The sequence below is a fragment of the Pan paniscus genome, chromosome 6, assembly GCF_029289425.2.
Source record: "Pan paniscus chromosome 6, NHGRI_mPanPan1-v2.0_pri, whole genome shotgun sequence".
NCBI classification, from domain to species: domain Eukaryota; kingdom Metazoa; phylum Chordata; class Mammalia; order Primates; family Hominidae; genus Pan; species Pan paniscus.
The window spans coordinates 30,981,831-31,110,137 of record NC_073255.2 but is presented as its reverse complement, the minus strand read 5'-3'; the positions used below and the strand labels follow the sequence as shown (position 1 = coordinate 31,110,137).

General features: G+C 43.1%; 3 protein-coding genes and 1 pseudogene across 25 annotated transcripts; 1 reads left to right on the top strand and 3 right to left on the bottom strand.

Moving 5' to 3' along the window:
• Window positions 1-3,791: 3,791 nt before the first annotated feature.
• Window positions 3,792-7,525, bottom strand: LOC129398407 (large ribosomal subunit protein uL14-like; annotated as a pseudogene).
• A 59,413-nt stretch (window positions 7,526-66,938) lies between these two features.
• Window positions 66,939-78,822, bottom strand: CBX3 (chromobox 3). Of its 6 annotated transcripts, none has more exons than XM_003807919.4 (6): window positions 78,684-78,820; window positions 77,224-77,275; window positions 73,743-73,885; window positions 71,702-71,864; window positions 68,518-68,612; window positions 66,939-68,192 (listed from the first exon to the last, which is right to left on the bottom strand). In XM_003807919.4, exons 2-6 carry the CDS (start codon window positions 77,245-77,247, stop codon window positions 68,066-68,068), a joined length of 552 nt encoding a protein of 183 aa, XP_003807967.1. In that variant the 5' UTR covers window positions 77,248-77,275; window positions 78,684-78,820; the 3' UTR covers window positions 66,939-68,065. The 6 variants fall into 6 exon arrangements, with proteins under 6 accessions (XP_003807967.1, XP_003807966.1, XP_054971775.1 ...); XM_003807918.6 differs by lacking the exon at window positions 78,684-78,820 and adding an exon at window positions 78,421-78,567; XM_055115800.2 differs by lacking the exon at window positions 78,684-78,820 and adding an exon at window positions 77,639-78,533.
• Window positions 78,823-79,210: 388 nt separating this feature from the next.
• Window positions 79,211-90,188, top strand: HNRNPA2B1 (heterogeneous nuclear ribonucleoprotein A2/B1). 17 transcript variants are annotated; one of them, XR_010112575.1, is made up of 14 exons: window positions 79,211-79,668; window positions 82,376-82,411; window positions 82,510-82,620; window positions 82,781-82,927; window positions 83,225-83,435; window positions 83,580-83,681; window positions 83,757-83,837; window positions 84,328-84,390; window positions 86,425-86,544; window positions 86,741-86,863; window positions 87,537-87,619; window positions 88,464-88,692; window positions 88,986-89,056; window positions 89,655-90,188. XR_010112575.1 is itself a non-coding variant. In XM_034963829.2 (12 exons), exons 1-11 carry the CDS (start codon window positions 79,663-79,665, stop codon window positions 87,596-87,598), a joined length of 1,062 nt encoding a protein of 353 aa, XP_034819720.1. In that variant the 5' UTR covers window positions 79,211-79,662; the 3' UTR covers window positions 87,599-87,619; window positions 89,655-90,188. The 17 variants fall into 17 exon arrangements, 5 of the variants coding, with proteins under 5 accessions (XP_034819720.1, XP_003807965.1, XP_054971774.1 ...); XR_004672384.2 differs by having other exon boundaries at window positions 88,986-89,119; XR_008626169.1 differs by lacking the exon at window positions 82,376-82,411.
• A 2,813-nt stretch (window positions 90,189-93,001) lies between these two features.
• Window positions 93,002-128,028, bottom strand: NFE2L3 (NFE2 like bZIP transcription factor 3). Of its 2 annotated transcripts, XM_034963828.3 has the most exons (4): window positions 127,140-128,027; window positions 102,011-102,190; window positions 96,379-96,462; window positions 93,002-95,628 (listed from the first exon to the last, which is right to left on the bottom strand). In XM_034963828.3, the coding sequence occupies exons 1-4, from the start codon at window positions 127,707-127,709 to the stop codon at window positions 94,378-94,380; spliced, it is 2,085 nt and encodes a 694-aa protein (XP_034819719.1). In that variant the 5' UTR covers window positions 127,710-128,027; the 3' UTR covers window positions 93,002-94,377. The 2 variants fall into 2 exon arrangements, with proteins under 2 accessions (XP_034819719.1, XP_008958279.2); XM_008960031.4 differs by lacking the exon at window positions 96,379-96,462 and having other exon boundaries at window positions 127,140-128,028.
• Between the last annotated feature and the right edge of the window lie 279 nt (window positions 128,029-128,307).

The window sequence follows — 128,307 nt, the reverse complement described above, 5'->3', positions numbered from 1 at the left end:
TAATTTTTGTATTTTTAGTAGAGATGGGGTTTCACCATGTTGGCCAGGCTGGTCTTGAACTCCTGACCTCAGGTGATCGTCCCGCCTTGGCCTCCCAAAGTGCTGGGATTGAAGGCGTGTGCCATCATGCCCAGCCTTTTTTTTTTTTTTTTTTTTTGTAGAGATCGTGTCTTGCCACGTTGCCCAGGCTGGTCTTGAACTCCTGAGTTCAAATGATCCTCCAACCTCGGCCTCCCAAAGTGCTTGGATTTGCATGAGCCACCACGCCCAGCCAGGGGTGTCATATTCTTAACCCATTCAATATAAACAGACAGCTCACAAAAGAGGAAGTACCAATAACTAATAAACATAAAAGGAGAATCCATTTCCCAACAGTTTAGTAAAAAAAAAATTTGAGACAGGGTCTCACTCTGTCTCTGTTGCCCAGGCTGTAGTGCAGTGGTGTGATGATGGCTCACTGCAACCTCAACCTCCCAGGTTCAGGTGACTCTCCCATGTGTCTCCTGGGTAGCTGGAACTACAGGTGCACACCACTACACTTGGCTATTTTTTGGATTTTTCATAGAGATGGGGTTTTACCATGTTGCACAGGCTGATCTCAAACTCCTGGGCTCAAGCAATCTACTCACTTCAGCCTTCCAAAATGCCAATATTACAGTGTGAGCCACTGACTCCAGCCCAAAAAATTTTTTTAATTTTTATTTTTTATTTTTTTATAGAGACAGGGTCTCACTATATTGCCCAGGCTGGTCTCGAACCCCTGGCTTCAAGCAATCCTCCCACTTCAGCCTCCCAAAGCACTGGCATTACAGGCATGAGCCACCACAACCAGCCAAGTCAAAAAATTTTTGCATTGAGAATATCATATATTGACAACAGATAGTTTCATGCTTTGCTCGTGAGAGTATAAATTGGAAAAGCAATTTTTAAAATTTATTTATTATTATTTTATTTTTGAGACAAAGTCTCGCTCTGCACCCAGGCTGGAGTGCAGTGGCGCGATCTCGGCTCACTGCAACCTCCACCTTCCAGGTTCAAGCGATTCTCCTGCCTCAGCCACCCAAGTAGCTGGGATTACAGGCATGGGCCACCATGCCCAGCTAATTTTTGAATTTTTAGTAAAGACAGGGATTTGCCATGTAGGCCAGGCTGGTCTTGAACACCTGACCTCAGGTGATCTGCCTGCCTCAGCCTCCCAAAGTGCTGGGATTTCAGATGTGAGCCACTGCGCCCAGCCTGGAAAAGCAATTCTAGAGAGCAATTTAGCAATGTCCTATTGAAAGGACAGGCAAGCTCCAAAATTGCAGCTTAGCCTGGGAGGGTTCTTGGCTTCACCCAGGAAAAATTCAAGGGTGAGCTGGTAGTGTTAAACAGCAACTTTTATTGAAGCAGCAGTGTACAACCGCAACTGTGGAGCAGGGCTACCCCATAGGCAGTGTGTACAGAATAGCAGCTCAGAGGTAGTTCAGCAGGCATAGTTATACCCACTTTTAATTACATGCAAATTAAGGGGGAGTTGATGCAGAAATTTCTAGGAAAAGCATGGTAACTTCCAGGTCATCGAGTCATTGCTATGGAAAGGGAAGGTAACTTCTGAGTGTTGCCATAGCAATGGTAAACTGCAATGGCACACCGGTGGGTATGTCTTATGGAAAGCTGCTTCCACCCTGGCCCTGTTTAAGCTAGTCCTCAATTTGGTCTGGTGTCCAAGCCCTTCCTCCAGAGTTGAGTCCCACCTCCTACCTCACTATCAAAACTAAACTCATATGTGCCTTATGGCCCGGCAATACTACCTCTCAGTATCTCTCCTACAGAAGCCCTCACGCATGTGCCTGAGAAGATATGTACAAGAGTGGACACTGCAGCATGGTTGGTAACAGCAAAAAACTGGAAGCAAGTTAAATGTTCACCAATACAGAAATGTTTAAATAATCCATAGTATATTCATAGTGTGGAATATTATACATCAGATTTTAAAATTAGCAAGGGCTAGCTGCTCAACACACATAGAAGCCGATATGGCGTTGACTTTTGAGAAAAGAAAAGCTTCATTGCAACTTGACTGGCAAGGAGACAGGAGGCACTTCTCAAATCTGTCTCTCAAGCAGGGGTCTGGGGCAGGTTTTATGGGCAAAGGGGAACAATGGAGGATATAGGAAGATGAGATAAAGGTGTGACCTGATTAGGTTCATGCAAAGAAGCAGTGATCTGATGAGATCATGCAATGGGGTCATGTTGGGTCCTCGACTTTTAGAAAAGTCCATACTCCAACAAAACAGGGCAACCCTTGCTTTTTAATGTGGTATCTGTTGCTTGGTCCAAAGCACTTAGATTCTGCCTGTGGTTGGTTTTTTCATTCCAGCTGGCTCTGAGGTCAGGACCTGGGCCTGCTTGATTCTTCTGGCCATACTCAGGTTAGGTGACTTGCAACCTGGGTGTCCTTAGGAGCTGAGAAACAACTCATCATTTTGTTACATTTTGTTGCTGACAAAGTTGAACCAGATTGGTCTAGTTCCAGGGTTACATATGGTTACATTGAAAGATCTTTAAGGCATACTGAGAAAGGCAAGATAGAAAATATAGTGCGCTACTTGTTAAAGGTGCAGGGTCTTGACTGCAAATTGTCAGATTCTTGGCGTTTTGAACAGAGAATTAGACAAAATGCACAGCAAAGCAAGGAAAGAATTAAGCAAGGAAAGCAGAGATTTATTGGAAATGAAAGTACACTCCACAGGGTAGGAGTACCTGGAGCAGTGACTCAAGGGCCCTGATTGCAGGATCTTCTGGGGTCCAAATATCCTCTAGAGGTTTTCCATTGGCCATTTGGTGGATACATCATGCAAATAAAGTAGTGGCCCACGATCAGTCTGATTGGTTGCAGAAAGCAACCAATCAGAGGCTAAAGTGAAATTACAAAGTTACACTCCTATGCAAACATCAGATTGGTTGCTCAAAGCAACCAATCAGAGGTACTTTCAGTTTTCCATCTGCCAAGCAGAAAGTCGGGGACAGGGGTGGTTTGCAAAGGGAGTAGCGTTTGGTCATTTTGATACTTAGGTGTTGAAAGTTGGGGTTTTCCTTTTGATTTAGTTCTAGGAAGTCAGTATGAATCGGCCTTAGGTTCCCTGCCTCCAGACCCTATTCTGCCTCACTACTGTTTATATTTTAAAAGTTTTTTTCAGTTATTTATTTACTTATTGTTTTTTGTTTTTAATTTTTTTTTTTTTTTTTTTGGTAGAGACGGTGGCATCTCACTACATCGCCCTGGCTGGTCTCGACCTCCTGGCCTCGTGATCTTCCTGCCAAAGCCTCTCAAAAAGTTTTAAAATAATAAAACTTCTATTTTTCTATGTACATATATTTATGTATGTGAATATATGGTCTAGAAGGACAAATTCAAACTTTTATAAGAGATTACCTCTGGGGAGAGAAATGATCCAACATAGCAGCTAGCCTATATAATACCTTTGTGAGAATTTTTTAAATGTTACCTTTCTTCCAGACAATTTACTGCCATCTGCTGGAAAATTATCATTTAAAAATGTCAAATATACTACCCTGTGAATAGTGACCCCTAGGGTTGCTCATGGAACAACTTGCACATAGTCTGTGGCCTTAGAGGACATTCCTTGAGACTGAGATCAAGTTTTATTCTGAGGTCTATACAAAATAAGTCAATTTGACCACATGGATAAACACTAGCTTTCAATGTGTTAAAATTTATTTTGTAACGTTTCCATGTACAAAAGCACCTAAGTTTTGGAGAGGTGAGGTTTGTGGGTTAAATTGTGGGTTATGTCACTGACAAAATCAGAGACTCACTGCTTCCAAGTTCAGGGAGGATTTGAGCAGCAGCAACTGGGTACTAAACAAGAAGAGTTACCTCTCAGGTCCTTCCTTTCGAATAGCAGGAATGCAGTATATTCTTGCATAATAAAGTATTTCTCAGTACCAGGTGTCCATTTTCTTCCCTTCCTGTTTCAAATCATGTTTTGGAGGCAGGAAGAATTCGTAAAGTAGTTGCAGCAATTGCTTCTGGCAGTTTACAGTATTTTTGCAATATTAAGCAATTCAAATTACCATTAAATTTCTATGTGTGTGAGTTTAGACATAACACCAGTGAAATGTAATACTGATTTTTATATTGTTTTGTTTTTGTTTTTGTTTTTGAGACGGAGTCTCGCTCTTTCACCCAGTCCGGACTGCAGTGGAGCGATCTCGGCTCACTGCAAGCTCTGCCTCCCGGGTTCGCGCCATTCTCCTGCCTCAGCGCCACCCCACCCCCGCCCCGCCTCCCCCGAGTAGCTGGGACTACAGGCACCCGCCACCGCGCCCGGCTAATTTTTTGTATTTTTTAGTAGAAATGGGGTTTCACCGTGTTAGCCAGGATGGTCTCGATCTCCCGACCTCGTGATCCGCCCGTCTCGGCCTCCCAAAGTGCTGGGATTACAGGCGAGCCACCGCGCCTGGCCTGATTTCTATATTGTTAAAGCAAACTAAACATGGCCTGAGGACTCTGTACTTCTTTTTTTTTTTTCGAGACACAAAAAAATTTTTTGAGACAGGGTAGGAGTAGCTGGAGCAGTGACTCAAGAGTTTTGCCCTTCTCACCCAGGCTGGAGTGCAGTGGTGCGATCCCAGCACACTGCAACCTCCACCTCCCAGGTTCAAGCAATTGTACAGAAACAGCTGAATTGGCCGGGCGTGGTGGCTCACGCCTGTAATCCCAGCACTTTGGGAGGCCAAGGCGGGCAGATCACGAGGTCAGGAGATCGAGACCATCCTGGCTAAGACGGTGAAACCCCGTCTCCACTAAACATACAAAAAAAAATTAGCTGGGCGTGGTGGCGGGCGCCTGTAGTTCCAGCGGCTCGGGAGGCTGAGGCAGGAGAATGGCGTGAACCTGGGAGGCGGAGCTTGCAATGAGCCGAGATTGCGCCACTGCACTCCAGCCTGGGGGACAGAGTGAGACCCTGCCTCAAAAAAAAAGAAAAAGAAACAGCTGAATTGGTTACAGCTTGGCGTTTGCCTTATGTGAACACAGTTTGAACACACAACAGTGTATGAGTAGTTAAAGGCGTGAGCCACTGTGCCCGGCCCTAAATAATTTATTTTCAATATTTCATGTTTAGGCTGGGCTCGGTGGCTCTTGCCTGTAATCCTAGCACTTTGGGAGGCCGAGGTGGGCAGATCACCTGAAGTCAGTAGTTTGAGACTGGCCTGGCCAACATGATAAAACCCCATCTCTACTAAAAATACAAAAAAATTAGCCGGGTTGGTGGTGTGCGCCTGTAGTTCCAGCTACTCGGGAGGCTGAGACAGGAGAATCGCTTGAACCTGGGAGGCGGAGGTTGCAAGAGCCGGGATCTGCACTCCAGCCTGGGCTGCAAGAGCAAAACTTAGTCTCAAAAAAAAAAAAAGAAAAGAAAAGAAAAAAGAAATCTGGCTGGGCGTGGTGGGTCACTCCTGTAATCCCAGCACTTTGGGAGGCTGAGGCTGGTGGATCACCTGAGGTATGGAGTTCAAGACCAGCCTGGCCAACATGATGAAACCCCGTCTCTACAAAAATTAGCCAGGCATGATGGCGGGTGCCTCTAATCCCAGCTACTCTGGAGGCTGAGGCAGGAGAATCGCTTGAATCCAGGAGGCAGATGTTGCAGTGAGCCGAGATCACACCACTGCACTCCAGCCGAGGCAACAGAGCAAGACTCCGTCTCACAAATAAAAAAAAAAAAAAAGAAAGAAAGAAAGAAAAAAAGTCTATTAAATAAGATTTATTTTTGCTTTTTAATTTTTTGTCAAGAAACACACCTCTGCTTAATGTTTTAATTAAATTTATTTATTTATTTATTTATTTTTGAGGGGGCAGAGGACAAATACTTTTTAACGGGTTTTACGATTTTTTTTTACAAATATACCAGACAATCATGCAATGCTGCCAGTATTGAACGCAATCCGGGGCCACAAGTCTGCACACTCCTTTGCTACTGGTCCTGTAATGGCAGAACCTTTCATCTCGTCTTTGTTTTTTATTATGACCCCTGCATTACCTTCAAAATAAAGAAACACACCGTCTTTTCTCCATATGACTTTTGTTGTCAAGTGACCACTGCTGGATGTACCTTTTTTCTGAGCTCTGGTTTGTCTTTCTTGACTGTGGCCATCCCCATGTCACCCACACTGGCAGGGAAGTCTGTTCAGCCGTCCCTGATCCTCTTCACGGAGATGATATACAGATTTTTGGCTCCTGTATTGTCAGCATTGTTGATCAGGGATCCTACCAGAAGACCCAAGGAAATCCAGAATTTTGCACCAGAGGACTCACCACATCCTTGCTTCGACATCTTGAACGCCAGAAAGAAGGAAAAAAGCAATTGACTTCTTTTTTTTAGAAACAGGGTCTTGCTTTGTCGCCCAGGCTGGAGTGCAGTAGCTAGAACACAGTTCACTGCAGCCTTCACCTCCTGGGCTCAAGCAATCCTTCCACCTCAGCCTCTTGAGTAGCTGGGACCACAGATATGCACCACCACACCAGACTAATTTAAATTTTTTTTTTTTTTTTTTTTTTTTTGTAGAGATGAAGGTATCACCATGTTGCCAGGCTGGTCTCAAACTCCTGGGCTCATGCAATCATCCCACTTCGACCTCCCGAAGCACTGGGATTACAGGTGTGAGACTCCGTGCTCAACCTAGTTTTTAAATTTTGATAGGTGATATGGAATGTGTTAGAAGATGAATAACTTGGATAACACATATGGAACTTTCGATTAAAATATATTCAAATTTTGTTCATTTGACTATAGCTTCATCTTATTTTTCTTTAGATACTGTTGATAGAAGACAAATTATGTCAAAATCTTGATGATAACAAAATTAATGATTTAGATAAAATAAAATTAAGAAAAATAACTTTATGGAATAAATATATAATAATTTTGAATTTACCACTCATGTGAAAACACCAGTCCATCAACAGAACACCCAGACATGCCCAATAATAAAGAAATTCTGTAATCTTTGATATTTTTCCAAATGTCAATCACAGAAAAACATGACTATGAATGTATTTTTCAATTTTGACATTGTGAAGGTAGATCTGTCAAAGTAGGGGAATGGAATATATTTCACTTCACAGTTTGTCAGTTTGATTTATATCTTGTAAATATTTAGTCATTTGAAATACAACTCTCATGCCAGGTGTAGTGGCTCATGCCTATAACCCCAGCACTTGGGGAGGCCGAGGTAGGTGGGTCACTTGAGGCCAGGAGTTCGAGATTAGCCTCACCAACATAGCAAAACCTTGTCTCTATGAAAAATCAAAAAATTAGCCCAGTGTGGTGGCATGTGACTGTAGGCCCAGCTACTCAGGAGACTGAGGCAGGAGAATTGCTTGAACCCGGGAGGTGGAGGTTGCAGCAAGCCAAGATGGTGCCACTGCACTCCAGCCTGGGTGACAGATTGAGACTCCATCTCAAAAAAAAAAAAAGAAAAGAAAAAGAAATGCATCTCTCCATTTTACATTTGGCCCAGGACCTATAAATGTTAGGGACACATTTATGAATATATACATATGTATTTTTTAATATCACATGATAAATATCATTTCAATATACATCATAGATCTAAATATGAAAGGTAAAACTTTTAGTTGAGAAATTAGAATGCTGTTTGCTGAATATAGGCAAAAAGTTCTTAAAACTGCATACAAAGCATTAAACATCAGGAAAATTTGATAAATTGGACTACATTAAAAGTAAGTAGTTCTGTTCATCAGGACACAATAAGAGAGTGAAAAAATTAAGAGTAGGAGAAATATTTTCAATATATACATCTGACAAACTACCTGTATCTAGAACATATAAACAACTCCTTAAAATCAATTTTTTTAAAAAGCCAGAAAACTCAATAGAAAAATGGGCCAAGTCTTGAATTTCCCGTAAGATATCCAAATGAACAAGAAATATATAAACATATAAAACAATGTTCAATCTTGTTAGTTATCAGTGAAATATACATTAAAACCACTAACACAGCCGGGTACTGTGGCTCAAACCTATAATCTCAGCACTTTGGGAGGCTGAAGCGAGATTACTTAAGCCCAGGATTTTGAGACCAGCCTGGCCAAGATGAAGAGACCCCCTCTCTACAAAAAAGTTAAAAAATTAGCTGGGCATGGTGGTGCACACCTATGATCCCAGCTACTCAAGAAGCTGACGTGGGAGGATTGGTTGAGCCCAGGGGGCCAAGGCAGCAGTGAGCTGTATTCGCACCACTGCACTCCAGCCATGGTGACAAAGAAACTGTCTCAAGAAACAAAAAACAAACAAACAAAAAACACTGACCAAAATAAGACTAATAATACTAAATTTTGCTGAGGATGTGGAGCAACTAGAACTGTCATAATTCACTTTTGGGTTTTTTGTTTGTTTATTTATTTGTTTTGTTTTGTTTTGTTTTTGAGACAGAATTTCACTCTTTCTGCCCAGGCTGGAGTGCAGTGGCGTGATCTCGGCTCACTGCAACCTCCACCTCCCAGATTCAAGCAATTCTCCTGTCTCAGCCTCCTGAGTAGCTGGGATTACAGCTGCCCGCCACCACGCCTGGCTAATTTTTTGTATTTTTAGTAGAAATGGGGTTTCATTATGTTGGCTAGGCTAGTCTTGAACTCCTGACCTCAGGTGATCCACCTGCCTCGGCCTCCCAAAGTGTTGGGATTACAGGCATGAGCCACCGTGCCCGGCCTCATAATTCACTTTGGAAAATCATTTGGTATTATTTACTACAGTTGAACATACACATCCCCTATGGGCCAGTGAATGCACTTCTGGATGTATAACCAGGAGAAATGCACCTGCACTCATATATTTCTAAATAACATATATAAGAATGTTCCTAGCAAAAATATGCATAATATCCCCAAAATATCAATGATGCAAATGACCATCAACATCAGGAGAGATAAGTAAACTGTGGAATATTCACACAACACTAGGAGTGAACTTATACCAACTGCTGTACACAACAATATGGATGACTCATAAGCATGATGTTTAGTGAAAGAAGCCAAACACCAAAGAGTATATAAAATACAAAACAGGCAGAACGCCCTAGAATCACCACTGAGGTTCAGTCTGTGGTTCTGCTGGACCTGACGATGGTCTTGGCCTCCCCGTGTGAGATTACGTTTTCATTGCTTCACTTTTTGGCAAATTTCTTTTCACTGCCTCTCAAGTATCACTGGAAAATACACATGGAGCTTCAAGGATTTCCCTGCTCAACATTTACATCAGCATGAACTACAGCAAAAATTTGAGCAATATGACTTCCATGAGGATCTTCATTCACCGCAGGTGGACTTTTCCCTGGGCCAGAATGAACTGACTTTACAGCCCTGTAAAGCATGCTTGAGCCAACAATACATGATTTTATTTGACTGACTCCGTCAAAGTGGAACAAATGGCCTTCATGAGCAAATTTTCTGCCATCCCAACTAGATGCGACTGTTACATTAATTACTGCGCAGTGCATTTTTCTCATTGAACACCATCTCGTATGCAGTTTCTTCAGCTGCTGCCAAGCCACCCTGGCCTCTGATCCAGAGATACAATTGACGATATACCCTACTGTGGGTTATGGAGTCATCATCATTATTATTCATTTATTATTACTAGGGGCAGCAGTGGGAGCACCTTTTTGAAACTGGTCAAAAGGAAAATAACGTAGAATGGAACAAGACTTGGGAATTGGGTGGGATATAGTGAGAATGTCTTTTGTGTATATGACTCAGTCCTTTTTAAAAAAAGGAAATTCAAATGTAATCGTTTGATATTTTGTCTGTATAAAAATATGTCACGTTGAAACCTCAATATCAGCTGCAACTAGCTGGGATCAAAAAAATTGTCATCTTTGGGTCACATACTGTAGTAACAGGTCACGTATAGTCTTTTTTTCATGTTTGGCTGCTGATAGCTTTTAAGTCTCACACCTTCCTCTTCCCCTCTGTCTCACCCCTGGGCAAGCTGATAAAAGCTAGTTATCCACCCTTTGGCACCATCAGGAAGTCCAAACACACATGGAACCCTCACCTGGCCCTACCTCCAAATATCCTGATACTCCCAGGCCAGTCTCTTTTTGCTCCTCTCTCAAGCTATTTTTGGACCTGCTTGGGAGCCACCCTACTCTCCACAGAAAGTCTCATTATATAAATAATAAACCTTTTCATGCCCTTGTAGGGTGTGTGTGGCATTTTCAGTCTCAACATCCCACTCATGTTTTTTTTTTTTTTTGGAAACAGAGTCTCACTCTCTTGCCTAGGCTGGAGTGCAGTGGCGGGATCTTGGCTCACTGCAACCTCCACTTCCTGGGTTCAAGCAATTCTCCTGCCTCAGCCTCCCAAGTAGCTGGGATTACAAGTGCCTGCCACCACGTCCAGCTAATTTTTGTATTCTTTTTTTTTTTTTTTGAGACAGAGTCTCGCTCTGTCGCCCAGGCTGGAGTGCAGTGGCTCGGTCTCCGCTCACTGCAAGCTCTGCCTCCCAGGTTCAGGCCATTCTCCTGCCTCAGCCTCCCGAGTAGCTGGGACTACAGGTGCCCGCCACCTCCCCCAGCTAATTTTTTGTGTTTTTAGTAGAGACAAGGTTTCATCATGTTAGCCAGGATGGTCTCGATTTCCTGAGCTCGTGATCCGCCCGCCTCGGCCTCCCAAAGTGCTGGGATTACAGGCATGAGCCACCGCGCCCGGCCTATCATTAGTTCTTATAGGTTTTGGGATAGGCGGTGGAGTTAGGAGCAATATTTTGCAGGCAGGGGGTGGATCTCACAAAGTACATTCTCAAGGGTGGGGAGAATTACAAAGAACCTTCTTAAGGGTGGGGGAGATTACAAAGTACATTGATCAGTTAGGGTGGGGCAGAAACAAATTACAATGGTGGAATGTCATCAGTTAAGGCTACTTTCACTTCTTTTGTGGATCTTCAGTTGCTTCCGGTGATCTGGATGTATATTTGCAGGTCACAGGGGATATGATGGCTTAGCTTGGGCTCAGAGGCCTGACACGAGCTGTACAAGGAGATTAATGTCTTATGTTTATGAACCCAACATCCATTCTGCAGCCCATGGATCAACGAGTCATTCTGAATTTCAAGTCTTATTATTTAAGAAATACTGGCCGGGCATGGTGGCTCACGCCTGTAATTCCAGCACTTTAGGAGGCCGAGGAGGGTAGATTACCTGAGGTCAGGAGATCGAGACCAGCCTGGCCAACATGGTGAAACCCTGTCTCTACTAAAAATACAAAAATTAGCCGGGCATGGTGGTGGGCGCTTCTAATACCAGCTACTCAGAAGGCTGAGGCAGGAGAATCGCTTGAACCCAGGAGGTGGAGGTTGCAGTGAGCCAAGATTGCACCATTGCACCCCAGCCTGGGTGACAAGAGTGAAACTGTCTCAAAAAAAAGAAAAAGAAAAAGAAATACTGGCCAGGCACAGTATTTCTGTGGCTCACACCTGTAATCCTAGCACTTTGGGAGGCCGAGGAGGGCAGATCACCTGAGGTCAGGAGCTTGAAACCAGCCTGGCCAACAAGGTGCAACCCCATCTCTACTAGAAATACAAAAAAAAAAAATTAGCCTGGCATGGTGGTGCACACCCATAATCCCAGCTACTTGGGAGGCTGAGGCAAGAGAATTGCTTGAACCTGGGAGGCGGAGGTTGCAGTTAGCCTAGGTCGTGCCACTGCACTCTGGCCTGGGCAACAGAGCAACACTCTCTCTCAAAAAAAAGAAAAGAAAGAGAAATACACTTTGTAAAGCTGTAGCTGCTGTAGATGGTTCCTCTGATGGATCTGGGCAAAATACATTGAAAACCTTCTGGAAAGGATTCACCATTCTGGATGCCATTAAGAACATTTGTGGGAGGAAGTAAAAATGACAACATTCACAGGAGTTTGGAATAAGTTGATTCCAATGCTCATGGATGACTTGGAAGGGCTCAAGACCAGTGAGGAAGTCACTGCAGATGTGGTGGAAATAGCAAGAGAACTAGAATTAGAAATGGAGCCTGGAGAAGTGATTGAATTGCTGCAATCTCATGATCAAACTTGAATGGATGTGCAGTTCCTTCTTATGGATGAGCAAAGAAAGTGGTGTTTTGAGAAACCAGGAATGTACTCCTGGTGAAGGTGCTGTGAATATTGCTGAAATGACAACAAAGGATTTAGAATATTCCATCAACGTGATAAAGCAGTAGCAAGGTTTGAAAGAATTGACTCCTATTAAAAAAAAAATTCTTCCTTCTTGAGGATTTCTAACTGGTATGAAAAAAAATTAAAAGAAAAATATGAACAAAAAGTTATTAAAATATAGTAAAAAGGAAAAAATTCTATTGTGGTAATATGCTAACACATAGCATTGCATGCTACAGATAAATCTTTCATAAAAGAGTCAATGTGGTGAACTTCACTGTTGTCTTATTTTAAGAAATTTCCACAGCCACCCCAGCCTTTAGCAACCATCACCCTGATCAGTCAGCAGCCTTCAACATCAAGGCAAGACCCTCCACTAGCAATAAGATTAAGACTCACTGAAGTCTCAGGTGATCATTATTAGCATTTTAGGCCATAAAGCATTTTATGTATATATTTACTTATTTATTTATTTATTTATTTGAGATGGAGTCTTGCTCTGTCGCCCAGGCTGGAGTGCCGTGGTGTGATCTCAGCTCACTGCAACCTCTGCCTCCCGGGTTCAAGCAATTTTCTCGCCTCAGCCTCCAAAGTAGCTAGGACTACAGGTGCATGCCACCACGCCTGGCTAATTTTTATTATCTATTTATTTATTTATTTATTTTTGAGATGGAGTCTTGCTCTGTTGCCCAGGCTGGAGTACAGTGGCATGATCGTGGCTCACTGCAACCTCTGCCTCCTGGGTTCAAGCGATTCTCCTGCCTCAGCCTCCCAAGTAGCTGGGACTACAGGCACGTGCCACCACGCCCAGCTAATTTTTTGTATTTTTAGTAGAGATGGGATTTCACCATGTTGGCCAGGCTGGTCTTGAACTCCTGACCTCAAGTGATCTGCCTGCCTCAGCCTCCCAAAGTGCTGAGATTACAGGCATGAGCCACCATGCCCAGCCAATAAAGCATTTTAAAATTAAGGTATACGCATTGTTTTCTTAGACATAATGCCATTTGCACACTTAATAGACTGCAGTATTATATAAACATAACTTCTATCTGTACTGGGAAACCAAAAAAATTGTGTGACTCACTTATTGTGATATTAGCTTTATTGCAGTGGTCTAAAACCAAACCTCCAATATCTCCAATGTATGCCTGTATAAAAATGGCCAATAAACGTATGAAAAGATATGCAAAAGTAGTTATTAGGGAAATGCAAAAAGCCACAAAGAGCCACTTCACACCCAATAGCGTGGCTAAAATTAAAATGACACATAATAACAAATATTGGTTAGGTGAAGAAACTGGAAGTTTCCTACACTGCTGGCGGGAATGTAAAATGGCGTAGTCTGGCAGTTCCTCAAAAGGGTAAACTTACAGTTACCATATGACCCCTTGGGTATACACCAAAGAGAAATAAAAACATATGTCTACATAAAAACTTGTTCACAGCAGTATTATTTGTAACAGCCAAAAAGTAAAAACAACCCAAATGTCCATCAGCTGATGAACGAATAAACAATATGTGGTATATCTATACAATCGAATATTATTCAACAATACAGGAGACTTAAGTACTAAATGTGTTAAAACATGAACAAACCTTTAAAACATTATGCTAAATGAAAGAAGTCAGTCACAAAGACCACATATTATATGATTCCATCTATATAAAATGTCTAGAAAAGGCAAATGCATAGAGATATTATCAGGTGCAAAGCTTTTCTTCCCATGTTTTTCACAATGACATTAGTTGAATTTGTGTAGCATGTATATTCAAAGGATAAAAACCAGAAATCTGCCAGCATGGGCACCATAGTGAGACTCTGTCCCTACAAAATATTTTTAAAATTAGCCAAGTGTGGTGTTGCGTGCCTGTAGTCCCAGCTACTCAGGAGGTTGAGACAGAAGGATCGTTTGAGCCCAGGAGTTTGAGGCTGAAGTAAGCTCTGATGGCCACTGCACTCCAGCCTGGGGACAGAGCCAGACCCAGTCTCTACAAACAAACAGAAAAACAAATGAACCCAGAAATCTGGTAAAGCAGGAACCATAAAAATCTGAAAACTGGGAGCAACAAGTTCCTCTCAAAGGATTCCATTTATTTATTTAATTATTTAGAGACAGGGTCTCGCTTTTTTGCCCAGGTTGGAGGGCAGTGGTACAATCATAGCTCACGGCAGCCTCAAATTCCTGGGCTCAAGCAATCCTCCTACCTCAGCCTCCCAAGTAGCTGGGACCACAGGTGTGTGCCCCTACGCCCAGCTAAATTTGTATCTTTTTTTTTTTTGGTAGAGACGGGGTCTCACTATGTTGCCCAAACTGACCTCAAAAACCTGGGCTCAAGCAATCCTCCCACCTCAGCCTCCCAGAGTGTTGGGATTACAGGCATGAGCCACCGCACCCAGCCTCAGAGGATTCTTCAGGTAGCCACTGGTCTGGCCCACAGTGAGAGCAGGTGTTGCTGAGAAAATGCATCAGTTCTAATAATAGCTGCCATAAATCGGTGCCCCATGTCCCAGGCATTCTTGTTATCATCTTACTTAATCCTTCAATACCCCTGCCATGCAAGTGGCCAAAGTACAAAATATTTAATAGAGGAAAATATAGGCATTCCTTGTTATATGTTACTTTACCCCTGCAATAACCCATTTGTTTGACATCACTGGAGAATAAAATGTTACACATTTTTAGATAAGATTAAAAAAAAAAAAGAATTACGCTCCTGCTCACCTAGAGGATTCTGGCCAGTATGACTGTCTGTGACAAAGTTCATAGTCATGATTATTATAAGACCCCACACTAAAACCCATTACTAAAACCCAACACTTCACATGTAGGAAAACCCTTAAAACTCATAGTTAGACCTCTTTTCCTCTTATTTACTGCAATTCTGGACTCTCTGATAGCCCATAAAACAGAAGAGGACAAGAAATGTTCAGGGTAGGCATCATGATATCAGAAAGGAAAGAGAAAAACTTTTTGAAAAGTAAGTCTGAAAAGATCCCCTAAATCCCAACACCACTGCAAAGCTGATATCCATCTTCCTCATCAGACTATGGGCTTCCTGAAGGCAGGAACTGTGCTGCCTGTAGACTCCAGAAGTTCCAGATATGGACCCGAACACAGGCTCTAGGTCCTCAATAAAGTAATAAGGATGAGAGGGGAAGGAAAGCGAGCAGAAAGCAAACTGAAAAGAACATTCTTGAAAAAAACTGGGCCAGTGCGGTGGCTCACACCTGTAATCCCAGCACTTTGGGAGGCCAAGGCGGGCAGATCACGAGGTCAGGAGATCGAGACCATCCTGGCTAACACAGTGAAACTCTGTCTCTACTAAAAATACAAAAACTTAGCGGGTGTGGTGGTGGGCGCCTGCAGTCCCAGCTACTCGGGAGGCTGAGGCAGGAGAATGGCCTGAACCGGGGAGGCGGAGCTTGCAGTGAGCCGACTGCACACCAGCCTGGGCAACAGAGTGAGACTCCATCTCAAAAAAAAAAAAAAAACCTTGCTAAAAATGCCCCTATTGGCTAATCCTAAGGGCAACTTTTTTTCTTGTTCTTTCTTTTTTTTTAAGACAGGGTCTTGCCCTGTTGCCCAGGCTGGAGTGCAGTGGCCCAATCACAGCTCACTGAAGCCTTGACCTCCTGGGCTCAAGCAATTCTCCCACCTCAGCCTCACTAGTAGCTGGGACTACAGGTACATGCCACCACATCCAGCTAATTTTCATATTTTTTGTAGAGACAGAGTTTCACCATGTTGCCCAGGCTGATTTCCAACTCCTGGGCTCAAGTGATCTGCCTGCCTCAGCCTCCCAAAGTGCTGGGATTACAAGTGTGAGCCACCACACCTGGCTCCAACTTTTTTTCTGTAGAAATAAATCCCTAACAAAATAACAAAATTGTGTGGAGAAGAGAAAGAGGATATGTAGATCTCCCCTGTAATATCTATTTCATAAAGCAAAAGGAAACTTGCAAAGAAAAAGACAAATATTAGGAGAAGAAAACAGCCCATATCTTTGCTTCAAATATTCAGATAGAGGTATCTCTTCTTTTCTTCCCCAGGTACACCTTGGTGAAGCCCTAAAGAGACTATACCTTGATTCTGAAATGTTTTTAAATATTACTATCAAGAGAGACTGTTTCAGTTTCCAGTTGACAATGAAATTAACAATAGAAACATTCCATTCCTAGGCTAGGTGTGGTGGCTTACACCTGCAATCCCAGCACTCTGGGAGGCTGAGGCAGATGGATCACTTGAGCCCAGGAGTTTGAGAGTGACAGAGCAGGAGCATTGCCATTTTGGATAAGCACCGCCATTTAAAAGTTCCCCTTGATCAAAAACTGCCTAAATCCAAATGGTATCAGCCTAATTAATAGCTAATGCCAGCATGAGCATAAACCACAAATGACATCTCTGACCAGAAACATTCCAACCCTAAGATAAACCCCTCCCCAACCAGAGACATGCCAGCCCTGAGATAACCTCCCCTCCGACCAGAGACATTCCAATCCCACAATAAACTTCTCCTCCACACAGAAACATTCCAAGCCTGTAATAAGCTCTCTCGCCCTAAAACCCTTAAATACTCTTACTCTGTAAGAGAGAGTGCTCCGGACTGAAATCAGCCAGAAACCCCTCTCAGGTTTATCCTCCAAAATAAACCTGTCTTTGACTGTTGAGCTGCTTTTCACGTTTCTTTCCTCTTTCTTTAACCCTCACAGAGACCTGTCTGGGCAACATGGCGAAACCCTATCTCTACAAAAAATACAAAAATTAGTTGGGTGTGGTGTCGTGTGCTTGTAATCCCAGCTACTCAGGAGACTGAGGTGGGAGGGGTGGGAGGATCACTTGGGCCAACAAGGGGGCTCAAGGCTACAGTGAGCCATGTTCACACCACTGCATTCCAATCTGCATGACAAAGGGAGACCCTGTCTCAAAAACAAAAACAGCAATAATAACAACAAAAAGGAAACATTCCATTCCTTTGTAATCAATACCAAGTAGCATTTAATTGTGTGAGGCAACAATAAGACAAAGTGAATTACAGTCTGTCCTGTTCCTGTGGCTCATCTGGACAGTCTCACCGTCTGTGATTCACTTTTCTTGGAAGTTAGTGTGAATCAAACGAAGCCAGTCATGAGCTGCCCTGGAGTATGTTTCCTGTACAGAAATTAATGTACTTCAGCTGTGTAATGAAACCTACTTGTTTTTAAAGCATTCATACCTACTTGTTTTTAAATCAATATTGAAATGACTTGTTATTTTTTCTCCACAATTATTTCTGTGTAAGAAAAGCCATCAAAGTGTAAACCAAAAATAAAATTCTTTTTTTTTTTTGAGACGGAGTCTTGCTCTGTCACCCAGGCTGGAGTGCAGTGGCATGATCTTGGCTCACTGCAAGTTCCACCTCCCGGGTTCATGCCATTCTCCTGCCTCAGCCTCCTGAGTAGCTGGGACTACAGGCGCCCGCCACCACGCCTGGCTAATATTTTGTATTTTTTTAGTAGAGACAGGGTTTCACCGTGCTAGCCAGGATGGTCTGGATCTCCTGACCTCGTGATCTGCCCACCTCGGCCTCCCAAAGTGCTGGGATTACAGGCGTGAGCCACCGCGCCTGGCCCCAAAAATAAAATTCTAAGGCCCCCCAACCATCTAAACGAACTTGCTCCTCAGCCAGGGCTGTTAAAGTATAACATGAAGGACTGGTTCAGGCCACGAAGGGAAGTGGGGGTTGGACATGCCTTATTATACCTCTCCATCATTAACATCAACACAGACTTTCAGTCTGATAAGAAGCATTTTGCAGCCTGTTCTCGCTGAAGCCTGCTAGCTAAAAGCTTCATCTGCATGATAAAACTTCCGTCTCCACAACTTCTTATCGTAACCCAAACATTTATTTCTGTTGATCCCAGGTCTATTGTCCATTGATCCCCGGTCTTTACACAAACTCAACTAATTGTCAACCAGAAAATGTTGAAATTCACCTATAGCCTGGAAGCCCCCCCACCCCACTTTGAGTTGTCCTGCCTTTCTGGACCAAACCAATGTATTTCTTAAATGTACTTGATTGATGACTCATGTCTCCCAAAAATGTATAAAACAAGCTGCACGCCAACCACCCTGGGCACATGTCGTCAGGACCTCCTGAGGCTGTGTCACAGGCGCATCCTCAACCTTGGCAAAATAAACTTTCTAAATTAACTGAGACCTATCTCAGATTTTCTGAGGTTCACAAAAGTAAATCCAGAACCATAGACCATCATAATCTCTCCTTAGCCCCTGCTTTCATTTATGTTTATCTTCTTAAGGTTTGTTCATTCATTCAACAGGTACTTACTGAGCATCTATTTTGTGTCAGCCCACAAGCCAGCTTTTTCAATAGACATTATCCCTGTCCTCATGAAGCTAACAATCTATTAGGAAAGATGAATTTTAATCCAGTAAACACAAAATAATTAAGTATAATCTGCTTTAAGTGCTATGAAGAAAAAGTACTAAGTGTTATAAAAGTAAAAACTGACAGAACTGACCTTGTCTAGAGGAATCAGGAAAGGTTTCACTGAGAAAAGAGATTTGACATGACATCTGATGTTTCTGGCATTTGGAATCACATGTTCAGAGGCCCTGTGGCTGAAGCACAGTGCCCAGGAGGACCACTGGAGATAAAATTGCAAAGGTAGTTATAAGAAATGAAGCTGCAAAAATGTTCACAAGGACTTATAGCCAGGTTAGGGATTTTGGACTAAATCCTAAAACATCATGAAGCCAGTAAGGAGTTTTAGATAGAACAGGAATGTGACCAGATTTCCATTTTGAGAAGATCACTCAGAAGAGTAGTTGTTACAGAGTCTCCCTATATTGCCCAGACTAGTCCTGACTCCTGGGCTCAACCAATCCTCCTGCCTCAACCTCCCAAAGTGCTGGGATTACACTGAGCCACTGCACTCAGCTTTGAATAAGATTTAGAAGAATGAATACAAGGAGACTAGAGAGCAATAACAAATACTTGAGTGAGAGATGAGGATAACTGGCCTAGGGTGTTGGCATTGAGTATGAAGAACACTGAAAGTTTTAACAAGTATTTAGAAGGCAAAATTGATGGTTGTGGTTAACTGTAAGTGGTTTACTTGACAGTAATTTTATTTATTTATTTATTTATTTATTTTCCTCCGTCAGGTGCTCATAGTGAATTGGCAGTAATCTCAGAGAAGAAGGAGATTATTCTCATAATGCTTAAGAGGTAGCAAGTTAGAATGGGAAAAGCCTGGGTGGTAGAAGCAAAAGTATATTCAATTTTCATCTCTGCTCCCCGTTAGCTGTGTAGTCTTGGACTTGTTATTTAACTTCTCTGATCTTTTTAAGTAACCCATGTTAATGTCACTCTCTAAACTCAGATGTGCAAGAAATATCTTGACTTAAAAAAAAGTCAACAAACTAGCTTTTAGCTGAGCGTGGTGGTTCACACCTGTAAGTCCGGCACTTTGGGAGGCTGAGGCTGGTGGATCACTTGAGGTCAGGAGTTCCAGACCAGCCTGGCCAACATGGTGAAACTACATCTTTCCTAAAAAATACAAAAATTAGCCAGGTGTAGTGTCGCATGCTTGTAGTCCCGGCTACTCAGGGGGCTGAAACAGGAGAATCGCTTGAACCCGGGAGACAGAGGTTGCAGTGAGCTAAGATCGTACCACTGCACTCCAGCCTGGGGTGACAGAGTGAGACTCCATTTCAAAAAAAAAAAAAAAAAAGAAAGTAAAGAAGTAAAAGAATGGCTACTCTATAGACACAGTAAAAGAGTGAGACTCCATTTAAAAAAAAAAAAAAAGGCCAGGCACGGTGGCTCACGGCTGTAATCCCAGCACTTTGGGAGGCTGAGGCGGGTGTATCATGAGGTCAGGAGATCAAGACCATCCTGGCTAACACGGTGAAACCCCATCTCTACTAAAAATACCAAAAAAAAAATTAGCCGGGCATGGTGGCGGGCACCTGTAGTCCCAGCTACTCGGGAGGCTGAGGCAGGAGAATGGCATGAACCCGGGAGGCAGAGCTTGCAGTGAGCCGAGATCATGCCACTGCACTCCAGCCTGGACAACAGAGCAAGACTCCGTCTTAAAAAAAAAATAAAAAAACTTTAGGGACAAAATTCTTAATTTTATGTTATGTTATTTATTTATTTTTTTATTCTGAGACAGTCTTGCTCTTGTCGCCCAGGCTGGAATGCAATGGCACAATCTTGGCTCACTGCAACCTCCGCCTCCCAGGTTCAAGCGAGTCTACTGCCTCAGGCTCCGGAGTAGCTGGGATTACAGGCATGCGCCACCATGCCCGGCTAATTTTTGTATTTTTAGTAGAGATGGGGTTTCACCATGTCGGCCAGGCTGGTCTGGAACTCCTGACCTCAAGGTCTGCCTGCCTCGGCCTCCCAAAGTGCTGGGATTACAGGTGTGAGCCACCCCGCCAGGCCACAAAATTCTTAATTTTAAATGCTGCAGAATTTAAGAGCTTGTTTGGATTAATGCAGAACCCACAGCTCATTACTGAACAATCACTGAGTATTTGTGATCCAAATGCACAGGGAGTTATTCCTGAAAAAGCAATCAGCCTAGTGGGCGAGATTATGCCATGATAAGGTCTGTTTTGCCCTGAGAAGGGGACTGCCTAACTCTCCCTAATAAAATACCAAGCGAAGTACCCCAGATGAAGCAGCTAATATGTTTCTTATGCAAACTTTGTTGGACTAGCTTTATGATAGCTCTGATATCCTCCCACCTAATATGTCTATCACCCAGGTCATGGTAAATTTGGAGGTTAAGGAGCCCTTTTTCATGGTGCCCCTCCCACAGAATTATAGGTCTGTTTGCCTTATCAAATCTGCTGCCCTCATAGGTCTTACAGATGCAACTCCCTGCTGGGAAACCAAACCCTTTTCACCAGAAAAGGTAAGATGGTCTGGGGATTAAAAAAGGCTTCCTGGGACCAGAACATAAACACATACAGGTTAATGGAATTATAAAATGTAAGATGTAAGATGTTTAAACAAGCTTTATGTAAGGTAGTTGTAACCTCTTTTACCTAAATGTCTTATGAAAGTGGGTGCTATACTTAACTGAGGGATGTTCTCCTTTCTAGTATTATAAAACTGAAGACAGCCAGGCGCGGTGGCTCACGTCTGTAATCCCAGCACTTTGGGAGGCTGAGGCGGGCGGATCACAAAGTCAGGAGATAGATACCATCTTGGCAAACACGGCGAAACCCTGTCTCTACTAAAAATACAAAAAATTAGCCAGGCATGGCAGCATGCACCTGTAATCCCAGCTACTGAGAGGCTGAGGCAGGAGAATCGTTTGAACCTGGGAGGTGGAGGTTGCAGTGAGCTGAGATTGCACCACTGCACTCTAGCCTGGGCGACAGAGTGAGACTCTGTCTCAAAAAACAAACAAACAAAACTGAAGACATGTAAATCTGCTTGTGTAAATTCTCCACTGCACAGCCTTTTGTGTGGAGCATTTATTAGGACTCATGGCAAAAACTGTGAGTACTTTTCAATAACAACAACTGAGCTAGAGAAGTTCTACTTGATGGGGCATTTGGGCCTTGCTATGGAATATTAACTGAAGCTGCCCCTGTACTAATAGAAGTAATGTTTCCCAACAAGTTCCATGATAAATAAAAATGGTTTACGTGAAATTTTGCTACCTAATAAGCCAAGAGCCTTTGTCCTAAGGACTAATTGTGAGAAGCTGATAAATTCTATAGTGCCAAATAGCTCCTGTGAGTGTTTGTTTGAAAATGGCATTTCCAAGGTAAACAAACATCTTGTTTTAAAAGCTGATGCTCTAGTTAAAGGAGGGTCAGGAACATCTTTTCCTTTTAAGTTATTTGGGTAAAGTATGTTTAGGTAAGCAAATTCACCTTTCTGAGTTCTCCAAAATTCAGATTGTAATTTTATAACAGTATAGTTGTCTGCATGAGTTCAATAATAGTTAATTGTTTTAAGGGAAAAGTGTAATACTTAATACTAGATTTCAGCCCTAACTTTTTAAGTGTAGGTTAAATCATTATTTCTTGGATACAATAACTCTTTAGAAAGTACCAAATTATAATTTTTTCTTCAGATTTTTAGTTGGTTCCCTAATGGAATAGTTTCCTTTTTCTGTTTTAACATGCGAATTACTCTCATAACTGTCAAAACTATAAATGTTATTTATCCCTCCTTGTTTTACTTCCAAGGAAACCAAAATCATGGTATTCTGAAGACCAGAGATATGAGTCTCCCTCATTTGGCATCCCACTGGACCCCGATCTGTTTCGCTCCCAATTCTCCGCTGCTAAAACTATACAAGCTGCCTCCCTCTAGGCCCAGGACTATCGTGGAAGAGGTGGGCACATAAGATTTAAGAGCCAGTTTTGAGGGATAAAATTAGGAGAAGATCAAACTTCCAAATTAAGAAGGGGGTACAAAAAATGCCTAAACAGCTGGTAAAACAAGTTTAGTTGCCTTCTAAACTGTTATGTGTCACTTTTGCATACACCCCTACCACACAAAAATTTTCTGCTTACTATAAAATTTTAAAAATATATTTATTAATGGGGTAAAATACCTTTTAACAAAGCCTCCTGGTCATAATACTCCCAATTATAAGTTGTGAAGATAAATATATCTATACATATATACACATTTTTAATAATTTTTCAGAACAATGCTTATGTTTTGTATTGCTAATTGCTATAAGTCTGTAACAGAAACCAAGCTTACAGTAGCTCAACACATAGAAATTTAAAATAAGTTAGTCTTCTAACTTTGCATTTTGGTTTTATTGCTGGCTTTTTGTTTTTTTTTTGGGAGAGGGATGGAGTCTCATTCTGTCACCCAGGCTGGAGTGCAATGGCGCACTCTCAGCTCACTGCAACCTCCGCCTCCTGGGTTCAAGTGATTCTCCTGCCTTGGCCTCCCGAGTAGCTGGGATTAGAGGCACCTGCTACCGCACCTGCCAAATTTTTTTTTTTTTTTTTTTGAGATGGAGTCTCGCTCTGTCACCCAGGCTGGAGTGCAGTAGTGGCATGATCTCGACTCACTGCAAGCTCACCTGGGTTCACGCCATTCTCCTGCCTCAGCCTCCCAAGTAGCTGGGACTACAGGCGCCTGCCACCATGCCCAGCTAATTTTTTGTACTTTTAGTAGAGACAGGGTTTCACCGTGTTAGCCAGAATGGTCTCGATCTCCTGACCTTGTGAGCCGCCCGCCTTGGCCTCCCAAAATGGTGGGATTATAGGGGTGAGCCACTGCACCCGGCCTAATTTTTGTATTTTTAATAGAGATGGGGTTTCACCATCTTGGCCAGGCTGGTCTCAAACTCCTGACCTCGTGATCCACCCACCTCGGCCTCCCAAAGTACTGGGATTTTTTAACTTAAAATAATATTAGGAAGTAATGAATGCCTGTCCACATTCATTCCTATCTGGCCTGGAACAATTAATTGGCTGTAAGACTTTTGACTCTTTTTTTTTTTTAGTCTTTTGACTCTTAAAGCCCTCAGCCATAGGGAATCCTGCAGAGGAAAAACTGACACTGTGGAATTATGTGACTTCTATGACAAAACCTTTTCTCTCCCAAATACCAGTATATGTTGCAATACAAAAGTGGTGGGAAAAAGAGATTTGTCTACTGTTAACAAGTTTGTAACAATTTAGACACCAAGGACCAGGCATTTTTTGCATTTAATTTATACCCTCCTCAGGATGCTATACCTATGGAGATAAATTGGCCGGAAGAGAGATTAAACTTATTAAATTATAATTTAATTTTGGTCCCACGATTTTCAAGTAAGAGTTATCACAAGGTCCAAATAATCCTTGATAAGGACAATAAACACATTGTGAGTCTGATCAAAGAATATGATGATGCACAGGGGTTTTCTTCTGGCTGACTGGATTGTTTACTGCCCTCTGATTCTACCTATAACCTTGAATGTCCAAATCTTCACTATCTTTATGATATTTGTTACTGTATTAACATTAGACATTTCTTGTAAATGTTATGGCAGATACAGTGGAAGGAAAAGGCAAATTTAAAGACCTGAATCATGATCGCTCAGAAAATTGATCTGATCCAGAATTTTTTTAGACTAAACCCTAAGCCTGACTCCATCTCACTCCTTAAACAATTGGCTATTACATCGGGTTAGGCCATATCCTCCCACCATGATCCAAATCACTAATATTTAAAACTATTACCATCAAATCAGAGAACTCTAGGAACAAGCCTTTGTAGCACTGTGGGTCCCTGCCAGATTGCCAAATCAGACACTAATTTAGCCGGGCATGGCAGTGTGCACCTGTAATCCCAGCTACTTGGGAGGCTGAGACAGGAGAATCGCTTGAACCCGGGAGGCGGAGGTTTCAGTGAGCCAAGATGGCACCACTGCACTCCAGCCTGGGTGACAGAGCGAGACTCCGTCTCAGAAAAAAAAAAGAAACATTTTACAACCTGCTCTCTCTCTGAAGTCTGCTATCTGAGAGCTTCCCCTGCACAATAAAACTTGGTCTCCACAATATCTTAACCTGAACATTACTATCAATCCCAGGTCTTTAGACAAACTCAAGCAATTGTCAACCAGAAAATGTTTAAATTTAGCTATAGCCTGGAGGCCCCCTGCTTTGAGTGGTCCCGCCTTTGTGAACAAAACCAATGTATTTCTTGAGTATTTGATTGATGTCTCATGCCTCCTTGAAATGTATAAAACCAAGCTGTGCCCGACCACGTTGGGAACATGTTCTCAGGACCTCTTAAGGACTGTGTCATGGGCCATGCCATTCATATTTGACTCAGAATAAATCTCTTAAAATATTTTACAGAGTTTGACTCTTTTCGTCGAGAAGGACCACCCACCAAAGTGAGAGCTGGGGCTGGCGAATTCATTTAGAGGCAGGAACTTGCCTCCCCACTCTAAGTTCGAGGCGGAATGAACTACTGTGACAGGGTAATTTTTTAAAGGATCAATTCATATTCTTTTTTCCTTCCCCTTTGTCTTTTTCTCCCCTTCCTTTTTCTCCCATTCAAGCAAAAATCAGAAATATTGCATCTCCTAGCTTTGGCTTCCAAAACCCTCCATTGAGATTAAGCTAGGTGTGAAACATTAAGAGGAAGTATGACCCTTAAGAATGCATTTGGGGCCAGGCATGGTGGCTCATGCCTGTAATCCCAGCACTTTGGGAGGTGGAGGTGGGAGGATCACAACGTCAGGAGTTTGAGACCGGCCTGGCCAACATAGTGAAACCCCATTTCTACTAAAAATACAAAAATGAGCTGGGTGTGGTGGCACACGCCTGTGGTCCCAGCTACTCGGGAGGCCGAGGGAGGAGAATAGCTTGAACCCAGGAGGCAGAGGTTGCAGTGAGCTGACACTACGCCATTGCACTCCAGCCTGGGTGACAGAATGAGAGTCCGTCTCCAAAAAAAAAAAAAAAAAAAAAAAAGAATGCATTTGGAGGCCAGGTGTGGTGGCTCACGCCTGTAATCCCAGCACTTTAGCAGGCCAAGGCAGGCGGATCACTTGAGGTCAGGAGTTCGAGACCAGCCTGGCCAACATGTTGAAACACTGTCTCTATTAAAAATACAAAAATTAGCCAGGCATAGTGGCGGGTGCCTGTAATCCCAGCTACCGGGGAGGCTGAGGTGGGAGAATTGCTTGAACCCGGGAGGTGGAGGTTGCAATCTCTGTCCAAGATTGTGCCACTGCACTCCAGCCTGGGCAACAAATCAAGACTCCGTCTCCAAAGAAAAAAAAAAAAGCATTTGGGCCGGGCTGGGCGTGGTGGCTTATGCCTATAATCCCAGCATTTTGGGAGGCCAAGGCGAGAAGATCACTGGAGCCCAGGAGCTCAAGACCAGGCAACATAAGGAGACTCCGTCGCTACGAGAAAATACAAAATTTAGCCAGAGAGCATGGTGCATGCGTGTAGTCCCAGCTACTTGGGAGGCTTAGGTGGGAGGATCCCTTGAGCCAAGGAGTTTCAGACTGCAGTGATCATACCACTGCACTCTAGTCTGGGCAACAGAGAAAGACCCTGTCTTAAAAAAAAAAAGTGTATTTCACTCTCACTTAAAAACTGAGAGGTGGTCACTGCAGTGTTGTTTCAGGGAACCAGGATTTTATTTTTTTGCTCTGCTGTGTGTGGCTTCTGATTTCAAGATCACTGCATGGTGCAAGACAACTTTCCTACATGGCAGGCATCGTTCTAATCCCTCTTGTATGCATTATCTTGTAATACTCATAACAGCCCTGTGAGGTAAGTGCTATTATTACCTCCATTTTGCAGATAAGTCAGATAAATAACTTGTCAACCATCAAGTTTATGCTCTTAAACCATATTTTTAGAGATTATATCTCCCTATCCAGGAACCTGGCTCATGACTTACTCTGCATTTATTTAGGTCTCCTTTAATTTCTTGCACATCTTTTATTAAATTTATTAGTAGGTTCTCTATTTTGCTCTTGTTACTGGTATCATTTGGGATATTATATTTTCTTTGAGGCTGATGAATCTAAGTGTAATTGAATTTTGTGTATTGACTTTATATCCAGCTATCTTACTAAGCTTATTAACTATAATAATTTGTCTAAAGGATTTTGAGTTTTCTATGTAAACATTTATATCATCTCTGAATAAAACCAGTTTTGTTTCTTCCTTTTCACTCCTAATACCTGCCCACCTCCCTTTTCTCCTTCTCCTCTCCTTCCTCCCTCCCTTTCTTGTCTTACTGCATTGGTTACAAGCTCTAGAAATGAGAACAGTGAGCATCCTCTTCTTGATCCTGGTTTTTAAAGAGAAAGTTTCTAATGTTTTACTAAGAATGATGTTTACTATAGGTTTTTGTAGATAGTCTTTATTTGGCTAACAAGAATTGCTCTCTAGTCTTGGTTTGCTAAGGATTTTTCCATAAACGCTTTTCCTACAACTATTGAGAATATGTGTTTTTTTCTTTAATCTATTCATGTAATAAATTACATTTACAAAAATTTTTAGTGTCAGATGAAATATATTTCAGGGATAAAGTGAACTTAAGTTGTAGTATCTTTTCTATGTTTTATTGCATTCAGTTTTGAAACTAAACAAAAACTAATATTTTGTTTAGTTTCACACCTATGTTTATGAGTGGGATTAGTCTGTAATTTTCATTTTTTATATTATCCATATCTAGTTTAGGTATCAAGATCACACTAGCCTCATAGACTAAATTGAGGACTGTTTCTTCTTTTTATATCCTTTGGAAGCCTTGTATTAAATTGGAATTATCTGTTCCTTGAAAGGTTAGAAACATTTTCTTGTAGGCATGGTGATTTATTTTTAAACATTATCTTAATTTTTTATTTTTAAATAATTTCAGCTTATAGAAAACTTACAAGTACACTACAAAGAACTCCCATAAAATTTTCATTCAGATGACCCAATTATTGACGTTCTATCACATTTGTCTTATTATTCTCTCTCTCTCTCAAGACACATACACACACAAATGCTTTTTTTTTTTTTTTTTTGAGATGGAGTTTCGCTCTTGTTGCCCAGGCTGGAGTGCAATGGCGTGCTCTTGGCTCACCACAACCTCCGCTTCCCGGGTTCAAGTGAATCTCCTGCCTCAGCCTCCCAAGTAGCTGGGATTACAGGCATGTGCCACCATGCCCGGCTAATTTTGTATTTTTAGTAGAAACCAGGTTTCTCCATGTTGGTCAGGCTGGTCTTGAACTCCCGACCTCAGGTGATCCGCCCATCTCGGCCTCCCAAAGTGCTGGGATTACAGGCGTGAGCCACTGCGCCTGGCCACACAGTTTTTTTTCTCTCTCTCTCTCTTTTTAAATAGAGATGGGGTCTCACTATGTTACCCAGGATGGTCTTGAACTTCTGGGCTCAAGCTATCCTCCCACCTTGGCCTCTCAAAGTACTAGGATTACAGGCATGAGCCACTGAGCCCAGACTCTATTTTTCTGAACACTTTTAGAATAAATCGAGGATATGAAGTTCCATTACCCCGTAATACTTTCAGTGCATATTTCCTAAAATGAAAACCACTCTCCTATGTAACCACGTAATACTCACAAAATAAAGAAATAAACATATATATACACATATATATATATGTGTGTATATATATATATATATATATATATATTTTTAAGACGGAGTCTCGCTGTCACCCAGGCTGGAGTGCAGTAGCGCGATATCGACTCACTGCAGGCTCCAACCCCTGGGGTTCACACCATTCTCTTGCCTCAGCCTCCGGAGTAGCTGGGACTACAGGCGCCCGCCACCTCGCCCGGCTAATTTTTGTATTTTTAGTAGAGACGGGGTTTCACCGTGTTAGCCAGGATGGTCTCGATTTCCTGACCTCGTGATCCGCCCGCCTCGGCCTCCCAAAGTGCTGGGATTACAGGCGTGAGCCACCGCGCCCGGCCAGATATTATATTTTCATTTATCCACAGAGCTCATTCAATTTCACCAGTCATCCTAATGATGTCATTTATAGGTCTGGGGTCCAATCCAAGGTTGAATTGCACGTACTTATTCTGCCTCTTTAGTCTTTCCAATTTGGCACAGTTCCTCAGGCTTTCATGTCTTTCATGACCTTGACATTTTTAAAAAGAACAGTTTAGTTATATTGTAGATTGTTCTGAAATTTAGGCTTACCTGATAATTTCTTATGATTAGATTCAATCTATGCATTTTTGGTGAAAAACACAGTGATAGGTTTTCCTGCCACACATCAGAAAGCACATAGTGATTTGTCCCATTACTGTTTTTTTGTTTTTGTTTTTGTTTTTGTTTTTGTTTTTTTTTGAGACTGAGTTTCACTCTTATTGCCCAGGCTGGAGTTCAATGGCATGATCTTGGCTCACTGCAATCTCCGCCTCCGGGGTTCAAGTGATTCTCCTGCCTCAGCGGCATGAGTAGCTGGGATTACAGGCACCTGCCGCCAAGCCTGGCTAATTTTTGTATTTTTAGTAGAGATGGGGTTTCACCATGTTGGCCAGGCTGGTCTCGAACTCCTGACCTTAGGTGATCTCCCCACCTCAGCCTCCCAGAGTGCTGGGATTACAGGCATGAGCCACTGCGCCCAGCTGTGACGTTAACTTTTATCCATTGGTTTAGATAATGTCTCTCTTTTTTCATCACTGTAAGTGAAACAGTATTTTGTACTATTAATAATAAATGATTATTTTTGTGATACTTTAGACTACATAAATGTCCTGTTCCTCATCCAATTTATATCCACAAATTTCAGGATTTATTGGTGATTCCTGTCTGAATCATTTATTATTATTATGGTGGTTGCCAATTGGTGATTTTTTTTTCTATTCTTTTCTTTTTCTAGAGACAGGGTCTCACTCTCTTGCACAGGCCGAAGTGCAGTGGTGTGATTATAGCTCACTGCGGCCTCCAATCTCTGGGCTCAAGCAATGCTCCCACCTCAGTCTCCCAAGTAGCTGGGAGAACAGTCGTGCACCATTGCCATGATCTCTTCTTATAAAGCCACTAGGTCCCTTCCCATGATAATCCATTAATCTGTGAATGAACTAATCCATTCATGAGGGCAGAGCTCTCATGATCCAATCATCTCTTAAAGGCCCCACCTCTAAATACTGCCAATACTGCCACATTGAGGACTTTTCTTTTTTCTTTCTCTTTCTTTCTCTCTCTTTCTTTCCTTTCCTTTTTTTGTTTCTTTTTTTTTTGAGAACAGGACCTCACTGTCGCCCAAGCTGGAATGCAGTGGTGCGATCTCGGGTCACTGCAACCTCCGCCTCCCAGGTTCAAGTAATTCTCCCACCTCAGCCTCCCCAGTAGCTGGGAATACAGGCTACTGTATAATTTTTTATATTTTTGGTAGAGATGGGGTTTCACCATATTGGCTAGGCTGGTCTCGAACTCCTGACCGTAAGGTTCTTGTATTGGTTCGAACCCTGAAAGTATGCCAATAGACAACACGAGGCGGTGTGGAGCAACATGCTGTTTTAATGAGTGCCTGGGTGCAGGCAGGCTGAGGCCTAAAATGGCGTCATCCTGAGGTGAGGTTTTATAGTCTCCTGTAAACAGGAAGTGTCCTAGTCTGACGTTACTGCTACGTTGTACACAGATGGCCTCTTTCTGGATCTTCAGGGGTACGTGTCTTCCTGCCGGCTTTCTTCCTGCTTCTGCTACCTTGCTGGCGCACGCTGCTGGCACAAGTAGCCTTGCACCTTGGGACTGGGCCTGAGAAGGGAGGAGTCATTCATCTCCTTTAGCTTTCAGGCCCCAGGGAGAATCTTACATTCCTATTTGGTTATAGAAAAGGGAAAAGGGACGACTTTCTCAATAACTACTTCAGGTGTGACATAGGGGTGGAGTGGGCACCTTGGAAAAAGAAAAACCTCATTTTTGGGGTATCTTGAGAGACGGGTTGTTATCCATCGTGTCGTTGTAGCAGGAGCATCGTCTGGATTGTCTGGCGGTTAACTGTACTTTCAACAAGAGTTTTAATGGCTTTTAGCTTTTATTATCAGTGGGATAACACAGGGGAGAAACAGAAGGAGCCCAATGATGAAGATTACTGTCCCTACCAGCGCTTTAAATCCTCCTAAATGAGAGAACCAGCCTCCTAGAAGGTTTGTTGGGTCTCATCCCTTCCAGGTTTGGACTGGTACATGGGCTACTTTTCTGATGTTTGAAGCGATTTCTAGAACCGCTTTTCTATTATCGCCTATGTTAAGACAGCAGTTAGAGATATTAAATTTACCACAGACTCCACTGTCTGGAGTTTTTGTATTTTTAGTGGAGATGGGGTTCCACCATGTTGGCTAGGGTGGTCTTGATCTCCTGACCTTGTGATCTGCTAATAAGTAGTTTAGTGCTAGCCCATTTTAATAAATTGCCATGCACATTTGGTTTTGTTGTTGCGCGAGCATTTCCAGGGCTGAGGCGGTTTGGTATTTCTAGAACAGCCTGTAGTCTAATTATTCTATTTAGCATATATAGGAGTGTGATAACCCCATGAACCCTTCTCAGCCCAAGTGGCAGGACCATAATATTCGATGATCTGTTGCGGAGGCCATTTGTTCCCTTGTCATTTTTGGCTTCCTCCTACCTTTAAGGATTGTTTTTCTTTGTTTAGGTTATTATATACAAGGACTCTGAGGGTGTTGCCCGCTGTTAATGTTTTGGAGGAAGGAGTACCCTTGCGGGGTGAGCTTGACCCTGGTGCGATGGACCCAGTGGGGGAGTCCTTGGACTGTCACTGCAGTTGGCGTGCTGAGTATCACAGTGTAGGGGCCTCTCCTCTTTGGCTGTAGCGTTTGATGAGGGTCGGATTGACAGATAAACACATCTGTGCCTGCAAGACAGTTATGTTGAGAGGACAAGGTAGTGCCAACAGGGAGAGGCATGGCCTCATTTGCTGCTTCACGAATGAAAGACCGTGTCTGGACTAAGGAGGGGAGGTAATTCCTGAGTGGCTCAGAGTCTGGTAAGGGTGGAGGCCCCAAGACAAAAGTTTGGCCATACATGATTTCAAAGGGGCTATAGAAAGAGGATGACTTTAGTGGTGTGTGGAGTCTTACCAGGGCAAAAGGGAGATTTTTTGTCCACAGCTGGCAGGTTTCTAGAGCCAGCTTGATGAGTTGGGCTTTAAGGACAGAGTTAATTTTTTTTAACTTTGCCTGAAGATTGAGGCCTGTAGGGTGTGTGGAGAACCCACTTTATTCCTAAGGATATAGAGATGCCTTGGGTAATTTGGCTGATGAAGGCAGGCCTGTTATTGGACTGGATGGATGTTGGGAGTCCAAAACGGGGAATTTCGTGCATGATGAGAGTTTGTGTGAGGATATTTGCACCTTCTGAAGTTCTTGGGAACATTTTTACCCACCCAGAGAAAGTACAAAGACTAGAATATAGCAGAGCTGTTTATTAGGCGGCATGTGAGTGAAGTCTACTTGCCAATCTTGCCCGGGCAACTGGCCCTGGGCTTGGTGGGTAGGAAAAGGCAGTGGCCGGAGGGAGCCCTGGGGTGACGTTGAGTGGCAGATAGAGCAGGACTGAGTAATTTCTTGAACCAGCTGGAAAGATGAGGAAAGTGAGAATAGGACGGAGAAGTTGCAAGAGAGTTTTGTAACCAACATGGAAAGAGTTGTGGAGGCTTTGGATAAAGATTGTTTGAGAGTGAGGAAGAATGAAGCACCTTTCCTTGACATACCATGGTCCTTGCTTTTGAAGGTTGGGGGCTCAGAAGTCCTCCTTTTCTTCTGAGGAGTAAAGAGGAGAGGACAGGGACAGGGACAGAAACTGGTCTTGCACGGGTTGTAGAGCTACTTCTTTGGCTACCTGATCTGCTAGCGCATTTCCAGCTATTATAGGATTGTCTGGGGTTTGGTGGCCTCTGCAATGAATGATGGCAACTTTCTGCAGGAGCATGGCAGCTTGAAGGAGTTTGCTGGTGAGACAGCCATTTATGACAGGAGTGTTTTTTTGCAGTTAGGAAACCCCATTCTTTCCAGATGGACAAGTGTGAGTGCACTATGTGGAATGCATAACGAGGATTTGCATATATGGTTTTTTTTTTTTTTTGAGATGGAGTCTCGCTCTGTCACCCAGGCTGGGGTGCAATGGTGCGATCTCAGCTCACTGCAACCTCCGCCTCCTGGGTTCAAGTGATTCTACTGCCTCAGCATGCCAAGTAGCTGGGACTACAGGCGCGTGCTACCACGCCCAGCTAATTTTTGTATTTTTAGTGGAGACAGGGTTTCACCATGTTAGCCAGGGTGGTCTTGATCTCCTGACCTTGTGATCTGCCCACCCTGGCCTCCCAAAGTGCTGGGATTACGGGTGTGAGCCACAGCACCCGGCCAAGATTTGCATATATGTTGATCTGTTGTCTGGCTGCTACAGTGAGAGCTCGAGTGAGGGCGATGAGTTCAGCTTTTTGGGAGGTGGTGCCTAGGGAGAGCACATTGGCTTCAGTAGTGTGGAGAGGTGACACTATAGCATAGCCAGCATGCCAGTGTCCTTGATGTAGGAAGAAGTTACCATCTACAAACCAAGTAAAGGAGGCATCTGGAAGGGGTTGGTTAGGTTTGGAAAAGGTATAATAAAGGTTTGAACAGTGTTCACACAGATATGTGTAGGGTCTTGGGCGGTCGTAGCTTTATGTAAGAGCATGGCCGGGTTTAGACGGGAGCTGGTTCGCATGGGATTTGGGGGGTTTCTATGAACAGAGCATACAGTTGGAGGAGCCGTGGGGCAGAGATGAGACTTAGTACACTGCGGTGAGCTAGCATATCTTTGATGTTATGGGTTGAATAAACTGTTAGGTTGGCATGGAGAGATAGTTTTAGGCTTTCAAGGGTGAGGACAGCAGCTGCCACCAATGCTTGGAGGCAGGCAGGCCATCCGAGAACTGTGGCTTCAAGCTGTTTAGAGAGGTAGGCAACAACCTGGAGGGTGGATCCCTTAGACTGGGTTAGAACACCTACTGCAACTCTACGCCGTTTGTCAGTATAGAGGGAGAGAGGTTTGGTGAGGTCTAGAGAGTGAGGACGGGGACTGAGATGAGAGCTTTTTGGAGTAGACAGAAAGGTTGGGTAATAGGCTGTGTAGGTTTTAAAGGCTCATGGAGAGGGCCTTTAGCAGTTTGGTATAACGATTTGGCAAGTAGAGCGAAGGAGGGAACCTAGAGCCTAAAGTATCCCATTAGTCCTAGAAAAGAGAGAATTTCTTGCTTAGTTTGTGGAGGCGGGAGGGACTGGAGGAGGGATACGCGGTCGGTTGTGAGTCCTCAGGTTCGCGGGGTAAGAGCTAGGCCTAGATAGGTGACTTGAGGGGGTGTATATTTGTGCTTTTTAAGGGGAGACCTGATACCCCCGTTCTGCCAAGAAGTTTAAAAGAGATGGTATGGGCGTTGCAGTCTGTTTGAGAGGGGCTACACAGCAGTAGATTATTAACATATTGAAGGAGAGTGGACTGTTTAGAAATAAGGTACAGAGGTTGCGAGCAAGGGCCTGTCCAAAAAGGTGGGGGCTGTCTCTGAAACCTTGAGGTAGTATGCACCAGGTGAGCTGACGTGAAAGGTGGGTGTCGGGGTTTTCCCACACAAAGGCAAAGAGGTTTTGGGAATTAGGGTGTAAAGGAATTGTGAAAAAAAGCATCCTTTAGGTTTAGAACAGAAACATGGGTAGTATTGGAGGGAATTGTGGAAAGTAAAGTATATGGGTTCGACATACTGGGAGTACAGCTTGGTTAATGAGCCTGAGGTCCTGGACTAAGCGATAAGTTCCATTTGGCTTTTTAACAGGTAGAATTGGTGTGTTAAAAGGAGAGTCTGTTGGGCGGAGTAGGTGACTGGCGAGGAGGTGAGAAATGATAGGCCATAGGCCTATGAGAGCTGCTTGGAGGATGGGATACTGCTTCTGTGATAGGAACTGGGTGGGCTCTTTAAGGGTAATGCGGATGGGGGTGTGGTGTTCTGCGACTGAGGGTGTGGAAGTATCCCAAACAGCAGGGTTAACTATGGATGGAGGACAAGGAAAGGCTGCACATTTTAGGGTGGGAGGTTGAAAGGGTAGAAGAAAGCTAGAAGTACTGGGGGGGTCTGGGTGGATGCATTGGGTACTGTGGGGAATGTGGAAGTGGAGAGTAGTGTGGAGTTTTGAAAGGATATTTCTGCCTAGGAGCGGAGTTGGGCATGAGGGCAGGACTAAGAAAGAGTGAGTGAAGGAAAAAGTGTGCAGGGAGCAGAAAAGTGGAGGGGTGGGGCTCGGGGTTTGGAGACTTGTCGGTCAATTTCCACAACAGAGACGTGGGAGGATTGGGTGGGTCCTGAAAAATTAGGTAAAGCAGAGTAGGTTGCCCAGGATTAATTAAAAAAGAAATACTGGCCTACCTGCCACCATCAGGGTTACCCTTGGCTTGGATGAAGCGATGGTAGTTGCTGGGGCATCCGTTCCAGGGCACCGTCAGTCTTCAGCAGCAAGGCCAATGAGATCCAAGTAGGCCAGCTCAGGAAGGGATGGGGGCGGTCCTCGCAGGGGCTGCTCACAGTCCGACTTCCAGTGGGGTCCTCCGCAGAGGGGGCATGGCCTGGTGGGCTTACCTGGGTTTGAGCATTGTCTGGACCAGTGGCCTTCATTGCCGCACTTGAAACAGGCACCAGGTGGAGGTGGAGTGTTAGGAGGCTTCCGTGCGGAGCTGCCGCCCCGTGGGCCTGCAGGGCTCCTGATGGCGGAGGCAAGCATTTGAAACTCTGCGGGTTTTTGCCTTTTACTTTTCTCATCACGATTGTTAAAGACTTTGATGGCTAAATTAAGAAGGTCTGTTTGTGGGGTTTGAGGGCCGTCATCAAGCTTCTGAAGCTTGCGCCGAATATCGGGGTGGATTGGGGGATGAACCGAAGGTTTAAGATAGTGTTTCCTGCTGAGGGTTTGAAGGGAGAAGGGGGGTTGTGTTAACAGGCAGTGGAGGATAGATAGGGGCGTAAGGTGGCGGGATGGGTTTACAAGCCTCAGGAGAGGGCAGTTGTGGACGAGAATAGGTACAAGCAATACTAGAATTGTCCTGAGGGGGGATGGTGTAGGAAAAGAAGTGGATACAGCTGACTGGGAAGATGGCGGCTGGGAAGATGGCAACTGAGAAGACAATGAGGAGGCTTTGGCGGTTAAAGAAGACAGTTGAGAGGAAAAGGTAGGGGCTGGGAGGGGTGGACAGCAGTCAGCTGGATTAAACGAGGAAAAAGAGGTAGGCTTGGGAGGAGAAAGGCGATCTGGGCCATGGGAATGAAGGAGGAGGATTTGAACAGTTGAGCAAGAACCGCAGAGGTCGGGTTGTGATCTGAGTGCAAAAAGGCCTGGACATAAGGAATTTCTTCCCATTTCTCCAGTCGTCGGCAATAATTACTTAAATCAGTTAAAATTGTAAGGTTGAATGTTCTATTTACGGGCTATTTGGACCTGTTATTTAATTGGTACTGCTGCCAGGCTGTATTGCAAAAAAAAAAAAAGGGCGCTTAGGGTGGATATTTTGCCTGAGGCCTAAGGTTTGCAGGTTTTTTATGAGGCAGCCTAGAGTACTGTTTTTTGGAATGGAAGACCAGGAGTTTCCTATAACAGAGGGTAGGCTCAGGAGAACAGGGAAAAAGGAGACCGTCCTGGACAGCCGGAGGGAGACCATAAAAGGAGCAACCGTCACCGCTGCCATTTTCGTTCCCGGAACGGGATCAAATGGCTTAGAGGCGTCCCCGTAAGACCAGATGATCAGTGAGTGCCTGGCACACACCAGAGCCTTCTTGGACCAACGTTGGATTTTCGGACCGAAGAAACCGAGAGGCCATGCGAATTTTTCCCTGTTAACTGGGCTCCCGGAGAAACCATTAGTCGAGACCAGTGACCGAGGTGCATGCACAGAGAGGCGACTGGAGGCTGAGGAGCTTCCGTTGTCCGGCTGCCTATAATCCCAGCATTTTGGGAGGCTAAGGCAGGCGGGTCGTTTGAGCCCAGGAGTTCCAACCTGAGCAACACGGCAAAACCCCATATCTATTAAAATACAAAAAAATTAGCCGGGTGTAGTGGCACATGCCTGTAGTCCCAGCTACTCAGGGGGCTTAGGTGGGAGGATCACCTGAGCCTGGGGAGGTCGAGGCTGTGGTGAGCCTCACACCACTGCACTCCAGCCTGGGTGACAGAGTGAGATCCTCGTATCAAAAAAAAAAAAGTACAGTCTGTTAAATTTTAAAATGCATATAACTTTTCATGTAACAATTTCACTGTTAGGAATATGGTGTAGCTTTTACTTATGCATAAATCCTTTATGCAGAAGATTTATATCCAAAGAGATTCACTATAGCGTTGTTTGGAAACAATATAAATGTCCATCACCAGAGGATTGGTTAAATAAATAGAATATTAGCGAATAAAAAATGAGTTAGTTACAAACTGAAAAGAAATGACTTTCAAGGTGAATTTTGACTACTTGGTTTATAATTATATAGAGAGACTATCCCTGTGCTTACACAACCCAGGAAAGACATAGGAGAAATGATGATAGTTGGCAGCTGTGGGCAAACCACTTGGGAATCACACCAGCTCAGGGACCAGGTAGATAAGATCTGCTTAGTATCACCTATGATAGGGAATCATGCAAAACCTTTTGACCCCTGTCTCTTTGTATCCAGAAATTCCCACCCCACTACAATGAAAATAATTTAGGATAATGTGGATTAAATTAAGCAAACAGGCTGGGGAACCAGACCATCTGGGTTTGAATTCCAGCTCCATTGCTTATAAGTTGTGCAACTTCGGGCAAGTTATTTAACTTCTTTGTGATACAATATTCTTATCTGAAAAAATTAGGATCATAAACAGTACATATTCATATTCAGAAAGTTGTAGGGAATTTGAATGAATTACTAAGTCTAGGAAATTTTGTTTCTGGCACATAGTAACTCAAAAAATGTGAGTTAGTAGTAGTAGTAGTAGTAATATTAGACCTAGAGAGAGGGAGGGAAGACAGGGTCTAAGTCTGGCAATCTTTTTTTTTTTTTTTTTTGGAGGCAGGGTCTTGCTCTGTCGCCCAGGCTAGAGTACAGTGGCATGATCTTGGCTCACTGCAACCTCCACCTCCTGGGTTCAAGCGAGTCTCCTGCCTCGGCCTCCTGAGTAGCTGGGATTACAGGCGTGTGCCACCACGCTTGGCTAATTTTTGTATTTTAACAGAGATAGGGTTTTGCCATGTTGGCCAGGCTGGTCTCAACTCCTGACCTCAGGTGATCCGCCTGCCTCGGCCTCCCAAAGTGCTGGGATTATAGGCATGAGCCACTGCCCCTGGTTCTGGCAGTCTTAAGACAAGGACACTTGATTTTTACTATGTAAACATGAGTAATGTTTGATTTTTTTTTTTTAAACCATGTACATGATTTTCTTTAGGGGAAAAGGAATTATTCTACAGAATTTAAAAAAAAAAAAAAAAGCCAGGTCATGGTAGATGTGAATGAACTATCCCACTCCATCCCAGGGTATACTTGGCAGATCATTCATTCATTCATGAGCATCAGGGCCAGTTTCCCTCTCCTGGTCTTTCTGTCTCTCAGTCTCCTCCCTCAACTCCAGCCCTCACGCTGGTCAGCAAAGTTTTATTGGCTCTCTCAAATGCATATAGAATAAAGTAGTAATTAAAAAACAAAATAAAATGAGGAACTGGGGCTTTTGTTTGTTAGTTTGACCTATCTGTTTGGCAACAATTAAAAAGACAAAAAGTGCCTATTTTGGTAAATACGTTGGTGGGCGGATCTCCTGAGCCCAGGAATTTGAGACCAGCCTGGCCAACATGGCAAAACCCAGTTTCTACTAAAAATACAAAAATTAACTAGGTGTGGTGGCATCCGCTTGTGGTCCCAGCTACTCAGGAGGCTCACTTGAGCCCAGGAGGTGGAGGTTGCAGTGAGCCCAGATAGCGCCAGTGCACTCCAGCCTAAGCAACAAAGCCAGACTCTGTCTCAAAAAATAAAATAATAATAAAAGTAAAAAGCAGTTATGAAATAACATATATGTTTTTATTTTTGTTCTAAAAAACCAATATATGTATCTTTTTGTCTACTGCACTTTCTTGCAAGTGTGTGCTCTTTTTTTTTTTAATCCATCTATCATCTATCTATCTCTACGTTATTATCTGAAAAAGTCCTAGAAAGATATTGACAAAAAATTAGGGAGTAGGGTTGGGAGAAGCAGGGCTTTTACTCTACTGGTTTTCACTTTGGTACAGCTTGATTACTTTTCTTTCTTTTTTTTTTTTTTAACAATTAACATACATATATCAATTTTATGATTTCTTATTTCTATTTTGAAATAACAAAAATATATTGTTTGGAGCTTATAAATAGGAGTTTACATTGATGATGGAAGTGTAAATTCCAACAATATGTACAAACATAATTTGGCATTATGTTCCAAAATCCTTAAAAATGTGCATACTACATGATGGTAGCAATTTTACTTGAAGGAATTTATACTAAAGAAGCAAATAAAAATGCCCATCAAGATGCCTAATAATAGCCTGGGCAATATGGTGAAGCCCCACCTCTACAAAAAGATATGCATGCCTGTAGTCTCAGCTACTAGGGAGGCTGAGGTAGAAGGACTGATTGAGCCCAGGGAGGTTGAGGGTGCAGTGAGCCTTGATCATGCCATTGCACTCCAGCCTGAGCAAAAAAGTGAGATCCTGTTTCAAAAAAAAAAAAGTCCAGGCATGGTGGCTCACGCCTGTAATTCCAGCTACTCAGGACGCTGAGGCACGAGAATTGCTTGAACCAGGAGATGTAGGCTGCAGTGGGCCAAAGTTGCACAGCTGCACCCCAGCTTGGGCAACACAGAGAGACACACACACACAAAAGCTGCCTAATAGAAGGGTTTTGTTTTGTTTTTGAGGCATGGTCTCACTCTGTTGTCCAGGCTGGAGTGCAGTGGCCCAATCAGCTCACTGTAGCCTCTGCCTCCCAGGTTCATGTGATCCTCCCACCTCAGCCTACCAAGTAGCTGGGATTACAGGCACACACCACCATACCCAGCTAAGTTTTTGTATTTTTTATAGGGATGAGGTTTCGCCACACTGCCCAAGCTGGTCTCAAATTTCTGGGCTTAAGCAATCCACCCACCTTTGCCTCCCAAAGTGCTAGGATTATAGGCATAAGCCACTGTGCCCGGCCAAGAGCAGGGCTTTGCCATGTTGGCCAGGCTGGTCTTGAATTCCTGACCTCAAGTGATCCTCCCCTCTCAGCCTCCCAAAGTGCTGGGATTATAGGCATGAGCAACCATGCCCGGCCATAAAAAATACTTTTTCTTTTTTTATGTGTGAGACAGGGTCTTGCTCTGTCACCAAGGCTAGAATGCAGTGGCGCGATCTCAGCTCACTGCAGCCTTGACCTCCTGAGCTCAAGCAACTCTCCTACCTCTGCCTCCAGAGTAGAAGGTATATGCCACTACACTTGGCTAATTTTTAAATTGTTTGTAGAGACAGGGTCTCCCTATGTTGGTCAGGCTGGTCTTGAACTCCTTGGCTCAAGTGATTCTCCGACCTCAGCCTCCCAAAGTGCTGGGATTACAGGCAACAGCCACTGCACCTGGCTGAAAAAAAGTTGTTAGTAATATTTCTGAGTACAACATTTCCTGCTTTGCTTTTAATAATATACTGTAAATACTCAGTCTCCACTCTGCAGCTGACTATGAAGGTGTTTATAATAACAGCTAATGACTGTGCGAAGCTTACCTTTTTTACTTTGTATTAAATCCAGCTTTCTGGGTTTTTTTCTCTCAGTTATGCTTGTGTTTTTCCATATTCCTATGGTGAAGTCAAGAGTAGGCACTGGAGCCTGTTGTCATGGATATAGATGACACTAAGTTGATGAAAAGTATTCAGTGACGAGAAAATATGATTATTTAGTCTCTGATATGAAGTAGTCCTTTTCTTAAAAAAAAAAATTGGGCCAATGAAAGAAAATTTGACAATGGCTTCTGTAGATTATTTTAGGCTTTTATTTTTCTTTATTTAATTATATGGCTAAGAGAGAAGTCTGGTGTGTGAAGGTCAAACCTGGAGGTGATACAAAGCCATACCCTAAATTCTGATCTTAGCTCTATCACTAGTTAGGTATGTCTGAGGCCTCTAAGTCCCTCTTTCCAAAAGCTTTAAAAACAATGACTTAGCCAAGTCTCCTACCGTTCAGCATAGTGCCCTAGATCCGGAGAATGCTATTTAATAGCTCTTTTAAAATCTTTTTGCATGCAGGTTCTTATGTCCTCAGAGTATTATATATTTTGTTTTTTATTTTGATTTTTTCTTTATTTATCTTTTTGAGATGGAGTCTCGCTCTGTCACCCAGGCTGGAGTGCAATGGTGTGATCTTGGCTCACTCTGCTTCCTGGGTTCAAGTGATTCTCCTGCCTTAGCCTCCCAAGTAGCTGGGATTACAAACACGCACCACCATGCCTGGCTAATTTTTGTATTTTTAGTAGAGATGGGGTTTCGCCATGTTGGCCAGGCTGGTCTTGAACTCCTAACATCAGGTGATCAACTCTCCTCGGCCTCCCAAAGTCCTGGGATTATAGGCATGAGCCACCAGCGTGGCTGGAGTATTATATATTCTGAAAATAGCAAGGTTATGTCATTTACAGATGATGAAACTGAGAAAGAGATAGATTAAAAGTTGGCCAATGTTTGACTAGATTGTGAGACAAGAGATCCAAAACCTGAACTTTCCAGCCCCTGAAACACTTACTGTCACAGGAAAAATATATAAGGGACAAATGTTTGTGAAGTGTCTCTCATCAGCAATGTCTACATCTGGAACAGTATCGTTTATCAACTTGTAACACTATCTTTTCCAATTTCTATGTTCTTCATCAAAATTCTTTCAAATGGCTGCATTAAGAGTTCATACTGGCCGTGTGTGGTGGCTCACGCCTGTAATCCCAGCACTTTGGGAGGCCAAGGTGGGAGGATTGCTTGAGATCAGGAGTTTGAGACCAACCTGGGCAACATGGTGAAACTCCATCTTTACAAAAAATACAAAAATTAGCTGGGCGTGGTGGCGTGCCTCTATAGTCCCAGATACTTGGGAGGTGGAGGTGGGAGGATCACTTGAGCTTGGGAGGTGGAGTTTGCAGTGAGTGAGTGGAGATCGCACCATTGCACTCCAGCCTAGGCGACAGAGCCAGACCTTGTTTCCAAAAAAAAAAGAAAGAAAAAAAAAAACCAACCAAACAAACAAAAAACAGTTCGTACTATAGCTGTGCCATAGTTTACCATTTTCCTGGTGTTGAGTATTTTGCTGGGTGTGTGCCATTTGGACTTTATTTTTATACATCATTTATAGTTTTGGAGAAGTAGGAGTTCAATAGACAGTTATTGACCAAGACATCAACCCCCGAAGACAGTTGAGAGGAGTTGCTTAAGGGTTTTCTCTCTTCTCTGTCTCAGCAGACACCCTAAACCTCTCAGAGTTTCAGGGGTATAATTAGAATCTTTTGAAGACTGACATGGATGTTAATTCCTCATTAGTAAAGGGATAAGCACTATAGGAGCCATCTAATGAGGTACCAGCTCTCCTTGGAGAATTATTCATTTGCTTGCTTTTCTCTCCTGTTTCTCCCACCCCCATGCTGATGGTCCGTTAGATTAACAAAACTAGCTGCATCCAGTTTTTTTTAAAGCATTTTCTCTCTGAAAGACAAGGAAATTGTCTTAGTCCATTCAGTCTGCTATAACAAAATACCATAAACTGGGTGATTTATAAACAACAGAAATTTATTTCTCACAGTTGCGGAGGTGGGAATTCAAGGCAGATTTGGTGTCTGGTAAGGGCTGGCTTCCTGGTTCATGGATGGCCATCCTGTGGCTGTAACCTCACATGGGGGAAGCAGCTAATGAGCTATCTGGGGCCTCTTGTATAAGGGCATTAATCCCTTCATAAGGGCTCTGCCCCACCGTGAACATTATAATCATCTCTCAAAGACCCACATCCTAATATCATCACCTTGAAGGTTAGAATTTCAACATAGGAGTTTTGGGAGTGGGGACAGAAACATTCACTGCATTGCAGAAGGTATATGTATTAGTTACCTATTGCTACATAATAAATTACCCCCAAATTTAGCAGATTAAAACAACAAACTTCTATTATTTCACACAGTTTCTGAGAGTGTCAAGAATCCAGGGGTGGCTTAGCTGAGTGGTTCTGAGTGTCTTTCATGAGGCTATAGTCAAGCTATTGGCTGGAGCTGCCATCATCTCAAGACTTGACTGGGGCTGGGGAATCAGCTTCTAGGCTCACACACACAGTTGCTGGCAGGCATGGTTTGTTCACTGCCTGTTGGCTGGAGCCTTCAGTTCTTCAACAGGTAGTTCTCTCCATAAGACTGCTTAGCACATGGCAGCTTGCCTCCCTGAGAGCAAGTGATCTGAGGTTGGGAGTGGAAGCAGGGAGAGCACGCAAGACAGAAGCTGCAATCTTTTATAACCTACTCTTGCAGAAGTGACATACCATCTTTTCTGCTGCACGTCTTTGGTCACACAGACCAAGGCTGGTACAATGTGAGAAAGGAATACCCACGGCTGTGAATACCTAGAGGAGGAATCATTGAGGGAGATCTTGGAAGCTGGCTATCACAGCATCCAGCCAAGCCCTATTGCCTCTACAAACCACTCTTACCTCCTGAGGATCAGTAGAAACAGGGAAACACAATTTCACGCTTTAACAATGAGCATCCCGCTTAGTCACTCTGGAAACTGGAAACTTACCCATGGTTTGCCAAGTCCTGTGTGGTTTGTAGAGGCATATGTTGGAGGGAGTGGAAACTTCTTTGCTCTCTCAATGATATTTAATTAGCATTTTGCCACATTTTCTGTTATGTTTGTCTGGTCTTCATAATAGGTCTTCATTTCCCCACTGAAGTAACTAACTTTATATAAAATTCCACCAGCTCTCTATTTATAAAATTACTGGGCTTTTTACATTAAATATTGTTTTCCCTGAGGGTTGCCAACTTAAATATGGTAACTTTTCATAGAGTCTTTGTGTTAGTTTGGGCTTAAATTCACATACTTCAGCATGTATGAGAAAAGACATACACATATGTATTAATCCATTCTCATAATGCTATAAGAAATACCTGGGACTGGGTAATTTATAAGGAAAAAAGGTTTAGGCCAGGCACGGTGGTTCACGTCTGTAATCCTAGCATAATCCTAGCACTTTGGGAGGCCAAGGCAGGCAGATTCCTTGAGGTCAAGAGTTTGAGAACAGCCTGGCCAACATGGCAAAACCCCACTTCTACTAAAAATACAAAAATTAGCCAGGCGTGGGGGCATGAGCCTGTGGTCCCAGCTACTCTGAGGCTAGGAAGTGGAGGTTGCAGTGAGCCAATATTGCACCACTGCACTCTAGTCTGGGTGACAGAGTGAGATTCCATCTCAAAAAAAAAAAAAAAAAAAAAAAGGTTTAATTGGCTCATGATTCTGCAGGCTGAACAAGAAGCGTAGCAGTTTCTGCTGCTAGGGAAGCCTCAGGAAACTGACAATCATGGCGGAAGGCAAAGGTGGGGCAGCACTTCACATGGCCAAAGAAGGAACAAGAGGCTAGGGAGATGTGCCATGCACTTTTTTTAAAAATTATTTTTATTTATTATTATTATTTTCTGAGATGGAGTCTTGCTCTGTCACCCACGCTGAAATGCAGTGGCGCAATCTCAGCTCACTGAAACCTCTGCTTCCCGGGTTCAAGCGATTCTCCTGTCTCATCCTCTTGAGTAGCTGGGACTACAGGCGCCCACCACCACGCCCGGCTAATTTTTGTATTTTTAGTGGAGATGGGATTTCACCATATTGGTCAGGCTGGTCTCAAACTCCTGACCTTGTGATCTGCCCACCTTGGCCTCCCAAAGTGCTGGGATTACATGCATGAGTCACCGCATCCGGCCTACTTATTATTTTTTCTTATACTTATTTCACATTCTCAAGTGTCACACACCTTTAAACAACCAGATCTCACAATAACTCACTCACTATCATGAGAACAGCACTGGGGGGATGGTGCCAACCCATTCATCAGAACTATGCCCACATGATCCAGTCACCTCCCACCAGGCCCCACCTCTAATACGGGGGATTACAATTCGACATGAGATTTGGTGGGGACACAGATCCAAACCGTATCAGCAAACTATTGTGGGCATTTCAGTGAATATTAGAATACAGGCCAGCCACAGTGGCTCATGCCTATAATCCCAGTACTTTGGGAGGCCAAGGCAGGAGGATCCTTTGAGCCCAGGGGTTTGAGACCAGCTTGGGCAACATGGTGAAATTCTGTCTCTACAGAAAAATACAAAAATTAGCCGTGTGTGGTGGCATGCATCTGCAGTCCCAGCTGCTCAGGAGGCTGAGGTGGGAGATTGCTTGAGCCCAGAAGATGGAGGTTGCATTGAGCCATGATCGTGTCACTGCACTCCAGCCTGGGTGACACAGCAAGATCCTGTCTCAAAATTAGTAAATAAGTAAAAAATAAAAAAGAATGCAGATATATATATATATGTATATAATTTATTCTTAAATTCACTTATGCCTAAATAAAAGCTGCTATTAGCTAACTCACAATGTAAATTAAAAATCTGGATAAGAATCATTTACAACCAATATTCTACAAAAAGTGATATAAAATCCCGAAAAAAATAACACTTCTGTTTCCACATTGTAGCATATGGTCCCAGGCATTCTGTTTCTCAATAAAGGATATGAATGCCCAATGAAGGATATTATCTGTGATGTTAATAATGCAATCTTGGGTAATTGCTCTTTCCAATTAAAAAAGAACTATACAAGGCCAGGTGCGGTGGCTCATGCCTGTAATCCCAGCACTTTGGGAGGCTGAGGCATGTGGATCATCTGACATCAGGAGTTCAAGACAAGCCTGGCCAACATGGTGAAAACCTGTCTCTGCTCAAAATATAAAAAATTAGCCAGGCGTGGTGGCGGGCACCTGTAATCCCAGCTACTCAAGAGGCTGAGGCAGGAGAATCACTTGAACCCGGGAGGCAGAGGTTGCGGTGAGCTGAGATCGTGCCATTGCACTCCAACCTGGGCAACAAGAGCAAAACTCCATCTCAAAAAATAAATAATAAAGTAAAAAAGAACTATACATAAAAATAATTTTTGATTTATGGTTTAGTTTGCTCATCTTTTCCTCACCAATATTTTTGCACAATTCAAGTACTACTGCATACTCTTTAAGGAAATACACCCACTGTTGCAGGACTCAAGAGATTCCTTTCTCTGCCTTTATGCAGATGGAGAAATGACTTCTGATATCCTTTGAAACCATGAGCTGTGTCCTAGGTCTGGAGTTCTGCCTTCTAGCCAGGAGTGTGTCACTTTCTGCACCTGGCACACTTATCAACTTTTAGCCTTTCTTCTGCTACCTCATTTCTACTGTCCCCATTCACATTGTGTCCTTGCCCCTCTGTGCCACCAAGTCGTCCAAGTAGGGACGCTTGCTGGACTTTTGCTCTAGTCTCTTTCACCTTCTACGTGCAGTCATCAGCAGGCCCTGCTTCTGCTTACCCATTCCTATCTCCAACAATCAGAGTCTAAGCCAGCTCTTCATTTCCTCTTCCCACAGCCCCCATTGTAACGCACCTTCCTGCATACAGTGTTCTTGCTGCGTCATGTTCCTCCAGCTCCAGACTTATCTGGCCCCTAAAGATGGCCACTGCTGACAAAGTGTATGCCTATCATTCAGCCATTACAGTGTTCATGTCCTCACTTATGATGGTGGACACACAGCTTGGCACTATGCTTCTTGTATGTCCTCTCCCATAGACTGAATTCTAGTTTCTTCAAAGTAAGAAGCATTAGGGTAATAACAGTGGCCAAGGACTGTGGCAGATGCTTTACAGATACCAGTGACTCTTAATCTGGGGTGATTTTTGTCTACCAGGGGAGATTTGGCAATGTCAGGAGATGGTTTTCATTGTCACAACTGGAGGGGGCGCTACTGGCATCTAGTGGGTAGAGTCCAGGAATACTGTTTAACATTCTGCAATCCACAGGACAGTCTCCACAACAAAACATTCTCCAACTCAAAATGTCAATAGTTCCGAAGTTGAGAAACCCTGATTATATGCTCATTTAGTTTTTTATTTTTAGGAGACGGAGTCTTGCTCTGTCACCCAGGCTGGAGTGCAGTGGCTCAGTCTTGGCTCACTGCAACCCTGCAACCTCTGCCTACAGGGTTCAAGCAATTCTCCTGCCTCAGCCTCCCTAGTAGCTGGGATTACAGGCAAGTGTCACCACGCCTGGTTAATTTTTGTATTTTTAGTACAGACAGGGTTTCACCATGTTGGTGAGGCTGGTCTCAAACTCCTGACCTCGTGATCCACCAGCCTCGGCCTCTCAAAGTGCTGGGATTATAGGCATGAGCCACTGTGTCCAGCCTTCTTCTTCTTCTTCTTTTTTTTTTTTTTTTTTTTTGAGATGGAGTCTCGCTCTGTCGCCCAGGCTGGAGTTGCAGTGGTACGATCTCGGCTCACTGCAACCTCTGCCTCCCCAGTTCAAGCCATCCTCCTGCCAGCCTCCTGAGTAGTTGGGACCACAGGCATGCACCACCACTCCTGTTTAATTTTTTGTATTTTTAGTAGAGATGGGGTTTCACCATGTTGGCCAGGCTGGTCTCAAACTCCTGACCTCAAGCAATCTGCCTGCCTCGGCCTTCCAATGTGCTGGGATTACAGGCATGAGCCACTGCGATCAGTGTTATTTAGTCTTTATAAAAGCCCCACAAGGATCTGATAACCTCCTTTCCCAGATAAAGAGGCTGTTGCTTTCCTCAGTTTCCTTTTCCAGAAAACTGAGACTATTTTCCCTAGCTCCCTGGGTGGAACTAGTATTTGCATTCAAGACTCTGCCTAGAGAGTCTGCTCTTTTTTCCACCACCTCCATCTTGGTGGAAGCATCTACTGACTGCCAATCAGGAGCAGCTAGGGTAGGACTGAGGCTGCTGCATGACTGTGTTGTTCAAACTGTAGCTTCTGATTTATTCGTGGGTTATGCGTGAAATTAGTGGTGATCTGTGACCAGCAAAAATAACAACAGCCACAGCAATTGTAATAATACAAGATAAGAAAGACTAGAAAACATATAGAAATATCGTTTGGTAAAACTTTAGTTTCAGATATACGTGTGGTAGAGTATATGCTCTATGTTAATGTAAAATAAATTTATTTATTTTATTTGAGAGTGGGTCTCACTCTGTGGTCCAGGCTGGAGTGCAGTGGTGCCATCTTGCAACCTCTGCCTCCTGGGTTCAAGTGATCCTCCCACTTCAGCCTGCTGAGTAGCTGAGATTACAGGCGCACGCCACCACGCCCAGCTAATTTTTGTGTTTTAGTAGAGACAGGGTTTTGCCTTCTTGCCCAGGCTGGTCTTGAACTCCTGGGCTCAAGCGATCCACCTGCCTCGACCTCCCAAAGTGCTGGGATTACAGGTGTGAGCCACTGTGACTGGCCAGCAGAATTTATTTCTTCTTAATATTTGCCATCAAAATGTTTGATAAACATGTTCTATGCACTAAGAAACCCTTACTCCAATCCCTGAGGATAGATGATTTTTTGTACCTTGAATCCAACTTGATCCAACTCATGGGAGATAGGAAGGAAAAGGTGAAACTGGGTTAATTATATACTGGAGACGTCATCTCCCCAGTAATTATATTTACTAAGCATCTGCTCTACTTGGGTCTATTCTAGGCGGCAAAGATACAGTGGAGAACAAAACAGTGAAACTCTATTGGAGTTTACATTCTGGTGGGGGCTAGCAGTCAACAGTCAGGTAGATAGAGGGAGAGAAGAAAGTATCCACCTAATAAAGACTGCAGTCACTTTCAGAGCTGTGATCTGCATAGACACCTCCTCCCCTGACATCCAAACAGTCATCCCATTCACAGGCTGCATCTTGGTTTCTCTCTTTCTTTCTTTTTTTTTTTTTTTGAGACAGTCTCCCTCTGTCACCCAGGCTGGAGTTCAGTGGCATGATCTCAGCGCTGCAACCTCTGCCTCCCGGGTTCCAGTGATTCTCCTGCCTCAGCTTCCCAAGTAGCTGGGATTACAGGTACCTGCCACCACGCCTGGCTAATTTTTATGTTTTTAGTAGAGATGGGGCTTCACCATGTTGGTCAGGCTGGTCTCAAACTCCTAGCCTTAAGTGATCCACCCACCTCGGCCTCCCAAAGTGCTGGGATTACAGACATGAGCCACTGTGTCTGGCCTGCATCTTGGTTTCTGATGACTCAAATTCATATCTCCCTCCAGAATCAGTGCAGTAATCAACCTCAGCAAGCACAGAATTTAAAGAAAGGAAAAATTAAGAAAAGAAAGGGGCTGAGAACGATTGGGATATCGGATAATGTAGTCCCGAAACTACTTGAGCTTTAAAAATACTATTAATGTGCTCCAGAAATGCCATGAAGAAATAAGAATGTCATGGGGCTTTTAGCCATTTTGTTAAAAATATTACACATTTAAACAATTTTCCCTGCCTTCCAATTTATTTTATTGAAGAGTGGATTTTTTAAAAAAAGCTTTTTTGGAGTCCATCTCGTTTTTATAGATGATGACTCTACTTGAACAATGGATTCTGTATGTAGGAGCAAGAGGTTTATGAATTATTGATATGAAGTCAATAAATAATCAGACTAGTGCTTCTTTGTTGCTGTGGTACAGTAATACTGTATGATACAGATAAACCATTCATTAGAGATACTTCTACTTTCATGAGATGTCATATACACATATTAACTGCATCTGTCTAGGACTGGAAGTGTCTGGTTTGTGAAGTTAGTTGAATTTTTGGTGAATGGCAGGTAAGGACATTGCAAAGAATGAACCTGTGAGCTTAGGTGAACCTGTGAGCTTAGGTGAAAATGGCCCTTAGGGTCTGGGAGCACATGGATGTGTGGGGTACTTAGATACGTGACTGGTTGAGATTTTTTTTTTGAGATGGAGTCTTGCCCTGTCGCCCAGACTGGAGTGCAATGGTGCGATCTCGGCTCACTGCAACCTCCGCTTCCTGAGTTCAAGCGATTCTCCCACCTCAGCCTCCTGAGTATCTGGGATTACAGGCACCTGCCATCAAGCCTGGCTCATTTCTGTATTTTTAGGAGAGACGGGCTTTCTCCATGTTGGCCAGGCTGGTCTTGAACTCCTGACCTCAGGTGATTCAGCCACCTCAGCCTCCCAAAGGGCTGGGATTACAGGTGTTAACCAGTGTGCCTGGCCAACTGGTTGAGATTTTATACATATCCTCATAGAACAGTTAATCTAAACTAGCTGCATGTATGCTAGGCACAGAGGCTAAAACAGTGAACAAAACATAGTGCCTGCTCCTAGGAACTTGTCAGGGAAGTCAGGCCAATTAGCTAGCAATCACAATACCACAAGAGAAGAGGTGGTGGGGTAGAGACAGAAGCTCCTGGGAGGAGGCCTAACTCATAAACTTCTTTTGGGGGAAAAATGTAAATTAGCAAGTAGAGGGTAATTGAAAGCAATAGGAGGTTGGTAGGAGGTTGGAAGGGGTAGGTAAAAGAAAGGAGAGATCATAGAATGGCGGGGCATGTCAAAGGACTGTACATGAGCATTCTGAGGGGCACCAGGAAAACTTCAGCTTACCAGAACGCCTGTAATTCCAACAGTGAAACTTTGTGTTTGAGCATCATTTTTAGGACACTGTTAGAGTGCACATATATTAAAAGGATGGGGAAGGAAGGAGGGCAAAGTAATTTCTTAGCTTACTGATTTTACCTTGGAAAGCAGAATCCATGGTTGTGAGGGGTGGGAAACAGGACAGATGGGTTTAAAGAATACTACAGAACGCTGGGTGCGGTGGCTCACGCCTGTAATCCCAGCACTTTGGGAGGCTGAGGCGGGCGGATCACAAGGTCAGGAGTTTGAGACCAGCCTGGCCAACATGGTGAAACCCTGTCTCTACAAAAAATACAAAAATTAGCCAGGCATGGTGGCAGGTGCATGTAATCCCAGCTACTTGGGAGGCTGAGGCATGAGAATCACTTGAACCCAGGAGGTAGAGGTTGCAGTGAGCCAAGATTGCCCCACTGCACTCCAGCCTGGTGACAAAGTGAGACTCCATCTCCAAAAAAAATAAATAAATAAAAAATAAAAACTGCAGAAAAGACCTAAAGTAGGTCTTTAGTTTTAAGTCAATTTTTTTTTGTGATGAATTAATTATTTGAGAATATGTTGCAATTTTGGACCATTTGGCTTGAAATTTCTCCCCCGAACTATTGCATTAAATTCATGCAGCCTCTTGCATCAGGTTAAGAACTCCTGTTTTGAAGTATAGGTGTGGACAATCTCCAGTGGAATGCCATGTGAGGAGACCCTAGACAGCTGTAGGGAAACCAGAGAGGGGAAAGGAAATCTCTGGAAGAGAGGAGGAACTAAAAAAGAAATTTCACAATTTTTTCAATGATCGGCCCTGGAAGGTAATGGTGCGTACTATGATAAAAAGTAGGTATGCCATTGTGAATATTGCTGCAATGAACATACACAAAGACATGGAATCAACCTAAATGCCCATCAGTGATAGACTGGATAAAGAAAATGTGGTACATATACACCATGGGATACTATGCAGCTATAAAAAGGAATAAAATCATGTCCTTTGCAGGGACATGGATGGAGTTGGAAGCCAGACTAACTCAGCAGACTAATTCGGGAACAGAAAACCAAACACTCACTTATAAGGGGGAGCTGAATGATGAGAACACATGGACACGTTGGGGGAACAACACAAAACTGGGGCCTGTCGAAGGGAGAGCATCAGGAAGAATAGCTAATGATTGCTGGGCTTAATATGTAGGTGATGGGATGATCTGTGCAGCAAACCACCATGGCACACATTTCTCTATGTAACAAACCTGCACATCCTGCACATGTACCCCTGAACTTAAAAGTTGAAGGAAAAAAAAAGAACAAAACCAAACCAAAAAAGTAGATATGCCATGTTGTAGAGAAGGGGGGGGGGGTCTCACCATGTTGCCCAGGCTGATCTCGAACTCCTAGACACAAGTGAGCTGCCCACCTCCTCCCCGCAAAATGCTAAGATTACAGGTATGAGCCACCACACCCAGCCAGGTAGAGATTCTTTTAGAGGAAAGGTTTACCTACACACCTTAATCCTGTAGAACAGTGGTCCCCAAACATTTGGCACCAGGGACTGGTTTCGTGGAAGATAATTTTTCCATGGACATGGAATTGGGGGACGGGGAGAAAGGTTTTGGGATGAAACTGTTCATCAGTTCATCAGGCATTAGATTCTCATAAGGAGCTCACACCTAGATCCCTTGCATGTTCAGTTCCCAATAGGGTTCTTGATCCCATGAGAATCTAATGCTTCTGCTGATCTGACAGGAGGCAGAGCTCAGGCAGTAATGCTCGTTCCCCTGCTGCTCACCTCCTGCTGTGCAGCTCAGTTCATAACAGGCCACAGACTGAGGCCCTGGGTTTGGTGGGGGGGTCCTCTGCTGTGGAATAATGTCAAACTTTAGTTTTCAGGCCGAATCAGCCCTCTGCCTATTTCTATATGACCAGCTCCCTGTTTTATTGTGATCCAAAAACTAAGGAGGATCTTTAAATTTTTAAGTGGCTGAAAAATATAAACAACAGAATAATATTCCATGACATATGAAAATTGTATGAAATTTCAATTTCAGTGTCAGTAAAGTTTTATTAGAACACCAGCCACGCTCATTCATCTGTGGTGTTTTTGTGCTAGTGGCAGAGTTGGTAGTTACAACAGAAGCCATAATGCCCATGAAAACCTAAAATATCACCATGTGGTCCTTCAAAGTTTGCCAACCGCTGTGTTAGGATAAAGCTAGTAGGCATCAAAAGACCTAAGTGATAGTGTTGGTTATTTGGGGCTAATATCAAAGAATAACTATTTTCATAAAAACAGATCAGTTCATTTCTTATACATCACTTAGAGGAGAGAAAAATTTTTAAAAAGATCTCACCTACAGTATGATGTATATATTAATCCTTAGGAAGCCAGCCTGAGCAACATAGCAAGACCTCTTCTCTACAAAAATTGAAAAATAAAAAAAAATTAGCTGGCGTATTAGGGTTCTCTAGAGGGACAGAACTAATGGAATGAATATATATCTGTATATATATATATAAATAACTTACTAAAATAATGGAATATATATATATATATATGGGAGTTTAATGAGTATTAACTCACACGATCACAAGGTCCCACAATAGGCCATCTGCAGGCTGAGGAGCAAGGAGAGCCAGTCTGAATCCCAAAGCTGAAGAACTTGGAGTCTGATGTTCGAGGGCAGGAAGCATCCAGCATGGGAGAAAGATGTAGGCTGGGGGCTAGGCCTGTCTCTCTTTTCACGTTTTTCTGCCTGCTTTATATTCTAACTATGCTGGCAGCTGATTAGATTGTGCCACCCAGATTAAGGGTGGGTCAGCCTTTCCCAGCCCACTGACTCAAATGTTAATGTCCTTTGGCAACACCCTCACAGACACACCCAGGATCAATACTTTGTATCCTTCAATCCAATCAATTTGACACTCAGTATTAACCATCAAAGCTGGGCGTGGTTGCATGCTCCTGTAATCCCAGCTACTCAGGAGGCTGAGGTGGGAGGACCACTTGAGCCCAGGAATTCAAGGTTACAGTGAGCTACGATGTCACCACTGCAATCTAGCCTAAGTGGCACAGAAAGACCCTAGTTTAAAAAAGAAGAAAGAGAGAGAGAAAGCAAGCAAGCAAGCAAGAAATATTCTTAGGAAGCATATCACTAAAGCTAAGATAACTTAAAGTATGTAATAAGTCTGCACATAAATTATTAATCTAGGGTGATACCTTATTTAAAGTACAGGGGACAAATGATATGAAAATCGAGATATAATTTTATTATATTTTTCGTATCCTATCTTTTACACCCTTAGTGTAATTGTCTGTTCACTGGTGGGGACGTATAGCCATTCTGCTATACAACCAGGGTAGTTATTTATTTAAGCATCTTTGTATCTTTTATGCTACAAATGAAAGCACTGTGATGATTATATAAGGTTTTGTTTTTCTCCTAATATTTAGTTGACCACTATAGTCCAAGAGTCCTTTCTATGAGCATGAAATGTGAGGCTTCTCAGGAAAACTTCTATCCAATTCTAAAGAGTCTTTTTTTTTTTTCTGATACAGGGTCTTGCTGTGCCGCTCAGGCTTGAGTACGCTGGTGTGATCTCAGCTCACTGCAGCCTTGACCTCTGGGTTCAAGTGATCCTCCCATCTTGGCCTCCCAATGTGCTGGAATTACAGGCAGGAGACACTGATTTACAATCTTCTAATAAGAGTCTTTATCTTAAAGATATTTGTTTCCTGTGTTTGAGAATTAAAATGCTGGCTTTTTGCTGAATAAAAACAAGTTGGCAATAATAGTTAAATTGACATGGTAGGAGAAATTATTCTAAAAACCCACCAGTTCTTTAGTAATTTATTTTAGAAGTTTTCACTTGGGTTACCTTACAGATTTCTTTGCATTTTTATTTTGGAATTTAGCAAGTATTCTTTATTTTCTGGGGGGCAGGGACAAACCAATAAGAATCAACCAGTAAGCAAATAGTAAAAAAAAAACAAAAACAAAACAGTTATAACTGCTTTCTGTCAAAAAGTTGGAGAGTCAGCCAAAGTTCAGGAATTGTTTGGAAGGTACATTTCATCCTGATTAGTTTCTCTTGACTGACACTTGGGTTCCTAGTCTGGAGGAGAATCATTGCAACCCCCGTAAGGTCAGAACAATGTATGCGGGACCCCCAAAAGACTTAACATGGAAGTCATAGTAATGAATTCCAGGGGCAATAGCTGAGGATGTGGCAGATTATGAAACAAAATTCAGAGTCTGCTGGCCAGTACTTATACATTGCATCTGGGTTCTCTGTGGTATAAGCCACCACACAGCGCAAAATACATTTCCCCAATAGTTTTTCCTTTTCTTTTCTTTTGTTTTTGAGATGGGTGTGATATGGTTTGGCTGTGTCCCCACCCAAATCTCACATTGAATTGTTGCTCCCACAATCCCCACGTGTCATGGGAGGGACCCAACGGGAGGTAATTGAATCATGAGGGTGGGTTTTTCCATGCTATTCTGGTGGTAGTGAATAAGTCTCATGAGATCTGATGGTTTATAAAGGATAGTTCCTCTGCACATGCTGTCTTGCCTGTTGCCATGTAAGATATGACTTTATTCCTCCTTCACCTTCTGCTATGACAGAGAGACCTCCCCAGCCATGTGGAACTGTACGTCCATTAAACCTCTTTTTCTTTATAAATTACCCAGTCTCAGGTATGTTTGTATTAGCAGCGTGAGAATGTACTAATATAGGGTGTCACTATGTTGCCTAGGCTGGTCTATAACTCCTGGGCTCAAGGGATCCTCCGGCATCAGCCTCTCAATAGCTGGGATTACAGGCACACACCACCATGCTCGGCTAATTTCCCTACTAGTTGACTGGGAAATCTACCTGTAAGAAGCCCCAGCCCAGCTTTGTGGGTGTACAGGGCATTCCAGGATTTAGGCGTTTACCCAATTCAGGCCACTATATACCAACACTTTCGTAATTTCCCTGTTAACACTGTAAGATGCATAATATGAGTTTTTAAAATTGATGTCACACCATAGAAGTGTGAGCAAAGGAAGATATGAAGGTAAAAGTAGGAGAGAAAGTTTCAAGGTGACAGAAAATGATGGCATGATCAAATCAAAGAGTCTATGAAGGAGAAAATTAATAAGCATGACATTTTAAAAATTTAGTTTAATTTTATTTTTTAATTCCCCCAGCTTTATAAGGCATAAGTGACAAAAAGTGTATGTATTTACAAAGTTCAACGTGATTTTTTTTTTTTTTTGAGACAGGGTCTCACTCTGTCACCCACGCTAGAGTGCAGTGGTGGGATCATAGTTTACTGCAGCCTTGACCCCCCAGACTCAATACATTTTCCCACCTCAGTCTCCCAAGTAGCTGAGACTACAGGCATGCACCACCATTCCTGGCTAATGTTTTTGTATTTTTTGTAGAGACAAGGTCTTACCATGTTGCCCAGGCTGGTCTTGAACTCCTGGGCTCAGGCTATCCACTCCCCTGGGCCTCCCAGATTGCTGGGATCATAGGCGTGAGGCTTCAATGTAATGTTTTGATATAACCACCTTACCCCCATTCTACTCTCTGCTTTTACTTTTTTTTGTCTTTAGAGACAGAGTCTTGCTATGTTGCCCAGGCTGGAGTGCAGTGGCCACAGGGCACTATAGCCCCAAAATCCTGGGCTCAAGTGATGCTCTTGCCTCAGCCTCTCGAGTAACTGGGATTACAGGCACATGCCATCGCACCCAGCTCTACTCTCTGCAAGGTCAACCTTTGCAGATTCCACGTATGAGTGAGACATGCAGTATTTATCTTTCTGTGCCTGGCTTTTTTCACTTTTTTCACTTAGCATAATGTCCTCCATGTTGTCACAAATGATGGTATTTCCTTCTTTTTAAAGGCTGAAGAGTATTCCACTGTGTGTGTGTGTATGTATATATTTTCTTTGCCCATTCATCTGACAGACACTTAGGTTGATTTCATATCTTGGCTATTGTGAATAATCCTGCGATAAACATGGGAGTGCAGATATCTCTTCAACACACTGACTTCATTTCCTTTACATATATATATATATCCAGAAATAGGATTGCTGGATCATATGGTGATTTTATTTTTAGTTTTCTGAGGAACCACCATTCTGTTTTCCATAATAGCTGTACTAATTTACATTCCCGCTAACAGTGTGCAAGGCTTTCTTTTTCTCCACATCCTTGCCAACACTACGTTCTTTTGTTTTTGTGCTAATAGCCATCGTTAACAAGTATGCAGTGATAGCTGATTGTGGCTTTAATTTGCATTTCCCTGATGATTAATTATGTTAAGCATTTTATTATATAACTCTTGTCTCTTTGATATGGGAGAAAATATTTGCAAACCATACATCTGATAAGGGGTTAATATCCAAAATACCGAAGAAACTCAAAACAACTCAATAGCAAGAAAAATAATAACCAGATTAAAAAATGATTTTTTTTTTTTAGACGGAGTCTCGCTCTATTGTCCAGGCTGGAGTGCAGTGGCACGATCTTGGCTCACTGCAAGCTCCGCCTTCCGGGTTCACACCATTCTCCTGCCTCAGCCTCCCGAGTGGCTGGGACTACAGGCGCCCGCCACCATGCCCGGCTAATTTTTCGTATTTTTAGTAGAGACGGGGTTTCATGGTGTTAGCCAGGATGGTCTCGATCTCCTGACCTAGTTATCCACCTGCCTCAGCCTCCCAAAGTGCTGGGATTACAGGCATGAGCCACCGCACCTGGCCTAAAAAATGATTTTTAAAAGTATTTTATCAGCTAACTGCTTTCTCATACTGCAGCTTTTTCTCTTTTTTTGTTTTTGAGATGGAGCCTTGCTCTGTCGCCCAGGCTGGAGTACAGTGGTGCGATCTCGGCTCACTGCAACCTCCGCCTCCCAGGTTCAAGCGATTCTCTTGCCTCAGCCTCCCGAGTAGCTGGGATTACAGGCACAGACCACTATGCCAGGCTAATTTTTTTGTATTTTTAATAGAGACGGGGTTTCGCCATGTTGGCCAGGCTGGTCTCGAACTTCTGACCTTAGGTGTTCCACCCGCCTTGGTCTCCCAAAGTGCTGGGATTATAGGCGTGAGCCACCACGCCCAGCCAGCTTTTTCTTTAAGCATTGAATTATTGAAATATAATTCACATAACATACTATTTACACATTTATAATGTACAATTAAATATCTTAGTATAAAGCTTGTTCAACCAGAGGCATGATTCATATGTGGCATGTTCTTTCTTTTGGCTGGCTGAACAAGGTGTCCCAATTGCATATGTCTGCTTTACTCACTCCTGTATTTCAATCCAGTTTGATTGAGTGTTCTCACCAGCATCCATGTTAAAATGTAAATGCCACCAGGAAAAGAAATATGGCTGTGTAGAATAGACCTGGGTCCAAACCTAGTACAGTACCAGCTCAGTATAGAGCGAATGGTTAAAACTTGTTTTATAATAATAGTACCATTTTAAATTTAAGCTGCTTGTTTGAAGAATAGTAATTTTCATCATGGATTTAATTCATCCTTGAAAATGACCATGTACTCGAAATCCCTGAACTTCTCACTTCCCCTTGTTCTTCCCTCTTTTCTCATAGCAAAATGATAGGGTATGGGACCATATTAGTCCACTGTTCTGCTACCGAAGAAAAATACTTATGCTTTTAGTTAGATAAATGAGAATAGAAGGAGAAATTATTAACAGTATAGAAGACAATGATCCAGCATGGCCAAAAAGGTGAAACCCCATCTCTACTAAAAATGCAAAAATTAGCAGGGTGTGGTGGCTTGCGCCTGTAATCCCAGCTACTCGGGAGACTGAGGTGGGAGAATCACTGGAACCCGAGAGGCAGAGGTTGCAGTGAGCCAACATCGCGCCACTGCACTCCAGCCTGGGTGACAGAGCAAGACTCTGTCTCAAAAAAAAAAAAAAAAAAAAAAAGACAATGATAAACACAAGGAAGGCCATTGTAGATTATGTGGGGTCAATTAAAGCAGGCTTCGTGATTTAGAGAGGGAAAAAAAAATAGTGTTCATTGCTAGGACTATCTTATTAATTCGGGCATTCAGGCACTTGACTCACCCAAACTATAGCACTTTTTTTTTCTTTTTTGAGACAGAGTCTCGCTCTATCACTCAGGCTAAAGTGCAATGGTGCAATCTCAGCTCACTGTAACCTCTGCCTCCCACATTCAAGCGATTCTCCCGCCTCGGCCTCCCAAGTAGCTGGGATTACAGGCACCCGCCATTATGCCCAGCTGATTTTTGTATTTTTGTAGAGACGAGGTTTCACCATGTTGGCCAGGATGGTCTCGAACTCCTGACCTCGTGATCCGCCCGCCTCAGCCTCCCAAACTTCTGGGATTACAGGCACGAGCCACCGCACCTGGCAGCACTTTTAAGTTTAAAAAAAAATATATATATATATATATATATATATATATATATATATATATATATATAAAATTCTGTGCTGTCTAGCCTTAATATGTAATCCATATGTCGAGTTTGCTGTATTGCATTTTTAAATGGTAGAACTGGCCGAGTGCAGTGGCTCACGCCTGTAATCCCAGCACTTTGGGAGGCTGAGGCGGGAGGATCACTTGAGGTCAGGAGTTTGAGACCAGCCTGGCCAACATGGTGAAACCCCATCTCTACTAAAAATACAAAAATTAGCCAGGCACGGTGGCGGGCACCTGTAATCCCAGCTACTCAGGAGGCTGAGGCAGGAGAATTGCTTGAACCTGGGAGGTGGAGGTTGCAGTGAGCCGAGATTACGCCACTGCACTCCAACGTGGGTAAGAGAGCAAGACTCCGTCTCAAAAAAAAAAAAAGGTAGAACCACTATACTTCCAGCCCAAATTTAAATCTTGGGCCCTTCCTCCAACACTCCTTTCCCCAAATAGATGCTAGGTCCTCTCTTGCAGGTGCTAGGCATACAGCAGTGAAAAAGACAAGTACTTATTCCCATGTTCTAGAAGAGGGGAAAGCAAAAGATTCAGTCCTCCTCTGCCCTGGTTTGCCTAACAACCACCTGTGGAAAGATCAGTATCTTATTTCTTCATGATACTACAAAGGAGCAGTATAATTTGCTTTAAGAATTCTGTCCTACTAGATGTCATGTTTTGGTGCTAGAAAATGGTTGACTATGGCTTTCTGTGGTGAACAACTGGGATTTCAGAGTAAATCTGAGTTTTTCATTGTATTGCCACTCTATGTAACAAACTGCAAGAAAGCTACAGCATTCTCTCTGCAAAATGTCCCAATTTTTATCGTTTTCATCAGGTCAGAGATAGCTTTCTATAATATTACTTAGAAAGTTTTCTTGGGGCAAAGAAATCAGATATTCATGAAAGCTAAACAAAGAGACTAGAGAATTAAGAGGAAGGAAATCCACTGCAACACTGTTTTAATTTCCCTTTAAAATGTGTCCATCTTGGGGTCTATCCAAAAGTGTTCAGTTACTGAAATACCAAAAAGGCCTTGTTAAGTGATGGCATGGATATTGAATATGTATCTTCTTTGGTTTCTTAATTTCATTCTTAAACTTCCCAATGCCCATTCTCACCTACACTTTTCACCTTGATGTCTGCCCCTCATTTTTCTTGATTCATTTCACTTGATTCTCTCCTACTTTCATCAAAATGAATAAGAGCATACAGACACTAAAAGTGACTTTAGAGCACTAAAAATATTAGCTTAATATGTAAGAATGACCAATTCAGGATATTAAATTAGGGTGTTGTTAGTGTCTAATAAAATGCATCAGGGAAATAGGTAGTTGTTGGATACCATTGAGCTTGACTGATCCTTATAGTAGAAGTTGAAATATGGCCAGGTGCGGTGGCTCATGCCTGTAATCCCAGCACTTCGGGAGGCTGAGGCAGGCAGGTCACAAGGTCAGAAGTTCGAGACCAGCCTGGGCCAACATGATGAAAACCCTGTCTCTACTAAAAATACAAAAATTAGCTGGGGCATGGTGGCATATGTCTGTAATCCCAGCTACCTGGGAGGCTGAGACAGGAGAATCATTTGAACCCGGGAGGTGGAGGTTGCAGTGAGCCGGGATCGCGCCACTGCACTCCAGCCTGGGCGACAAGAGTGAAACTCCGTCTCAAAAAAAAAAAAAAAAGAAATTGACATATAAGGAAAAAGGTTGGTATGAAAGATTATTTAATATTAGTTTTAGTGTCATATTATTTTCTCCTTTAAGGAGCTAAAATGCAAAACTTCTAGAATAAGGATAAAAGGGAGTCTACGGGCAGGGCGCGGTGGTTCACGCCTGTAATCCCAGCACTTTGGGAGGCGGGCGGATCACGAGTTCAGGAGATCAAGTCCATCCTGGCTAACACGGTGAAACCCCTTCTCTACTAAAAATACAAAAAATTAGCCGGGCGTGGTGGCAGGCGCCTGTAGTCCCAGCTACTCGCAAGGCTGAGGCAGGAGAATGGCGTGAACTCAGGAGGCGGAGCTTGCAGTGAGCAGAGATCGCACCACTGCACTGCCTGGGCGACAGAGCGAGACTCTGTCTCAAAAACATAAAAAATAAATAAAATAATAATAAAAAAAGGGAGACTATGGTCTTAAGTTTTCTAAAAAGTGGCCGGGTGCAGTGGCTCACCCCTGTAATCCCAGCACTCTACTCTGGGAATGCCAAGGCGGGAGGATTGCTTAAGCCCAGGAGTTTGCGACTAGGCTAGGCAACATAGTGAGACCTCGTTCTACAAAATAAACAAAATTAGCCAGATGTGGTGGTGTGTGCCTGTAGTCCCAGCTACTTGGGAGGCTGAGATGGGAGGATTGCTTGAGCCTGGGAAGTTGAGGCTGCAGTGAGCTGTGATCATGCCACTGCACTCCACTCTGGTGACAGAGCAAGACCATCTCAAAATTAAAAAAAAAAAAAAAAAAGATCTAAAAAGCAAGAACAAAAGGTATTTTAAGAAGGCATTTTCGGCCAGGCGTAGTGGCTAACGCCTATAATCCCAGCACTCAGGTGGAACACCTGAGGTCAAGAGATCGAGACCATCCTGGCTAACATGGTGAAACCCTGTCTCTACTAAAAATACAAAAAATTAGCCGGGCATGGTGGCAGGCGCCTGTAGTCCCAGCTACATGGGAGGCTGAGGCAGGAGAATTGCTTGAACCCGGGAGGTGGAGGTTGCAGTGGGCTGAGATCACGCCACTGCACTCCAGCCTGGGTGACAGAGCGAGACTCCATCTCAAAAAATAAATAAATAGATAAATAAGAAAGCATTTGCAAATTGGCTGAAATTCCATACGTTAGTTATACATTTTGTTTATATAGGGCAAATATCCACCTTTTCCTGGAAAGCACTCTTCTGCTGATTGATGTAATCATAGTACTCCACACATCTCCTTATGCTTGATAGTTCCAGGGAGGACATCTGATGCAAGCCAGGACAATCAGAGATCTTTCAGAGGAATTTTTTTTTTTTTTTTGAGATGGAGTCTCGCCCTATTGCCCAGGCTAGAGTACAGTGGCCTGATCTCGGCTCACTGCAACCTCTGCCTCCCAGGTTCAGGCAATTCTCCTGCCTCAGCCTCTCAAGTAGCTGGGATTGAAGGCACCCGCCACCACACCCAGTTAATTTTTTGTATTTTTAGTAGAGACAGGGTTTCATCGTGTTGGCCAGGCTGGACTCGAACTCCTGACCTCAGGTGATCCACCCGCCTGGGCCTCCCAAAGTGCTGGGATTACAGGCGTGAGCCAAGGCATCCGTCTAGAAGATTTTATTTATTTATTTATTTTTAGACAGTTTCACTCTGTCGCCCAGGCTGGAGTGCAGTGGTGCGATCTCTGCTCACTTCAAGCTCCGCCTCCCAGGTTCATGCCATTCTCCTGCCTCAGCCTCCCGAGCAGCTGGGACTACAGGCACCATCACCACCGCCCGGCTAAGTTTTTGTATTTTTAGTAGAGACGGGGTTTCACCGTGTTAGCCAGGATGGTCTCGATCTCCTGACCTCGTGATCCACCCACCTCGGCCTCCCAAAGTATTGGGATTACAGGCTTGAGCCACCGTGCCCAGCCAGAAGATTTTTAAACTGGACACTAGAGTGAGTCTCAGTCTCCTTAGAACAAACCTGGGGATATGGGAGTTGCTAGCAGCTCTGTTTTCGGTTTGTGGAAATCAGTCCCAAAGAAGAGAGCTAACGTAAGGAAAGCAGCAGAAACCAGGGATGGCGAGTCTTGGGGTTGTGCTGGGTCAAGGTTCCAGACATCTGAGGCACACAGTGGAGGCTGGCAATAACACTGATCTGGTTCTTCTTATTATATACCAGATATTCAACTCTAGGTGTTTTTCACATTTCACATTTAATCCTGAAAACCTCATGAGATAAGTACCATCATTATCCTGCCTGTTTTACAGATGAAAATATTGAGGCGTAAGAAAGTTAAGTAACTTGCCTAAATTCATACAATAAATAGCGAGTTCGGATTTAAACTGAAGAGTTCAAGCTCCAGAGCCAGTGCTCTGAACTACTTTGTTATTGTCTCTAGGCCAGGAATTTCCTTTATCTTTTTTTTTTTTTTTTTTTTGAGAAAGAGTCTCACTCTGTAGCTCAGGCTGGAGTGCAGTAGCGCAATCTTAGCTCACTGCAAACTCTGCCTCCCGGGTTCCAGCAATTCTCCTGCCTCAGCCTCCCAAGTAGCTGGGATTACAGGCAGATCGACTATTGGAGCTCTTAAGTTGTTAAAATTGCTCCTCTTGTTCAGTGAATATTCAAGGCATAAATTCACTTGATTCAACAAAGGATAAAAGGGTCTCTATTGTATAGGTAACATACAAATACAGACACAAAATATTCACATTTCACTTCATATTAGAGATTGTTTTATTGTTGTTGTTTTGAGATGAGGCCTCGCTCTGTTGCCCAGGCTGGAGTACAGTGGCAAAATCATAGCTCACTGCAGCATCAAACTTCTGGGCTCAAGGGATCCTCCCGCCTTAGCCTCCCAAAGTGCTGGGATTACAGGTATGAGCCACCACACCCGGTCTCTTTTTTTCTTGATATTCAATGTCCATATTGGCTTAATAAAACAAAAAGGGCCAGGTATGGTGGTTCACACCTGTAATCTGAGACAGGAGGATCACTTGAGATCAGGAGTTTGAGATCAGCGTAGGCAACATAGTAAGACCTGGCTCTAAAAAGTAGCCAGGCATGGTGGCATGTGCCTGTAGTCCCAGCTACTCAGGAGGCTGACGTGGGAGGATCACTTGCCCTCAGGAGTTTGAGGCTGCAGTGAGTTGATTGTCCCACCGCTCTCCAGTGCAGATGACAGACGAGGACCCCCATCTCTGGAGGGGAGAAAAAAGCCTACTGTAAGGATCAAATGTAAGATAGCCTATGAGTTTTTCCCATTAAAACACATTTGTCTTCATTAGTCTTCTGGGGGAATAGAGCCATACATATGAGTCCAGCTAGGAGCCTGAGGGTCGTGTGGTTAAGATAAAATAAACTGGGCTGTTTTTTGTGTGACAGAAATAGAAAAGGAAGATCTAGTAATAATCAAACTCAAATGCATGATTTCCTGTCATGCATTGCTTAATGACAGGGATGTTCTGAGAAATGCATCATTAGGCAATTTCATTACTGTGTGAACATCACAGAATGTACTTAGGCAAATCTAGATGGTACAGCCTACTCCACACCTAGGCCAGATATTGCTCCTAGGCTACAAACCCATACAGCATGTTACTATATTGAACACTGTAGGCAACTGTAACACAACAGTAAGCATTCATGGATCTAAACATAAAAAAGGTAGTGTAAAAATACTGATATTATAATCTTATGGGATCCACTATCGTATATGCTGTCCATCATTGATCAAAGCCTTGTTATGCAGAGCATGACTAATCTACATATGAGGAAATGCAAAGTTAAATATGAAAAGAATTCTCAACAAAATCAAACATGCAAAATTAAACCAAGATGCCATCAGATTGACTAAAAATTAGTAAAATCGGCCTGGCAAGTGGATCATGCCTGTAATCCCAGCACTTTGGGTGGCTGAGGTGGAAGGATCACTTGAGCCCCGGAGTTTGAAACTGGCCTGGGCAACATAGTGAGGCCCCATCCCTAAAAAAGATTAAAAATTAGTAAGATCAATGTTGTTAATTTGTAGTCCTAGTGAGGAAATGGGGTAATGGTTATTGATAGAAGAGTAAATCACTGCAATCTTGACTTCTCTGATGACTTCTGAGAATCCATCTGCTAAGTGTTACTATATGTAAGAATGTGCACTACATTAATCCTTTTTTCGAGACAGAGTCTCGCTCTGTCACTCTGTCACCAGGCTGGAGTGCAGTGACATGATCTCAGCTCACTGCAACCTCTTCCTCCAGTGTTCCAAAGTGATTCTCTTGCCTCAGCCTCCTGAGTAGCTGGGACTACAGGTGCGCGCCACCATGCCCTGCTCATTTTTGTATTTTTGGTAGAGACAGGGTTTCTCCATGTTGGCCAGGCTGGTCTCCAACTCCTAACCTCCTGATCTGCCTGCCTTGGCCTCCCAAAGAGCTGGGATTACAGGCGTGAGCCACCTCGCCCGGCCTCACTACATTAGTCTAATAGTAGGAAACTACCAACCACCTGAGTACTCATACCCAGCAATTGGTTAAGTTGGGGAGCTGCCATATGATACCCTACTATGTCCCTATTAAAAAAGATATAAAATATCTTGATTACTAAACAAACACAAGGCACTGTTCTGTCTCACATGCATACATTTCACCCTTATAGGAGCCCATGAATAACAGATGAGGAAACTCAGACACAGAGAGGTGAAGTACATTAATTTGTTCAGAATCAAATAACAGATTCCAACCCAGGTAACCTCTCTGGAGTGGCTAGCAGCTATGCTAGAATAGAGTATATTTTAGTGTATTTATTAAGTAAGATGACCCAAGGTAAGAATTGGGTGAAATATAAGTTGCAAATACATTTTTTGTTAAAAACTATTTTTTTTGAGAGAGTTTCACTCGTCGCCCAGGATGGAGTGCAATGGTGCAATCTTGTCTCACTGCAACCCCCGCTCCCCGGGTTCAAGCAATTCTCCTGCCTCAGCCTCCACAGCAGCTGAGATTACAGGCACACACCCCATGCCTGGCTAATTTTTGTATTTTTAGTAGAGAGGGGGTTTTGTTATGTTGGCCAGGCTGGTCTTGAAATCCAGAGATATGGGTATCAATTGAACTTTGGGTTTGAAGCAAGGAAATTGATGAGGTGGCCTTACTTCTGTAGCATCTGAGTTGTTACAAGAAGCCTATTACATAAACATCAGAGGGTAGAAATGACAGAAAAAGGGTTTTCTCCTCAGCTAAAGATCTAAGCTCCAGGAATTCAAGAACTTGAATGAATGGTTTGGCTCAATCCTTCCATAATACACCGTGGTAGACAGGAGAGATGGAAAGAGGAAGAGAGGAAGGGGGAGAAAGATGATGCAAGATGCTCCACTGCTTGCTGATTCTGAAGATGGAAAGGGCCAGGAACCAAAGAATACACGTGGCCTTTTGAAATGGAAGAGAGAAGGAAAGATTCTGCCATCAAAGCCTCCAGAAGGAATTCCCCTGATAACCTGACTTCAGCTCGCTTAATTTTGGACTTCTGACCTACAGAACTATTTTCAGCCATAAATGGGTTAAATTTGTGGTAATTTGTTAAAGCACCAATAAGACTAATACAAACACTAGAGAATATAAAAAAACAGTATTTTTCAAATTTTTTGAGAAACAGTCTGTCATCCAGGCTGGAGCACAGTGGCATGGACATAGAGCTCACTGTAACCTTAAACTCCTAGGCTTAAGGGACCTTCCCAAGTAGCAAGGACTGCAGGTGCAAGCCACCACACCCAGCTAATTTTAAAATTTCTCGTAGAGGTGGGGGGTCTCACTGTTGCCCGAGCTGATCTCAAACTCCTGGGATTCAAGTAATCTTCCTGCGTTGGCCTCCCCAAATTTTGGGATTACAGGTGTGTGCCACCATGCATGGCCAAAGGACAATATATTGTTTTCAGAAATGCCCTTAGTAAAGTTGAATGTAGGGCCACCAACTACTAATATGAATAGAAGGTTCTCTATCATCTGTGAACCCACCGCTGAGAGCAGTGGTAGGTATATATATATATATATGGAGGTACTTAATAAACATCAGTTATTTCCCTTTTTCTGTATGGATTTTGGAAATCAATTAAAATGTGTCTATCATCACACTGAGCCCTATCAGAATACTTTACGTTCTTTAGAAGACAGTTACAACAAACCAGATTTTAAAACCTCATTTTAATGAGACAATTGACCCTAGGGATCACATGAAACTTTTATTTCCCAACTGTGGAAACATTCCTGTGGAAATACATATTCAAGTTTAAAACTCATAAGCTCAAAAGATCTAGGATATGTACTGTAATGCCTTACTGGTATCATCTAACTTATAAACAAAGACAATCCAATGAGTGTGGGCATTTCTATTTCTACTGTAAAGGCATATCGAATAAAGAAAAAAGTCTAATAATTGCATAAAGGAATATAAAACTATTTATTAACCACTGTTCACCAGTATTTACAATAAAGTAAACAATATACAGTTGGATAACATTTTGATTACTACAAAGTTGATCTTCCTGGCTTTTGCTGAACCAGTAAAGCAAACTCAAGATTGAGCCTCCATGTAATGAATTGGGGTAAAGAAAAAACATGCAGGTCAATAGGTTAGGTTACAAAAGGTTGTTCACACATTTATGACAGCAGGTCCTAAACTGCCAACACCTCTAACCATCTGATTAGGTTTCTATGAGCCAAGTCTTACATATTCCATTCATCATGACCTTTTAGTCAATGTAGCAACAGGGATTCCAACATTTTGCTAAGGAATGGCCCGCTAGGGAAACTTTTAAATGTTCATTTAACTTAGTTTTGTTTAGCTAGTTAAAACACACTAGCATTTGTCTAGTTTCCTCATCTGGATGAGGAAACCTGCTGTGATGGCAGTGATAAAATTTTTCCTTTTAGGAATTTTGCAAATAAACCACTGCAATTATAGACACTTTAAAATTATCCAATTTAAATTGCCCTATCTAGGATTACTTATTTCACTTGAAATATATGGCTTCAGGAAAATTTTCAATTTAACTTGAAGGGATTATCTCTTGCTTGGAATAATGGCATCTCAGAAACATGGGTTTACCTGTGATTTTTTTGTTTGGGTGAATGCTTAAAAACAAAAAAAAATTTACATATGCATTTTATGGATACACACACACACACAAAAAAACACGTAATAAATCTAGAATGGTCCTTAGGCTTATGAGAACACAAGTTTTGACTGAGTAATGACTATGGACATTTCCCAAAACATTTAGAAAAGCTGTTCTTTAATGAAGAGGAAATGATATACCATGGTATCAAATGTTCTTTTCTGATAAAGGAAGCAACTACAGAAAGCTTTTATTTATTTGTTCAAAGTAACCAGTGCTATGGATGCAAAAAATCCCCAACAACTCTTCCAACGCTACTTTCAAAACAAACATATCAAACTTGATTTTCATTAGGATGTAGTTATTTTGTCACACTAGTAAATCAAAATCTAAGACCCAATTTTTATATATATATATATAAATATATATAAAAAAATGTGAGTAATTATTGAGCTTCATCTTCTGGACAAGAATGCCAAGTTAGTCTCTCTTCATAAAAAGCAATTACAATTTGAGGACACTTCATATTTGCCTCTTTCGCCAGCACCAAGTCTGCCTCATCTGAATCTTTCCTGTTTTAAGAAAAAGAAAAATTCAGTTACAAGTCTAAGTTGTTCATGTCAACTGACAGCCATTCATTTAAGAAATAATAGTCCAAACAAAAGGTATTGAAGTGCTCCAGAAGAGTTATGTTACTTGTTGCTATGTTCTAATAAACTTCATTTTCAAAACAGGCCACAGTTTGCTGACCCTTGCTTTAAAACACTACTAGTAAAAGTAACCAGAATCATCCTCTCAGCAGATAGTTTTTCCCTACCTAATGATGAAAAACCATTTCACAAATTAAAAAAAAAAAGCTACTCTTACTTTCAAATGTAACAATCTCTGCATACTCACCATTTCATGAGAAACATCAATTCTCCACTGCTGTCTGTGGCACCAATTATTCTTTCAGGATCAAGACCTCTGGCAAATCCTCTTGGTTTGTCAGCCTGTTTAGAAGACATTTTTTCATACAGCAAACTCAGAGTATTAAATTGTTTTCATGGCGTATTTTAAATAAAAACATTCCAATAGTGAGATGGAAATGACTAGAGCAAGAACCCATATTTGGTAATTAAAAACATCTGATTTCCAGTAACTTTACAAGCACAAAAACCTGAGTTTGATACTCAACGTAGAATACTTAAAATTTCTGAAAACATTCAGAATAAAAAGTCAAGAAAATTACTGCGTTCAATGATACCAAAGTCAGAGTGGGCATACAGAAAAACTAACCTCTTTATTTCTGGTAATAATAAAGTCTTGAAAGTTAATATATTTCAAATTACTTCCAGGAATTAGGCTGAATTACTGACACATTTTAAAAGCATAAACAAAACACAAACAGTAAGAAATATTAAAAATGTTAAAACTCATACCAACTATCTGTAATCATTCTAAATGATAGGAAATGTTAGAACAAACTTGTGTAACCTGTGGCCCAGGATGGCTTTGAAGGAGGCCCAACACAAATTTGTAAACTTTCTTAAAACATTGAAACTTTCTTGCGATTTTTTTTTTTTTTTTAGCTCATCAGCTATGGTTGGTGTTAAGTCTATTTTATGTGTAGCCCTCGACAATTCTCCTAATGTGGCCCAGGGCTGCCAAAAGATTGGACCCCCTGCACTAGAAAGTACTTAATATAAACCAGTGGCTCTCAAAATGTGGTCTACGGATTCACTGGGGATTCCAGAGTCCTTTTTGGGAGGGGGTTGTGTAAGGCCCCCTTTTTAAATCTATTTGTGACTTTGGATTGTCTTCATATACCTCCACCAAAATGGTAAGCCACAGCAATCAAATGTGTTTAAGTAAAATTGCCTTAAGACACGTGTTGAATATCTGTAAAAATGTAAAATGCTACTCTTCTCAGCTTTTTTAGAAAAGTCATTTTAGAAATTTGTTTTAATTTCTACTGTTAGTATTGATAGTTATAACCCATATAAACAAAAGCTCTCTGGGGATCCTCAATAATTTTTTTAGAGTATAAAGAGGCCCTGAGACCAAAAAAAGTTTGAGAACCAATGATATCAATAAATCCTTTATTCCTGTCAGAGTTTTACATCAATGTCACAAGCTCTGGAGTCACACTGCCTGGGTGAGAATGATGGACCTACCCCACTTACGAGCTGTGTGGCTTTGGGCAAGTTAATTAACCTCTTTGTGGTTTAGGTTAATAAAACAGAATTTTAGTATCTACTGCACAGATATTTCACAGCACATTAAAAGCAAATAATTTGGCACACAGTATAGCACATGCTAAGGGCTCAATAAGTGTTGTTAAAGTTGTGCCTGATTTATTATTTATTTTTTGAGACAAGGTCTTGCTCCGCTGCCTAGGCCAAAGTGCACTGGCATGATCACAGCTCACTGCACCTTGAACTCCCAGGCTCAAGCAATCCTTCTGCCTCAGCTTCCCAAGTAGCTGAGACTACAGGAGGTGTCCACGTCTTGCTGATTCTTTTTTTTTTCTTTGTAGAGATGGGGTCTCACTATGTTGCCCAAACTGGCCTCCAACTCCTGGGCTCAAGCGATGTTCCTGCTTTGGTCTCCCAAGGTGCTGGGATTATAGGCGCGAGCCACCGTGCCTGGCCAAAACTGCTTCTGTTGAGCATGTGATTTATTTTCAAAACCAAATTTGTAGTCAATCTCGTTTCCTCATCTGTAAAATAGTGATTATACCTATGACCTTATACAGAGTTGTCTTGAAGGTTGTACTTCTTGGCTTCTAGTTCAAATGATCAAGTTTTAAATCATGTTTAGTGCCTGAGCCTAGAACCTAATTCAGCACCAAGATGTTTCCCCAAATTGTCACACTAGGTCAGTAGGCAAGACAAGTATAATCTGTTTTACAATCAAGGGTGTAAGTAAGAAGTTACCTGATTTGCCTGACGCCACAGAGACATAAGTAAAGCAAAGACTGGACCAAAACACATGTATAGTGAATGAACTGAATGTCTCAATTCATGCCGAGAAAAGTGTTTAACTATTATCAAAGATTACAGACTTCAAAATCAAGGTATTGTTTGGCAATACAAAGATGACATGCAAGTACTTTTTGGTGGTCAATGCCATTGATGGACTATAATCAGAAAGTTCTATTTGCGTTGTTCTTACTGTAGTGCAAAGGCTTTCAATAATCCAATCTTAGTATTGTTTGTACTTAAGATTGCTAGCCTTGGATCACAGGTAATTGGTCTGATCAGGGATCAAATCCATGAAACTAAGAAAAATTGCACTAGCACAACCTAAGTGGCATAAGCACTTACTGCACATTTACACAAAGTAGGCTAAACCACGCCCATCCTTATTGTCCTAAGTATTAAAATATTTAAAATACGATTAAGAGGCCTTTTATAAAAGTATCTGAATTTTAAAAAAGCAAGTTGTCAAAGGTGGGCTTGGTGTGGTGGCTCACGCCTGTAATCCCAGCACTCTGGGAGGCCGAGGCGGGTGGATCACCTGATGTCAGGAGTTTGAGATCAGTCTGGCCAACATGGTGAAACCCCGTCTCTACTAAATATACAAAAACCAGCTGGGTGTGGTGGTACACGCTTGTAATCCCAGCTACTCTGGAGGCGGAGGTTGCAGTGAGCCGAGACTGCACCACTACACTCCAGCCTGGGCGACAGAGGGAGACTCTGTCTCCCAGGAAAAAAAAAAAAAAAAAAAAAAAAAAAGGCCGGGCGTGGTGGCTCATGCCTACAATCCCAACACTTTGGGAGGCCGAGGCGGGAGGATCATGAGGTCAGGAGTTCAAGACCAGCCTGGCCAACATGGCAAAACCCCATCTCTACTAAAAGTACCAAAATTAGCTGGGCGTGGTGGTGGGCACCTATAATCCCAGCTACTTGGGAGGCTCAGGCAGGAGAATCGCTTGAACCCAGGAGGCGGCAGTTGCAGTGACCAAGATCATGCCATTGCACTCCAGCCTGGGCGACAAGAGCAAGACTCCATCTCAAAAAAACAAACAAACAAAAAAGAAATCAAGCCATCAACCTTTTACAAAAGGACAAGCTGGTGGGCAATATTTTATACTTACAGCATCTCTTTTCTTCTTTGATTTGCTGTCATCAGATTCACTGTCAGATAAAGATTTTCTTTTTGTACCATCTTTTTCTTTGCCAGCTTTCTGAGAGTTAAGAAACGCTTCAATCAATTCTGGACAATCTAAATTTTCTTCAGGTTCCCAAGTATTGTCAGCACTGTGTTTAGTTTATTAAAAAAAAAAAAGGTGATTAAATTAAATATGATTCATCACCATTATCCACATCTATTTTAATAGACACCTGGGGGAATAAAAAGTCCTCTGTACTGCAGATACTAATCATTTCCTCCTTCCCTACATTACCCCACCCCCCAGCCTGCCTCCGCCAGAGACAGGGTCTTGCTTTGTTGCCCAGACGAGAGTGCAGTAGTGGAATCATAGCTCACTGAAGATTCCAACTCCCGACTCCAGCGATCCTCCACCTCAGCCCAAGTAGCTGGGACTACAGGTATGCACCACCATGCCCAGCTAACTTAAAACACACACACTTTTTTTTTTTTTAATAGAGAAGGGGTCTCATTTTGTTGGCCAGGCTGGTCTTGAATTCCTGGTGTCAAGTGATCGTCCAGCCTTGGAGCCCCAAAGTGCTGGAATTACAGGTGTGAGCCATTGCACCCAGGCCCTATATTCTAATTTGCTACCCTGAGACTCCAAATTAGTAAACCCAAATTACTGGGTAGAGGACAATAAAAGAGTCTCTGCTCTGTAGTATTATTTTCATTAAAGTCTTCTTTGGCCTGGCACGGTGGCTCACACCTGTAATCCCAGCACTTTGGGAGGCCAAGGCAGGTGGATCACTTGAGGTCAGGAGTTTGGGATCAGCCTGACCAACATGGTGAAACCCGGTCTTTGCTAAAATACAAAAATTAACCGGGCATAGTGGCAGGCGCCTGTAGTCCCCGCTACTCAGGAGGCTGAGGCAGGAAAATCGCCTGAACTCGGAAGGCAGAGGTTGCAGTGAGCTGAGATCATGCCATTGCACTCCAGCCTGGGCAACAGGGTGAGACTCCATCTCAAAACAAACAAACAAAAAAGTCTTTTACATTACCTGTTACACTGCACATGGCAAGTACGCTATAATCATGCTAGTGGCCTTAAGTTTTGGGAGAAGAGGGAGGAGCCCATTCATTTCCTAATGTTTTGATGGGTAAAAATAATTTTTCATGTTTCATGGGCTTAATAAAGAAGGGCCTTACGACACATACTTAATTTAAACTAAGAATACTGAAGGATAAAACAGGCAAACGTAAATCTCCCATTCAATTCATAATTCCCAAACTGCTATGAATTAAATGTGAAGAGCAGGGGAAGTAGGAGATTACAGATAGGTGAAGCCCAATCATTCGACTATCATATGCTCCATCTCCAGCGTGCTCAGGAAATTGATCTCCACCTATCCATTTTTAATTGTCACTGCCTATGGAGCTTTGTGGTGTAAGGGGGAAGAATCAAAGCAGATAAGCCCAACAAACCCCAAGCGTTAAAGTATGTAATTGTTGCATGTTCAAGTTATTCACATTTTGTGAATAACATTATCAAGAATAATGAGAGCAATCCATATCAAAGAACACAAGGAACCAGAGAGCTTAAAACATGCCCAGGCTCTACTTCTTAGGTATAAGGATATAATAAACCCAGTATAAAGCCTAGATTATATGTAATCCTGTATGAGACCCACTAGTCTATATTGTAAAGCTTCAATGTTTTTAGCACCCTCTGTGTGGAGGAAAATAATGCAGATTATTCTAATTAGTACAATATCTAACCACATTAAAATATATTACATAGTAAACTACACTCCATAATTTTATAAATTTGACTCCCCAGGGTAATAAACTAGTCTCTAGTCTGCTCAGCTTCAACTGTACAATAAAGTCTTTTGAAATAGACCTCAAATGAGACACCTAAAATTCAAGGTGTCTTTACATTTAAAGACACCTACAGGAAAGCAGGTAAAAGAGCCAGGTTAAAAACAAATTCTAAAACCACTTAGCTGCAGTTAAACATATAGTAAAGATGCACTAAAGTTTCTTACTCTGTAAATCCCTTCCACTTCAGGAAATATTCCACTTTCCCATTCACTACACGTCGATCTAGTACTTTTTCCACGACAAATTCTTCAGGCTCTGCCTCTTCAACTTTTTTACTCTTTCCATTCTGTTTTTTTCCCATTTTTTGCTAAAATAAAACAAAAGAGAAATTAAGAAATATTCCTCTTGAATTTTGAGCACATTTTCAAGGCTCAATTGCTTATATTATCATCACATTCGACATAAATTTTTACTTCTATATCCCAGGGCAGACACCTTCTGGAAAGATTAAAAGTCAACAGACAATAAAATAAAAGAATGCTTTATCTTGTTGATTTAGTTCAAACTTACGACCCACCACCAAAATAATACAATAAAAAAACACTATCTGGAAACAGTTATTTTTTTCCAGTCTTTTTTTTTGAGACAGGGTCTCACACTCTTGTCGCCCAGGCTGGAGTGCAGTGGCGTGATCTCAGCTCACTGCAACCTCCGCCTCCCCAGGTTCAAGCAGTTCTCATGCCTCAGCCTCCGGAGTAGCTGGGATTATAGGGGGATGCCACCATGCCAGGCTAATTTTTTTTGTATTTTTATTAGAAACAGGGTTTCACCATGTTGACCAGGCTGGTCTCAAACTCCTGACCTCAAGTGATTCACCAGCCTGGGCCTCCCAAAGTGCTGGCATTACGGGCGTGAGCCACTGTGCCCGGCCCTGTAGTCTTAAAAGACCAAGTTTACTAATTTTCACTCATTTTAACAACACCGCAACAAACAACTATGCAGGAAGTACTTAAAGGGTGATACAGAGAAGCAAGTAGTAGTGACATGTCTTAGGTGAACCTATGACAGACCTTGTATCCACCCCCAGATGGTAAAAGCCCCAGCCCCCTTCTCAATTCAAATATTAATGTCAAAAGCATCAATGATACAGAGAAAAGATAAATGCAGAATGAAAACATGGTTCAAAATCCTGATACCAACTGCAGGGTCAACTATAGAGACCACTAGGAGGTTCAATTAAAGGACAAGATTCTTCTTCCATAACCTCTGTAGATAATATTTCCTACCACTTAGAACAAAACTATAAAGCTATCACTTCAAGAGACCAACATGGCAAATTTATTTTAATTCCCTAAGGTGAAAAAAATCCTTCCTTCCTGGTTTCTCAAGAGAAAGTCTATACTGGTAACCAAATTCACTTTAAACAGGCATTTTCTTTGGTATGACACTATTTAAGAGAAGCAGGAAACCAACGTGAACCAGCTCTTTCCAATGGCTCAAGATTTGCTATGAGAGGACTAAAAATGGGGAAAATTTTTATGAGAGGATTAAAAATGGGAAAAAAACCCTGAAATGGTTAATCGGAAGATCCTATGGGCTGAGAAGGAATCCATCTTAACATTTCATCTTAAAGCAAATGCTATTGCCGGGCGCGGTGGCTCATGCCTGTAATCCCAGCACTTTGGGAGGCCGAGGTGGGCAGATCACCTGAGGTCAGGAGTTTGAGACCAGCCTGACCAACAGGAAACCCCGTTTCTACTAAAAATACAAAATTAGCCAGGCATAGTGGTGCATGCCTGTAATCCCAGCTACTTGGGAGGCTGAGGCAGGAGAATTGCTTGAACCCAGGAGGCTGAAGTTGCGGTGAGCCAAGATCACGCCATTGCACTCTAGCCTGGACAACAAGAGAAAAACTCTGTCTCAAAAAAACACAAAAACAGAAAACCCAAATACTATTTAAAAAAGATAAACCTTAATTGCCCAGTCATTAAAGCCATCCCACAAGTAAAGCAGCAAGCAGAAAAAAGTTAACAACACCTCAAGGCTACAGAAGGACATTTCAAGCTATGCAGGCATATGAAGTGTGCAGACAGATATGTAAGAAAGGCCTCAAGACTGCAAAACGACATTTCAAGCTATGCAAGCATATAGGTAACACACACACACACAAAATAAAAATCCCCTGAAATACAAAAACATGCAGCAAACACCTGACGTTTTTGGATACCATTTCTAAGTCAGGTGTTATGATTCTCATTAGTCAAGATACTTGAGTACTGGGCCCAAATAGCTTTCTGCCACTGTACAGTACAAGAAGGTAGGAATAATGGTGGGAGGAGCAAAGACAAACTGTAATAGACAGAAGTGTATCAGATACCTATACTACATGAAAAACAAAACAGCTACTGCCACAAAGGGAGAAGGCTAACAAAATGAAGTCAACAATAAATACAGAAAATGAAAAGGATACACACTAAGGTTTACAAAAAAAAAAAAAAGGCAGACAAAATGCCATACAGTATTCATTCACTACTATGGCATTCATAAGCTAGTTTCAAATGCTCGCTATTTTCTTTTATAGTATATATTTGCCTTAACCCAGCACTTTTTTCCAAAAGTGGATGAGTCAAAATAAATTTCCCATTATTTAAGTGAAATTAACAGCACACATATCTCACAACACTAATGAATTTTTAAAATGGAAAGTTAAAAACTTTTAAAGTGGCCAACCTGTGATCCTTCACAAAATAAACTAAATACAATAACAGACCCCAAAGACTATCAATTGCGTGCAAAAACAACTTCTGTTTTCCAGGGTAAACAGAATCTAATGCAGAATCTAATGCAGGGTAAACAGACTTAATGCAGAATCTAATGATGGCACAAATTAAAAATCACCAACGTGCCCGTTTTAGTGTGAAACCCAGAGAGAGCACATACAAGCCAAAAACAAATGCTTTATTTTACCTAGGAGACATTAACATTCACCTTTACATGCTTAAGATTAATGCAATGTTAAATATTGTGAAAACTGTAACTTTGAATTTCATGATTTTTATGTGAATATTCCAGGGTTTAAAAAAACTTGTAACATGACATGGCTGAATAAGATACAAAAAATCTAGCCTTTTCTCCCTTCTGGCTCATATTTGCGATTTCGATCACTTTGTTTAAAAAACAAAACATTGCAATGAATTAAACTTAATATTCTTCTATGTTTTAGAGTAAGTTAAAACAAGATAAAGTGACCAAAGTAATTTGAAAGATTCAATGACTTTTGCTCCAACCTAGGTGCACAAGGTACCTTGTTCTTTAAATTGGGCTTTAATGAAAATACTTCTCCAGAATTCTGGGGATTTAAGAAAAATTATGCCAACCAACAAGGGCTTTACCATTTTATGTAACATTTTTCAACGCTGCAAAAATGTGTGTATTTCTATTTGAAGATAAAAATCCTCAGCAAAATCCACATTGCACTGTCCTTCAAAGATTAGCCTTCTTTGAACTAGTTAAGACACTATTAAGCCAAGCCAGTATCTCCCTGTAATGAATTCGTTTTGCTCTTAATTTTCCCCTGTAATTTACACTGGGAGAGCTGGGAAATATGTGGATGTAAATTTCTCAGCCACAGAGATGCAAAGTTATACTGTGGGGAAAAAAAACTTGAGTTAAATCCTTACATATTTTAGGTTTTCATTAACTTACCAATGTAGTTTTATTGGAGGCCATTTTTTATTGCAGACTTGAAGAGCTATTACTAGAAAAATGCATGACAGTTAAGGTAAGTTTGCATGACACAAAAAAGGTAACTAAATACAAATTCTGTTTGGATTCCAACCCCCAAGTAGGGAGCGCACATTTCAAACGTGAATACAAATCCAGAGTAGATCTGCGCTCCTACCTACATTGCTTATGATGCACAGAAGTACGTGTCCTAACCATGTGAGTCTAGAAAGACTTTACTGGGGATCCTGGTACCTAAAACAGCTTCACATGGCTTAAAATAGGGGACCAATGTCTTTTCCAATCTAAGTCCCATTTATAATAAAAAGTCCATGTTCCATTTTTAAAGGACAATCCTTTCGGTTTAAAACCAGGCACGATTACCCAAACAACTCACAACGGTAAACCACTGTGAATCTTCTCTGTTCTGCAATCCCAACTTGGTTTCTGCTCAGAAACCCTCCCTCTTTCCAATCGGTAATTAAATAACAAAAGGAAAAAACTTAAGATGCTTCAATCCCGTTTCGTGACACTTTGAAAAAAGAATCACCTCTTGCAAACACCCGCTCCCGACCCCCGCCGCTGAAGCCCGGCGTCCAGAGGCCTAAGCGCGGGTGCCCGCCCCCACCCGAGAGCGCGGGCCTCGTGGTCGGCGCATCCGCGGGGAGAAACAAAGGCCGCGGCACGGGGGCTCAAGGGCACTGCGCCACACCGCACGCGCCTACCCCCGCGGCGGCCACGTTAACTGGGCGGTCGCCGCAGCCTCGGGACAGCGGGCCGCGCGCCGCCAGGCCTCGCGGACGCGGGACCACGCGCTGCCCTCCGGGAGGCCCAAGTCTCGACCCAGCCCCGCGTGGCGGCTGGGGGAGGGGGCGCCTCCGCCGGAACGCGGGTGGGGGAGGGGAGGGGGAATGCGCTTTGTCTCGAAATGGGGTAACCGTCGCCACAGCTCCCTACCCCCTCGAGGGCAGAGCAGTCCCCCCACTAACTACCGGCGCTGGCCCCGCGCCAGGCCAGCCGCGAGGCCACCGCCCGACCCTCCACTCCTTCCCGCAGCTCCCGGCGCGGGGTCCGGCGAGGAAGGGAGGGGAGGGGAGCGGAGAACCGGGACCCCGGGACGCGTGTGGCATCTGAAGCACCATCAGCGAGCGAGAGCTAGACAGAAGGAAAGCCACCGACTTCACCGCCTCCGAGCTGCTCCGGGTCGCGGGTCTGCAGCGTCTCCGGCCCTGCGCCTACAGCTCGAGCCACATCCGAAGGGGGAGGGAGCCGGGAGCTGCGCGCGGGGCCGCCGGGGGGAGGGGTGGCACCGCCCACGCCGGGCGGCCACGAAGGGCGGGGCAGCGGGCGCGCACCCGGCGGGGGGAGGGGCCGCGCGCCGCGCCCGCTGGGAATTGGGGCCCTAGGGGGAGGGCGGAGGCGCTGACGACCGCGGCACTTACCGTTCGCGGCGTGGCGCCCGGTGGTCCCCAAGGGGAGGGAAGGGGGAGGCGGGGCGAGGACAGTGACCGGAGTCTCCTCAGCGGTGGCTTTTCTGCTTGGCAGCCTCAGCGGCTGGCGCCAAAACCGGACTCCGCCCACTTCCTCGCCCCTGCGGTGCGAGGGTGTGGAATCCTCCGGACGCTGGGGGAGGGGGAGTTGGGAGCTTAAAAACTAGTACCCCTTTGGGACCACTTTCAGCAGCGAACTCTCCTGTACGCCAGGCGTCAGTTCCACAGACGCGGGCCAGGGTTGGGTCATTGCGGCGTGAACAATAATTTGACTAGAACTTGATTCGGGTGTTTCCGGAAGGGGCCGAGTCAATCCGCCGAGTTGGGGCACGGAAAACAAAAAGGGAAGGCTAAGATTTTTCTGGCGGGGGTTATCATTGGCGTAACTGCAGGGACCACCTCCCGGGTTGAGGGGGCTGGATCTCCGGGCTGCGGATTAAGCTCCTCCCGTCGGCGTTAATTTCAAACTGCGCGACCGTTTCTCACCTGCCTTGCGCCAAGCCGGGGGGCGGGACCCTATTCCGAGAGGTAGTAACTAGCAGGACTCGAGCCTTCCGCAATTCATTGAGCGCATTTACGGAAGTAACGTCGGGTACTGTCTCTGGCCGCAAGGGTGGGAGGAGTACGCATTTGGCGTAAGGTGGGGCGTAGAGCCTTCCCGCCATTGGCGGCGGATAGGGCGTTTACGCGACGGCCTGACGTAAGGAAGACGCGTCAGTGGGGGGAAGGTTCTAGAAAAGCGGCGGCAGCGGCTCTAGCGGCAGTAGCAGCAGCGCCGGGTCCCGTGCGGAGGTGCTCCTCGCAGAGTTGTTTCTCGAGCAGCGGCAGTTCTCACTACAGCGCCAGGACGAGTCCGGTTCGTGTTCGTCCGCGGAGATCTCTCTCATCTCGCTCGGCTGCGGGAAATCGGGCTGAAGCGACTGAGTCCGCGATGGAGGTAACGGGTTTGAAATCAATGAGTTATTGAAAAGGGCATGGCGAGGCCGTTGGCGCCTCAGTGGAAGTCGGCCAGCCGCCTCCGTGGGAGAGAGGCAGGAAATCCGACCGCTTCAGTAGCAGTGGGGCTTAAGGTTTACGAACGGGGTCTTGAGCGGAGGCCTGAGCGTACAAACAGCTTCCCCACCCTCAGCCTCCCGGCGCCATTTCCCTTCACTGGGGGTGGGGGATGGGGAGCTTTCACATGGCGGACGCTGCCCCGCTGGAGTGAAAGTGGGGCGCGGAGGCGGGAATTCTTATTCCCTTTCTAAAGCACGCTGCTTCGGGGGCCACGGCGTCTCCTCGGCGAGCGTTTCGGCGGGCAGCGGGTCCTCGTGAGCGAGGCTGCGGAGCTTCCCCTCCCCCTCTTTCCCGGGAACCGGATTTGGCGGCCGCCATTTTCATGGCTCGCCTTCCTCTCAGCGTTTCTCTTATAACTCTTTTATTTCCTTAGTGTGCTTTCTCTATCAAGAAATAGAAGCGGTTAACTATTTTTCTTTCTTCTCGGGCTGTTTTCATATCGTTTCGAGGTGGATTTGGAGTGTTTTGTGAGCTTGGATCTTTACAGTCCTGCGCACCTCATTAAAGGCGCTCAGCCTTCCCCTCGATGAAATGGCGCCATTGCGTTCGGAAGCCACACCGAAGAGCGGGGAGGGGGGGTGCTCCGGGTTTGCGGGCCCGGTTTCAGAGAAGATCTCACCACCCAGGGCGTCGGGCCGGGTTCAATGCGAGCCATAGGACAAAGAAACCATTTTATGTTTTTCCTGTCTTTTTTTTCTTTGAGTAACGGTTTTATCTGGGTCTGCAGTCAGTAAAACGGCAGATGAACCGCAGCAAAATAAACATAAATTGGAAGCCATCGGCCACGAGGGGCAGGGACGAAGGTGGTTTTCTGGGCGGGGGAGGGATATTCGCGTCAGAATCCTTCACTGTTCTCAAGGATTCCGTTTAAGTTGTAGAGCTGACTCATTTTAAGTAATGTTGTTACTGAGAAGTTTAATCCTTACGGGACAGATCCATGGACCTTTATAGATAATTAGATGATTACGAGGAAAGTGAAATAACGATTTTGTCCTTAGTTATACTTCGATTAAAACATGGCTTCAGAGGCTCCTTCCTGTAATGCGTATGGATTGATGTGCAAAACTGTTTTGGGCCTGGGCCGCTCTGTATTTGAACTTTGTTACTTTTCTCATTTTGTTTGCAATCTTGGTTGAACATTACATTGATAAGCGTAAGGTCTCAAGCGAAGGGGGTCTACCTGGTTATTTTCTTTGACCCTAAGCACGTTTATAAAATAACATTGTTTAAAATCGATAGTGGACATCGGGTAAGTTTGGATAAATTGTGAGGTAAGTAATGAGTTTTTGCTTTTTGTTAGTGATTTGTAAGACTTGTTATAAATGTACATTATCCGTAATTTCAGTTTAGAGACACCTATGTGCTGACAATTAAGAATAAAAACTAGCTGAAAAAATGAAAATACCTATCGTGACAAGTAACCATTTCAAAAGACTGCTTTGTGTCTCATAGGAGCTAGTTTGATCATTTCAGTTAATTTTTTCTTTAATTTTTACGAGTCATGAAAACTACAGGAAAAAAATCTGAACTGGCTTTTATCACTACTTTTTAGGAGTTGGGAGCATGCGAATGGAGGGAGAGCTCCGTAGAACTGGGATGAGAGCAGCAATTAATGCTGCTTGCTAGGAACAAAAAATAATTGAAAATTACGTGTGACGTTTTAGTTTGCATTATGCGTTCGTAGCAGTTCGTCCTGGATATCACTTCCTCTCGTTTGAGGTTTTTTAACCTAGTTAACTTTTAAGACAGGTTTCCTTAACATTCTTAAGTGACCAAAATACAGCTGTGTAGTACAGCATATAAAGATTTCAGCTCTGAGGTTTTTCCTATTGACTTGGAAAATTGTTTTGTGCCTGTCGCTTGCCACATGGCCAATCAAGTAAGCTTCAGCTTTCAGTAACTGTTATCTTAGAGATTATGCCACGTGAATGTATTTTATTGTACATATGGTTAAGCTGAGTAATTTATATTCTGTATTGTCATATATCAAATATAGACATGTCCACCAAAAATTAGTTAAACTTTTTAAGCTTCGAGTGCTGCTGGTCATAAAAATTAATTTGTCCTGGTTATAAGAGTAATTTTTAAGGTTATTTCTAATGCATATCTTTAAATATTTTCGTAACTGAGAGTCATATGGAGAAACTTAGTGTTTGTTGTAAAAAGTTTTGTTTTTTTGGCTGAGATACTTAGAATCACCACCAGAGGGGGCAGTTAACGGAAAATAAATGATACTTTTCAGATACTGAATCGTGAAATAAAAACTTTGGGTCATAAGTAACGAACCAAGAGTTATTTTCTGATGTTTAAAAATAGAAATCTGCGTTTTTAGGTTGTAGGGTTGAAATTTTTGGTAAAGATTCTTTAATCTTTGATAATCACGGTCTACATTTGTTTATTTTTCCTTAGAAAGTTTTTTTAATTAATAATTTGTTTAAGATAATTTAATGTTGAGTAAATTTAGATCAAGCATTAATGACTTTGAAACTTGTGTAGATCAGCTGAGGCAATTTTTTTGGTGTAACACAACTAATATGCAGTTTAACATATGGTTTAAATTTGATGTAAGTTTTTTTTTTCCCCCCCAGAAAACTTTAGAAACTGTTCCTTTGGAGAGGAAAAAGGTACTCTGCCAGCAGGTCACCTCATATTTAAGAATTTAATTTCCTGCATACAAAGAGGAAAATGTAAATAAAAATTGAAATGGTATTTTCCTTTGCAGAGAGAAAAGGAACAGTTCCGTAAGCTCTTTATTGGTGGCTTAAGCTTTGAAACCACAGAAGAAAGTTTGAGGAACTACTACGAACAATGGGGAAAGCTTACAGACTGTGTGGTACGTAAATTACTGAATTGTTACTGGATATTAGTCTTTTAGCTGTATGTTAAGTGAATCATGGAGGAAATAACTATCAGCATAGTAAAAAATTCTGTTATGACTTCACTTATAAGCTATAATGAGATTAAATGCTAAAGTTTACCTTTTGGTTTGAAAGGTAATGAGGGATCCTGCAAGCAAAAGATCAAGAGGATTTGGTTTTGTAACTTTTTCATCCATGGCTGAGGTTGATGCTGCCATGGCTGCAAGACCTCATTCAATTGATGGGAGAGTAGTTGAGCCAAAACGTGCTGTAGCAAGAGAGGTAAGCAAACGATGACTGTCTTGTGCGTTAACATGAAGAACCGTGCCCTGCTGAACATCAGAAAGTATTTCTGAATTTAGTTTTAACTCAAGATTTTTTCCCTTATTAAAGGTGTGTTGGGTTTCTGGACCATTTTCTTAAGCTAGCTTATTTTTCAAAAGTTAGGTCCCTAAAAGCTATTTTATATCTGGTAGTTTTAAGGTGGATACAAGCGAAGTATGGTACTACGGTCGGGTGCTTTGAATCATGCTTGTGTTTTTTTCTGTTTGGATGACTTTTACCCCACCACTATTTTAGGAATCTGGAAAACCAGGGGCTCATGTAACTGTGAAGAAGCTGTTTGTTGGCGGAATTAAAGAAGATACTGAGGAACATCACCTTAGAGATTACTTTGAGGAATATGGAAAAATTGATACCATTGAGATAATTACTGATAGGCAGTCTGGAAAGAAAAGAGGCTTTGGCTTTGTTACTTTTGATGACCATGATCCTGTGGATAAAATCGTATGTAAGTGTCTAACCACAAATGTACTGTTTTTTATCATGTATTCAATTTTGTGTATGTTAACATCTGTAACTTTATTGAAAGGTAAACTTTTAAAGCTGCTTAATGTTGATTTAATTTAAAAGGAGTCTGAATTTTTCATTCCAGTGCAGAAATACCATACCATCAATGGTCATAATGCAGAAGTAAGAAAGGCTTTGTCTAGACAAGAAATGCAGGAAGTTCAGAGTTCTAGGAGTGGAAGAGGAGGTAATTTTAATTCTGTTTCTTCTTTATTTTTGTTCATATATAAGGGCTTGCTTCTAACTGGGGCATTTATTGTAGGCAACTTCGGCTTTGGGGATTCACGTGGTGGCGGTGGAAATTTCGGACCAGGACCAGGAAGTAACTTTAGAGGAGGATCTGGTGAGTTTCAAGTTCTACGTGTTTAAAGGATGAGTGTGCTTTTATTTTAAATATGCTTAGGTTTTCATTAGTAGAATCAAGAAATCCAACCTAAGTCAATTTTCCTAAGACTTCAAATAGATTGTATCCTGGCAAGCTCTTGTGATTTGGCCAGACAAGAAGTTAATAGGGTTGTATTAATAACAGTTGTATTTATCTGGATTAATAATGTAACATGAAGTGTCATCCGAAAAGCTTTGACCCCCATCAAGTGTCATTCTTATGTATAAATAGGATGGAATCTCTAAGATTGAGACTTAAGAGTCCAAAATTTAGGCGGTAGATTTAATTATATGCTTTCATGTTTTGTGGGTAAACTGGTAGCACTGGTGTGTCCTTTTCTGCGGTTCTTAATTACTGTGCTGAGGTAGTAAGAGAACTGAAAAAATGAATATTAGCAATAATGCTGAACAGTTTATAGTAAACGTAATCTTTTTTTGGCCCCTAACAGATGGATATGGCAGTGGACGTGGATTTGGGGATGGCTATAATGGGTATGGTGGAGGACCTGGAGGTCAGTTTTCCTCTACGTTTTGGTTTGTTTATGTGACTAATACTTAACTATATCGTATATTTACTTCATTTATATTTTGAGTTTTTAAACATTTTTTATTAGTCTCTATAAATGGCTTGGGTGATAGTGGTCTAGTTATTTCTTTTATAAGTAGTTTGTCATCTTAGCTGTTATAGCCTAAGGAATAGAGTGCCTAAGGGGGTGGTATATATAGGAAAAAATGTGAAATATGCCTAAACCCGTAACTAGATGGGAAGCATCCCAGGACAACTTTCAAAAAGCGTAACCTACGGAAATTTTCCAAAATGTTTAGTGTGCTCCTGGCTGCAGATAAGGTTGTGAACTACCATTAAACATGAAGTGTGATATATTAAATATATCATTGGCGTACAGAAAAGGCTGATACACACTGACAGATTTTGTAACAAGGGACATTTAAAACTGAGCTGGTAATAGACTTGATTTCTGGTGTTGCCAGTCAATAGGCATGACTAAATAGTGTATCTCACTGTTCTACCTTTTATAATTAAAATTTTAGAGGAAGCTGAATTCTCGTATTTAACTACAAGTTAGAGACTCAGCCCACAAGCTTTTTTTTTTTTTTAATATGGTTTCTTTTTTTTTTTTTTTTTTGAGACGGAGCCTTGCTCTGTCACCCAGGCTGGAGTGTAGTGGCGCGTCTCTGCTCACTGCAATCTCTGCCTTCCCGGTCCAAGTGATTCTCCTGCCTCAGCCTCCTGAGTAGCTGGGATTACCGGCGTGCACCACCATGCCCAGCTAATTTTAGTATTTTTAGTAGAGACGGGGTTTCCCCATGTTGGTCAGGCTGGTCTTGAACTCCTGACCTCGTGAACTGCCCACTTTGGCCTCCCAAAAACGCTGGGGTTACAGGCGTGAGCAACCATGCCCAGCCTTTTTTTTGTTTTTGTTTTTGTTTTGCAGTATGTGAAAGTGTAAATTTTTGTTTATGTCCCCCACTTCTATTTACAGTAAAGAGCATACTGTGTGGAGTGTTGGGTCTGTTTTTTTTCTTTGAAATGGGGTCTGGCTTTGTTGCTCAGACTGGAGTGCAGTGGTGTGATCTTGGCTTACTGCAATCTTAGCCTCAAGCCATCCTCCCACCTCAGCCTCCTGGGTAGTTGGAACTACGGGGTGTGCCACCATGACCGGCTAATTTTGTGTTTTTTTTTATAAAGGTGTGGGGGTTTTGCTGTGTTGCCCTGGCTGGTCTTGAATTCCTGGGCTCAAGCAGTCCACCCACCTCAACTTCCCGTACTGCTGGGATTACAGGTGTGAGCTGCTGCGCCCAGCCAAGAACATTGTTTTGTTTTTTTGAGAGGGAGTCTCCCTCTGTCGCCCAGGCTGGAGTGCAGTGGTGTGATCTCAGCTCACTGCAACCTCTGCTTCCCAGGTTCACGCCATTCTCCTGCCTCAGCTTCCCGAGTAGCTAGGACTACAGGTGCCTGCCACCATGCCTGGCTAATGTTTTGTATTTTTAGTAGAGATGGGGTTTCACCGTGTTAGCCAGGGTGGTCTCAATCTCTTGACCTCGTGATCTGCCCGCCTCGGCCTCCCAAAGTGCTGGGATTACAGGCATGAGCCACTGTGCCCAACCGAGAACATTGTTTTAAGATACGTAATTCGTAGAGAGACATAATAGAAACTTTATCTTTTGGGCCAGTAGGAGGAAGTGCTCTTTTACTTTCCCTCTAGCCCACACCACTAGTCTAGCCTCGCAGTCCTTACCCACAGTATACATGAAGTATTTCAAGATACTTAAGATTTTTAGTTTTGAGGGAAAGCTGTGGAATTACAGGTATTTAACTGCGTGCACATGGTGTTATCCATTTGGCTAAGTAACCCCAGCCACCAAATGTTTACCAAGGATAGTTATTCAGTCCTTGAAGCTATTTTAGAGGAATTTCATTAAATATTTCACATGGAAACTTGGAAAGCTGGAAATGGATGTGAGGAGACAGTTCAAAATGGTATTGAAAATATTAAGTGATTACTTAAAGGCTTATTTTATAATAGGTGGCAATTTTGGAGGTAGCCCCGGTTATGGAGGAGGAAGAGGAGGATATGGTGGTGGAGGACCTGGATATGGCAACCAGGGTGGGGGCTACGGAGGTGGTTATGACAACTATGGAGGAGGTAATAAATTCACCTGCAACCTTTGTGGGAATTTGGAATTAATGTCTTTGTAACACTTGATCTTTTGTTTCCATGTTTGTCACTAGATGCCCTTAAAATTTGTGGATAAATGTTTGCTTTTATTTGTTTTTATGGGAGCTTTGTCCTAAGTCCTTGGTTTAATGTTTGTATTCTGAGTATTCCAATTTTTTAATAGGAAATTATGGAAGTGGAAATTACAATGATTTTGGAAATTATAACCAGCAACCTTCTAACTACGGTCCAATGAAGAGTGGAAACTTTGGTGGTAGCAGGAACATGGGGGGACCATATGGTGGAGGTAATTTATAAAAATTGAGGTTATTCAGATTTTTGTGATTAAAGGATTAGCCTTTTGTGACTTAAAGGGAAGATAACATACTAAGTAGTTTGTACTGTGGGCAGTGCTCCATGTACGGTCTTAGTGAAAATAAAGAAATTTTGCATAAATCTCCACGGAAGTACTCAGCAAGCAGTTATGACATCAAATTGGGATTAGGGGTGTTGGAGGTGGGGATGTTCAGTAGTTTAATTTCTGGTGGGGACTCATAAACAGCTAAATACAGTTGCAACCCACATTGCAAGTGGTATACATTGGAATGAGGGTCTTTGAAGTTAAATATTTAAACCATGATTCAAACCATTGCTTAGCTTATTTTTGAGGTTTTTAGCTAGGAGTAAACTAGCTTTGTCTTGGGCTTGATGTACTTTTAAAAAAATCCCTTAGTCAGTCCAAATGAGGATGAGAGGGTGAAAGGACCCTTTATTTAAAAGAATAGGGTCAGCCACGAAATAAAAATGTCTATGAACCCGAGTAATTTATCTCCTGAGTAATTGTGCTAACTGGCTGCAAAGGATTAGGATCTGCTTGTTTAAAAGACTGGATGGATATAAAATAGAATCAACTGTAGTGTTAGGCTGATCATGGGAAATCAAAGTAAGTTTGTTTTCTCTTGCTGTTCCAACAATTATAGGAAACTATGGTCCAGGAGGCAGTGGAGGAAGTGGGGGTTACGGTGGGAGGAGCCGATACTGAGCTTCTTCCTATTTGCCATGGGTAAGTAGCTTTTGAGTTTTACAATTATTATTATCTTGGGAGACATAGCTGCAGGAGTAAAAGCTTTTTAGGATCATGTTATCTTTCCTTAAAATCTGGTTAGATGGATAATTTCATAACCTATTTTTTTTTTACTCTTTACTTCTGTTGAAACAGGCTTCACTGTATAAATAGGAGAGGATGAGAGCCCAGAGGTAACAGAACAGCTTCAGGTTATCGAAATAACAATGTTAAGGAAACTCTTATCTCAGTCATGCATAAATATGCAGTGATATGGCAGAAGACACCAGAGCAGATGCAGAGAGCCATTTTGTGAATGGATTGGATTATTTAATAACATTACCTTACTGTGGAGGAAGGATTGTAAAAAAAAAATGCCTTTGAGACAGTTTCTTAGCTTTTTAATTGTTGTTTCTTTCTAGTGGTCTTTGTAAGAGTGTAGAAGCATTCCTTCTTTGATAATGTTAAATTTGTAAGTTTCAGGTGACATGTGAAACCTTTTTTAAGATTTTTCTCAAAGTTTTGAAAAGCTATTAGCCAGGATCATGGTGTAATAAGACATAACGTTTTTCCTTTAAAAAATTTAAGTGCGTGTGTAGAGTTAAGAAGCTGTTGTACATTTATGATTTAATAAAATAATTCTAAAGGAAATTGTGTAATTATAGACTTTTTATTTTAAATAAGTTAAGGAGTGGGTAGTATAATTAAGGTCCGTTGCAAAGCTGTTGTTATATTTGTATAAGATAAATGCTGGTCAGATGTAAGTGTGTTGTCTGCAATTCATCAGGATTAAATTATGTAGATAACTTAAGGGATATCTCTGCAAGGAGAAACACCTTTTTAGATCTTTTAGATGCTGCTTCTTCAATGCAAGGAAAGGAAATAACCCCAGCGAGGTACTCTTCAGGGACACAGGTCTAGTACAAGAGAACTCTTGACGGCTACTAAGTTCAGCCAGTCTTAAAAAACTGTGCTGTTTCTACAAAACTTTAACTACAGTAGTTTATAAGGATGCCAACGAAAGCTGAGGGTGTAGAGCAAAATAGTTCTAAGCTTCAGTTAAACTTCTTTAGGTAAGATCTTATTTACTTTTCCTTTCTTAATTTTCCTCCCTAAAAGATAAACTAATACTCTTAAATGGTCTTTCAGTATAGTGGTTCTTACGTAGTTTAACATAGCTATAAATTGAGTTTAACAATTTATAAACTCAAGAGAATAATTTTTATAAACCCTGTTTTCCAATCTGTCATTTACTTAAATTATTTTGGTTGTTGTTCCCTTTTTTTCCTTCTTTTCCCACCCCCTCCCCCTCCGTGTGAAGATTTGGGTGCTTAACATATCATTTTTTTCCCTGCCGGAATTTTAGCATTGATATGAACCATGGACAAGTATATTCTGCTGCCACAAAGACTAAAGTGCTTCATTTCAACAGCTGAGGCAAGCCAAGTGATCATTAATAAAGCTTTTCTTGGTTCCTTCAGTGGTGTTGGTAGTAAAATGGTAGGTAAAAGTTAGGCTGCAAGTTCAATAAATCATGAGATTTCCCATCGTTACACCCTTGTGTATTCACATTTCTTGGATCAAACATTTTGAGTGAACTAGGGGTTTTTATTAAAGACATTTGTTGTTGTATTTATGGTTGTAACTGTACATGCTTATCAGGATGAGACTGAAAGAAGGTAGGGCAAAAATGGTTGAATCTATTTTCAGATAGTAGTTCATACTTGAGTGAAGTGTCTTGTCTACATTATGAAGCCTGGTATGTATCCAGTACTAAATAGGTGGGTTAAATGTGGTAATTCTAGTTCAGTGTCTTACCCTGAAGAGAAAGTTGTAGGTTGGCTGTTGAAATTCATTCCTTAGATATGATGAGTTTGATTGCCCGGCTTTATTGCCTTTACAGGAATGTGATACTCAGGGCTTACTCTATACACCAATGAGTCTTCTTTGATCCTAAGACCACCACTGAAGTTGTTTAGGTTCTTTTGGACAAACATGATAAACTTCTTCAGATACTTTTTTTTTCCTTTGGCAGGAAGGTGTCTTGCTGCAGGTAACTAATGAAGAAGTGGTCAACCACAGAGTCTTCAAGAAATAAGAAATTCTGTACCATCTGAAAGTAGTTCTTGTTGGTGCCTTCATTTAAAAAGCACTCTTTAAAATAAAAGGGAAATGTTTTCTGATAAAACAAACATTTAGTTGAGGTTCTTGATATAAAACAATTACAAAATGAGTGTTGTTTGTAAAACAGTAACATCAAATTGGCTAGAGAGATAAATGTATCATGTTTTAAATTAGGTTTTGTGAGTAGACAGATTACAATTCTATTTTAAATATAAAGTTTATAAAATAAATACTTTTTGTATCCAAATACTTGGTGTAATGTTTACACATAAAATGTGTGAATCTTGTTCTATAAACATTTGGTTGTCTAAAAGATCACCATCCCCTAAATTTTTAAAAGCAGTTTCACAAAGCTATGCATATTTTAATATTAACAGATAAATGAGAAGAGCATTGTGGACGTTATTGGCTGTCCCCAATAAAATGCTGTTCATTATGCACTGTATATTCAGCGTTTGAGTACTCCTAAAGTTTCTGGCTTTACCTTTTATGTTTAGCAATACTGGTGGCATTTTGAAAATCATGGATTTTAAAGGTTAACCGGCTGGAGTGGTCCAGATTAAGTGGCTTTGCAGAAGCACTGAGGTTTACAATATGTACTAGATTGTCAAATGTCAATTAGTTTTATTGTGGTTTACACTGAGTAAATGAATATCAGTGTTGTTTTTTAAATGTGTTTATTTGGACATTTATCTGAATTAAGAAAACCAAAAAAAAGGACCAGGTTAATTTGTTTCTATGATAATATGTTTTGGTTTTGATAATGTGAGGTATCTAACAGGTAAGTCAAATTTAACAGCAGGTAACACATAGCAGCTTTCTGTTTGAAATAGCTGAGTTCGTCAATTATAGACGTACAAATATCCCAACTTTAAGAAAATTTTGAAAGTTTAAAAATGTGTGGATGTACAAAGACGTTGAACTTTGAAATACATCAGGTTGATATGCATAACCTCAAAATACCAACTCCTATCCAGCAAGGTCAAGGGAATATCACAAATAGGGGAGAATTAGGTAATTGCACAATAGACTGAAATGAACTGATTGAAGGAGGGTTTACTGAAGCATGGGGTAATGTTGGATATTCAACATAGGCTTATTTCCTGTGTGTATATGTTGTGTTGAGCTGTTTCTCTTGTAGAAATTGAAGTTTAAGGTAGTTCTTGTGTAGCTTTGAGACAGTGCCCTAAATGAAGAAAGGCTGCTTTTTGGCCAAGGCTTTATATTGTTGCCATGTAACAACTTGCCTCAATACTTAGAGCAGTTCAGAGAAACAAACCAGCATCTATGGGTCAGCAATTGGGAGCAACTTAACTGATTCTGGGTAAAGCTCAAGGTTCCAATCACAGAAAACTAGGATTGGAGAATTTTTTTTAAATATCCAGAGTGGCATACTAACAGCTGTAAAGTTAATCCTGGTTGTCATCTTCCCTCGGTGAGTGATTTGAGCAAGAAAAGCTGTAAAATGAACACACTCTACGAAGTAGTCGTGCTATCTTGCATCCTTTATGGTCACAGAATGTGGTGGGAGGGTTCTTTTCCCTGGTACAATTACCAAGCAGGCAGGGAGCATTGGGAACTGTCTTAGATGCCAGCTGTCACACTCAAGGGGGTGCCCTTACTCAGTTTATTCACTAGTGTGAAATCAGATTTCTGTATGTGTAAGCTTTTCCATGTAGCCCAATTTGGTAGATGCCAAATTGCTTGACCTAATAAATACTAGTTAGGTATTGGGAGCTAACAATGTAAGGCAACAAGTCTCAGTTTGTCACTGATGGTTGAAAAGTGCAAAAGTAGAAAACATATATCAGGACACCTGGACTGCATGTTACTTAAATTCGCTCTCTTTAAGGTTTGGAACTAATATACTGAGACGTTGACAGGCCCTACATAATTTTTGACATTTCCACTATTTAGTAATGTACTAACACTGGCTTGTTTTGGGGTAGTGGAGGGGAATTGGTAACAAATCAGTTGAGTTGCATGGACTTAACAGAGAACAAATCGTTCAAAGACTGAGATGGGGAATGATTTAGCTACTTGAGTGCGTTTAAAAGACGTTAATATTACCATACAAAACCCTGTATACTGGTTCTGAAGCTCTGCTGAACCGAAGCCTGCCTTGAGACCAGGGGACCACTAGAAATCTAGGTCTTTTTTTGCTTGGAGTTTCCATACAATTGGCCTAAAATCTGATCACACTTGTGAAGATGCTCAAGTGAGAGTTTTAATTGGAAAAGGAGATGTCCAACCCACTTGGGTTGTCTTTGTTCTTGTCTTCCTCATTCTGATTAAGACGTTAGATGATGCAATCAAGACTGCTCAACTAGGTAGGTAATGTGGAGGGTCCTAGGCAATGGTCAGCTTTCGGGCATTGGCTTTGTAATCTAGTTGGTTTGCACTGGAAACCGAATGTGGAATTCCCTTCTGCCTCTAAAACTGGACTGTCAGAAAAGCAGTTCCAGTTTATATACCTTGAATCCAGCATGTTAAGATGGAGGCAGGGTTATGTCAGGAAGCCAGCCCATAGCCAATTAGAGCTTGTGACGCTGGCTGCTTAATGCGCCGATTAAAAGTCCCTTGATGGGAGAGGGGCCCATCAGTTTCAGGAACCTCCACAATACCAAAATGTGGATGCTCTAGCCCCCTTGTATGAAACGTGTATTTGCACATGACCTAAGCACATCTCATACACTTGAGTTGTCTAGGTTACCCAATATTTAATCCAAGGTAGAAGCTAGGTAAATGGTATGCTCCATTATGTATGGGGAATAAAGTTCAGTACAGACACTACCATCTTTAACTCAGTTTGCAGTTAACTAGATCTGTGTGTGCTATATTTAACGGTTTTTAGAGTTTAAACTTCAGGCCAGGCATGGCGGTGCATAATCTGAGCAGCTCGGGAGGCTGAGGCAGTCCAGGAGTTTGAGGCTGGATCTTTTATTGGGGCCACTGCACTTCAGCCTGGGTAACGAGTCACCATGATTACCGATTCTGCTCTCCACTGTCTTTCCCTTTATTTTTAGAGGTTTGAAAAGAATGCTATCTGATAAGCAGGCACTCTTTTGAGTGTACTTAGTAGGATTTCTTACTGAAATGTTTTATGTGTGTTCTTAAATTATAATTACCAAAGCTTAAGACATTTGAAATACTCCCTTGTAAAAAGCAACAGACTAAAATGATCATCTGAACACCATGAGTCACTGAAGGGGCAATAATTTTACCTAGAAGCATACTAGAAGCATTTCTGGCAAAATAACAGGTCTTGGGAAACTTTATTATAAAAATCCAACGGTATATATAAACTGCATTTCTCTAGCCCAAGATATTTATGTGATACTCTACACTGTAGCTCCTATGGCAGAAATAATATCAGAGAGAAACTTCATTTTGAAAATTTGGACATATTAAGCATTATAGTACCCGTCAAAATCTTGATGTTCCCCAAACTTGAGTCATCTAGGTGAGGTCATTGCTGTCTTCAGAAAATTCAGCAATCTCCTGTTTACTGTTCTAGTGAGCTTAAGTGAGGTTTTCATTTCAAATGCTATTATTTCTAGAATTTACCTTACCCTGGTTTATTTTCAAATTCACCTGTTTTTTTCCCCCTAATCGCTTTTGCCCATTTTAAACAGATGGTTTTACTGTTGCTGACTCTTTCCCTACTGGTTTCACTGTTGCTGACTCTTTCCCTACTGTTTATATGGCTTACAATGTTCTGGTGAGATCTCAGTATTCTAAGATGGTGAGGCCATCCCTTCAGGCTGGCTTTACTGCCAGAGATTTTATGGATTTAATATACACACAAGGAGTTACGTTTTTGCAAGTAGCCCATTCTGTCTCTGGTTACATGAAGAAGGCCTGTGGCTTAAACTACCAGTGACCGTAGGTCTTCAATGCATTCTATATCACATAGTATTCTGTGTGTTAAGTAAAGTATTGGGGTAGGGGGGTGGATTTGCCTTACTATGAATTTGGCATACTATGTTGACCTCAATTTGGCTTGAGTCTGAGCAGTTTGCTATGCTGCCTTATTTGTTATTCACCTATATTCCTGAATGTGGATATTTTGGAAGGAAAGTAAGGTAAATTTGGTTCAGATTCTGTATAAAAGGGAAAAGTTAATTTTTAATACAAATACAAAATTTATTTCCATAGAAAGCAAAATTTATAAGTTAAATATAAAGATTAAAATAGTGTTTGAAAAGCTCACTATAGTGCTAACAAACTAAATGAAAATAAGGCTATTTTGCATTTAAAACTGAAATACCTCTTAAAATTGATCCCCAGTGTTATGCTCTTTTTGAAGTAACCAACTTACTCTTAAAAAGGATGGCTGCCAAGATGGAAAGTCTTACTGGGTTTTCATGTTTAACCTATTCTTTGGACATAACTATGAATTTTGTATACAATGCACTTCATGAAAAGTTGTGGCTCCCCCAGATTGCCCACAAGTGTGATCTTGACGTCCTAAACATTTGTCCATGTAAGCTTCAAAATAGAGCGTTAACTGAGTTATTCAAGTAGCAGTACTTAAAGATACAATTCTTGAAGCAGTTTCAATGCCTCTGATCCAAATAATCAGTTTCTGAACATTACTACTTCACATAATAGAGTCCATCTTCAGTTTCTTCTCACTTTCTCTTTCCCTTTTGGGTTTCCTTTTTGTGGCCTGAAGCCACCAGTTCTTTGGGTACTATCAAGATACTTCCATCATGGGTACACTGGAGAGCATAGTGGTTGGGATTGACTGGCCTACCTTGGTCATCTCTTAATCTACTAAAAATATCATGATAAAGGTCATGCAGTTTCTGTTTCATTATGTTAATAGCTTTGTTACATTGTGCTTGCTCTCTCTTAAGAGTTTCCTTCTTTGCTTGCAAGTTACATACATCATCTTCTAAATTCAAAATTATGTCCAATTTGCGTTTACGACAGTTCTGCGCAGCAACTTTATTTTTCCCTCTTCGTCTGATGTCACGGATAAGTGAGACTTGTAGGTCTGTCAGATAATATCTACTTAACATGCTATTGAAAGAATCAACAGGCATGCCGACAATTTCATCTACAGAAAAAGGGATATGCAAAGCTTTAGCACGCTGTTCATCACGGCTCAAGTTTCTATCTGTGTCTTCAGGGTATCTACTCCTTATCTTCTGTGACTTCCCAGGCCAAGGAAAAGGTTCAGAAGTAGATTCTGGTGCACTTGGCTGTAAGTGGTAAGTGTGGTTATGAAATACGTGTTGAAATGTAAGATCTCCATGGAAATCAGAATCACTTTGATCCAAGTGACAAAGCTTACTGGGTTCTGGGTGGTAGCCGCCTACAGCACCTTCTAAGTCATGATGGGAACTAGATTCATGGTCAGTACAATAACCTATAGCACCATCATCACACACAGAGTGAGAGGAATTAGACTTGATGACAGAGGTACTATTGTGACTTGAATCTAAAGAAAGGCCAGAATCAGAATCTGGTTCATCAAAAAGCTGAGAAACATCGATTGGATCAAAGTTGTCTTCTGTGGCCAATGACATTAAGTTTATCTCATCAAATATATTTATGTCAAGGTCATACAGTAGGTCTTGGCTTGTTAGATTCCTCATATGATTGTCAACCGGTGAAAGAAATCCTGTCAAATTAGTTCCAGGAAGGGTTTGCTCAGGATTGGTGGTATGAGAATTTAACTGCAGAAATGGTTCTTGTGACTGTGAAGTCCTTGCTGTTGGATCTCTTCTAAATGTATTGTTGGGACAAAGCAAGATGGCCTCATGAAGATTCACATCCTGACTTATAGCCTGGCTGAAGTTTACGTGATAATGTGCTGAAGAATTCATGCCATCACTGATACTGCCTGGAAGAGGAATATCTCCCAATGAGATGCCCTGAAAAACGAAGGAGAAACACTTTAAACATGAATAGCCCTATTTCTGAAGCAGTTCTATTATCTAACAACTTTTCTTTCCCCTCTTTTGTCAATTCCTCTACATTTAATAGAGAGAGATGCTGTTGGCAGTAACTTCCCAGTTAAAATACAGGCAATACAATATGAGATGTGAGTCCAAATCAGAATACCTGGAATTCTGAGTAACCTAGAAATTAAGATGGATTAGTATAAAAGCTGAACTGGATTTTCTTAAAAAGTCTAATGTTACAATCTTGTAATTTGCTACTTTATAATAAGATGCAACTCATCCTAGCGGTTGGTAATCACATTGTGGAGGGTCAGGGATAATAAACTACAGTGAAGTAGTCTGGAGGATAGAGGCTGTTTAAATGCCTCTAAGCGCTAAAACTACAAGGCTATTGTGAATATTGCTGCAATAAGCATGGGGGTGCAGGTGTCCCTTTGATACACTGATTTCCTTTCCTTTGGATAAATACCTGATAATTCTTTTAGTTTTTTGAGAAATCTCCACGCTGTTTTCCATGACCAGTCTAAATTTGATTATACCTTTGGGATTATTTGGAAAGAGGAATGCTATACATATTTGGTTAATTCTAAGCTGAAGTGCTTCTGTAAAAATAAGCATTACTTTAAACTGCTGTGTCATCCAAGTAAAGGAGTTGTATTTATTCACCAAAAGGTCAGTGCAGATATGTTCTGCAAGGATAAAAGCCAAAGTTCCAATTACCTCCAGTAAATTTTCAGGCTGTGATGAAAGCAACTGGAATAAGTCTTCCAGAGAGAAAGAGGTATCTGTCCCATTCAGATGTCTCTGTAGAGAAACACAAAAGGTGCATCCTTCACATAAAAGACTGAACTGGTTGGGGCTTTAGGCTTTATCTTTAAAGGATCACCAGGTCTTATTTCCACACTGGATTTTTATGCTATTATGTTCCTTGGTTGGAAGTTCTACTTTTTATTATATTTTGAGACGGATCTCACTCTGGCCCAGAATGGAGTGCAGTGGTGCAATCTCGGCTCACTACAACCTCTGCCTCCCAGGTTCAAAGGATTCTCCTGCCTTAGCCTCCGGAGTAGCTGGGATTACAGCTGTGCACCACCACGTCTGGCTAATTTTTGTATTCTTAGTAGAGACAGGGTTTCACCATGTTGGCCAAGTTGGTCTCGAACAAGTGCTGGGATTACAGATGTGAGCCACTGCAGCTGACCTATTTCTCTTCTTATGGTACTCAGTATTTCAACATGCATACTTAAAAGTCCAAAGCTAATCAGTATTTCTATTCCTACCATAAACAACTTCCATGTAATTTTTGGCTAATTGTTAGTTTCAGCTTATTTTGCCCCTCCATAGCCAGCCCTCCCAGTTGGTTACACAATTAGATAATTTTGGCCAGGTGTGGTGGCTCACGCTTGTAATCCCAGCACTTTGGGAGGCCAAAGCAGGCAGATCGCCTGAGCCCAGGAGTTAGAGACCAGCTTGGGCAACATAACAAGACCGTTCCTACAAATTAAATTAGCTGGGTGTGGTGGTGTGCACCTGTGGTCCCAGCTACTCCGGGATGGTGATGAGGCAGGAGGACTGCCTGAGTCCAGGAGGTTGAGGCTGCAGTGAGTCGTGACAGCGCTGCCACACTCCAGCCTAACAGAATGAGATCTCGTCTCAAAAAATAATTTTTACAGTCAATACTTATTTACATTTACTCCAATTTGTTTTTTTAAAACCAATTTATCGATGCTTCATCTCACTCCTGGCCTTTATGCTTTAGCCTCTTTCTAGTTGAAAGAACTCTTCAGAGTTCTTTTTAGAGAGGACCTGTAATTCCATTTTTGTTACATGGAATTATTTTGAGACAGTCTTGCCCTGTCGCCCAGGCTGGAGAGCACTGGTGAGATCTCAGCTCACTGCAATCTCCGCCTCCTGGGTTCAAGTGATTGATTCTTGTGTCTCAGCCTCCCGAATAGCTGGGACTACAGGCATGTGTCACTGCACCTGGCCAATTTTTATATTTTTAGTAGAGATGGGGTTTTGCCATGTTGGCCAGGCTTGTCTTGAACTACTGACCACAGGTGATCCACCCGCCTTGGCCTCACAAAGAGTTGGGATTACAGGCATGAGACACCATGCCCGGCCTACATGGAATTATTTTGCCTTCATGCTTAAATGATGAGTTAACTGGTAAAAATATAAGGTTTAATGTTTTCCCTCAGTACTCTGTCTTATGGCATTTATTACTACTGGTAAGTTTGCTCTCAGTGTTATTTATAATGAAACTTTTCTATCTCAGGTAATTTAAAAAATGTTTCTTCTTAGTTCTTGATGTTCTGTTTCAATCTGGTATGTCTAGGACTTAATTTGTTTTCGTTAGGAGCTCTGTGTAGTCCTTTAATCTGAGGACTTTTCTGGAAATATTTTGCCATAAACTCATTTTAAATATTGCTTCTCTTTCATATTTTATAGTTTCTTCTGGGACTCCTATTAGAAGTAACTTAGATTTTTCTCTTCTATCATTGTCTCAACTTTGCTTTTATATTTTGCATCTTCTCTGTGGTATATTCTAGATAATTTTCTTAGATCTTTCTTCCAACTTACCCTTTTCTTTAGCTGTTCACATCACTTCCACTGAATTTTCAATGAAAATGACTTTTTTCATATCTAGAATTTCATTTGGGCTCTTTTCTAGATCTTTTTCTTTTTTCATGATAGTCTGTTCTTGCCTTATAGATTCTGTTCCTATGAACAATTTAAACACTGATTTAGAGTCTTTTTCAGAGGACTAGGAATCCTGACTTTTGCATATGCTGACTCATGGCTATTTATGTCATTTTTAATTCTTAAAAGGTGAGCATTTTGGGAAGCAGTTTTGCATTTTTCTTTTCAAGAACCAGTGTTTATATCATTTTCCAGACTGTACTTCTCTTGGCCGAGGATTCTTGATGGTGATGGTAGTGTGCATTCAGATCTTATATCTAGCTTTGGGGCCCCCACTGGGGTTCTGATTTCTAAAGGGTAGCTAGAATTGTACCAGTCCCCATTTCCTAGATATTCTTCTAGAGTTGTCATCTGGAAGAATGGAAATGCCAGTGATTCACTGGTCTAACTCATTTCTGTTTTATTTCAACAAGCTTTAAAAGCACCTACTAAGTAATAGCCCAATAAAAGAACAGAAATATCTTGTCAGAGCTACTATAAGAAATGTGGCTGGGTGCAGTGGCTCACACCTGTAATCCCAGCACTTTGGGAGGCCAAAGTGGGCAGATTGCTTGAGCCCAGGAATTTGAGACCAGCCTGAGCAACATGGTGAAACCCCACTTCTACTGAAAATACAAAAAATTAGCTGGGCATGGTGGTGTGCACCTATAGCCCCAGTTACTTGGGAGGCTGAAGTGGGAGATCACCTGAGCCCGGGAGGTTTAGGCTGCAGTGCGCGCCACTGCACTTTAGCCTGGGTGACAGAGTGAGATCCTGTCTCCCCCGCCGCCTTCCTCAAAAAAAAAAAAAGTGTTAAGTACACGAAGATGTGACGTAAATGCTCAGGCTAGGAACATGGAGGTAACACAATGAGGAACCAAGCCTGATAAGAATTAGGCACAAATGCCTGGCTTTGAATGATTAATATGTTTCTGAAAAGTTTTGTCCAAATTGATGTTTGTCCTATGTCAAATTACATTTTAAATTCTCTCCAAGGAAGCTCCCTACTTCATTTGTCTCCTCATTAATATTTAGTAAGTGCCTAGTCTGTGCCTAGCAGTGAATTAGTTTGTTACAGGTAGAAGTAAACAGTTCTTGCTTTTCTGGGAAGCCCAGTGAGGGAGTAAAGACGAAGACATACCTGGGAGAAAGGCAATATACAATTCAGTGTTAAATAAGTGAAAGACTAGTGAAAACATCTTTTCCCTCAAACAGAGCTGTGAATACTCAGGGAAGTGGGCAGAAATGTTGTCCCCTTCAACATATATATGGTTCTGTCAGTATTTTAATATAATATAAAAGTCCATGGGTAATGATTTGACAATACACTATGTATGCTGTGGGGAGAGTGGTAAAACCATACAATGCATCCATGAATTAGGAAATAGATAAGTCAGAGGAGCTGGGGAGATACCAGCTGGGAAAAAAGAACAGGCAGTTGCCAAATGCCAGGCTGCAATTGAGGGTTACAAAAGGGTTAAAGCTCCACTGGTCAGAGTGAAAATGGGAGGGTTCCTTGGGGTGTGCTCTCTACCCCCTCCCCTTCATCTGAAGAATGTCAAAAAGGGCCTCAAGGAGACCACTTAGAACTTAGTGTGTATTTTCCCCAGTTTGGGGACACAGAAGCTTAGTGTCCCACTTTTGCCTGAGAAATATAAACGATGAGAAACCATGCAAGAGCCATAGTTAGGGAACTGAAAAAGGGTCTAAGGGCATGTTTCCAGGTGCTAGGCGGCCAGCAAATGGTTGAGAGGGCCACCTGGAGAGGTGAGATGCATGTATACCACAGAACATTCAGGGAAGAGTCCTAAAGGACCAGCTGCAGTGGAGATGCATTTGCCCCTGTCAAGAGGAAGACTCCCAGCTGTGGGGCCAGGGGTCTCCAAAGAACCTATACACGAAAAGGTGCCCACGTGACAAAGAGTTGTATAATATTTAAATGTATCGCGTGGTCAAGAGAAACAATTTCCTATGTTCTTAGCACCCCACACCCTCAACCCCAGAGAAATCAGCAGGGCAGGCCACACAAAACTGAGGGAAGATGCCGAATTTTAGCCCAGTGTGTTTTGTTTTGGATTTTTCTTTTTTGAGACAGGGTCCTGCTCTGTCACCCCGTCTGAAGTGCAGTGGCGTGATGACGGATCACTGCAGCCTCAACTTCCCAGGCTCAAGTGATCCTCCCACCTCAGCCTGCCAAACAGCTGGGACCACAGGCACACACCACTACGCCCAGCTAACTTTTGGTTCAGCGTTCTTGAAAATTACATTGGGTTATACTTTTTTTTTTTTTTTGAGACAGGGTCTCACTCTCTTGCCCAGGTTGGAGTGCACTGGTGTGATCACAGCTCACTGCAGCCTCGACCTCCCAGGCTCAGGTGATCCTCCCACCTCAGCCTTCTGGATAGCTAGGAGTACATGAACACAACACCACACCAACTAATTTTTGTAATTTTTGTGGAGATGGGGTTTTGCCATGTTGCCCAGGCTGATCTCCAACTCCTGGGCTCAAGCGATCTGCCTGCTTTGGCTTCCCAAAGTGCTGGGATTATAGGTGTGAGCAACTGTACATGGACACACTGGGTTATTCTTATCAATTGCTGCAGTGGGATGGCCAGAGCGATTTTCATTAGTATCTAGAATTTATGGGACCTGCCCTAGATTTCACCAAGGGGCTCTAGGTGGAAGCTGGAGGGGCAAGGGAGTGGTAGGCAGGCAAAGAGAACAAACCTGTTTTCTGATTTCATGCAAAATAATCAAGTAATGTTCCATGTAATATTACATGGCCAGGGCTACCATGATGACAGCTGTCTGAGAAGGGTCAGGGCATGGTACTCTCCATCCTCCAAGGTATTCAAAACACAGCCCTAAACTCCACATTCTGGGAAGGGGACATGCTAAAGCAGGTGATGCCTAAGAAAACCATCAGGGCAAGACCTGTGAGGGTATGCCTTCCAGGTGGAAGTGCCACGTGGTTATTAAATATCTCTAGAGTGCGTGTTTGCCATGCTTGTGGGCAGGACCTCAGCAGGGCTGAAGAGAAATCAGAGTACAGCCCAAATGAAAGGAGGAGGAAGCACAGATCGCAGAAAGCATCCATCCCTTCAGCCTGGCTCTGGGAGTTCATCTTTGTACACCTCTTCTCACAGCCAAAGAGTAAGGTTAGGCAATGAGGAGTTAAGGAGGTGGTCCCACTGGACCATGGATGCCCAACGGTTCAGCCAGGCCTGCCAGGAGACTGAACAAAGATTTCAGCCCAAGCCTTAGCTGACATCATGGGTGACTGGCTGTAGGGTTGGTCCTCGGCTTGCTCTCCTGGACTAGGCCAGCCTGGCTACCTGTTCATGTGGCTGGTTGAGGACTCCTAGGTTCACCATTTCTTCATCACTTGCCTTGGCAAACATAACTAGCAAAACCTGCTAGCAAGATCCTGGAAGGGGGCATGTGCACATACACACAAAATCTTGAGTTTAACCAGAGAAAACAATTGTATGGGCTAATTCATTTATAAATCAAATTACTACTCCCATAACTTAAAGACATAGGTATTTTCATATATTTGTTAATAGGAGAGCATACTGTTTTACATGCTCATTCTTGACACAAACTGTCAATGCCACAAAATCTACATTAAAACCAAAATGGCAAGGCTTGAATATTCTGACAGGCTTACCTCATTTCTACATTCAGTGGTCTTTTCTGCCTCGCAGTCAGGTTTCTCTGCTATTTTGTTTTCATCATCATTATTCTGCTGAAGTGAGTTCTCCTTCTGGGCCGACACCCTTTCTTCATTTTCCTCATGCTGGGAACTATGATCCACAGCTTCGTGCTTTTCTGTTAGTACCTCATTCTCCTATAAAAGTACGAAATTTCATCAAATAAGCAAACAGTCTTTAAAACTGCATTGTGCTTGTTGTTCAGGGACCATGAAAACCCACAAGTCAAAAGCTAAGACTGGCATTTCATTATTTCAGTATCAAAGAAACATTTAATTCAGAAACAAAGGTCAGTTTTACATCCTGTCCTGAGACAGGCTGTTCTAATCTGTGCAATTTAAATTAACATGCACTTATAAAGCCCCTGAATTTAAAATACTCATGAGTTAGATTAGATTTGGAAATTAATGTTGCCAGCAGGCAGTTTTAGTTTTCTGTTGAAAATTGATTCCTTCCTTCCTTCCTCCCTCCTTCCCTCCTTTCGACGGTCTCCCTCCATTGCTGAGCCTGGACTCTACTGCCGTGATCTCGGCTCGCTGCAACCTCCCTGCCTCGGGCTCCGGTGATTGTACTGCCTCGGCCCGCCCAGTGCCTGGGATTGCAGGCACGCGCCGCCATGCCTGACTGGTTTTTGTATTTTTGGTGGAGACGGGGTTTCGCCGTGTTGGCCGGGCTGGTCTCCAGCTCCTGACCTCGAGTGATCTGCCCGCCTCGGCCTCCCGAGGTGCTGGGATTGCAGAGGGAGTCTCACTCACTCAATGCTCAATGTTGCCCAGGCTGGAGTGCAGTGGCATGATCTCGGCTCGCTACAACCTCCACCTCCCAGCTGCCTGCCTTGGCCTCCCAAAGTGCTAAAATTACAGCTTCTGCCCGGCCGCCACCCCGTCTAGGAAGTGAGGAGCATCTCTGCCTGGCCACCCATCATCTGGGATGTAAGGAGCCCCTCTGCCCGGCCGCCCCGTCTGGGATGTGAGGAGCGCCTCTGCCCGGCCGCCCATCGTCTGGGATGTGAGGAGCGTCTCTGCCCGGCCGCCCATCGTCTGGGATGTGAGGAGCGTCTCTGCCCGGCCGCCCATCGTCTGGGATGTGAGGAGCGCCTCTGCCTGGCCGCCCATCGTCTGGGATGTGAGGAGCACCTCTGCCCGGCCGCCCATCGTCTGGGATGTGAGGAGCGCCTCTGCCCGGCCGCCCATCGTCTGGGATGTGAGGAGCCCCTCTGCCCAGCTGCCACCCCGTCTAGGAAGTGAGGAGCATCTCTGCCTGGCCGCCCATCATCTGGGATGTGAGGAGCACCTCTGCCCGGCTGCCCCGTCTGGGAGGTGAGGAGTGCCTCTGCCCGGCTGCCCATTGTCTGGGATGTAAGGAGCGCCTCTGCCCGGCCGCCCATCATCTGGGATGTGAGGAGCGCCTCTGCCTGGCCACCCCGTCTGGGATGTGAGGAGCGCCTCTGCCCGGCCGCCCCGTCTGGGATGTGAGGAGCGCCCTCTGCCCGGCCGCCCCGTCTGGGAAGTGAGGAGCGTCTCTGCCTGGCCACCCCGTCTAGGAAGTGAGGAGTGCCTCTGCTGGCTGCCCCGTCTGGGAAGTGAGGAGCGCCTCTGCCTGGCTGCTGTGCAATCTTCCAAGTGTGAAGTGACAGCCTTTCTGCAGGTGTACCCAACAGCTCCGAAGAGACAGTGACCATCGAGAACGGGCCATGATGATGATGGCGGTTTTGTCAAAAAGAAAAGGGGGAAATGTGGGGAAAAGAACGAGAGATCAGATTGTTACTGTGTCTGTGTAGAAAGAAGTAGACACAGGAGACTCCATTTTGTTCTGTACTAAGAAAAATTCTTCTGCCTTGGGATGCTGTTAATCTATAACCTTACTTCCAACCCCCTGCTCTCTGAAACATGTGCTGTGTCAACTCAGGGTTAAATGGATTAAGGGCGGTGCAAGATGTGCTTTGTTAAACAGATGCTTGAAGGCAGCATGCTCATTAAGAGTCATCACCGCTCCCTAATCTCAAGTACCCAGGGACACAAACACTGCAGAAGGCCCCAGGGACCTCTGCCTAGGAAAACCAGAGACCTTTGTTCACGTGTTTATCTGCTGACCTTCTCTCCACTATTATCCTATGACCCTGCCACATCCCCCTCTCCAAGAAACACCCAAGAATGATCAATAAATACTAAAAAAAAAAAAAAAGAAAAAATTGATCAAACAGCTAAGTTGGAAGCAAACACTGATCAAATATGGAAACTTATTTTTTTTTTTTTTGACAGAGTCTTGCTCTGTCGCCCAGGCTGGAGTGCAGTGGCATGATCTTGGCTCACTACAAGCTCGGCCTCCCGGGTTCACGCCATTCTCCTGCCTCAGCCTCCCCAGTAACTGGGACTACAGGCGCCCGGCACCACACCCAGCTAATTTTTATTGTATTTTTAGTAGACACAGGGTTTCACCATGTTAGCCAGGATGGTCTCGATCTCCTGACCTCGTGATCCGCCCGCCTCGGCCTCCCAAAGTGCTGGGATTACAGGCATGAGCCACCGCACCTGGCGGAAACTATTATTATAAACTATTAATTCTGGTTCTCTCTGAAGGTTGGCAACAGGGTGGGAAAGAGTTTACTTCACTTTATACGTGTCTATAACTGTGAATATTTTACAACAAACACATATTGCTTTATTTATTTATTTTTTTGAGTCTCACTCTGTCGCCCAGGGTGGAGGGCAGTGGCGAGATCTCGGCTCACGGCAGGCTCCGCCTCCCGGGTTCACACCATTCTCCTGCCTCAGCCTCCCGAGTAGCTGGGACTACAGGCGCCTGCCACCACGCCCAGCTATTTTTTTTTTTTTTTTTTTTTGGTATTTTTAGTAGAGACGGGGTTTCACCGTGTTAGCCAGGATGGTCTCAATCTCCTGACCTCATGATCCGTCTGCCTCAGCCTCCCAAAGTGCTGGGATTACAGGCATGAGCCACCACGCCCCGCCATATTCCTTTTATAATCAGGAAAATGATAAATGTAAAACATCTCCACAGATCTATACTTATTTACCCAGATAAGTCCTTCTACCTTAATTTACTTTATAAATAAGGAGACCTAAATAATTAAAAGGCTAGAGAATTCTTCTAAGCATTCAAATATGGTTACCATTAGAGTGTACTGCATATTCAGATAGTTTCAACTATCATGTTAAAAGCTCTCTGGATGTATTTTTTCCCTATAACATTAAAGCTTGTCAAACTTTTTCACAATTTCTGTTTCTTCCAGGAACAGGACACACTGGCACATCCTTTTCCCACCAAACCACAGAAAAACATTTTTAAGTGAAGGTTGAAGAAATGGAAATTTACAGATGCCAGAAGAAAGGATAAAAATCAAGGCAAGATAAGAAAAAAGGAGGCTGATGTTCTGCTGGTCCACTTGGTTTACTGGCTTCTCTGTCTGATTGTGCCTAACTCTGACACTGTGCCTTCCCTCTAGACACTGTAGATGATGTTTAGTCCTAGCTCAATCAGTCTCTCCCTTTGCACATTCCGTTACAACCCTGCTCATGTGCTCAAGATATTGCTCCCGCTACTCTCCCCTCTCTTCTGCATCAACAGTTCTTTCTCATCTACTGGACAATTCCCATCAGCCTACTATCATACACGAATACCCCCACCTTTAAAAACCCCTCCCTTGGTCCCACACTGGTCTTCAGATTCCATCCCATTTTTTGCTCCCCTTGACAGCAAAAACCTCCAAAGAGTATCTGTACTCAGTGTATTTTCTCTTCACCCATCAGCAAAATTTGACTTCGTTACCATCTCCTCCTGGAAACAGCTTCTTCACCTGGCATCCAAGTACCTCTCTATTCTCCTACCTCATCAAGAACTTCTTCTGCTTTGCTGATTCTTCATCCCCTTGATATCTAAACATAGCAATGTCCCAAGGCTCAGTTCTCAGGTCCACCAAGCACTCTCCCACTTCACAGCCCTTGTATTTGCAGCCCTTTCTGCCTGTAAGCTCTCTCAACCCTCTTATCCTCCTGACCCCAGGTCTCTTCAAATATTTAGCATCTCAGTTTTCTTTCTTAATCTCTCTATATAAAAAACTACATCAAAATCTTTTTCCCTTATCTTGCTTTATTTTTTCTCCATAGCATTTAGCACCAGCTGATATATTACCATGTTTATTTGTTTGCTGTTTGTCCTACTAGAATGCTAGTTTTTTGAAGGCAAGGGCTCTGTCTGCTTGGTTCCTGCTGTTGGCCACTTCGTAACCCAGATTCTGGCACATAACAGACCCTTGCTACATATTTGTTGAATAGCTGAACTCTTAGACACAATATCCTAAGACTTTGATAGAGATCTTACTTCTGATAGATTGTTCTTTCCTGCAACAATACTGATTCCTGTATAAATCTGGGGAAGGAAGAAAAGGTGACTGATCACTTTTTACCTCTCATCTTTTGCCAAGGTAAGGTTTTTTGTGGTTGTTAAATCTGAATATAATTAAATTAAAAACTTTGGATACCCGAGGCAGCTAACTTTGTTTAAAAACTTGCTAGTGGTAGAGAGAGAAACTTCTAATCTCGAAATCAAATGATGTATTTTAGAACCATGAAGCAAAGTCCCCTCAATCTGTAATATGTGCATTAATACAACACACATGGACACACACAAACATGCAAACACAAGAATATCACCTATATTACACAAATAATAACGGGGAAACAAGTGGTTGATATAGATCAAGCCCATAGAGAAATTGATCAAGCAAACTTTAGTCTGGGAAGGCTTTTTTTGTAGGGGAAACTTTTTGAGCGTAATGAATTGGTAACAAAGGTATGTAAGATGTCTTGTCTGAAAACTCAGGAAGAGAAGGACTGGAGGCAGAGAAATTCTATATGATCAAAATTCACACTACAGGAAGCCAAAATTAGGTATAATATAATAATGGATCATAACTCATTGAATAAAATGAGTTGAATAAAAGAATCAAGGAGTGCACTCAAATATAAACAAATAAATGAAGGAAAAAGGAAATCTTTCTTATAGTAGAATACAAATAATAGAATACAAAAAGGAGAATGATGAATTAGAAAACCATCAATGGATGCTTAATTTAAGGAGTGAAAATTTTATGAGAAATAAGATACTTAAATAGTCTCAAAGTATCGCTCTGCAGATTACTTGTTAATTACAAAAAGAAAAATAATAACACTACAGGAGAAATCTGGCAGACACCATCTAAATCAAATGGTCAACTCTATCATCAAAATACGAAGTTAAACCAACATCGTGGTCTCCTGATATGGAGGACACAATACCATTTCTGTGATTTTCTCACCAAAAATTCATAATCTCAATCTAATCATTGAGGAAACATCAGATAAATCAACATTGGGGGTCATTTTTACAAACTAACTGATTGATGCCCTTCAACAATCTAAAGGTGAAGAAACACTGAGAGAGGAGTGTTTCCACATTACAGGTGACTAAAGAGACTCGGCAAATACATACTGACAGATTCTGAAAATGGACTGTAGATTAGATAGTAGCCTTACATTCAGATTAAATGTCCTGATTTGATAACTGGGTATAGAAAAGAAAATCACTGTTCTTAGGAAATATACACTAATAAGTATCTGGGTGATGAGGGATGCAATGGTTTCAATTCACATATGTATACAGAGAGACATCGTTATTAATATAGCTAAATGAGGCAAGACATAAATAGGTAAATCTGGGTAAAGGGTATATATATGCCATTTTTAAAAGTTTGAAATTATATTTAGCTAAAAGGTTCACCTAAAAATGCCTACATAGCAAAATCACTTTGGCTAAGGCAACAGCAAAGGGTTAGCCCAGAATTTCTCCCATTAAATTTTCTGTTTATTTGTATTTTGCCCCCAAGGGTATAGACATATAAACTTTAATATTTTCAACTCTTCTAACATTTAAATTTCTTATTTCATTTTCTTATCTAATTGCTTTAGCTATGCTTCCCAAATAATGCTAAATAATAATGGTGATACCTGATATTGTTGCTGATGAATTTAATGAGAATGCTTCACCAATAAGGATGACTTGTATTTGAGATACAGTCAGTCATTTTAAATTGAGTATCAAATACAACACTAGTGCTGGGAATACGACAGTAAAAAATACAATCAGACCCTGCCCCCTTCACATCTTACATTCTATTTTTGTTTTTTCTGTAGAGATGGGGTCTTGCTATGTTGCCCAGGCTAGTCAAACAATTCTTCCTCCTTGGCCTCCCAAAACACTGGGATTATAGGTGTGGGTCATCACTCCTGGCCAGATCTCACATTCTAAAGAGAGAGGGAACCAAAAATACAAGTGAGCTAATGAAATAACTGCAAGTTATGGTAAGTGAAAGAGCTAGCTAGCTATGTGAAAAAAGGTCGAGACAAAGGAATTCAAGGCATAGATAATATCCAAACGGTATACTCATTTGCCTCTTACCATAGTTTATTTAACTGGCTTTTTTTTTTTCTTTTCAGAAGGAGTTTTGATCTTGTTGCCCAGGCTGGAGTGCAATGGCGCGATCTCAGCTCACCGCAACCTCCACCTGCAGGGTTCCAGCGATTCTCCTGCCTCAGCCTCCCGAGTAGCTGGGATTACAGGTGCCTGCCACCACACCCAGATAATTTTTGTATTTTTAGTAGAAACGAGGTTTCACCATGTTGAACAAGTTGGTCTCAAACTCCTGACTTCAGGTGATCCACCTGCCAGCCTCCCAAAGTACTGGGATTACAGGCATGAACCACCACGCCCAGCCTAACTGGCTTCTTAATGGTGCATAGTTGTTTCTAATCTTTTCTTAGATATTAAAATCTCCTCATCCATACTTCTTTGCACACGTGTGCAAGTAGGATACATTCCTGGAATTTATGCTGGGTCAATGGATATGTGTGTTTTTTATTTGATGGATTCTACTGAAAAGCCCTTCAAAAAAGTTTGTGCCAATTATAATTCCTACCAACAATGGATAAAAGTGCCAATCTGATAGATGAAAACTGGTGATCATGGCTTACTGCAGCCTCAAACTCTTGGGCTCAAGTGATCCTCTCACCTCTCAGCTTCCCCAGTAGCTGGGACTACAGAAACATGCCACCATGCCTGGCTAATGTTTACTTTTTGTAGAGATAAGGGTCTTGCTGTTTTGCCCAGGCTGGTTTCAAAACTTCTAGGCTCAAGTGATCCTCTCCACTCAGCCTTCCAAAAGGACTGAGTCATGCAGGCCAAGAGCGAGTCAGGGTCTTCTTTGATGTGCTTTTTTAGGCCTTGGTATCATTGTTATCCTGGTTTTGAAAAAAGAATTGGGAAGTTTTATTTAACAATGGAATTCCTTATACTTGGAATATTTGAAAGAAATCCCCTTGAATTCTGTCTGTGCCAGGAGTTTTTTGTTTTTCTGAAGAAACTATTCTGACAACTTTTTAAACTTATTTCATGGGATATACCAACAGACATCCAAAAAGGGTGTTCCAACCTACACTGCCATCTGGTATGTGAGCAAACCCATTTCCTCACACCCCACCTACCTTGGGTTTGTTTCTTAATATTTGCTAATTAAAAGGTGAGAAACACAGCTCATTAGCAGGACAGTCTTGCAGGTATCAGCGTACATAGGAAACGAGGGGTGAATATGAAGATAGTAGGGGCACAACTCTGGACTGAGGTGGGGACAGATTCGAAATGTTAGAGTGCCTGCCTGCTCTTAAAGATGAGCAACTGAAAGAGCCAAGGGAAGGAAGGTAGTGGCTACAGTGGATATTTCTTCTTTAGCCGGGTAGGGAGAGGAAGACACCAAGACCTGGGGGCCATGTCACATCAGTCTTGAAAACCTGGTTTCCTTAGAGGGCCCCTTCCAGCTCTGACACTCCAAAGGTCTATGAATAAGTGACCGTATAATTTATCACCAAACCCATCCACTTTTGAGAGGGTAAGAGGGTACTATTAACAATTAGGCTGGGCAACAAGCATAAACCAGGACTATCCCATATGGTGACCCACCTGAGGCCACAGGGGAAGAAGAGACTGCATAGCTCTTAAGAAGGGGAAGAAGAGACTGCATAGCTCTTAAGAAGCATTTTTTTTTTTTTTTTTTTTTTTTGGTAGAGACGGGGTCTCGCCATGTTGCCCAGGCTGGTCTTGAACTTCTGGGCTCAAGCAGTCCTCCCACCTCAGCCTCCCAAAGGGCTGGGATTACAGGCGTGAGCCACCACGCCCGGCCACTCTCAAGAATCTGGATGGCAGACTGAATTCCACAGACTGAGGGAAGAAAAATACTTCAACCTGCACAGACTTAGGTATTGAATAAGTATCTTCTTAGATGGTCCTTCCTGTATTCATTCAACTTTTCTTTCTTGAGAGCCTATTGTGAAGCAAATATAATAAACACAACAAGCATTGTAAGTGATAAATTAGAGGAAGCATTTCCTCCAGGGCTAGTGGGATGCATGTGGAGATGTGCAGCCCAGGTCCCCTTCAAAGGAGGACTTGTGGCTATTCCCACATACCTGTGGGCAGCCAGCCTCCAGCAGCCAAGAGTCGCCTCCCCTAAGGTCACACCCATCCCAGTGTGCCCACATCCCATGACCTGTCAGGCGAGGGTAAACAGACAAGGCCATCTTGGCCCAATGTGGGACAAGTCTGATGCATCCATGTCAGCCCAGGTGCTGGGTTCTGCCAGCCTGCATCACAGTTCGACTTCTGCTTCTGTCTAATCCTGCCTGTCTCCAGTTATTGATCCCAATGGCTCCCCCTAATAAACCTCCTTCACACTAAAGGCAGTCTCAGAGTCTGCTTCCCAGAGAACCCAACTTGTAACAGTTAGCAATTATTCTACCTTGAGGGAGAGAGAGGGAGAATCTCAAGGCAGGGAGGAGTGGAGGATTTACTACTGTAATATTTACAAAGTAAAAAAGGCCTATGGAATTTGTAATATAATTTGCAATTGCTTCTTGGCCTTTTGGCTAGAATCAAGTGTAATATAATGTGCAGTCTGCAAAGCCCAAAATAGCCTAGTGGCTAGGAGGTCCCAAGTTCAAAACAGCTGAGTAAAAAGACCTATCCTACCCAGTAGCTGGGTAACATTGGGCCAGTTGCTAAACCTCTTTGACCCTCAGTTTCCCCATGTGTGAAATGAGAAGATAATATCTAATTCATATTTTAAGGAATTAGTTGAAAACAGCCCCTTCAGGAACACTTCTCCCCTGCTGGTGGGAATGTAAACCACTATGGAAAACAGTACGGAGATTCCTTAAAGAACTAAGAGTAGAACTACCATTTGATCCAGCAATCCCACTACTGGGTATCTACCCAGAGGAAATGAAGTCATTATACAAAAAAGATACTTGCATACGCATGTTTATAGCAGCACAATTCGCAATTCCAAAAATGTAGTATCAGCACAAATGCCCATCAATGAGTGGATAAAGAAATTGTGAGATAGAAATATATCTATAATCTCTCTATATATAGATTATATATATTATATATAATCTCTATATTATATGTATATAATCATATAATATATATATGATGGAATACTACTCAGCCATAAAAAAGAACGAATTAATGGCATTCACAGCAACCTGGATGGAAATGGAGACTATTATTCTAAGTGAAGTAACTCAGGAAGAGAAAACCAAACATGTTTGGTATGTTCTCACTCATAAATGGGAGCTAAGCTATGAGGATACAAAGGCATAAGAATGACAAGAATGTCCGGGCACAGTGGCTCACGCCTATAATCCCACCATTTTGGGAGGCTGAGGCAGGTGGATCACCTGAGGTCAGGAGTTTGAGACCAGCCTGGGCAACATGGTGAAACCCTGTCTCTACTTAAAATACAAAAATTAGCCAGGTGTGGTGGCGTGTGCCTGTAGTCCCAGCTATTTGGGAGGCTGAGGCAGGAAAATAACTTGAACCCAGGAGGTGGAGGTTGCAGTGAGCCGAGATCACACCATTGCACTCCAGTCTGGGTGACAGAGTATGACTCTGTCTCAAAAAAAAAAAGAAAAAAAAAGACAAGAATGACACAATGGATTTCAAGGACTTGGGGGGAGGCAGGAAGGGAGAGAGGGGGGTGAGGGATAAAAGACTACAAATTGGGTTCAGTGTATACTACTTGGGTGACGGGTGCACCAAAATCTCACAAATCGCCACTAAAGAACTCACTCATGTAAGCACACACCACCTGTTTGGAAATAAAAAATTAAAAATAATTAAAAAATTAAAAAATCAGATATTCATTTTAAAAATAGCCCCTTCATATGTGTAAGCTGCTATATAAACATGAATTACTCCTTGCTACTGCTTTTTGATTCTGAAGATTTGCAATTAATGATTAACTGCCAATAACTCAATCCGGATTTCAAGAGAAAGCAAAACCAGCTAGCCCTAGTAGCCAGTAATTATTATCTCTGCTTTCTTTTTCTGTTTTTCTTCTCAACTCAATGACATGGAGCTGAGATACAGAGTATGTTTTACTAGTTCTGTTGCGTAGTCTTGAGGTTTATAGTTCATGCTCTTTATTTAAAGAATAGACAAGTTAAACCCATCATTAAGTTACTTTTCATTTGTGAGCAGGTGACTTTTACCCTTGTGGGGCTGGGACAATTAAAAAAAAAAAAGTACATTTTCACACCTGCCACACAGGAAGCTATCGTAAACTTGTGAGCTGGGGCCCTTAGTCACAACTAAACACCTACTGACTTGTACAGAACTGGCACCTGCTGGAAAGGCCTGCCCTACCACATCCCTCTGGCTGGTAACTGACCCATCTGTGCTCTGTGAGGATCCAGAATGTTCTCAGTTTGGGCCCTTTAACCAAAACTGGGTGCTCCTGTCTCTAAAATCCCATGTCTTCTAGGTTTTCTCTTATGGCACTTATCCTGTTCTATCTAAAATCACAAATTATATGGGTCTTTTCTTTCCTACTGGCTGTAAACATGATACCTGCCCTCCAGCCATTCACCTTTGCCACCCGGGTAAGGAGCAGAGCAGAAGAGTCTTGCGCAAAGGTTTTCTGAATCAGTAATGTAGTGGAAAGGGGAAGAAAGGAGCAAAGCTGGCCTTTTCTTTTCTCCTTGCAAAGTCTCTGAAGCCCATGTCTACTGGCAAGTGTGCCGCTTATGCTGTACTGGGATCTGAGTCATGTGGTAGAGGGTTTGCCCCTGAAAATACCCTTTGTGAACAGCCTCGACTGCTTTAGCTAGGCCTTTCATTTATTCATCTGGAGGAGGAGGGATGGAGACCTGCTTTTACCTCTAGGGTTGGAAGAACCTTCAAAGACAAAGAACAGTGTGGTGCCTATGAGAAGGATGACGTCAGAGGGAGAGTGGTAAGGCCAAAGCACTCTGAGGCCTGTCTCTAGGCTGAAGGCAAGCTAGAGTCATCAGGGCTAGAGAGAAACATGGAGCCAGATAAAGAGAGACTGTGTCCTGTTTGGCCTGGGTGGTTTTTAATAGTGGTTTGTAATAATTCCAGCTTGTGTTGATTGAGCACTGGCTGTAGGCCAGGCCCTATGTACATTATCTCATTGAAGCTGCTCGGCATCCCTGTAAGGTAGGTATTGTTATTACAGAGGAGGAAACTGAGACACAGAGAGGTTAAACAGCTTGCCTTAAGTCACACAGCTAGTAAATGACAGAACCAGGATTTGGCGGCAGGCATTTTTATTTCACAGCCAGCTCTTGGCCACAGTACTGGTTCTTGTTTGCCCCTCCAGGTCCATGTGTGTCCCTGAGAAACTCTAGGGCTCCTGTGCTGGCTGGCTTCCAGCTGGGTTCACCAGGGGAAGGCTAGAGCAGAACACAGGTATAGCCAAGGGGGAGGTCAGAGCATTTCCTCCATGATCCACGATGACAGCCCCTCATCCTGGGTTCCAGCAATTCCTTCCATCCCTTCTCACCGGGAGCCTCTGGGCACTCCAACGTCCCTGTCTGCCCCTGACCACATGGCTGTAAGAAGTCATTCATTTAAGTCTCTTCCTTTGAGCCATCCAGGGTGAATTCTTTCCCCCCGCCCCACCCACTTGCTTCACACTGCATCACACAGATTACAACAGCAGTGCTGGCAGAAGCTGACTGCATACAAATCCAGTAAAGCACCTGTCTGCTTGAATATTACTTTATCATGCAAAAACAGCTGGATACAATGCAAGGTATGGATCTTGTCGGATTGTGATTCAAACAAACCAACTATGAAAAATTATTCATGAGATAACAGGAAATTTGAACAGTGACTAGATATGTGATGATTATTAAAGAATCCTAGCCAGCTTTGACAAAATTCAACAACACTTCATGCTAAAAACTCTCAATAAATTAGGTATTGATGGGACGTATCTCAAACTAATAAAAGCTATCTATGACAAACCCACAGCCAATATCATACTGAATGGGCAAAAACTGGAAGCATTCCCTTTGAAAACTGGCACAAGACAGGTATGCCTTCTCTCACCACTCCTATTCAACATAGTGTTGGAAGTTCTGGCCAGGGCAATTAGGCAGGAGAAGGAAATAAAGGGTATTCAATTAGGAAAAGAGGAAGTCAAATTGTCCCTGTTTGCAGACGACATGATTGTATATCTAGAAAACCCCATTGTCTCAGCCCAAAATCTCCTTAAGCTGATAAGCAACTTCAGCAAAGTCTCAGGATACAAAATCAATGTGCAAAAATCACAAGCATTCTTATACACCAATAACAGACAAACAGAGAGCCAAATCATGAGTGAACTCCCATTCACAGTTGCTTCAAAGAGAATAAAATACATAGGAATCCAACTTACAAGGGATGTGAAGGACCTCTTCAAGGAGAACTACAAACCACTGCTCAACGAAATAAAAGAGGATACAAACAAATGGAAGAACATTCCATGCTCATGGGTAGGAAGAATCAATATCGTGAAAATGGCCATATTGCCCAAGGTAATGTATAGATTCAATGCCATCCCCATCAAGCTACCAATGACTTTCTTCACAGAATTGGAAAAAACTACTTTAAAGTTCATATGGAACCAAAAAAGAGCCCGCATTACCAAGTCAATCCTAAGCCAAAGGAACAAAGCTGGAGGCATCACGCTACCTGACTTCAAACTATACTACAAGGCTACAGTAACCAAAACAGCATGGTACTGGTACCAAAACAGAGATATAGACCAATGGAACAGAACAGAGCCCTCAGAAATAATGCCACATATCTGCAACTATCTGATCTTTGACAAACCTGGCAAAAACAAGCAATGGGGAAAGGATTCCCTATTTAATAAATGGTGCTGGGAAAACTGGCTAGCCATATGTAGAAAGCTGAAACTGTATCCTTTCCTTACACCTTATACAAAAATTAATTCAAGATGGATTAAAGACTTAAATGTTAGACCTAAAACCATAAAAACCCTAGAAGAAAACCTAGGCAATACCATTCAGGACATAGGCATGGGCAAGGACTTCATGTCTAAAACACCAAAAGCAATGGCAACAAAAGCCAGAATTGACAAATGGGATCTAATTGAACTAAAGAGCTTCTGCACAGCAAAAGAAACTACCATCAGAGTGAACAGGCAACCTACAAAATGGGGGAAAATTTTTGCAATCTACTCATCTGACAAAGGGCTAATATCCAGAATCTACAAAGAACTCCAACAAATTTACAAGAAAAAAACAAACAACCCCATCAACAAGTGGGCAAAGGATATGAACAGACACTTCTTAAAAGAAGACATTTATGCAGCCAAAAAACACATGAAAAAATGCTCATCATCACTGGCCATCAGAGAAATACAAATCAAAACCACAATGAGATACCATCTCACACCAGTTAGAATGGTGATCATTAAAAAGTCAGGAAACAACAGGTGCTGGAGAGGATGTGGAGAAATAGGAACACTTTTACACTGTTGATGGGACTGTAAACTATTTCAACCATTGTGGAAGTCAGTGTGGCAATTCCTCAGGGATCTAGAACTAGAAATACCATTTGACCTAGCCATCCCATTACTGGGTATATACCCAAAGGATTATACATCATGCTGCTATAAAGACACATGCACACGTATGTTTATTGTGGCACTATTCACAATAGCAAAGACTTGGAACCAACCCAAATGTCCAACAATGATAGACTGGATTAAGAAAATGTGGCACATATACAACATGCAATACTACGCAGCCATAAAAAATGATGAGTTCATGTCCTTTGTAGGGACATGGATGAAGCTGCAAACCATCATTCTCAGCAAACTAACACAAGAACAGAAAACCACACACTGCATGTTCTCACTCATAAGTGGGAGTTGAACAATGAGAACACATGGACACAGGAAGGGGAACATCACACACTGGGGCCTGTTGTGGGGTCGGGGGAGGAGGAAGGGATAGCATTAGGAGATATACCTAATGTAAATGACAAGTTAATGGGTGCAGCACACCAACATGGCACATGTATACATATGTAACAAACCTGCAAGTTGTGCACATGTACCCTAAAACTTAAAGTATAATTAAATAAATAAATAAAGAATCCTGGCTGGGTGTGGTAGCTCACGCCTGTAATCCCAGCACTTTGGGAGGCTGAGGCGGGCAGATCACCTGAGGTCAGGAGTTCAAGACCAGCCTGGTCAACGTGGTGAAATCCCGTCTCTACTAAAAATACAAAAATTAGCTGGGCTTGGTAGCGCACGCTTGTAATCTTAGCTACTTGGGAGGCTGAGGCAGGAGAATTGCTTGAACCCGGGAGGTGGAGGTTGCAGTGAGCTGAGATCGTGCCATCGCACCCCAGCCTGGGCAACAAGAGCAAAACTCCGTTTCAAAAAAACAAAAAAGAATCCTTGTGAATTTCTTTTAGGTGTGCTAACGGCATTGTGGTTATGTTTAGAAGAGTCCTTATGATTTGGGGATATATACTGAAATAGTTACAGAAGGTTTTGAGTTAATGGAGGTAGTGGAAGAGTAAGAAAGGAACAATGCTTGGTTTTTCTCTTCTCCTTGCTAAGAAATGTCTGGGATTTGTTTCAAAAGAATAGAGGGGCGGACAGAGAGGGCAGGAGTTAAAGATGAAACACGACCGGCCATGAATTGGTAACTGTTGAAGCAACATGATGGGGAGGGGGGCATTATCCACCTCCAGTTTCTCCACTAGTAATAAATGCTTGATATTTTCCATAATAAAATGTGATATGGACCTATAATCCCAGCACTTTGGGAGGCCAAGGCAGGTGGATCATTTGAGCCCAGGAGTTTGAGACCACCCTGGGCAACATGGTGAAACCCATCACTACAAAAATACCAGAAATCAGCCAGGTGTAGTGGTGCGCACCTGTAATCCCAGGTACTCAGTAGGCTGAGGTGGGAGGATCACCTGAGCCTGGGAGGTCAAGGCTGCAGTGAGCCCTGATTATGGCACTGCACTCCAGCCTGGGCAACAGAGTTAGACCCTGTCTCAAAAAAAAAAAAAAAAAAAAAAAAGAAATAGTCTAAACGTACTTCTAAAGTCCCCTGGAGAAGGCAGAGAAACAGCTGAAAAACTTGGCAGATATCCACTAGGTAGCTGAAGCTAAGACATAAGAGGCCCATGTTCCATGGGGGCGGCAGTAAAGAGTATCATTTATGATTCATTTATTTAGTGTTAAATTATCCCAGCAGGCAGAATAGGCCAACTGGTCCTCAAAATACATGATGTTTTTTGTATTTTTCCTTATTATGGAAAATTTCAAACATACGTAAACAGAATACAGAATCACTGTATGATTATACAGTGCACTTTCCATGTAACTATTACCCAGTTTCAACAATGATCAGCACTCTTATCATCAATACCTTCACCCCTCCCCACTCAATTCTTCTTTAACAGTTTTTAGGTAGGATTTATACACGCAGAAATGCAGAAACCTTAGGTGCACACTTTGACAAATGGAGGCACCCATGTAAACTGACACCCCAACCACGATACAGAACTTTTCAGAAAGTTCTCCCCGCTAATATTTTTAGCTCAGCTTTGCCTGTTCTAGAACTGAAGAACGAATTTTTTTTTTTTTTTTGAGATGGAGTCCAGCTCTGTCACCCAGGCTGGAGTGCAGTGGCGTGATCTCGGCTCACTGCAACCTCCACCTCCCGGGTTCAAGCGATTCTCGTGCCTCAGCCTCCCAAGTAGCTGGGATTACATGTGTGTGCCAACATGCCCAGCTAATTTTTGTATTTTTAGTAGAGACGGGGTTTTGCCATGTTGGCCAGGCTGGTCTCAAACTCCTGACCTCAAGTGATCTTCCTGTCTTGGCCTCCCAAAGTGCTGGGATTACAGGCAAGAGCCACTGCGCCTGGCATTAAGCATGAATTTTAAACTGCACTTATGTGCAAGCTAATTCTGCATTCATTGTTTTTGCATGCTAGATCCCCATTCCCCAACCTACCTCCACCCCCATCCAGAGAGATGTTCTTTAGAATATATTAGAAAATAATAAAAGGAGCTAGGGAAATTGGGCTTTGACTTTTAAGTACCTGGTCACTTTGGCCCAGTTGTTTAACTGCTCTGAGCCTTAAATTCATAGAAGGGCTTTCAGCCAGACACTCCTTCCATTCAGGTATTGCTGGACACTGAGGAGCCCTGCGGGAGGAGCGTCAAGGCAGAGGACCTTAAGCTTGGGATGGCACAAGAACCACCTGGGGGTCTGGAAAACTCCAGAGGTATTCATTCAGCCTGGTGGTAGATGGGTGGGCCTGGCAATCTGCATTTTAACTAGTGCCCCAGGAGGCTCTCATTTTGTCACTGGATTGCCCTTAGACCCTTGGAGAAACTCTAAAGAAAGGTAAGGACAAAAAAAAGAAAGAGAGAGAGAAGCTAAGAAATTAAGTTCTTCCTGCGGTTGAGCTTTAGCAGAACTTCAGTTGGCATTTAGAGTTCTGCCTCCTCAACAAGTCCAAGGCCTCTTTCACATAACAGCTCTTCAAATATTTGAAGTTGGTGATCATGATCCTTCCTCAGTCTGATCTTCTCAACATGGAACTGCCCCAATTCATTCAACCATTTCCAGTATGACCTCCCCCTTGGGGAGGTAAGGGTTCCTTTCATGCTGAAGTGGATTCCAGTCTTTGGCAATTTCCTCTGGAAGACAAGGGGTGTCCTGGAGGTTTGACCTGGAGCTCAGAAGCAATAAAAGCGAATCATCTGTTGACGATCTATTATTATGCCAGGAACTGTACCAGCCCTTAAACATACAGTGTCATTTAATCCTCACAAGAACTCTTCAAGAAAGATGTTAATTTTCTCCGTTTACCAATTTGGAAATCATGGTTTCCCAGGAAGAGGTGGAGCTGGATGGCGTGATGGTCAGTTTTAAATGTCAAGGAGCTAGGCTATTGTTCTTAAGTCATTCTATTAAGTGCTAACCTGTGTGTTGCTCTGAAGGTATTCTGTACATGTGGTTAGCATCTACAATCAACCAGCTGACTTTAAGTAAAGGAGATTATCTTCAATAATCTGGGTGGGTCTCATCCAATTAATTGGAGAGCTTTAAGAGCAAAACTGAGGTTTCCTTGATAAACAAGAAATTCTCCCTGAAGCCTGTAGCATCGCAGCTCCTGCGGAGCTTCCAGAGTTTCTGGGTGCCCTAGAGAGTTTGAATTTGCCAGCCTTCCCAATTATATCATCCAATTCCTTGAAATAAATCTGTGTGTATATGTGTATTTATTTATTCACATTCTACTCATTCTGTTTTTCTGGAGAACTCTGACAGATAAAGACAGGAACCCAGTTCTCCCCAATTTCAAAAGATCACGTCTTGCCTCTGTGACTTGCCCACATTCTGCCAACCACCATCTGCAACTCCACCAAAAACAACTCAGGGATGCACCTCAGCCTAGGCAGGCTTCAGCTGCCTGGAATTGTATTTGAATATTAACATAGATCCAGCCGGGTGCGGTGGCTCACACCTGTAATCCCAGCACTTTAGGAGGAGAGGCAGGAGGATAGCTTGAGCCCAGGAGTTTGAGAGCAGCCTAAGCAGCATGGCAAGACCTTGTCTCTGCAAACAAATTTTTAAAAAATTAGCCAGGTGCAGTGGTGCATGCTTGTGGTCCCAGCCACTTGGGAGACTAAGGCAGGAGGATGGCTTGTGCCCAGAAGGTTGAGGCTGCAGTAAGATATGACTGCACCACTGCACTCCAGCCTGGGTGACAGAGCAAGACCCTATATCTCAAAAAAAAAAAAAAAAAGCAACAAGATTTTAAGAATAAACTCTTCCTATCACAAGGCTGCCATGAACGAGACAGACTTTTGTTTCTACCTTTGAAGTTTTATAGTGAGCAGAAGGTATGGTTTACTCAGTGCTTAAGAACAGTGACCTGTTCTATTCCTAGCAAGGTCACTAACTTGCTATATTAGGCAATCCCAAGTTTCGCCATTTGATTAATTATAATGCTAGCCTGAAAGTCTGCTTTCCACTGCCCTCATCCACTCAGACAGTTGGCATTAAATAGTCAGATGGCCCATCAGGATTTCAGATCTGACCTACTTTCTAGTTGAGACTCGGGCCTTGAAGGACCCAAGACACCTTCACACCCGTGGTATCTTTGAAGTTCTGCAAACACAATGTCATGAATGGTAAGTGCTCAACAGACAGACACTGGCTGAACTGACCTCTGCTCCTAACCCTGTCCCTGGGTGCTATTTCAGGTGAAAGCCAAGACCCAGTCTCCACATTCCAGCCACTGCAGCTCAAAGGAGAGGATGCCAAGTCCTATAGAAGAAATGTTACAGAGTGCAATAGGGCTCAAAGGGAAGAACAGGAAATGTTTTATGGATGAGGTGATGGTTGAGCTGAGTTTGAGAATTTAACCATAAAAGACTTGAGAGGAATGAAAGGAAGGCATTCCGGGCAAAGGTAAGAACAGACTAAAGGGCAGGAGATCATAGGGTTGTTGGGGAAAGGGATGAAGAAAGTTTTCTCCTGGAAAGAAGGCTACATGGAGAGGCCCAGCAAGAGCAGCTGGGGGCTGGGTCACATAAGCCACAAGGGCAGCCCTGAATGACAAAATACTGAATAAGTAGGCAATGGCGAGCTAGAGGAGGCATCCCACAAAACGCAGAGAGACGAACCAAGGTGTGCTTTGGAAACCTGCACCTGACAACACAATGGACGGGAGTAAATTGGGGAAGAAGCGGTACAAGCCCCACCTGAATTATTAATAGTGTATCAACCCTGCTCAACTTGCACTATTTCATTCAATCCTCACCACCACTTCCCTAAGGTGCTCTTACTATTCCATTTTACGGATAAGGGAACCAAGGCTCAGAGCACTTAAGAAGTGTGCCCCAGATCACACAGCCAGTGTGGCACTGGGATCTTCCCCAGCTGGTCTGACTCCAGGGCCAGCACACAAGACCCCTAGACCAGCCTGCCTCAAGTCAGGGCTTGGGCCCTGCATGCTCATTTCCCACTGTGGGTTGAGAAGTAGGGGTCATGGAAAGAAGGAGAATGATACAAGAGACTTGGCAAAGATGATTTCTCTGTAACCTACTAATGGAGGGGAAATACTGACTGGAAAAAGATGGTTTGAGCCAAGCTTCCCCAGGGTTGCACATCAAGCCAGCAAAACCCCAGATTTTCTCAGGAGCACACACCAAGTCCTGTGCAAATGATCCTCCATATAGACCAGCTGCTTTCAGAAACAGCTCAGTTAGCTTTTAATCATAAGCAAGCTGAACACCCCAAGAATTGATGGAAGGAAGATGGTGATTGTTATAGATTGAACTGTGTCCCCAAAATTCATGTTGAACTCCTAACCCCCATACTTTGGAAACTGGGTCCATTGCAGATGTAACTAGGTAAGTTAAGATAGGAAGGAAGGTAGACCCTTATCCAATGACTGACTGATGTCCTTATAAAAAGGGAAATCTGGCCAGCCTGGGTAACATGGCAAAACCCTCGTCTCTACAAAAATTAAAAAATTAGCTGGGCGTGGTGGCAGGCGCCTGTAATCTCAGCTACTTGGGAGGCTGAGGCAGGAGAATCGCTGGATCCTGGGAGGCAGAAGTTGCAGTGAGCCGAGATTGCGCCATTGAATTCCAGCCTGGGAGACAGAGCAAGATTCCATCTCAAAAATAAAAAACAAAACAAAACAAAAAAACCCCAACAACAAAAAAGGGAAATTTGGATACAGACATGCACATAGGGAGAATGCCATGTGAAGATGAAGGCAGAGCTCAGGTGATGGAGAAGAAACCAAGGAATGCCAAAGATTGCCAGCAAACCACCAAAAGGCAGGAGAGAGCTGTAGAACACTTTCTCCCTCACAGCCCGCTGAAGGGCCAATCTGCTGACACCGTGATCTTGGACTTCTTGCCTCCAGAAGTGTTAGAGAATAAATTTCTGTTTAAGCCACCCAGTCTGTGGTATTTGTTATGGCAGCCCTAGCAAATTCATACAGTAACTTATGACATCCTTTCCCATACAAAGACAATAGTGCACCTTTACAACTTCCTTTAGTAAACAAAATGAAAATCCCACTGTGAACGCTTGTCATAAACGCAATGTAAGTAATTATAAGACTATTTCCATAACATAGCTGTGAGTTAAAAACAGGCAAATGTCTGAAATTTCATCTCTTGTCCAATTGCCCAGGAGTTAGGGACTATTTTTTATTCTGAAATGAAAAACAATTTTTACTTTAACAATCGAGGACCTTCTTTCTCTTTCCTTTACTCTTAGAATTAAATATTGAGGCCGGGTGCAGTAGCTCATGCCTGTACTTGAGCCCAGGAGTTTGAGACCAGCCTGGGCAACACAGAGAGACCTTATTTCTATTAAAAAAAAAAAAAAAAATTAGCCAGAAGCAGTGGTGCGCGTCTGTAGTCCCAGCTACTTGGGAGGCTGAGGTGGGAGAATCGTTTGAGCCCAGGAGGTTGAGGCAGCAGTGAGCTGTGATGGTACTACTATACTCCAGCCTGGGAGGCAAAGTGACCCTGTCTCAAAAAAAATTAAATATTGACTGGATCAGATTCTCTCTGTGCCCTGAAGAAACCAGCCCAACAGTTTCTTTTCTTTTTTTTTCTTTTGAGATAGAGTCTCGCTTTGTCACCCAGGCTGGAGTGCAGTAGAGCAATCTCGGCTCACTGCAACCTCCGCCTCCCAGGTTCAAGCGAGTCTCTTGCCTCAGGCTCCCGAGTAGCTGGGACTACAGGCACGTGCCACCGTGCCCGGCTAATTTTTAGTATTTTTAGTAGAGACGGGGTTTCACCGTGTTAGCTAGGATGGTCTCGATGTCTTGACCTCGTAATCCTCCTGCCTCGGCCTCCCACAGTGTTGGGATTACAGGTGTGAGCCACCACACCCGGCCCAGCCCAACAGTTTCTTCAGGCAGTTAATCAAGAGGTCTTACCAGACCCCTCACCCAGCAGAGGGTCTCTGTACCAGGATAGGAAACCACATCAAAATGACTACAAGCCCTCTCAGTTTCAAAGTGGCAACAGCTCTCTGAAATACTGAAGCTGGCTGTAGGCAGCTGTTCCATACGTTTACACATTCAATTCTACAAAAACTGTTCATTTCTTTGTTTAACCTGTGTGTTACTTGGAAGAATGCATGCTTCATCCGTTGTGAATGACTGTGGTTATGAAGGGAAGCGTGTCAGCCCTGGGGAATTCCAGAGTCAGTTTTCAGATCATGATAAGCCCCAGTAAGAAGTGAAACCAAAACAGTACTCCTTTTGATACTTGGAAAATCCCCTACTCCAAAATATTTTTGCATATGTACATAAATTATGGAAAATTATACTATAAAACTCCTGCAACTCAAATGTAAGCCACCGGAATTATCTATTTTTTAAAATTAAAAATTATGTTCCTATGGGACAAAGCACTTCGTCTCTTTGAAGTTAACAGTAGCTAACATTTACTAAGCACTTAAGTGACAGGCAAGTTCTAAGCCCTTTACATGGAATGAACTTTTTAATTCTCACATCAACCCTCTGAGGTAAGCCCCTTCTGATTCCCATTGTGCATGGGAATGCACACAGAATGAAGCACAGAAAGGATAAGCAACTTGTCCAAGGTCACAGATGTGGTAGAGCTGGGATTCAAAACCAGGCAGTCTGGGTCTAGCATATCCCACTTCTTCAATAACCAACCAAACTAGATATGCAGACAAGCCAAAAGGAATCCAGTGAGTGGGGACAGGTGAAGGAGGGTGGGTTAAGGACGGAGGGCAGAAGAGCGCAGGTACAATCCAGGCACCATGCTGCTCTTCCCATGGGCTTTTCCCACTTAATCAGCACACCTCCCTCTGGACTACACATTCCTCTCCCACTTGACATGAGACACTGAGGCTTGGAGTGATTCAAGCAGCTTATGGGAGGGCATACTAGCAGTTGATACTCCCAAACCCAGGTCTAGCTGACTGCAAAGACCAGTGTTGTTTTTCCAGCCCATTTTCTCCCCAAAGTCATGGTTCCAAATTGCAACCTCTTCATTATGAATGGCACAATCTAGCACTGGAGAGTGATTAGCCTGGGCAGTGGGAGGCTGAGTCACCCCATCCCAGATGCACTGAGATGTCCCAAGAGCTTGAGTACAGTGTAGGTACTTAATTAATGTGCCAGTCTGAGAGTCAAGAGACTCAGGCTCTGGTCTCTCTTTTGGCACTGACATGTGGCTTTAGCCAAATCCCTAACCTAGGCTTCTAGTTTTCTTCTTCTTCTTCTTCATTTTTTTTCTTTTGGAGACAGAGTCTCACTCTGTCACCCAGGCTGGAGTTCAGTGGCACAATCTCGGCTCACTGCAACCTCCGCCTCCCAGATTCAAGTGATTCTCGTGCCTCAGCCTCCCGAGTAGCTGGGACTACAGGCATGTGTAATCACGCCCAACTAATTTTTGTATTTTTAGTAAAGATGGGGTTCACCATGTTGCCCAGTCTGGTCTCGAACTCCTGACCTCAAGTGATCTGCCTGCCTCAGCCTCCCAAAGTGCTGAGATAACAGGTGTGAGCCACCACACTCAGCCCTATTTTTCTTAAGTACAAATTGTATATAAGGGTGCCTGGCCAGTGCACCACACAAGGTTGATGTAAAAGGCAACAAAAGTGAACTGGCCGTGACAACTGTAAGGAGCTGGACAGCTGATTTTTGCCAGATTGATTGAATGTAACCAGGTCATCCCAGCAGTGAACATGGTGCACACATGCCAGCCCAGCCAGGAAGGCACTGCCAGGAGAATGGTTCTCGGGGAACTTCACTCTCTCCCCTAGGAAAGCTGGATTCAGAGCCTCCACAGTGGTTTGCCTGGCCTAGGCTCAAAAAATGCCTCCAAGGCAGGCCTGCCAGTCTAGGCCACCCATGGTGGCTCATGCCTGTAAACCCAGCACTTTGGGAGGCTGAGATGGGATGGGTACTTGAGCCAAGGAGTTCGAGACCAGCCTAGGCAACATAGCGAGACCTGTCTCTACAAAAAATCAGCCAGTATGGTGGTGCACGCCAGTTCTCCTAGCTACCTGGGAGACTGAAGTGGAAGGATTGCTGGAGCCGGGGAGGTTGAGGCTGCAGTGAGTCGTCATTGCACCTTTGCACTCCAGCCTGGGCAACAGAGCAAGACCCTGTCTTTAAAACAAAACAAACAAAAAAACAGCCAAGGGAAGGCCACTTTGTCTCCCAGGTGATGCCGGGAGGGAAGTTTCCGAGGACTGAACAGCTTCCTCTCTTCTCCCTCCAGGTCCCTGTGCACTTTGCACACAGGTTGGCATTCGGGTGTGGGTGGCAGAGTGCCATCTGGTACAGCATCCAGCACTAGGTTTCAACTCTGTGTTACAGAACCAGGAATGGTGGTAGTGCAGCAAGTACTCACTTATTAGAGGGCAGAGCACTTAGGTGAGACAGACCCCATGGGGTCCAGATTGGATGAGTGAGCGGGGAAGAACCTCCCACAGTATATCCTGAACACAGAAGGATCCCTCCAAGACTCTCACCGGCCCCCACCCCATTGGTTCCGGTCCCCAGGAAGAGGAAGGACTCAGATCTGCATAACAGTGAATCACCGAGCACTTCCACACAATGACCCCTCCAGGAGGGTGGAGAAGCTTGTCTGGCAACTGCCTACACAAACGGCAATTCTGAAGAGCAACAAACAAACCAGTTTAACCCCAATTCCCATTTTGCATAAGAATGCGCCCCACAAAAACAACACCCGAAGAACATTAGTTGATCACCACTGGTTGATCGATACCAGTAGCAAACACTAAAGTTTGAGCCAAGACAGAATTTTAAAAGTCCCCTGGAAGGAACTTTGGGTAAAGTGGTTTTGTGGAAACTGGTGTTAAAGTGTCGTTAGACTGAACTCAAACGTTCCACGGGGAGCACCAGATATTTCAAGCAACAGATCTTGGTAAACTTGGTTTCAGAAAGAAGTTAAGCCAGAGAAGGGTTTGGACCCATAAACCAAAGGGAACTTGTTAGTCACTAAGTGACTGTCAAGGTACCTGTTTTCTTTATGCTAATAAGAGGTTACACAAATTCCAGGAAGGAGGATTGCTAGGTGCAGGGGATGGTTAGGTCACAGGGGGACCGCCTGCCGGCTGGCCTCTGAATAGACCCTGACCATGGCTCCTTAATCCAGGGAAGCAGCAAAAACGAACAGCAATTGGGTTGACATGAGGGCGAAGGCCCTTGCGTTAGGCCGGGAGAGTCGTTCTTAAAAACGTGCATCCTCCCAGAGGTCACGGCCTCCTTCACATCGTCCAGGTCGGGCACGGGTCCCAGAGAACGACATCCCAGTGTACATGAGGTACTGAGCGAAGACAGTGGGCATTGCTTCTCCCCTCCCCATCCCCGAACTACTCTTGCCAGCCATCAAACACAGGGAAAGGTGTTCTCTATAACCAAACGGATGATTTTGTCCACTTCTTCCTTAAACACCTAAAAACCACAGCGACAGCACTAGCAGCCCTTCATTCGGAATCAGAGCAGCAGCATCTGCGAACCCGCAAAGCCCAGGGGCTAAGGGTGCCAGGACACAGCGAGAGTGGCCCCTGCCCAGATCCGACACAAGCCTCGGGGGCTCCGGGCGGCGTAGACGCCGCACTTCGCTCGCTTCCCGCTCTGCACCTACCTCGCTCGCACATCCGCCAGCGTCCGGCACCTGAGCCGTCGGTTCCGCGGGTGCCTTCTCCTCTTCCCCGGCGTCCAAGGGGCCACTCCGAGCCGCTCGGGGGTCCCCGCCGCCCCCCTGCACAGCCTGGCTACCGCCGTCCACGCTGGCGCCGGCTCCTCCGGTGGACGAGGCGGCGGCGGCGCCGAGCAGCCCGTGGGCCTCGTCCGCGCTCCCGGCAGCCACGCTGTGCACCAGCCACGCATCCACGCTGGTGCGAGGGACGAAGGGGACCCCGAGCGCGCGCACCTCCCGGAGCAGCTGGCCCTCGGGCGGCGCGGCAGGGTCCAGCTCCCGGCCCTTGGGGTGCAAGTGGCCCGCGCGCCCCCACCCTCCCGAGGCCGAGAAGGGGCTGAGCGCGTAGGCGGAGCTGGCCGGGCCGCCCAGGAATAGCAGCTCGTCCTGGAGCAGGCTGGGCGGCGGCAGCAGCAGGTAAAGATCTAGGTCTACGCGGAGCCCCGCCAAGCTCAGCAGGAGGGTGAGGTGCAGGAGGCCGCCGCCGGCCGACCACCACCGCTTCAGGTGCTTCATCGCCGCCGCGCGCCCGGGAACGCCCCTGCCGGCGCCCGCGGGTCCCGGCGCAGCAGCCGCCGGGGTGACACGTGCGGACCCCGCGCGCCGCCCGCACCTGCCTGGAACCCAGATAAGCGAAACAATGGACCGGGGCGCGCGGCGGCCGTCGCGGGTTCCCAGCACCGGGCACAAAGGCGTTCCCTCGGCAGCCAGCACCGTGCCTGGCACCGCCGGGGATCGGGAGAAGCGAAAGAGGAGCCACCTGAGCGCCGAGCCCGTTCGCCCAGCCGCCCGCAGCCCGGCGCGGTGGCCAAACTCCGCCCCCGGCCGCGGGCGCAGCCGACGGGAACACGCCCCCTGCCGCCCGGGGCCCGCGCCCGTGGGAGGGGCCGCGCGGGGCGGGACTCCCCGAGCTCAAAGCCTCTTTATGTCCGGGGAACGCAAGGTTTTCTGGGAGCAGAAGTTGTTCTGGGCACCAAGTGGCCCCTTGCCACCCTGTGGCCGTGAGCTGGGCCATCCTTGCTGAAAGCCAAGGGCGGGAGTTGGGGTGGAGGGCTAGGTGGTGGGTAGCTGGGTGGGAAGGGACAGGATGTGTAGACTGGGCGGAGAGTGACTG

Bases quoted from the DNA above. Each gene is read 5' to 3' on its own strand.
- NFE2L3 (XM_034963828.3), bottom strand. From the start codon at position 127,709: ATGAAGCACCTGAAGCGGTGGTGGTCGGCCGGCGGCGGCCTCCTGCAC. The intron at 102,191-127,139 runs GTAGGTGCAGAG...GTACTTTTATAG, and splicing joins CTGGCGGATGTGCGAGCGAG to GAGAATGAGGTACTAACAGA. The intron at 96,463-102,010 runs GTAAGCCTGTCA...GTTTCTCTACAG, and splicing joins CCACTGAATGTAGAAATGAG to AGACATCTGAATGGGACAGA.
- CBX3 (XM_003807919.4), bottom strand. From the start codon at position 77,247: ATGGCCTCCAATAAAACTACATTG. The intron at 68,613-71,701 runs GTAAGTATAAAA...TCTTCTAAACAG, and splicing joins CAAAGAAGAAAAGAGATGCT to GCTGACAAACCAAGAGGATT. The intron at 68,193-68,517 runs GTGAGTATGCAG...TTCTTAAAACAG, and splicing joins TTGATGTTTCTCATGAAATG to GAAAGATTCAGATGAGGCAG.
- HNRNPA2B1 (XM_034963829.2), top strand. The intron at 82,928-83,224 runs GTAAGCAAACGA...CCACTATTTTAG, and splicing joins AACGTGCTGTAGCAAGAGAG to GAATCTGGAAAACCAGGGGC. The intron at 86,545-86,740 runs GTAATAAATTCA...ATTTTTTAATAG, and splicing joins TTATGACAACTATGGAGGAG to GAAATTATGGAAGTGGAAAT.